At 37.4% G+C, this 144179-nt stretch overlaps 6 protein-coding genes across 8 annotated transcripts; 3 read left to right on the top strand and 3 right to left on the bottom strand.

Moving 5' to 3' along the window:
- Positions 1-30445: 30445 nt before the first annotated feature.
- On the bottom strand, positions 30446-68492 carry LOC140150052 (amine oxidase [flavin-containing] B-like). The gene is given in 19 exon segments (XM_072172089.1): positions 30446-33264; positions 34033-34095; positions 34383-34463; positions 34465-34495; positions 34950-35047; positions 35916-35973; positions 36617-36670; positions 41314-41401; positions 42004-42079; positions 42397-42569; positions 43226-43289; positions 44128-44165; positions 45576-45648; positions 45650-45772; positions 46223-46324; positions 48691-48825; positions 50848-50942; positions 51734-51836; positions 68253-68492. Coding segments are annotated over 18 exon segments (1584 nt in total). The 5' UTR covers positions 51783-51836; positions 68253-68492; the 3' UTR covers positions 30446-33081.
- On the top strand, positions 57637-60059 carry LOC140155373 (uncharacterized). Its single transcript, XM_072178196.1, has 4 exons — positions 57637-58012; positions 58528-58730; positions 59236-59365; positions 59691-60059. Exons 1-4 carry the CDS (start codon positions 57863-57865, stop codon positions 60057-60059), a joined length of 852 nt encoding a protein of 283 aa, XP_072034297.1. The 5' UTR covers positions 57637-57862.
- LOC140149960 (THAP domain-containing protein 5-like) lies at positions 64524-67098 on the bottom strand. Its single transcript, XM_072171992.1, has 2 exons — positions 66399-67098; positions 64524-65211 (listed from the first exon to the last, which is right to left on the bottom strand). The coding sequence occupies exons 1-2, from the start codon at positions 66637-66639 to the stop codon at positions 65093-65095; spliced, it is 360 nt and encodes a 119-aa protein (XP_072028093.1). The 5' UTR covers positions 66640-67098; the 3' UTR covers positions 64524-65092.
- Positions 68493-68766: 274 nt separating the features above from the next.
- On the top strand, positions 68767-80959 carry LOC140149771 (transmembrane protein 179B-like). Of its 2 annotated transcripts, XM_072171907.1 has the most exons (6): positions 68767-68981; positions 72364-72554; positions 73106-73249; positions 74905-75019; positions 76781-76952; positions 79407-79541. In XM_072171907.1, the coding sequence occupies exons 1-5, from the start codon at positions 68874-68876 to the stop codon at positions 76910-76912; spliced, it is 690 nt and encodes a 229-aa protein (XP_072028008.1). In that variant the 5' UTR covers positions 68767-68873; the 3' UTR covers positions 76913-76952; positions 79407-79541. The 2 variants fall into 2 exon arrangements, with proteins under 2 accessions (XP_072028008.1, XP_072027951.1); XM_072171850.1 differs by lacking the exon at positions 76781-76952 and having other exon boundaries at positions 79407-80959.
- A 12676-nt stretch (positions 80960-93635) lies between these two features.
- On the bottom strand, positions 93636-106241 carry LOC140149657 (cysteine-rich PDZ-binding protein-like). Its single transcript, XM_072171763.1, has 5 exons — positions 106116-106241; positions 98647-98712; positions 98221-98275; positions 95306-95406; positions 93636-94020 (listed from the first exon to the last, which is right to left on the bottom strand). Exons 1-5 carry the CDS (start codon positions 106129-106131, stop codon positions 93956-93958), a joined length of 303 nt encoding a protein of 100 aa, XP_072027864.1. The 5' UTR covers positions 106132-106241; the 3' UTR covers positions 93636-93955.
- Positions 106242-108246: 2005 nt separating this feature from the next.
- LOC140149480 (uncharacterized) lies at positions 108247-134762 on the top strand. Of its 2 annotated transcripts, XM_072171610.1 has the most exons (5): positions 108247-108376; positions 123814-124336; positions 128026-128082; positions 130893-131063; positions 131933-134762. In XM_072171610.1, the coding sequence occupies exons 1-5, from the start codon at positions 108352-108354 to the stop codon at positions 132075-132077; spliced, it is 921 nt and encodes a 306-aa protein (XP_072027711.1). In that variant the 5' UTR covers positions 108247-108351; the 3' UTR covers positions 132078-134762. The 2 variants fall into 2 exon arrangements, with proteins under 2 accessions (XP_072027711.1, XP_072027779.1); XM_072171678.1 differs by lacking the exon at positions 128026-128082.
- The last annotated feature ends 9417 nt before the right edge of the window (positions 134763-144179 follow it).

The raw sequence follows: 144179 nt of genomic DNA, 5'->3' as shown, positions 1-144179 counted from the left end.
CTTTCCATCGACCAAATTATAATATTATGCAGTTTGAGTAAATTAGGTTTTGGTTTAGGTTTTATCAAACAAATACATGGCAGCCAAAGGCTGAATTGTGTACCGTAATACAAAAATACATAACTAAATATAAATATACATAAATACAATATTATTCAAAAACAGACCACGATGAGAGATATCAAAATGTGATCAACCAAACAACAACTTTGGTAGGAGTCTGAGGAGAAAGAGGACTAAACCAGAGGCGAGATAACCTACTTATTGAGAAGCTGGATATAGTAGGGCACCGGGTTGTTGGCGAATCTTTCTGTGCGCATTGTCAGCCTGATAAATTCATCATTATTCCTAAGGCTCCTACCATGGAGCTCCTTCCTTCTACGAGGGAGAAGCCCGCTAGTGCGTTCACAAGAAGGAAGCGACTGAGCAAATGTAGGGCAATGGCTTTCCCTCCTAGTGGAAAGTGGTTCCAAGTTGCAAGTACTGAGAGCATGTTTGTAAGAAATGTACTTGTTATAACCTAATATAATCTTGCTTGCCCTTTTCTGGATACGTTCAATCATCAAGGATTGCTTGACAGTAAGAGAAGAATGCCAGATGACATCGGCATATTCCAGGAGAAGGCGAACATAACAGGAATAAATGGTGATCAATTCAGTGGTGTTGAAACCAAAACGTTTTAACTTACTAAGAATAAACAATATTTTATTGGCATTTTTGCAAATATGATTAACTTGAGTATCCCATTTGAGATCCGCCTGGATGTAAATACCAAGAACTTTGGCATGATGAACATACTTCAGAGAAGTGTTACCAATATTAAAGTCAGAACGTGGAGGTGGATTTCTCATGTAACAGATGTGGGAAACTTGACATTTATCAGGATTTAATTTAAGTTGGTTTTTCAGGGACCAATCCAGCCAGGAACTCATCAAGATCAGCCTGAAGACTGCTGCCCTCAGTACAGTTGCGGTTCTCCGCAAATGTAAGATCATCATCATAATTCCAGTAATGAGAGCAGCAGCCCTGAGCCGCATCATTGATGACTGCCTGGAAGCCACCAAGCCACCTGACACCCAAGGCCAATAACTTGTCGATCGCAATATTATGATTAACAAGGTCAGAGGCCTTGGAGAAGTCAGTGAGGACCACAATGCCTATATTTTGAGGCACAGAACCAAGGAACATAGTATGAATAAGATTAATCAGATAATGAGATATAGAGATGCCACTGATGTTACTAAACTGGTTAATATCAATATTGACAGAAATATCCTCAAGAATCCATTTTGAGATGAATTCCTCAGCAATTTGAGCAAATATATCAGTTAATGATATGGGCCTAAGTTTTTCAATACTGGGGGGGGATATTGTTTTGGAACCGGTATAACAATAGCAGACCTCCACTGATGGGGGACAATGCCTTCAGCAAAAGAAGAGTTCAGTATTTCAGTCATGGGACCGCTCAACTCATGCAAACTCGCTTATGATCTTAGGTGGCGTGCAGTCAGGGCCACAAGATCTGGACGCCTTAACTTTCTCCCGATTCTCATGATTGACCTCCCAGGGATGTAAGATGGGCACGTAGTCTTTAACAGGGAGGAAAGCAGGGAGAGTAGATGTGTCAAGCCCGGTGTCAAGCGGCTGAACACGACTGGAAACACCAACAAATTTTGTGTTGATTGCATTCGCCATAGCTTTGTGATCACTCTCATCAATGTCTTTTATATGCATATTGAGTTCACTATTGTTGGTATTAAGCATGGTCTTAAGCGATTGATACCATTTACGAGAGTCCTCAGTCTGAAGTTTACGGACCTTCTCATCGTAGTATGACACCTTGGCCTTGTCAATTGCTCTGATAACCCGATTCCTCAGCTTAAGCCTCATGGAAGAACAGAGGATACCTTAAAACATCCACTGAATGAGTAACCAAGACAAAAGAAGAAATAAAACAAAAAGCTTTCTTATGAGAGCTTTTATTCTTGGGGTGATCCAAGGCTTGTCATTTTGATGTATTCTAACAGTTTTGTTAGAATACAATTAATTACCGATACAAGCAGTTACAAACAAGTACTATTGTAAGACCAATATATTGTATTGGCATATTTACGGCTGTCTCGTTTTAGATGCCATCAAAAACACACTATATGCTTATAGACGAGGTTTTACGGTAGTTCTGTACATGCGCAATACACAAATAATTGGGAACTGATTTTCTCTATCATAACAAAACTGGATCTTTAAGAAATTAGGAAGTAAGCTCGGCAGTGGTAAACTGCCCAAGTAGGCTATGGATCACAATAGGCTCCCGAACTATAGGAACTGAGCCAAAACCGGCATGAATTCAGTAAAATGTTACTTGTTATCTTTTTTTGTCCTGACGGAGCTGCAAAAATGGGGCAGAAACTGTAGCAGGCTGAAATAGCAGGGATCAAAGGATCTAGAGTCTGATAAATGGGGTTGTCAAAACACTTGAGGCACATACCCAAATAGCCCAGGTATGTGACCGGCTCTGTCCCTCAGGCTACATAGGGCTGATTATGACAAAGTTTGATTGTGTACCAATGACATAATTACGCGATTTTTAAACCACTAATAAAAGGCTCCCGAGGAATACCACTGGCGCCGGCTCGTACTCCATGGTATTTTGACGTCGACCCAAATTTCATTTACCAAATTATGAGAAATTCAAAATTTGGGCATAAAAGGTTGTTTTTCCCTTCATTTATTTATTTCCTGAATCTGTGGTTGAATTAAACAGTGGCTGCCGAAGCACAAACATTTAGGGTGTGGTGAGACGATCATATTTTGTGCCGTTTTTAATGGGACATTTACGCGCAAAAATTGTTCAATTTTAGAATAATTTTGTACAAAATGAAAGCAAAACAGGCAAAATTGTGCAATTTTGCCCAATTTTAGTTGAAAACAAGATGTTTTTCGCCCTAAAATGGAATATGCACAAGGCAATTTTTCCCGGACAATTATTGCTATATTTTTCCCCATTAGGACTTTTAGGGGGAATGTCCCCCCGTCCCGGCCCCGTCCCGTGATTTTCAGGGGGCATGTCCCCCAGCCCGAGCCCCGACCCCTCTGCCGTCGCTTATGGAATTAAACATTACACCCCAGGAGTTCTACTCTAATGACGCATGTCACTGGCTTCGCAATATTGTCTGCGTTGATGGTGCAAGTATTCCCCAATATCTCTATGATCCGAGTGTCGATAGGCTGGTCAAAGTACACAAGAGCAGGCGTTTTACGGTCGGAATTGGCAGTAAATAACTGTTAACAGAAACATAATTGCATAAATTCGTAATTGCATAAATTTCACGCGAATCCAAATATATACTGATGAAATTAGTATCAGCTTCATTATCCATAACGTTCGATTTGCAGAGGGCACACTAATGAGACGTAAAAGCATCGCCCCACTGATGAGTAAAAAATGTTCCCATCCAACAAAAAGATATATATTAAAATTGGAAAACAAAAATTCGTCGCTAAAAACAACAACATCGTGACCATCAGGGAGCTTGGCCAAAACACCAAAGAATGCATGTCTAGTAGTGCGCTAGCAAGCTGATATCCCGGGAAAGGGAAAATACCGAACTGGTACGGCTAGTCCCCATACATGGTAGAATTCACAATCATCAACCCTGTCCTGATGAATCAGAGTCCCCCTTTATCACGCGTGTGTGCGACTTACACAAGTTACACCCACGATTTGGCATTGTCGGACTAGGCAGGAATTTACGGGAAGAGCTTCTACCATGTTTACTTACCCTGTAAAGGTATAGAAGAGTGAGGTCGCTTATCCCGGTACCAAATGTAAGCTAATTGAGATAAAGGTCTTTTTTATTGCGTCGCGGTTCTCGGATGGGAGCGTTTGTAATCACTGCGAGATGAGTTGATATTGAAGTATGAATTTCCAAAAGGGGTTATGAAGTACCGGTAGACTATGATGTATTTTCGACTCCGTACGTACCTTATTGCTTCCAGTGTCATCCAAAACATACTGCATATTGCCAACAGAATCCTCATACTTAATGTGGCACGTTTTAACCCAATAGTCGCCATATCCTTGAGTTAAAAATCCAGAAACTCGATAGGTATTGAGAAGATCAACTCGAACCGATCTTTGACTATCTCCTTCAGCTTGACGCCAGAATGAATGATGATTTAACCTTGCTTTTTCGGCTCCTAGTTGGTTATTCCTCTTCGATGACGCCGTTAATTGGTCATCTGTAATTAAGTCCCACTCAAGTCCAAGAGTGCTATTACAACCTAAAAAGCAATTATATAGAAGAACCAGCCATTCAGTAATATGGGAGCTTATGGCAAGTGGGATGGCAGGTGCCATATCTTTTTGTCCTGTCTCAGCTTAAAAAGACCGGCAGTGCACTTCTTATTATTAATACATTGATCTTTTATATAAAATGAGTCAAGGAAGCCAATAATTTGGATTTATATTTGTGGTTCTTGAGTTATTAAAAAGCCAATAAAATATCAAAACGAAAGTTTGAACGTTTTCCCCCTCCCAAGAAAAATCATAAACATCGGGCGAAAATGACACCCCTGATATCAAGCCTTGACATTTCTTTTATAAAACCCATAACCATTCCCCTTGTGTGTCAGCTTTATTTGTCTCAATATTTGAGTGCAAACATCGCTAGGTTATGCTCTCCTCCAACTCGCTTTAACGTAGATACGTTCAAGTGAAGCTATTTGAGGCAATTGCCTGGTCAAGTAATATTAAGGGGAAAAGAGGGAACCAAGAAATTCCCTATCGCCTCCTCGTTTTTCCAAGTCCATTTCCAGGAGTACCAATATTTGATGAGTACTATAGAATTTAATAACAATTGTTTTTGACTTAGATGATGAGTTTTGAGTAGACACCTTATACTGAATCTACCCATTTCAAAAGTCGAAGGAAAAGTTAGGTTGGTGGGATGCATAAGTCTTGGGATACTATTGGAAAAGACAGATTGTTGATTAGTGCGGAAGAGAGTGCACTTACCAAATACATCATCATCGTTGATTGTTATAATAGTAAAAGCCCCGGATTCATCAATCCCGTCGTGCTCTGCGATGTAGAGCATGAGGTTTTCTTGTAGTGCTTCAGGAATGTCGTCATCAAGAATCTCGATGTTCACAGTCTTTTCAGTTTCGTCTACGGCAAAGTTGACGACAAAAAGCGTTATTTTGGTAAAATCTGGCTTCGTTGTTGTTTTACAATCAGATGATAACGCTATCCAATCGTCTGCTGATATTGCTACGTGACAATGTGATTGATTAAGAAAAAAGAAATTAAAAGATTGATCCCACTTTTTATATGGCAAAATTGTGAATTCACCTTAAAGTTGGGAGTGGTCTATTACTTTTATACCAGACCTCGAAGCAGCGGCTTTCATAGCTTTTCACCAATCCTCATGGGTAGCAGATTTGTGAAACATCAAGATTTTTAATTTTATTTAAATATTAACAGTGCTAATGATGTACAATTTTGTTAACCAAAACACAAATTTGTGCCTTTTGTGATCAGGAGGCTCCCGTTGCCAATCATGAACCTCGCGGCAGACCATTGAAGTCTATGCATGCTTGAATCATTTTGGATACAGTATTTTCTTTATTAAATTATGGTTACCTCAGAAACACTTACAAACACTTCCGGTAAAATTGCATATTGTGCATGTTCTCGCGATGGTTACATTAATTGAACCATCTCCCTCTGATACATCATATGGGCCAGGAATACTGTAAGGGAAATCTGAAAATAATGAGGAAAATATGTACGTTACTTAGTTTAGTTATATTACAAATGAACATTTATTTATACCACCAGTACCACTCCATCCCTGGTAATGCGTTCTTCGGGAAGAGATAGAATAATAGAGATTTCTTACCACCATGATGAATGACGTTTGGTAGATATTGACCAGTATCAGGGCAGCCTAGCACACCGATTGTTAAACAACGTTCTAGTTTGGCAGCAACAAGAGAGAGGGGTTCAATCTGTATAAATTGTGATGAAACAATCTATTCGAAAAATACTTCAGCAAGCAGTGAAAGTCGCTTTCTCGTTCCATAAATCTGATGAGAACAAGAAAGAGCAACTTGTTAAAGGTACGCTGGATCTCATTTGCTGAATAGCCGAGATCAAAAGTAATCCAGATCCATGTCCAACAACTTTATATGACAAGGAATATCAAGCTTGCATCAACAGATGATATAATAGAACTCGCCTAGCGCGCAAAAATTTTGCATTATATATTAAACGAAAGATTGTGCGCATATTTTGATTGTCAAATTAAAAGAATGCGTGCAAAAATTTTGAGTCACCAGCCCTTAATAATTCTATTACCCCCCTATTTTGGGTGTTAAAAAATTCTAACCCCCCCCCCTATATTTGGTCTAAAAATTCAATGACCCGCCCCGTGTTGTCATGACCCCCACCCCCCCTTTCCGAAGAAAATGACAGCCCCCCTTACATACGCCTGTCATGAGATCATATCTCAAACACCAACATATATGCCACGACTAACATTGAGTCTCTAATCTAATAAATTATGTAAAGACTCACCAGCCAATAATGCTTTAAGGCACATTACGCGTTTGAGGAGCTCAGAGGAAAACAACTCATGGTAAAAGGAGAGCTGGACGTCTACCTACCTTCCCCGGGCACCCCCTATTCAACGGGGAAGGTTTGGATTGAGCAGAGCTGTTACATGCCTGCGTGATTCACGAAGCACTAAAACAATAGCTACCAATAGCAGTTTACCTTTGAGTGTGTTTCATTTTGATGCATTGATTTGGTCAAAGCGGCACGGACCACATGATTATTATGTACGCGCATATTTTTGCGTGCCTTTAAAAAAGCTGCAATGGCTGGTTCGATTTCATTGCTGATTTACAGCCTGTCTCAAAAAAAATTGTGCAAGTGAAAAGCGCCCTCTTTGGCAATTAGAAAATACCGTTGTGACATGGTGCTTACAGCAACGTCACGGGCGCAGTCTTAGCTCTCAAATGCCGTTTGTAATTCTGTTCAATTTGCTTGTTCCAATTTCGAGATATGTTTATTTAACAACAAAAGGGTAAAATCACAATTGTGCCACTTTTACTAGGGAAGAGAGCTGTACATGTAAATCAATGATAACTGGTGTTGATGCGTCTAACACTCCCCCTTTTAGACGCATCAACATCAGCGCGCGTGCATTATTTTGTCTAATATCTCTCCCAACAAGTAACACGCGTTCATTTACCTATATAACATGTATGTGTGTAATATTTTGTTTGTCTTTTAACATGTACTAAGAGAACAGTATTTACCATGATAAAATCATTGACATGCACAGGTATTTAATTTTTACAGCAGAATGTGAAATATTTATTTATCTTTTAATCTCTTTTAAGTGGAAAAAGAGTATCATCATTCCTGCATCATGATAAAACAGTAAAGACAGTCAAAAACTTTTTGTATTGTGTAATTGATGCATTCTTTTGATTTGACGAAAGAACTCTTGATAAACTTGATGCTATCACTGTTACATGTAAAGCCCTCTTCCCTAGTAAAAGTGGCACAATTGCGATTTTACCCTTTCGTCTTTAACTAAACATATCTCGAGATTAAAACAAGCAAATTGAACAGAACAAAAGACATTTGAGAGCTATGACTACACCCTTGACGTTGGTGTAAGCATCATGTCACAACGGTATTTTCTAATTGCCAGAGAGGGCGCTTTTCACTTGCACAATTTTTTTTTGAGACAGGCTGTAAGTTTCATTGAGTGAATTAAAATATGAAGTTATGACGTTAATGAATGGATGTGATTTCGTTGACGTTCAAATGACAAATATCAATAGACATTGTAATGTAAAAACTACAACCTGGTGTAACGTGGGCTATCGGACAAATAATCACGAGCCGCAATGCCTTCATACATACCTTAGGATTACCAGTGTGATCAAGGATGTAATCAAGTGCGTTTGAGTCATTCCCAACCTTAATCCATACAGAAGTAACATACTTAGAAGCTGTAGCTTCTACTTTGAATCCAGTCAATATTTGGGGAGATCCAAAATCAATCTGAATCCAAGGAAACCAGGAATCGATGCAAAGAGCAGCTTGGTTTATTTTTCCCATGGATCCAGTTATGAAACTCTCGGTGGTATTGAGCGGTATAGTTGTTCCTGCCAGAAGAGGAGTCTTGCACTCTGAATAAAATAAATAAATACTACAGATTACTTTTGAAAATTCGGTTGTTATTTGTCAAATCACTGCCTTTCAATCACTGCCTTCAAACCACTGCCATCAAACTGCAACGTCTTGCCTTTTTTTTTTATAACTTTGATTAATAGTTGTAACATTTGTCAAACGGTATACTAATCATCTTATTTATATATAACACTTGGTCTTCTCAACAATCTTATGGTAGGAGGAAAAGTTACATAAGAAGGATATTTTTGTCTCCTGTCATATTCCACCGTTTAGATAAATAAACACAACATGGCCAAAACCCTGTTACTCTCTAGTGTCATGTTAAAGGGGTTTTATACGATGTCTTAGTCGTCGGGTACACAATATGAAAGCGCAATAACATAATACCTCTATCGTTAATACAAAAATACACGACAATACGCTGGCGAAGTGACATAGTTAATCGGATTACCTACCATAGCAATAACTAGATGAATACAATTTTGACTATATCGCCCGGACTACTCCGTTCATGCGGTACCGATGAATTGAACCATAGATGCCAAAGAAATGCTAATCACCAGCAACTGTAAGATTAGTCTCTTTGAAAAGAGCGATATTGTATTCAATCTATTATATGATTGAAGACAGGTGATGAGTGCAACCTGCTGTAGTGCAGAGCGATCTATATATTCAAAAATTGTATTCATCTGTTGCTATGGTAGAGAGGTGAATTATAAATAAAATACTGGAATAACTTACGAATCTTGCGAATTTTCATCCAATCTCATTGGACTTCATCTGGCAACTGCAAAGATGCTCCGGTATTGATCGTAATCGGAGACTGGTCACGTGTCAATCGGCAAGGAATTTTGACAATCGATGAATCCCAGGCGTGCGACAGTTGGAATCTCAGGCCCCCTCATTTGTTGAGGGATGGCTTCTCCACTCGTTCCCAAATCGCTTCTCGTACTCCCCGCTCAAACCACCTCTCCTCACGATCTAGAATGATAACATCCTCCGTATCAATTTGGTGTCCAAATTAACAACAAACGGAATCTCACAACAGTAGTTTACCGTAAGCCGACCCACACAGATCATTACCTGCAGTTTGGGTCACACCACCCACTCGTCCACAAACTTGGGGTCATACGCACTCTCCACTATCGCGCAGAAACAATCATAAGCGAAGAAATCAACGTTCCGCATGAGAAAGATCACATTGCTGGAGCTTAATAGGTCTGTCACACTACGACGGACTGGATTAACGTACATCACCGAATACAAAAATATTTTATTCGGTGGAAAAATCACCAGTCCGGCAGAAGATTCGGTGGGATTTTGGGTCCGATTCCCGTTCGTCTCTCTATGCGTTGTGGCCGCTAATAACCCTGCAGGCGTCTTATATCCGATCGTTCAACGTCCGACAAATGACCGGATTTGGGGGTCCGATTCCCGTTCGTTTCTCTATGCGTTGTGGCCGCTAATAATCCTGCAGGCGTCTTATAATCGATCGTTCAACGTCCGACAAATGACCGGATTTGGGGGTCAACGTCCGACAAATGTACGGATTTTGGGATCCGATTCCCGTTCGTCTCTCTATGCGTTGTGGCCGCTAATAATCCTGCAGGCGTTTTATATTCAATCGTTCAACGTCCGACAAATAACCGGCGAATCCGTGGCATGTGGCACCAACAGGGACGTCCACACTATCAGAAAAGTGGGGAGGAGAGGGTGTTTGAGAGGGTTTTGACCCCTTAGAGGCAGTGACGTAGCAAGCACTTTTTCAGAGGGTGAACAAAGTGGGGAAAGACAACTTTAAGGGGGAAAACTTTGACGAAAATGGTCAAATATTGGCTAATAAGTACAAAAGGGCTACAAATCTGATATATCAGGGCAACCAGAGTCCGGGGGCAATAGAGGTGAGAAACCTTTGGACAATGAAGGCCCAATTGAAGCCATTTGTCATTTTTTAGATTAATTTTAGCACTATTATTGGGTACTATTTTAGTTTGAAACAGCCGCAAATTGGTGAAACGAAAGCCTAATTAAAGCCATTGAAAAGTTTTCACAATTATTGTATAATATAAACAATTGTTTTAAAAATAACACGTGGATGTACAAAACAAAAAAAAAAAGGAAGACTTGTCCATTTTTCAAAATGAAGGTCCAATTGCATGGGGACTGTAGGGCCTATTAGGCCTGGGCCTATTGTGTAAAAATTTAGTTTTAAAAATGGAAAATTTGGACACTTGTTTTTGGTGCATAATTTTTACACTATTATTGCCTTAAACAAAAAACAAAGAAGGCCCGAACTGAATTTGCAAAATTTAAAATGTTACACTAATCCACTGACACTTTAAGATATAAGACTTCAGTCAGTAATAGACCTAAGTCCGTCTTAAATACTGATTTTGGTGACAAAATGGGAGTACAAAATGTCACGGGCCCTACATATCGACGGGCCGGCAGTAATTTTCACAGGCTTTTGGGCCAAGGAACGACATTTAAAGCACTGCCTATAATAATCACAGGCCTATACTTAGGCTTACTATATACTATCCTGGGCCTACTCAATAACATACAATTTAACCTGTTCCATGTTTTCTCTTCTTTTTTCTTTCTTGTCAATCACTAAAACTGGTAGGAATTTGATATTGCGCCCTCTACCCTTCAGAAAGTGCCCCTCCCTCAACATGCTCAATACTACTTACATGCATAGGCCTACTAAATTACGTGCAATTTAACTTTTTCTCTTCTCTTCTCTCTTCAATTTTTCTCACTTTCTTTTCTTTTTCTTGCTATCCCCCGTTTTTCTACTTGTCAGTCTAAAGTCTGGGGAAATATGATACCCCCCCCCCCCCCCATGATTGATGCACATGTTCGCCATAGGCCTACATCCGGCACAAGCGCCTGCGAAACCTTGCAAACACCTGCGGTATATAAACGAAAGAATAACGAACAAACCCAGGGTATATATACAGAACTGTACGAACACACATCGGACAACTTCCGAACATGTGTATTCGGCACACTCCGTTTCAAGTTTTGTGCATGCACAAAACTTGAAACGTATTGTCGACGGACTAAACAATCATCACCTAACACGAAACGCATTTGGCGGATAATAGCAGGACATATGAAGAACATAAAACGAACATTGACGAACACTAACGGATTTGCTAAAATACCATCCGTTTCTTATACGGAAGACCGATCCGGTGTAGTGTGACACTAACACGGTCTGGGTCAACGTACATCACCGAATGCATAAATATGCTATCCGGTGGTGAAGGCCTCACAGGAACGTATTTGCAACGAACACGGGCCGAGTGCAACGAACAAAGAACGAACATGAACGAAAGGAGAGCGAACAAACTCCGGCAATATTCAGCACCATACGAACACACATCGGATAAATACCGAACATGTGTATTCGGTACACTCCGTTTCAAGTTTTGTGCATGCCGATGGACTTAACGAACATCACCTAACACGAAACGCATTTGGCGGATGATAGCAGGACATAAAAAGAACATAAAACGATCATTGACGAACAACAACGGATTTACTAAAATACCATCCGTTTCTTGTACGGAAGACCTATTCGGTGTAGTGTGACAGAAGCATTAAGGAAGTGCGGTTACCCGGACTGGGCCTTTGAGCAGGCCAAAAGAAAAATTGACGCCAAAAAAGCCCCAGTAACCCCCAATGAAGACTCTGAACAAGCCACTCGCAAAACACTGATAACTATCCCCTACTGTGCTGGTGTCTCTGAAAGAGTAAAGAACATCTCACAGCGATATTTCCCTACCCAAAAAATATTGCCATCTCTTGATATACGGATATGTTTGACGGCGATATTTTGAGGCGTTACCGAAACATCCCGAGTAACTGAACCCGGGAACTGAACTATGCAAAACTATCCGCACAACCACTTTCAAAACAAAACCATTCACGTAGAAGATCATTTTACAACTCTCATATTACCAAGAATACATACTGTATTGTAGAAAATAAATGGGTTGATATTTGAATAGATTCAAGCAATTTCCGAAGGGCTATTTTGATAAAATTTTCATCAAAGGCCAATATGATTATGACATTTTGTATTCCAATTTTACAATATTTTTCGAGTTTTGTTGAGACATGCTCTGGCCGTGCTTTGTACAACCTTGAAATAAAGTACAATGCCGGTCTTGGGTTGAGTCCAGTAGAGAAATAATTATTTGGTACGTGGTCAATAGATGAAATATCGCTGTGCATCTATAAACTCTTCGGCATCACAACCGCGTTTAAGCCGGTAAACAAATTGCGCGGAAAACTAGTGCATGTTAAAGATAAGCCCCCCAGAGACAAACAGTCCAATCTTGTCTACGGTTATAAGTGTGCGGATCCGGACTGCACAGAAGCGTATGTAGGAGAAACAAAGCAATCACTCAAAGCTCGTCTTGGACAACATAGACGTCCCGGTTCTACTGACTGGCAACCGGATTCTGCTATATACACTCATGCCAAAACTTCCGGACACCAAATTGATACGGAGGATGTTATCATTCTAGATCGTGAGGAGAGGTGGTTTGAGCGGGGAGTACGAGAAGCGATTTGGGAACGAGTGGAGAAGCCATCCCTCAACAAACGAGGGGGCCTGAGATTCCAACTGTCGCACGCCTGGGATTCATCGATTGTCAATATTCCTTGCCGATTGACACGTGACCAGTCTCCGATTACGATCAATACTGGAGCATCTTTGCAGTTGCCAGATGAAGTCCAATGAGATTGGATGAAAATTCGCAAGATTTGTAAGTTATTCCAGTATTTTATTTATAATTCACCTCTGTTTCTACGACTGGATGAATCATAATATACATCAACATTTATTGCTATGGTAATCCGATTATGACGTCACTTCGCCTGCGTATATTAATGTAAAAATTAAAAATAAAAGTAATATACCAGTTTGACACATTTGTCCAATGTAGCCAGTAGAACAGCTACACTCATAGAAACCAACGTTATTGACGCATTCTCCGGAATTCAAACATGGACTTGAATCACATTCGTCCACATCTCAACATATAAAAGAAAAAAAAACATGACGAAATTTGGGTTATTTTATATAGTGACTTTGAATACTTATCCATGGTATCTGTGAGTCTCTAAACACGCAAACCATAATGATGTTTTCTCGTTCTGTCCCATTTTATACACGAATCTTCCATGGTAATGTTTGGCTCTCAAGAAGATCTTGATATAATATACTGATTTCATTCACCACACCAAGGCGCCTTCATTCGGCTATCATCTACTACTCCTGTTTCCAACATCTTCCACAGGGGAAGTATGAACTTTAAATGGAATGAACACATTAGGCAGCTCCATTTGAATTTCATATACCCTTTGAGAAAGATTCACAGAGAGAGTGTGAGTTTCAAATACAGTTGGTTAATGTGCTAATTCAATTTAAAATTTATACTCCCCCTGTGGAAGATATTACCAACATCTTCCACAGGGGATGTGTATAATTGAAATGGAACAGCCCATTTCATTTTCCAGAAGCCATTTCTACATAATATCTATTTCATACATACCGTCAGTACTATTCAATATTCTGCATTATCTAAAATGTAGTGTGCTCTGTGCCGATTTCAAATATAATCCAGTGTTAGCGAGAACATCTAACAAGTTAGTTTTTGCTTGACTCTCTTCAATATTTGCCAATACCCATAACCCCTATATAAATAAATTTTAACCATTATTTTAATTTACCAATATCACAGTTGATGCCTTCAAAGCCGGGTATGCAGGTGCAATTATAAGAGTTGATGTTGTCCACACATTCTTGGTTAGTTAAACATGGATTAGAAGTACACTCATCGATATCTGAAATAAAGTCAAAATGAGAAATTACAACTTTAAATGCAAATACAGCCTGTCTCAAAAAAAAATTGTTCAAGTGAAAAGCGCCCTCTCTGGCATTTAGAAAATACTTTTGTCAAATAATGCTTACATCAACGTCAAGGGTGTAGTCTTAGCTCTCAAATGCCGTTTGTTCTGTTCAATTTTCTTGTTTTAATCTCGAGATATGTTTAGTTAAAGACGAAAGGGTAAAATCACAATTGTGCCACTTTTACTATGGAAGAGGGCTTTACATGTAACAGTGATAGCATCAAGTTTATCAAGAGTTCCTTCATGAAATCAAAAGAATATACAATACAAAAAGTTTTTGACTGTTTTTACTGTTTTATCATGATGCAGGAATGATGATTCTCTTTTTCCACTTAAAAGAATTTAAAAGATAAATAAATATTTCACATTCTGTTGTAAAAATGAATTTCACATTCTGCTGTTTTGCATGTGCATGTCAATGATTTTATCATCGTAAATACTGTTCTCTTAGTCACTTAAGGGCTGGGGTATGAACGTTTGGACAGTATTTATTTTGGGACATTAGAACACATCAGACATATCAAATTGCATTCTGAATACGAAGAATGTCATTCTGATATCAAATAATTTTGATTTTTTGAAATTCGCAATGTAATACACATTTTATGGCAAATCATTAAAAATTGATATTTTTTATATTTAACAGTACTCGAAGTAAACTTTATAAATCTGATGATTTATACTTAAAGTGTATGTAGGTGGGATGAAAAGCCGACGATCAATTGAAAATTTAGACCTTTCGTATTGAATATATGGATTTTTTTTTCCAAAAACACCCAAAAAAATTAGGTCTTTTTGGGAAAAAAAATCCATACCTTCAATATGAAAGGTCAAAATTTTCAATTGACCGTCGGCTTTTCCTCCCAGCTACATACACTTTAAGAATATATCATTAGATTTATATAATTTACTTCGAGGACTGTTATATATCAAAAATTTGAAAAATATCAAATTTTTATAATTTGTCATAAAATTTGTATTATATCGTGATTTTCAAAAATGAAAATTATTTGATATCAGAAAGACATGCTTCGTATTCAGAATGCAATTCGATAGGTCTGAGGTGCTCTCATGTCCCACAAATAATACTGTCGAAACGCAATAAACGCTCATTCTAGATCCCTTAAGACATGTTAAAAGACAAGCAAATATTGTGCACTTATACATGTTATAGGTTAATGAACGCATATTACTTGTTGGGAGAGATATTAGACAAAATAATGCACGCGTGCTGATGTTGATGCGTCTAATGCGTGCGCCCCGAAAGGGGGAGTGCATTAGACGCATCAACATCAGCTCTCATTGATTTACATGTACTCTTCCCTAGTAAAAGTGGCACAATTGTGATTTTACCCTTTCGTTGTTAAATAAACATATCTCGAAATTGGAACAAGCAAATTGAACAGAACAAACGGCATTTGAGAGCTAAGATTACGCCCGTGACATTGATGTAAGCATTATGTCACAACAGTTTTTCTAATTGCCAAAGAGGGCGCTTTTCACTTGCACAATTTTTTTTTTTTAGACAGGCTGTAAATTCAAAATATCATCGCTGAGCAGGGAAAACCTTACGTAAAGTTGACCTCAGAAGTCAAAATCTTCTATGTAGTAAACACATTACTAATGACAAAATTTTAACAATTTTGTCATTTTGTATGAGACAGAGAAGGTGTGTCGGAACATTTTCCTAAAGTAGAAAAGAGTATGACCAAAGTTTCGCATAATTATGAGGTATATGTTTTGAGACATTTTTATTTGTATTGCATTTGAACTGTGAAATTATATATGATGTTCTGTCAATTAATAATTTGATTATGCCAAAAGCAGGTCATATAGGAAACAGAGTATCCATGAAGGGTAAGAACAGTTCGAGCTAATATCTTAACATTCGGTTGAAACATTTGCAAACTCGACTACAGTGTGTCCCTGAAAGAACTGTATCGTCAGAAACTTAATTGTTTGGGTATTTTAACGCCACAATCACACACACACACATACTAAATAACTGGTGTGGTTGAGGAATAAATCAAATATCACGTACTTGTTTAATTTTGACAATTTACCACACCGTTCTTGTAATATAAGAATTTTATACACTAAACTCACTCATTTTCAAACCTTTCCACGGATTCAAATATCAGTCGATGATCTGTATTTGTATGGGGTTATATCAGATGAGAAATTGTTTTTAGGTACCGCACCGCTCCCCGCAGCCCCGCACCGCAGCCCCGCTATAATATATCAGATGAGAAATAGTTTTTACGTACCGCACCGCTCCCCGCAACCCCGCACCGCAGCCCCGCACCGCTAAAAGTTATATACACCCCAGTCAAGGTCATCGTAGAGCTATTTTTGACACTACATAATGTATTCATTATTCTGGGAGTGTGGAAGAGGGGGAGGTTGGAAAAAGGAGGTTTTTAAAAATCCCACAAAAACACCCCATGGTTAAACTATGGTTTTGAATAGCTAAATGGTTGAAATGGCAAGCCCTTTGTGTAGATTTTCATGTTGGACCCTCATCCTGCATACACTTCAAAGTTGAGGTACTACGTTTATCATTTATATTTAAAGCAATTTCATTTGAGACCAAGGAAATGGCATATAATAATCTATTCAAGTAAATGATTTAATTTTACTCATGATATGATGTGTTTTTCCCTGGAATGAAAAGCTGCTCTGTTAATTTATACAATCTTGAACTTCAGCAGCGATAGAAACACCAACTTGAAATTAGGAAAAGGTGTCGATATCGTAAAGCATTTTTAAACATTGTAGGCCTATGCATCGTTTTGTGATCAACACTGTTAAAACACAGTCTATTAAAAACATACACGTGATTTGATATGCTTCAACATTCACAAGGAAACTGGTCAAGTAAAGGTATCAAAGTAATAATTTGTTCAAGTTTCCTCTTTGCACGAATCCATCCATATCATGATAATTTGTATATAGAAGAGATCACTTTAATGGTAAAGGAATTTTTGGGACACCCTGTACTTATAAATATTCATAATAAACACTAACTTTAACCATAACCGTAACCCAATGGGCTTCTAAATTTTAAAAAATTCAAATTTCAAAATTAGCCAATGAACGACTATTATAGCCAAGCCTCTGCTGTGCGGGACTGCGGTGCGGGGCTGCGGGGACCGGTGCGGGGCTGCGGGGAGCGGTGCGGTACCTAAAAACAATTTCTCATCTGATATAACCCCATATATTTGGAGTGCTCACTGCGCATCATCAGCGCATGCCGCATGAGGCATCTATTATGTCATTTAGAGAATAAACGATAGGAATTTTTGTTTTTACTATCCTCTACTGTGTGATAAACGACAGGCAGGTCCAATATTTTGAGTAGTGGATGCCAACGATAAAAAATATTGGACCTGCCTGTCGTCTATCATAGGTAGAGGAATAAGAGGATAGTAAAAACGAAAATTCCTATCGTTTATTCTTATTAAGTCAGTTAAATATTATTTTAATAATTGTAAACTATTTTTTAAGCAAAAACTAAGTTACCGTCACACTACAAATATTACTGTATCCAAATGCTTGTTAAATTACTCGCGCATGCTCCAGCCGCTTGACCAATCACAGTAGACTCAGCGAGTTTCTGCCGATGTTTGCCGAATGACCAGCCGAACTTTTAATCTTCGTGTGTTCGGCACGGGATTTTAGAAAGGTCTTTGAGGGTTGAATAATGTTTTGAATCTGACAACTTTCTACTCCCATTTAGACAAAATGGCAATCTACACGAAGTTGTTTTAAACCTTGAAAATCGGTGAAGAGATAAGGAAAATAATGACATTTTTCAGGGCACATGTTTTTGATCAACGGAATTTTTAGGCAAGTTGACAATTTTGAAACATTTTGATGTATAAATTTCATCGCAAGATTCACAATTTCTTGGATTTTTTCGATGAATACTTTGATTTTTTGCATCATCGGAAAACTACACAGTATAACACTGTGCTAGTTTTAACGTGTTACATTTTCGATTTTTGTGTTACATTTAGGCCAAAGTTGGACCAAATTTGTGTAATATTTCGGATTTTCCTGTTTCTACTGCACGGAAGATCATAAGGCCGAATAAAAATAAAACATGTTTCTCGTCCCTTCCGCTTCCTTTTTGAGGCCGCTTCAAATTTATTTTCAGTTTTTTTAAATTCAGTCAAAACTTTTGAAGAAAGATGTCTTAGAAGTTGAGATGTTTTCTATAGCCTTGCTAATATGCAAGGAACAATTCTGGATGGTTCTGTGATCACTAGCGGGGGCGTACCTACCAGAACAATAAAATAAAAAAGGGCCTCAAGCCCCTCTTCCTCCTTTTTTAAACCCGGACGAGAAACATGTTTTTATTCTTACTCGGCCAAATCATCCTCCAGACACGCTCCAGATAATATGCAAATGCATGGAGTACAATACCAATCACCTGTTTAACTGGTATTGATCAAAGTAATTCTTTGTACTCCATGCATTAGCATATCTTATGGAGCGTGTCTGGAGGATGATTTGATTCACGGCTGGAAGTGCAGGGCAGCATGAGTGAACACGGGTCACTGAATTAGCATAAAGGTCACACAAAACAGCTTCCGCGCAAGCGTGGTAACCTCACAGTGAAAAGTTTGACCTTACAAAGCTGTCGAGTATTTAGATACAGCAGTATAGTGTGTAAGTTCGTAGTGCGTCATAAACATTCTCCTTATTATACGAAACTTATGTGATAACTGATATATTCCTCAACCATATCGATTATTTAGTTAGGTTTGGTTTATGTGTTAAAATACCCTAGTACCCGACGATACACTTCCTTCAGGCACACGCTAAATTTCAGGGTTCAAACAATAACAACATTATTATATACATTATTTCTTTATAAATTATAACGCTTCAATTAAGGGAAGGGGTATGAACGTTTGGACTGTATTTATTGTGAGACATTAGAGCACATCAGACATATCGTATTGCATTCTGAATACGAAGAATGGCCTTCTGATATCAAATATCAGATTGAAATTCGCAATGTAATACACATTTTATGGCAAATCATTAAAAATTGATATTTTTGATATTTAACAGTACCCGAAGTAAAGTTTATAAATCTGATGATTTCTTCCTAAAGTGTATGTAGGTGGGATGAAAAGCATACGATCAATTGAAAATTTTGACCTTTCGTATTGAAGATATGGATTTTTTTTCCCAAAACCAAAAAAAATTAGGTCTTTTTGGGAAAAAAAATCCATATCTTCAATTTGAAAGGTCAAAATTTTCAATCGATCGTCGGCTTTTCCTCCCAGCTACATACACTTTAAGACTATTATCATTATTATAAATAAAAATTTATAAAATTTACTTCGAGGACTTTTATATCTCCAAAATGTGAAGAGTATCAAATTTTAATAATTTGTCATAAAATTTGTATTATATATATTGTGAATTTCATAAAATGAAAATTATTTGATATCAGAGAGACATTCTTCGTATTCAGAATGCAATTCGATAGGTCTGATGTGCTCTCATGTCCCACAAAAAATGCTGTCAAAACGCTCAAAACGCTCATTCCAGTTCCCTTAAGGTTACGGAGGGTGAAAATTCCACTCAACTTGTCTTTTGTTTTTTAATTTTTATTTATGAAGTATATGTATATATTAAACATCTCAGAGATGTAGAAAAAAAAATTGTATCAACAAAGTATTTTTGAAATTATTTTTGTGTATCAATATTTGCTCTAGATATCCCACAGCACTAATTCTTTTTTAAAGACAGTTCTTGTTTTAAGGGGACACTACACTAAATCCTTCCGCATTTGGTGTAACTCATGGAAGAAAGAGAAGGTGTGAGGGGCTATCATTTTCTTTGGAAGGGGAATCCCAAATATACATGGGGGGCCCGTGGGTTAGATTTTAAAAGGTATGCCAACATTTCCTGTCATCCTCCCCTGGCCCTGCTCTCGGCCAGCCTAACTTTGCCAATGTGGAAACTTTAAATGGCCTAGATATTATGATGCAGATTTGAATGTTTCTGTAGTGTTTCCTAAGCCTTATAAAGATGCACTGTAAATGTTTGCCAAAAACTGCTCCCCCTCCCCCATTCTACCCTCCCCCAGGACTCATAATTATTATGCACCTAGTTGCTTTATTGTATTTTCACATGTATTTCAATGGGACATTTATTTAGTGATGTGCCCCCTTATAGTGATTATTATTCCAGCGCATGAACTGGCAACCCTATCATTTTCATTTGATTGCTAAAATCACTGAAGCATATGCACAGTGGAGCATGAGTATTCAACCAGCACTATACTAGACAAAATCAATAAAATAAGTACTATCACCTTGGCCCTGGCAACATTAACTAGCATTGTAAACAAGTTAGCACATGGTTTGAACATGATATTGATAGTGTGGAAGTTTTGGCAGAAATTTGTCAATTTCTGCAAGTTTTGTGAAAATCAATTGATACTTCCCATGCAGTAAGGATTATCAGTAGTAATACAGGAGCACTGCACCTGGAATATTATGGGATTGTGAATTGATACTGTGAAATAGCAGAAAATGTGAGTACTTGAAACTAAATGTGTGGATATCTCAGAACTCCATTTTGGACCATTTGGCCTGATATGCTGAGATGAAATAAATTATTTTTAATGTTTCCCGTAGCTGATTCATAAAATTTTGATATGCATGTGTTAGCTGATACTTCAAAGAAATAATGTAGACACTAATTGTGTCACTATATTGGCACACTAAATTAATATTGTTGTTGCAAAAAGACGACATTTACCACATCATTTTCATTGACATTCTGTGAACATGTAAGCTTACTGTTTTAAATCAGGAGGACCTATCGAAAGAATAAATAGGTACATTATTTCATTGGTTTGTTTGTAACACATATGCGAAATCGCAATGAAATCGGACCCTCTCCCCATATTTTCCTGGCCTCTTTCCCAAAAAACCTCATGCTCATGAAATTGAACACAAATTGAAACACTTACAAAGTACATTTGTGTATGAGCTATGACGTTAAAAGTATTACAATAATAATCATTAGAGTGTCAACTTTAAGATGAAGTATGATTTTTAGGCCTGCCATGTTTATTTTTTGAAAAACAAAATATTTTAGGTGGCTACGTGCAGCCAATTTGCCTCCACAAAATGTCAAAATCCTGTATAACCTTAAAGCATTCTGATATTGTCATTGATTGACTTATATTATTCTACATAGATGTCTCAATTAATGTTTTGTGTTTTATGTGGTTTACTAATTCTTATACCATTTTGACACAGATCACCATCGAACCCTGGAAGGCAAAGACAGACATAACCACCAAATCGGTCTTCACAGGTTCCTCCATTCAGACAAGGTACTGAAAGACATTCATTAAATCCTGTAAAACGAAAATAAACGAATTTAATAACGATGAAGATGATGTGAATATAAAACAGGCAAATTTGGGGCTAAAATGGCCAAGTATGAGGTTAATCTGGTCAAAAATCCACATACAGGCGTCAACATTGGGGGATGATTGTATCGACCATCCCCTAGCAAAATATTGGGGATTTATCCCCATCCCCCCACCCCTCGGGATCTACGACTTTGAAATTTACCAGGGACTTTCATATTCTCCGTTCCGAATTTAAATGAAATTATCTTCCACGGGTCACTGACTCTGCCTTCTTAACCTCTCCCAACTATGCCCATGTGCAGAAATTTACATGGACGTGCCATGTTACATAATACATCACATACCACAGAACGCCGCTCTGTCTAAAAGTATATCTAACCGTGCAGGCGTCCAATTCTCTCTAAGCGTCAAAGCGTCAATAGACTCTGCAAACCACCACTCAGGTTCTGGTTTGTCGCTGCAATACTTGCTGTCTTCCACATTTATGAAATTCTTGATTGGAGCAATAACTGAACTACAGTAGCATCGTTCGTTTGAAGCAAGAGCCCAATTTAAAAAGCCATCAGTGTCCAGTTTCTTTTGCAGTACGCACGTGCTCGCGTATGTTTGGATGATCCCTGCGATTTATGAAAAGGGAAAAGAATGGGAATATAGTAGAACGATATACGAGTGGCGAATAACCCACACCCGTGATTAAATTTGTTGACGTTAGAGAGGTTTCGACCGGGGGTTGCGATTTCCAAACGTACGTATCGTACGCGTTCGCATGTATACTGAAAATATAGGCTATATACAAAATCCCGTCAGAAGTGATTTGGAATAGACATGCGGGCGTAGGAAACGTACGTTTGGAAATTTCTCTATTCGCCGTAGAAGTGATGTAATAATCAGATTAACTGCAATAGCAATAGATTAATAATTTTTTTTGAATATATCGCCCTGCGCCACAACGTTTACACGGTACCTATGCATTGAGCCACAGATGTCAAAGAACACGGATAAAGACCTGGATCGTAATTCTATAGAACAATTAGTATCTTTGAAAAGAGGGGTATTGTATTCAATCAATGATTGCAGGCATACACCGGTGATGAGTGCAACCTGCTTGTAGTAGTGCAGGGCGATATATTCAAATAGTGTCTTCATCTGTTACTATGGTAATTAATCCTGTTACATATTCACTTCTACGGCTGATACATATATGAGATATAATTATTGAGTGTTAGCGATACCGTATACTTGATGAGACTCCATATGCAAAACTGCATAGAATAATTATGCTGTAACAAACCCCACCCATCCCCAAACATGATATACAATTGCATAACAATAGTAACCGAAATGGTAACCTGAGCTTTATTCCTTTTTACTTAAAAGCAATCCTCATGCAGTACGATTTACACCTCTCCCACAGCAAGATATGCTTTACATTTCCTAATCTTTCTTCGATATATGCTAATGTTGTTTTAAAGAAAAAAAATTCAGCACATCACATCAAAGCTCCAATTGGACGCCCCATTCCTTTTTTAAAGGAATTTTTATTCAATATATATGCGAATCACATCACGAGGAAAGCATTTGATGGTGTTATCAGCTTACGGACGAACTATACAACGTTGACTTTTCAGTCTAAACAAAATTTAATGTCGTAGTCTCCATTAGGTCCGTATGCACAAAAGAGTTAGACCGGTCTAAAGTTAAACCTGGTTTTTAGACCGGTCTAAAGTTAAACGTGGTCTAAGTGGGATTTAGTTCCGTCAGGAATGGTCCTTTAATCTTATTATTTCCTTGCTAGAGTAGCTAGCATTCTAAAGATTTAAATGCAAAGTTCAAAATAATACAACTTAAAGCAAATGTAAAGGAAAATGTCCTTTCTCCTGGTACTAAGTTCCGCTTAGACCAGGTCTAACTTTAGCTACTTCATAAGATATTCCTGTTTACGTTTCATCTTTACTTAAAATTTGAGGGGAAAAAGAACCAAAGAAAGAAATACTTACATGTTAGTAAAATGACAAATTTCATCGTTCTTTGTGCAGCTGATAAGTATGGATATAGGCCTAGTTCAAAAAACTGTAATGACCATCTGTAGCACGACACAAACGATTAATAGCTATTAATGATGGTGGATTTGGGAAAGCTAATCAAATTGAACATAAAATGAGCTCATTATGATTGTAACCTTCTCCGTACCGATGCTCAGTACAGAAATCCAAACCAATGAAAAATGTAATAATTTGTTTAAACCTGTCAACATCGGAATATTGTCAGCTATAATGTCACTACCATTATCTGCAGCAAATATGAAGACTGCGTTGCGGTATATTACCGGGTATATTAGCACAAACAATCCCAGTCTTACCTTAGTTTATGAACAATCTACAATGCAAGGAGCTTATAACCGGAAGAGAGTGCCTTCCACTTCGACTGCATAATTACATTTTGGGAAAACATGTGGATCACAGGTGTATCTTCATTGATTGATTAATTAAAATATTAATCAAAATATTATTCCTTACCTTTTGCTATATAAGGCAAACCCTGGCCAAAGGTGCATACGCGGGTCATTCAAAAAGTTCTTCCTCCACTTTATAACTTTGGGTCTGTAAATGGTAGCTCTTTCAAACTTAGTATAACTACACTTGGTTGCAAATGTATATTGATATATACTCGCAATTTTTGTAAGTGACCTCAGAACCAAAATAATATTTGATATACCGGAAACGGTAAGTGGTACAATACCTTAAAACCTCGTCTACAAGCATATAAAATGCTTTTGATGAAAGCTAAATTAATCCAAGTGCCATTAATTGACCAAATTAAAATATTATGGATTTTGTGCAAATAAATAACTGATACCAGCGTATACATTCAACTATTATTGCAAGACCGATCTTTTGTATTGTAATATTAACGACTGTTTCATATTAATATAGCTTTCATCAAAAACACCATGTAGACGAGGTTTTACGGTATATATGAAAATATGTTTGTATCTCCCTTGCTCGATATACAAGTGTTACGATCCCGGGGGCACTTCAATATGAAATGGATATAGGTGTAGGGCTGGCACTTTCGTAAGGGGCATTCGGTGAGAGCAAAATGTAAAAAATATGGGGTCATTGGGTGAGAGCATGATTTTTGGCATTCGGTGAGAGCAAAATGTGAAAAATACGGGGTCATTGGGTGAGAACATGACCCGAAATGGAATCTTTGGGTGAGAGCCGAAAAAGCGCCACAGAAACCTCGAAAATTGAGTATCTAGTTCTAAATGGCTTCAAATTTCCTTGTTTTTTCAAAATAAGTAACAAAATCCATGATAAATGAAAGTTGCTGTTCAAATTGGACTTGTAAGGGTCTTTGGGTGACAGATCAAATTGAAAAATAGGGGGTCTTCGGGTGACAGAGCATGGACAGAGCATGTGTTCGTAAAAAATATGGGGTCTTTGGGTGACAGCGATGCTGAAAAAGGGGTCTTAACAGCCCTACATACGCGTCACCTCCAAAGTTGAGTGCCCCCGGGGTTACGATTATGCTAGCAGATTATAACTGAAACAATATGTGTAACCAAACATCAAGATAACCAGTTATACAAATGCATGCATTTTTAAAACCTTATTCCAGCATTCAATTTATACTGTCAAAGTTAAAAATATAGACATCCAACAACGTTTCGTTACTTTTGTTTGGTTACCAATGTGACATTTCCATAGCAGGTTTAATGTGCTTTCAGTTAACCCTTTTCCAATACAGACAATGTCTGCATGCATTGAATGTCTTTTGGGCATTTTCAAGAAAAACATTAAATTTGATTACAATTCTCATCTGCTCTTCTTATCTTTCCTTAAAAAGCAACTTTTTTTTCTTTTGTCATTTTAAATAATTTTCAATATTTTTCCTTATGTCAGCTTCCATTTAAGCCATCTGATGGGACTAAATCATATTTTATGGAAACTTAAATTTGGTCTACGTATGTGTTCTTTGGATATATGTACAGATTTTCTCCGTTTCCGTGGTCCAGAAAAAGGATACTACAACAAATTTTCTCATCAGCTATGATAAACCATAGGTTATCATCATGGATAATACATTATGAATGGGCTACTGATAGGCCTACTACTTGCAGAAGCCGAGATATGAGGGACTGAGGGTGGATGTAAAACTTTTTGAATGACCCTCGTATATGACCTGTAATTAACAATAATTATTTCATGATTTTACATTTTTCGTCAACGTATTAGAAATGTGTCCATGATTTGCTTAGGCGACGAAAAACAAAATGTATTAAAAATTGTTCATAATTTACTTATGGTCGCCTTTCCATAACCAGACCCACCATTTATCAACATACGTATTAGAAATGTGTCCGTAATTTGCTTTAATATGGTGATTTGTCAAAAGATGTATTCGAAACCTGTCCATTATTTGCTTCAATATGGTCGTTTTTCCATTACCCGAATCACCGTTTATCAACTTATTAGAAATGTGTCCATGATTTGCTTAGGCGACGAAAAACAAATGTATTAGAAATTGTCCATAATTTGCTTATGGTCATCTTTCCATAACCAGAGTCACCATTTACAAACGTATTGGGAATTAATGTTTCTCTAATTCCATGATTCGAGGCATAGTAACTGACGTATAGAAATGTGTTCTTTGCTTAGGCGACGAAAAACAAAATGAATTAGAAATTGTCGAACTGATGCGGATCCCGCTGGTACATGGTGAAAGCATAAGAAAATTCCCATTTGTGGTCTTTGTGTATATTTATCTTAATCTACCGAAGCAATGGTTTTGATTAAATGGGCTTGGAATTGAAGCAACTGTCGATAAATGTTGACTCTGGTTATGGAAAGACGACAAGGGGGGGGCAGGGTAGTGTGAAAACACCACCTCCACTGGTGAACTAGCTACTAATAAAACAAAAACTATGCTTCTAGCATCTGCTACTAAATAAACAATCTGCTTCTCAGTTTTCATATAACAAAACCAAAATGTTTTGACACTGACCTGACATGCCTGACAGTTTCGACGACATACTTCTAGAGTGATTGTTATTTCATCATCCACTGTGCTGGTGGTAACACAGCTCCATCCGTCTTGAGGATCAGGGTCTGTTGAGGATAGGGTCATACACGTGACTTAAATGGTAGGCCCCTCGTCCCTGTTTGTTTGTTTGTTTACCCAGGTTGGTCCGTGAGGAACACATGCTAATCCATGGAAAACCATGGACCGTTCCAAGCTCATAATGCACAAGCCTGGATAGCCAGTGTGGGCTAATATATGCATGCTGGCCTAGATAGCTTTGATAAACAAAGCAAGAAATGGAAGAAAATAGCTAGGAAAAAGAGAAAAGAGAGAAGGCCACTCCCAAACACAATTGTACAATTGAATACATGAATACAAAAGCCACCTAAGTCCATGCGAAGTTATTTTGAGAGAAAAACCTGTGTATCATTTTAATTCCTTCAGTTAGATTTACCTGGTCAATATGGTAAGTTTTACGTGCAAATGAGTGGATTAACCTGTATTAGGTATGACGATTAGCATTTCAGGGACTTCGTGGGGTTCATTTTAAATTTTGGACTTAGGTGGTTTTTGAATCATATACAAAGACAACAATGTTAGAATGAGATTACCACTAGTAAGATAATACAAAATAAAGCACACAGGTATGTATAATGTTGATAAGCATTCTGCCATGTAATATAAACCACACACTTTCCTTTATTAAACCCATTTCTTGTTCAAAAGTCATTCTCTAGCAATGAATGTGTTACAAGTGGACTTTTATACATACTGGATTTCAATCAATGTGTTACAAGACTCAAATCATGGAATTGGGTGATTCTTTCATACATGCTATTTTTCACATGTCCAATAGACACAGAGAATGAATTTGAGTTGTTCTTTCATGCATATGACAGGCTTATGTATAGCAACAATTTCCCATGCTTAACTCAATTTGGCCAAAGTATGGACTTAGGTGGCTTTTGTATTCATATATATTCAATTTTACTCTTAGCCCTTACTTCGTGAGAAAGGAAACTGGAATTCCAATCTCAGGCCCCGATGCTGTTCATGACGGCAGGGCCTCTCTTACGTATCCAGTTTGATTCTCTGACGAAAAGACAAACGAGTACTCGCATCACACTCCTTCTATAAAACTTTGGTACCGTATCGTCCCAGTTTATAACATGGTTCTGTTGAATGGCATGATCCGCTATGGCTGACTTGCTTTGTTCTGTAACTGACTCTTTTCTGGGTTGGCGCGTAAAGTTCTTTTTGCCTCTTTCCACTTTTTCCGTTTCTTTTTGGTGTTCCTTAAGGGCTGGGGTATGAACGTTTGGACAGTATTTACTTTCGGACATTAGAGCACATCAGACATATCGAATTGCATTCTGAATACGAAGAATGTCCTTTTTTAAATATTTAACAGTACTCGAAGTAAACTTTATAAATCTGATGATTTATACTTAAAGTGTATGTAGGTGAGATAAAAAGCCGACGATCAATTGAAAATTTTGACCTTTCGTATTGAATATATGGATTTTTTTCCAAAAACACCAAAAAAAATTAGGCCTTTTTGGGAAAAAAATTCATATCTTCAATATGAAAGGTCAAAATTTTCAATTGACCGTCGGCTTTTCCTCCCAGCTACATACAGAATATATCATTAGATTTATATAATTTACTTCGAGGACTGTTATATATCAAAAATTTGAAAAATATCAATTTTTATAATTTGTCATAAAATTTGTATTATATTGTGATTTTTTAAAATGAAAATTATTTGATATCAGAAAGACATGCTTCGTATTCAGAATGCAATTCGATAGGTCTGAGGTGCTCTCATGTCCCACAAAAAATACTGTCGAAACGCAATAAACGCTCATTCTAGATCCCTTAAGCCAGGTGTTCAATTTTCGGCCGGTCTCACCAACGTATATGTGCAGTCACAGTTTTTGCAAGGAATCTCGTAGATACAGTAAGTTTTGTCTAAAGGGTCAATTTCGTCTTTCGGATGAAGCAAAAGCTTCCTCAATGAGGTGTTTGGCTTAATGGCAGTGGCAATGTTGTGCTTCTTATAAACACCCGATTGGCTCTCTCAGCCACACCTTCGACATATGGAATCACTACAAGTCCCTTGGTCTACTGAGAAGGATCTTTGGTTTTGTTTTTGGTAGATTTGGAAGGTTTGTCCATGATCTTCTTTTTGACAGTCTCAATTGTCCACTCTGGGTAGCCACACATCTTCAATGCTTTCTTGATGTTGTCTTCGTCTTTCTGTCTGTCATCTGTTTCTGTCACGATCTTGTCCATTCTATCTAGTAATGTGCATACGACACCCAGCTCGTCGACATACCTCTTCCAAAGCCTAGGCTTACAATTCAAGGGCGCTGTAGCGATGGCTTGCTCTTCTAAAAATTTCATGTACAGATTAGCTGTGATTGGAGACACTGGGCTGCCCATAGCGGCGCCAAACAATTGTCTATATATTTTGCCCCTGAACGAGAAGTATGTTGTGGTAAGCACAAAAGCCAGGAGTTCCATCACATCATCAACTTAAGAGCAGCATTCTGATTTTGAGAGACTTGACTTTAAGCAGGCGTTGTTTTATGATCTCAAGCGATTGAGAAGTATGTCGTCCAAGACATACGAAACTGTCAGGTCAGTGTCAACAAATTTTGGTTTTGTAATATGAAAACTCCAAATGATCTACAAACCTGATGAATCTCTTCACACAGTCACAGACCAGCTAACCAAAAGAATAGATCTAGCACTAATATTATGTCAGCTTGACAAAGTATAACCATATCCCTGGTATAACCAAGATCATTCTAAATGTTCCGGAAAATCTTTTTCTGTGCACGATTTCATTGCGAATATAGGTATATATTTGAAAATGTGAAAGAGCTATCCAGGGAATTCTGGAAAGCACGACACAATGGCTGACACTTCAGTCAATCAAATATATTGCTTTACATTTGATGATAAACATTGAAAAGACATAAATCAACACAAGAAACTATTTTGAGACTTTGAATGGTTTATTGTTACTTTGGACCCATATACATTATGAAGATACTTTATTATAATATGCACATTAACATATTATGCACTATTATCATTGCTAAGATAGAAATATTGGCTCCATATCATAATTATTTAGAATAATAAATTATTTAGAACTACATGTATATTGTTAACATGATTTATATCAGTGGCGTACCGTGGCCGCCCCAACCCCGGGGGGCTGAAGAAGAAACAATTTTGCCGCCCCTTCCTTAACAGCCCGAAAGGTTGACCCAAACTAGCGTCCCAAAAGCAACCTTTTTCAAATTTTTTTATGCTTTTTCAATTTTTGGCACCTTTTTTTTTGCTAATTTGTTTTGCCGCCCCCATTCGTTTTTGCCACCCCTGTTTTTGCCGCCCTTCTTCTTCCGCCGCCCCTTCGTTTTTGCCGCCCCTACTTTGACCCCAGGGGCTGGCGCCCCAAAGCCCCCCCAAAATACGCCATGTATATACACTAAGCCAAAAAAAACTTACAATTTTTCACAAGGTCATATCTTAAAATCCTCTCCATAAAAATGAACAAAAATTGCACACAGGATTACTTCAATACTCTACTCTAAACACTGGTCAGTAACCAAACAGTTATCCAACTGACACAACAGCAAAATGCATTGACATGCAACACCTTCCTGGACCACATCACAGCGCAACAGATTTCTTTGGCTGGGTTCCAATTATTCGCCTGTACATGAACAAAATTACACAGGATTATTTCAATACTCTATTTAAACACATGTCAGTAACCAAGCAGTTGTCCAACTGACACAACAGTAAAATGCACTGACACGAACCAGCTACCGGTTTCGCATTCACAGGCGAATAATTGGAACCAGCCAAAGAAATCTGTTGCTCTGTGAATGTGGTCCAGGGAGGTGTTGCATGTCAGTGCATTTTGCTGTTGTGTCAGTTGGACAACTGCATAGTTAGTGACATGTGTTCAGAGTAGAGTATTGAGGCAATCCTGTGTGTAATTTTGGTTAATTTTGATATACAGGATTTTAAGATATGACCTTGTGAAAAATTATAAGTTTCTTTTTTGGCTTAGTGTATATGTGATGCTACACAAATACCATTATTATTATTATGTATATGTATGTGTATTAAGTGGAAATATAGTACACTTGGAATATATGAAAGACAAACGTCTATAATTATATAAGATGGCATACCCTGTCTACAATTTAAGCCAAGGCCTAAAAAATTGTTTGATTGGCGTAATATAAAAAAAACATAGGGCAGGTAGGGATTTTTTTTTACTTTTAAAGTTGTAAATTGCATTTGATAATGGCCCTGGAACGTTCTTCTTATTTTTTTTGTTTAATTGAATTGAATTTTTAAATTTTTTTTTTGCTAAAAAAAGTTAGGGTCGGGCTTATTTTTAGGGTAGGTCGGGTTACAGCAATCAAACAATTTTTTTAGGCCTAACATAGAATATTAAGCATTCAGATCTTTCTATTAACACCAATTACTAGTAACCATCATACAATTCCATCCCTCCATAACATAATTTAGTGGAAAAGTCCAAATAACACCACATTTGTATACCTATTTCCCACGAATTAACATTGGTAAACCGACTTGTTCATTTTGCTTTTATAAATGAAAAGCCTGCTTAGCCTTTACTGTATAATATATACTATTGTTAAGTTGGCTACAAAATCCAACCACTTCCACTACAATCCCATAATTTTACTGCATATCATGGTTGTTAGAGGTGATCATTTAGTAAATTTTCTAACAAAACATTATACCAACAGCTATCACAGTAATATATTCATATATTTGTAGCAATTTTTAAGATTAAATTTAATTTAGTCAAACAATATACATTGTAAGTTATTCCTTACATTTCATGATAAAAAGTTTTTTGAAAATTTCCTTGCTATTTTACACTTTTTCTGATGTTTTAATGCCAATAATATTGTATACTAGTGTCTACCCCTAGTAATGATGAAAACACAATTTAAGGTAAATAGCGCCATCATTGTTCACCTTTTCTTAAAAATGATGTAGTTTAAAATGCAATTAAACAACCGCGGTATATCAACACAGGTCAGCTCCTGCAAGTAGTCTGCAAATGGCTTGTTACTAGTTGCAGTGGAATTCTCTCAAATCAAATCAATGTACTGGAGCTAACCACAAGATCAATTCATTCAACTTATTCACTGATGTCATATACAAATATTGAATGTTTATGAGTTCAATGGCAAGAATATTTCACCAAATGAAAATATTCTTTCCATTGAACAAAACATTCAATATTTGTTTTATATAACTTATAATAAATTCCTTTTCTTCCACTTAATTTAATCACCAAAAATAAAAAATAGAAAAATATATAAACTACATTTATTTTAGAAGCAACGCCCACACCCATATAATTAGCGAGTCGAGGTGGTCACCGCAAGCGCTATACGCACACATACGTCATCATTGCCATGGTGGCTGCGGGTGAATGCAATGGAAAATTGACTATTGCACTTGGGTGGAGTGCAATAGTCTTTTCCTAAAAATAGCAGAAATAATCAATAGTAATTGAACAATCAAATGACAAGAATCTTTGTATGAGTTGCAATGTAAAATATTTTTCATTGATAACTGCTGTACAGTGTAAAAAATTTCAATATGAACAAAATTCTAAATTGGTCTATTTTATGCTTGATATAACTGATATATCATATTGTAAATTTACAATGACCCATTAATCACTATACCTGAATATAATATAATTTCCTCAATACCATGTGTATCAATGGTTAAACCTTTCTTTTCTGAAAAGGATTTCATGATTTGTGGTAACTTATTGTCACCTAGATTTTATAATTGCATAGCTTGCGCTGCAGGGTATTACCAGTACCTAATAGACAAACATGATTGAAAGACTGATAAAAATAACAAGATTTATTCACCATTCTATGGATATGAATTTCCTAATAAAATCAAGCAATCAATCAATCAATATCAATCAGAATTCATTATTTAGAACTAATCTTGTAAGACTATTTCCAGAAGTCCTATTAATTTTCGCGAGGGTTTTATTTTCGCACATATCGCGAATATATGGAATAATGTATTACAAGTATAGGGAAGGACTGGGCTATCGCGAAAATAACATTCGCAAAAATGTGTCTCTCACTCCAAATCGCGAAAATAACTGTACGCAAAAATTACCACTTATATAGTATCACAGATTTAATGGAGCTGAAATTACACCTCTTTGACTTACATACCAATACATGCAGAGATAAGGAATTCAGAACAAAAACCTGCATAACATAGCAATGTTTCCCTAGATCATACAACTGGCTCATTGCGTCACATGACCCTTCAACATCCCAATAACATCAGTTGGCACCGAAGGTCGATGGATGTCGGCCGCAGGCCACCACAATTAAACAACTAAGTTGTGAGAAATTGGTTAAACTTTTCATTCATTCATAGTAATTATGCAGTTTTACTTTTTGAAAACATCTGCTATTTTTTCTGGAATAACTTGAGCCAATTCTTCCCTGTGCATATACACTAGTACACTGACTGCTGTAATCGTGGTTGTTGTACCAACAAATTTTAGGAAACTGGTGACAGACGGCATGTAGTACATTACAGCACCCATCTTCTGAGGAGTATCTGGAACATCCTGTCAATGGAAAACAAAACACTATATTAATTGAATGTTGCTTTAAATGATTTCTTCAATGCATACATATTTACCCTAAATCACAAATCAGAGTCAAATCCATTTTGTTGTTGTCATGAAACCCTCATTCTTAAACAGAAGTGAACATGAAGTGACTTTATACCTGAAAATAGACTTGCACGCACCCAAACAGACATACACTACAATCCGCTGACACACTCCCATTCACCTATTGCGGGGAGAGCCTCAAACTGGCAATAGACATGTTATGCATAAATTATGCAAATTAGGTACTTCATTACCGTATTTTGCGCTGAAAATCGAATCAGGTCGAGACCCTCTGGTCATGCTACCCCCTACCAAGTTTCATCATCATAACGCTTAGGGTTCTTACAGATCCCCAGATACTGTTCCACAAGGCGGATTTCTCCAGATTTCCAACCATATTTGTAGAAGCGTTCCGCATAAATTATGCATATTAACAACTAAATGCGCATACTTTTCGCCGAAAAACTAATCAGGTGATCAGCAGATGTGTATCGTTCCTGCCACCAGGTTTCGTTACCATGCGCCCGATGGATCTTGAGATAGTCTGTCCACAAATTCTACTATCAATTTACGCTGACTTTCGCATAAATTATGCAAATTAGCTATGTTAATATGCATAATTTTCACCGAAAACATACGGTTACGGAGCAAACTTGGATATCCTTCCTCCCACTTGTCAAGTAACAAAGTTTACCATCACATGTTTTCAAAGAAACTTACTGGAAATTCTGGTTCCTCCTGCCAGATCTGGTCTTTGGGTATGACTCCTTTAGCATGAAGTACCTTGAAAACAAAAAGTATATGATGTTGTCAAATAGGCGAAGGACTGGGCCATATGGAAGCTTCTCTATATTAAACCTCCTATAATATTCATGAGCAAATCACTCCCTATGGAAGACATGACCTTAATCTTCCACATGGAGTGTGAATTCAAATGTGGTTACATGAATGGTTACACTCCACTTGAAATCTACACTCCCTGCATGGGAGATTAAGGTCATGTCTTCCATAGGGGGTGTGTATGGATTTCAACTGAATATCCCAATGTGGCTGACAACTCATCAACTCACCTCTCTAGCAGCCCTTTCACCAGACTCTATTGCACCGTCCATATAACCACTCCATTCAACTGCTGTCTCTGTACCCAAGAAAGAAAACACGACCATGAGGTTCCCGTATAACTCTTTGAAAATAATATGAAGAATAAAAGTTAATAGTAATTAACATACTCTATTGCCAAAGAAACCCAGTTACTCATTAAATCAATCAATCAATCAATCAATGATATCAATCAATCAATATCTGTCTATCAGTCAATCAATCAAACAGCAGTCGATTACAGTGAAAACAGACAAGTTTTTATGCCCAGCGACGACTTTTACCAAAACTGTGTTTCTCCTAATTTGGTCATACAATCTACTGGCATAGAATAGGTTACATATTAAAACAATTACATGATAAGCATTATTATTATTCTGGTCAGTGGTCACAACAAAAAATTACATTAAATAATGAAGGAGGTGGCTATATGCTTCACCCTAGCAGGGCGTAAGACAATGTGAGACACAATTATGTAGACAAATGACATTGTTCCCATATATATCACACCCTGGATATTACCATATTTGGATACTTACTTTCCGAATTTGGTCAGAACACCCGGTGGCATAGTGCCCATATAACATCCTCCTGAATACTGCTCTGCCATCCAGTTCTGTTCAATGTAGTTAACAGGCTGCAAGCAGTAACAATTGAATATTTTATTTACTTTATGGACCAATGTTTTAATTTGAGTGGTCTTTTGTGACAGCCTAAATTCAAACCTCTCATCAATGACAACAATTCATATTCCATATATTTGATGTTGAATAATGGATATAAATAAGTATTCATTAAATAATGGATATAAATAAGTATTCATTATTCAATCTGTTTTAATTCATTTTTATTTTCTAGAACAAATGTTTCTTGACTAAAAATCAATTATATTTGACATCAAATATCTTGTGGAAATAAATTATCGATGTTACGGCATAAATTCGTTAGAAGTTAAATATGACTGGAAATAGAATGTAAATAGATTAAATAATCGAATACTTGTTACATCAAATATTCGATGTCAAATATAACGTAAAACCAGTCCTTAATCTCATCCTTAATCAGCTGCCATAAGCTTAATTACCCATGTCCCTAATATGACGCTCAAGATAACATCAAACATTTTGTCATACAGGCACGTAGCCAGCATTGTTAGTCCGGGGGTGGGGCAAACGTCAGTATCATTCCTATTTTCATGCATTTCCCCTTCTTTCTCTGTTCCCATTTTAGGTTCCCTGCCCCTTGCTGGCTAAGCTACTGTTGTGGTCATATATTTAGATGTGTACAATATAGAATGCAGAAATTGTCAAACATATAGGGCAGTTATTGCAGATGGGCATTCTGTATGTTGTACAGGGTGTCTGCTTTGAACAAAAATTTATACTAAAGTGTATTTATGGGGTAGTGCAACAATAATTATGTGCCCGGGGGGGGGGGGGGTGTAACATTTCCAAACGGTGTACCAACGGTGTATTATTATCGACCACATTAAATATTCTACTCACATGCAATGCCTCCTCTGTGCCATAGGCTTCTGCATAATGCTCACATATCTTCTGTTTTCTATGAAATAAATGTTAAATAACATAAGTTTTCTTTCAACAAAGGCAAACAACTTGAGTGCTGTTATTATAAACTTAAAGCCATAATGCATGATGATTTGATGATTGCATATATCTTGCATGGAACAACTGTTGCATCAGGCATCAAATGTACTACTGTTTTATCTACTTTTTTTTCCTTCAAATTAAATGCACATAGCACATGTTGCCAAACTCGATGTATTGTCTTGATGTGGTGATGTTTACTGTGGCCTGCTGGCACTGGGGAAGGAATTAACTTTCATTGTGATATGGGTGTGCAGTGAGGAGCGACAAATTTTGGGGGATAATTAACTGAATTTGGGCCAAAAATATATGTTGTGGCGTTATGAAAATTTGATATATCGATCACTCCTGCTTTGCTAAAAGCTGCAAATCGCTAGGAAAGGAATGTAAGGCAATTCAGGAGCATTGCCATGTATATGAGAACAGGATAAAATATTTGGCAAATGAGCAGAAAGATGACCACTTTAGCTTTCAGAGTCATATTGCTGCCACTGAGCAGCGTACTGCTTAGTGTGACTGAACTTGCAGAAAAATACAACGGTATGATGAAGCGTCACACTGCTCAGCGGCATGCAAACAGCATAAGAGAGTATGCTTACCTTGTTTCTTTTGGGAGAGTAACTAGTTCTCTAGCATGATCTGCATTAACAAACCTACAAAGTTAACACAAAAACCATTATGCACATTAGATATCTGTGACTGTGTATATTACGGATGCACAAATCCACCCTTTATGTGAATCAGCTGATCAGTTTACTTTATATCACTCATACATAAATTCTAGACAGTTCATTTGTTGATTACCATTTATCATTTTTACTATCACCCTCTCTGTGTAATAGTCTTTACCATCATGTGCTCTACCGTAGTGCGCCTGCGCCAAGCCGTGCGCTGACTCTTGGACTCGCCGATTTAGTTATGGGGTGGACCCCAAAATGTGAAGTATATCACGGCAAAACATGGTGTTATGTTAATGAAAAAATGAATTTCCTATCTTAAATAGTATTTTAGTAATTGAATTTATGCATGAGTGATATAAAACAAATATTAACTGTCTTAAATTTGTGTAATTAACATACTCGGTGAAAGATGGATTGTTCCATTCCACGAGCCGGATCCATCTTTCACCTCGTGATCATATTTCAATTGGATATCGATCCCTGATTAGTGCTATACAAAAAATAACATATCCTACACTCCATGATCAATTAATTAAGACAACCTCTATAATCGGTGATTACTGTTAAATAGTTGTGTACCTTAGCCACTTACTTGTTAGTAACACACACAAAGTCAGGAGTATTTATATTTATAACATTGACAGTCTTGTTTTATTACTTAAACTCCATGTTGTCCGTATCAAGTCCCGGGTTGCCAGTCTGAATACCCATACGGTCTTTACTAAAATCCCTAGACTCACGATAGTGGAATCCCATATCGTAACATCCTTCCTTGAATAGAAATAGAAATAAATGTTATTTATTTCTTGACCATACATTGTACAGAATGTACACCTCAAAAATAGTCTCTTTCGTAAGCAGGATTATGACACTGTCAAATTAGTTAACTCAAAACTTTTCAAAGTTTGTTTCAACAATAACACTTGAACTAAAACACTTTTTAGTTCGAAACATTTGACAGCTATAAATTTGTTGTCAATTAATTTTGGTAACTTCTTTCAACTCAAGTTTCAACCTTTTAAATAACAACGTTTTTTGACAAATACTTTTTTGTCATAACTTTTTGCTAACTTCTTTCCAAATTAAGTTTCAACCTTTTAAACAACAACATTTTTGACAAATACTTTTTGTCATAACTATTTTTTGTAACTTCTTTTAACTCAAGTTCCAAACATTTAAACAACAACATTTGACAAATACTTTTTTTGTCATAACTTTAACTTGTTAACACAATACACCTTTTTTGTGTCTCTGTTTCAATGTTTGTTTTCAATTGTTTATGTCTACACAAAGTCTTTCAAATATGTAGGTCTTTTTCTTTCTCTGTTGCTGTGTCTCAGTGGTTGCTTTGATTGCTCTACGTTTGCTTTCTCCTGTGTGTATGTTTTCTGAGGTAAGTTCAACTGAACATTTACAGTTGTTTCAGTAGGTGCAGTAACATGCTCTTTCTGCGCAGACTTGGCGGGGTATTATTTTGCAAATCATCTTCTGCGATAATTTGCTGGTCAAAATTCTCATTACCAAGTCTCAGATGTCTTCTATTCCTGATGTATTCGCGTCCATCTTCTGTCTGTATCTTGAATGAGCGTGTTTCTACTTGTTTCATTACGCGAGCTTTTTCCCACTCTTTGTTTCGCTGGTTTGCTCTCGGTTTGATTCTAACGACGTCTCCTTCCTTTAACACGGGTAACTCTTTTGCCCCTCTGTTGTAGTATCTCTCTTGTTTCTCTTGTTTCTTTAGCTTGCTCTGTTTCACATCTGTTTGAATTTTGGGTTTCAAGAGTGAGTGTTTCATGGGCAAGAGTGTTCTTGTTCTTCTTCCGAAGAAGCGCTGTGCTGGTGAGTTATTTAGTCCTTCTGTCGGCGTATTTCTCCATGCGAGAAGTGCGAGATTCAGATTACCATTGGTCTTCCGTGTCTTTTTGATGAGGTTTTTAGCGATCTTCACGGTACTTTCTACTTTCCCATTGCTCTGTGTGAATTCTGGTGAGCTTGTCTGTTGTTTGAAATCAAACTCTTTGGCAAAGTCTTTCATAGTTTGTGAGTTAAAGGGGGGTCCATTATCTGAAAAGATTATGTCAGGTATTCCATGCGTGGAGAAATGTCTCTGTAGGATCATAATGACTGCGGTTGCATCCTTCTTGTGCGAAAGTTTGTCAATCTCAAAATAATCTGAGTAATAGTCGACACAACATAGGTAATCTACACTGTCCAAAGTAAAAAGATCTATGCCGATCTTCTGCCATGGTCTATCAGGCAACTTGTGACTTATCAGTGGTTCTTTAGGCTGTTCAGGTTGAAATGTGTTACAGGCTTCACAATTTGCGATAAAGTCTTTAATGTCATTTGTTATCCCAGGCCAGTATACACATTCTTTGGCTCTATGGATTGTGCTTTGTACTCCTGTGTGTGCTCTGTGTAGTCGTTCTCTGATCAGTCAGCGTGTGGCTTTCGGTACTAACACTCTTGAACCTCGAAATATTACACCATCTTGATATGATAGTTCATCCCTTATGTTGAAGTAAGCGGTAGTTTCTGGTGCAGCTAGTTTTCGGTGGTCCGGCCACCCTTCCGGTATGTATTGTTTTACCTTTTGCAGGTTTTCGCCGACTGTTGTTGCTTCACGTATGTCTCGTAGCTTGTTGTTGAAATCGGGACCGATTCGCACATGTTTATGTTCTCGATTTCTTCATCTAACTGTGATCTATCGCTGTTGCTGAGATACGCTCGCGAGAGGGTGTCAGCCAGGTACATTTCCTTTCCCGGCTTGTACTTTATCTCAACATCGTAGTGCGAGAGATTTGAAGCAATAAACCTTGCAAGCGTCTAGGAGCTGCTGCAAGTGGTTTTGCGCGGTGATTGAGACCAGTGGCTTATGATCCGTCCACAAAATAACATTGCGTCCGTGGGGTGTACACATGGTTACGCTCTAACCCAAAAACTTGAGCGAGCAGTTCTTTCTCTATTTGAGAGTATCTGGTTTCTGCCGGGGTTAGTGCTCTACTTGAGTATGTTATTGGGTGTCCTTCTTGTAGGAGTGCGAATCCTAAACCATTAGCTGGAGCATCACCTTGACCTTCAAGCTCAATGGCTGGGTCAAAATACTTCAGTACTGGTGTTGACACTACCTTTTGCTTAATTGTCTCAAAAGCTTGTGTTTGTTCATCAGTCCAGTTCCAATCTACATCTTTGTGTGTTAGTCGACGTAGTGGTTCAGTGTCATTAGATAGATCTGGTAGGAATTTAGCGAGATATTTTGTCATTCCAATAAATCGCTGGATGCCATTAACATCTGTCGGTTGCGGCATCTTGCTAATCGCTTCTACCTTGTTCATGTCACCTTTGAGTCCATCACTTGTTAGTGTGTGTCCTATGAACTGGACTTGATCACATTTGTATTGGAATTTTTGCATGTTTAGCTTGATGTTGTTTTCTGCACAACGGTTCATGAAATTTTCCATGTTATTATCATGATCTTGCATTGCATCTGTGAGTGTCTGACCTTCGCCAGTAATCAGTATGTCATCGGCAATTTTATGTATACCTTTCAAATTCTCCAAACATTGGTCTAATTTCTGCTGGAAAATTTCAGGAGCCGGTGTTACTCCAAATGGGAGCCTTGTATATAGTGTATCTGCCCCATGGGCTCTGAAAAGTGGTCAAAAAAGATACCCATACGGGTCTTTACTAAAATCCCTAGACTCACGATAGTGGAATCCCATATCGTAACAATTACCAACTGTGACTATGGCAAATAGTTCAAACAAGGCTAGACCAGTTTAAACCATACAGTCAATGAAACAGTGCACCTACCTCTATTTAACACCTTGAAGTAATCAACTTTTCCAGTAAGAATATGACATGCTAAAATTGCGGTTGTGAAATTTGAAGCCTAAATACTGATATTGCATGAAAATAATTAATCAGTTCATTAGATCGGCAAATAAAGTGATTTTCGCTGATTCTGATTCAGAACCGATCTGACAGAAATCGACCGATTCATATCAGACCCAATCTGATTGATGCATCCCTAGTATAAATGTGTATCCCCAACTTGAGGACAAAAAGTACCACTTTTTGCATACACCACAGTATTTATAATATCAGGCATTCATGATCTAAATACATGACTTGTGTAGTGTTGTATATTTGAAGCTCCAACATGCATCATGTGTAAAGTCCATATGAACTTTTTAAAGTGCATTGACCACTAAACAAGAGTGATTACAACAGGTTAAACAGGCTTGTAGTGTTTGGTTTGAACTATAGCTTAAGTACCTTTATATTACATTGTTCGAATCTTTTGTGGATCTGGTAAATATGTTGCTGCATTATTTACCAAAAACTGATGTTGCATTCAATAAAGCACTTTTTACAAGACATCTTTAATGCTCAGGGACCGTGTTTCAGTGAAGAGCAATTGCTCCTCTTAAGTTGCATACGCATGAGCGATTTATAGCTCCTAAGATCCCTTGCTAGTTCTTTACACTTTTAATGGCTTATAATGACCAGACCAGCTCTTCTAAAGCTCTTCATGACCTAAAGCTCTATCTTCATGACAAGATCAGAAGAGCTCTCTACAGCTCTTCTTAATTCAAAGTAGAGTCACTGCTTACCCCATAATAGCTGGGTATGATCCATCTGGTTTAGTGTCATCATGGGCTTCACACACTGTACCAATACCTATGAGATCACCGCAATAATCTGAATTCACAAAAACAATAACTGTGTTGAAATTGAGCCCCTATCATGTTCATTTGTTCTGGGTCACAATTCGTAACTCTATTTGACCTTTAAACTAAGTAATTCTTAATCACCACATTTTCGTTAATTAATTAAATATATTCTAATTCAAATCCTAAAAAACCATGACAAACAATGGTCCTTGGCCTACATCTAAAGGGAAAGAATAAATTACAATCATACCATTAATACTAACTATACTCTTATTCATCACATTTTCTTTAATTAATTTGCCCCAGAATAATTTGAAATAAATTTTTTTAGCCTGGAAATTCTTGTGTGAAAATTACTAGATGGGTAATTGTTTTCTTCAAAATTGTCTGAAATTTTGGCGTGAAATTGGTCCAATTTCATGAATATTGAGGCAAAAAACATGCAAACATTTTGAGAAATAGTGTTAATTTGGGTCCAGAATCTGGGCCTTTAATACAGAAATGGGTTCCATTTTGGCAAAAATTGGTATAAATAGGGTCTCGCTTCCAGATTTTCTGAGACACATCCCTACCAAACTTAACTGAGTAACCATGCTTTGGAAAAAAAATACTGCTTGCAATATAACCCACCTTTGCCTTTCCAGAAAGCTGTTTTGTAATATGTTATGGTTTTGATGCATGACCCCATTGGCATACGCTGTAGGAGCTGTGAAGAAAATGATATCAAAGAACTGTAAATAATAAAGTATGACACAATTGGAACAACACAAATTATTCCAAGAAATAGCTAATTTCTTTCATTTGATCATGTTACCACACTACCTTTGGCTCAAAATAAAATGGTAACATATCTGACAATGAAATCTAATATCATTTATCATGAACAACATATTTAGATATGTCAGAAATCTTTCATTCTTGTTTCACATACACTAGTAAAAGCAAGCCTGCAAATTATTTAAAAAATATTAGCATGCACACATTGTAGAAGTGTTATTAGTTGATAACCTGTTAAAAATTTACCTGACTTTTAAGAGACACTAGGGGTGGATCAAATGACAGTTTGCTGACTAGTGTTGGAGCCATAGCACTTATAACATAATCTGCTTTGTACTGGCATCCATCTTGTGTCGTCACGGTAACAACATTGTCATCTTGACAAATGTGTCTGACTGGCTTCTCATAATATAAATGATCTGAAATGATGAAAATGAATGTGTGAATTGAATGCTCTTAATAAGAAATCCAACCAGTTTTGAAGCAGCAATTATTTAAAAAAAAGTATTACTATAGTGGGAATTCCAATTGAATGAACGCAGCTTTCAATAGCATGACGAATTTTTGCGTACACTGCGCGATGCACGCCAGCGTGTGCGACTGTGCGTGAGTAACGCGAAGTGAATCAACCATGCCAACGCACTTTTCGTGATTGGATAGCATATCCAAGGTCGTGCGTTCGCGTTGTAGTTTGAAGTGCAGCTGTTAAAAGCTGCGTTCATTCAATTGGAATTCTTACTATAGTTGTTATAATTCATGACTGAATAATTATACACAGAAATTAAGCTCTAAAATGGGGCGACATTTCACACATTTTGTGCTTTACCTATTTCTATTAATATTATTAATTGACTTTTAATCATTGATTTTTGAAAGCAGGTGGAAACTGGAGATCCCGGAGACAAATTGCGAGATCGAGCATGAATTGGGATAAACCAAATGCACATACAGTCCTTGGGTACAACAGGGGCTTGAACCCAGAACCTCAGTGGTGCAAGGCGAGGGAACAACCGCTGCGCCAACTCGCTCTCCAATTCTGACTAATTCCAGTATGATTACGTTTGAATGGACTCACCTTTTCCTAACCTATCTGCAATTCTTGAGCTGATTTGCATCGACCCACCAATAAATTTCCTCTCCTATAGAAAAGAATCAGAATCGTGAATATTAGACGTGAGCAACCTTAAGTTGGGTCATTGAGTGAATTTCATGTGGTAATGGACTAATGGTGGACTGCTAAAGAAATCCACAGTCCAGTTGAGCGAGTCTTTGGGTCTCCAAGGAAATAATACCAAAATCTCCATTTTGAAGATTAAAAATTAGGGGTGATGTAGGGATGAGGTTGTTGATCAGACTATATGGGCCTTTCAAAACAAATTGAGTCAAATCACTTGCGTAAAAATAATAAAGTTGAAATACTGTAAAATGTTAAAATATTATTCATTCATGTTTATAGCTAGCACCAGTTATTGAATACTATAGTGTATAAATGTGGGTATCCTGTTAAATATTTTCTTGTGGCTTCATTTTCCAACTTAAAATTTTGTTAAAAGCCTTGAGATTAAGGGGCTTACCCCTTGGGCTTACCCATGAGTAAAGTAAGAGTTATAATGGGTAACAGAGCTTATAATTACATCGCGTCGTAGCTGCTAATGAAACCAACCTCTGAAGCGATAATATTTGCACTACATGGCTGACACACAAAATATGACAGAGTGCAGACTCTCTAGTTCAACCTCTTTGGTGTGTCCAGCATATAACGCAATATCATAAATCTTATGGGATTCACATGCTATAGTTATAAGGGGTAATGTAACCAACCTCTGGAGTGACAATATTTGCCCTACATGGCTGACACACGAAACATGTCTGAGTACAGACTCTCTAGTTTTACCTCTATAATGCATCCAGCATAGAGTACAATTATGTTTAATATTAAATACCTGTTATACCTCCTACATGTATATTTGGTCTTACCTGCGCACCTCCTGTTGTAGCCATGGCTTTAAGAACACCTGTATAAAAACAAAAGGAATAACCAAGTATAACCTTTCATTCTCATGATTAAGAAAAAATCTATAGGCCCTGTTTTAAATGTTTGAATTTTCCACATGCCTACTTGTCCAACATGTCCATGTATTCCTCACACAGACCCTACACACCATCTTAGGTATTATGGAATTACCCTCTGCGCTGTCTGTAAAAGAGAGAACCACAAGATTGTGATGCCTTGTTGTAACTAACGAAACCAACAAACAGTGCAGAGGGTATTCCGTAATTATTCCCTATCTTGCTCATTATAACAATTATATATGCCATTGTGAATTCAATGGATTCACATCGCAATGCACCACCACCCGGATGCATTGGTCAGTCCAAATCTTGACTTCCGAAGCCTACATTGCCAATTATGTACACAGCATTATAACTAAAAATATAAAATGGGAAGTTTGAAACATCTAACCAATACAGAAAAGAATTGTGATGGCTGGAATTAAGGAAAAGTCTTATTGACAAGTATGTGTGCATAGTCTTCATGCTTCTGTAGCCAACTGTATCAGATACGTTATATGTCAGATACAAGAAAGGTGTCCATATAAATTATAGCCTTAGTGTGATGAATATATCCTTTTGCCAGTCTGAGAGTCATGTTTTAGAGGGCTGTCTAAAATGGGGGGAATGAATGAATATATTTGGGGTCATAAAATTTTGTTCCAAAAATAGGGGATCATAATTTTTTTACACCAAAAATGGGGGTGGGGTTATCAAATTATTAAGGGCTTGTGACTATTAAAGTACACTTTCAATAAAATTGTTTGCACAATCTTGATTACATTCAAAATTTGTGCATGTGCTCCATGCACTTACTTCTTTCCATCAAGTGCAGAACTTGACCTTTTCAGAACAATTCGTTTTGTGTATGTGTGCCGAGGGAGTGGGGAGGACATAAAAATTGTCAGCCTGAGATAGTGAGGGGTGTCATGAAATGATTTCAGCCCACAACAGGGGGTCGTAAAATAATTGACTCCTGTCACCGACACATTTATGATCTTCCTTGCGAAGAAAATAACACCCCCTCTTATTGCAAAGATCACAGAATTTAAGCCGGACAGCAGAATTGGGGTATTCGCCCTTTGCACAGATCTGCCATCTTGCTACCAAAAACGAGGTTCTCCTGTAAACGCATGTGCAAAACGTGCATTTTTATTTCTCTTGCTTTTGTAACAACGCACCAGAAGGCTTTTGCAAAGCGTACGCTGCAATAAAAGAATGCGTTTGACAGGCGTATGCACACACAGTACGCATTTTGCAGGTAAACACTCGTTTTGAGAAGACCATGCGATCGGCAAATTGTGAGAACATTGAACATTAATCCCAAACTATACAATACACAGTTATTTCTCAACCAAGATTAGCACACCTACCTCCCCCTGATCCAATATACCACAAGAAATACAGGAATGACAGATCATGAGGTTCTGTGGCAAAGGTCATTAAATGATCGTAGCATCGCAGAAGATTTAGCAAAATGAGTCCAACAAGTTTTATCAATGAATTCTTTGGCTGTGATGTTGTCCCATTCTTCGGCTCTTGGGCAAGTCCATGGTGTTACTAATGATACCTGACAAATGGTCATATAAATGATATAATTAAATATATAGCTATAGGCAGATTATAAACATTCAAATATTTTTCAATGTTTTACCATCCATTACTTTGCAGTATATACATGAGTTGACTTAAGACGTCATTGCCTGGCAGTATGCGCGCGCATCATCACAATTTCCATCGTTTTTTGCCTGGCAGTATGTGTGGGCATCATATTTTGTTTAGGGCCTGTGCTTTTAAAAATCCCGCCACACGACCATAAGGCTATTGAACAGTGCAGTAGTTATGCAGTTCGTTCAAGCATATGTGTAATATCAATGTTTACCCCCTCAACAGCAACAAAAAAGCCAATTATAGGAATGACCTATATTAATTTTATGGAGCTAGGACACATTTTGAAGGTAGATTATACACAAACTACATGGTTTCCAAGGAAATGGCACTTAACAATATCCTGACTTACCTCTTGCACACAGAATTCTACAGTCCTCCAAAGATGAATAAAATCCATTAGAACAATGGGATTGTAGATGCGTGGAAGATCCTGGAATGCATGCACTGATCCCTGAAAATTGAGTAAGAGAAGGTATAAATTCAAAAAGTATAAATATGTGACTCCTCGCCACAAGTGAGCCCGGATGTCGCCAGTGCCACTATTGAGATATGCTCCATCAACTTAACAATAAACAATAGGAAAGAAAGGATTTATTGACTGTTTTATTGATTTTTCACTACTTAAATGTCAAGTACTATAGACATGATATACATCATTTTAAAGCTAATTTCAAGCAGAATATTTTGGTTGAATATCTCAAAAATGATGATTGGCGACATCCGGGCTCAGTTGTGGCGAGGAGTCACATATGTGCAAATAAACCAGTACGGATATAGTAAGGCAAGAGATTTAAATAGTCAGTTTGAGATGTGCGTAGAGCAAAACATGTGTGACTGTTTCTTTGAATGCAAGTTACTGCATGTAGTGACTGCAGTTTCCAAAAGTGTTTTTTAGTTTGTTTGTTTGCATCATAAATTTAGTTGTCCCTTTTGACTCTTGCCCAAAGAATTACAGGTACAATGTATATGTATTCATATAGATTAATGCTCTGCATGCTAGCCATACATTTGTAGGCTTCAACATAACAAGACCGAAGTTTTAAAATATTTTCTCAAAATATCAGGAGCTATCTTTAAGAACCACTGAACCAATACTAGGCTTGTTTGTAATCATTTTAATGCATTTTCATACTGATTCCAAATATGGTCATGAAAATTTACAATTCTCAAATTTTCTCATTTTCAACCAAATTGAAACTTGTCTCCTGCAGTCAACACATGATCTGATCCAATTCAGAACACAAAGGTGGCTTTGTCAAATTGAAAGTAAACACATGGAGCAAAAAATAATGAAATACGGAAGTAAAATGGCATTGCAAAAACTTTGCAACCAAGCATACAGGGTGTCCCAGAAAAAATTACCGAGTGAATAAAATTGAACATAAGTCGAGAAATAGACATTAGAATCAAACAATTTAAAATGTAGCGCATAGCCTATTTTATTGTGCATCACATACAAAATTTTTATTTGATTCGGTTGACTGGTTACGATTACATAATACGCACATCAATGCAGTTCATTCCAAGTTTGATCACAGGCGCTTTTTTCATACTTGCTCACCGCTTCCTAAAGTTTGTGTATCTCATTAAATTTAGCCCACATTATCTATTTTATAATCCGACGGTGTTATGTTATTCATGCTTTCACTGAAGATGAATAAAAATTTGTCCGAAAAAAACTTTGATTTCTGCAATTGGAAGCTTTTCAACTTTAGTTTCTTTAGGTTGTGCAAATATGTTATATTTTAACTTTCCAAAGAACATTTGAGCCAAGAATGATAATGATCAAGTGCTTACAGCTTTTACCGTGTGATTTGTGATACCATGCAACATTAATGTTGAAGTTTTAAAAGATTTAAACTTTGCATTACAATTTCTTGGAAATATTCCAAAAACATTAATGTGTGTGAGAAAGAATTTAAGCCAGCTGGAATTCTGTATGTAATAATTCTTTATGCAACATTTATATCAACATTAACGTATAAAGATATTTACAAGTATACCTAACCCTTACATGCAAGCTTTCATTTTCAATATCGTGCAGATTCTCAAATTTGAACACAACCTAATTAAATGTTTTGCAAGAAAGATTTAAAAAGAACAAAAAGGATTTCTCCGAACAAAAAATGAAGCTGATTGACAATTAACCACTAGTGCGCATTGTGTTGAATGATCTTTCTTTCAAACTTGGAATGAAGTGAATTGACGCATGCGTTATGCAATCGCTCATTTCTTCGCAATCAATCAACCGATTCCAGTAAAATTAACGTATAAAATGCAGAATAAGATGGGCTACACGCTGATTTTTAGATTTTGGGATTCTGATGTATATTTCTTGACTTACGTCCAAATTCATTCGCCCGGTAATTTTTTCTGGGACACCCTGTATATGCTAGGGATATAAGGTTTTCCCTGGAGGGTTTTCAGCAATATTACACTTGGTTACTTAGTACTGTGCAATTTGATAATGATAACAACTCAATTTTCAAAATGTTGTCACCTTGGATCGGATCATATCACAAATATATGTACATCCATACCAAAGGGATGCACTCGTTGGCTGAGTGCTACATGGGTATCTTTTTACAAAATAGCTAGGAATAAATACCAGACTCATCTCAAATGGAGGTCAAAATCACATGGTTAGGAATTGTCTGTATCCTAAACCATGTAACTTAGGGATGGTTTGAAATGACCTCTACTTAAGATGAGTCTGATATTTATTCCTAGCTATTATGTAAAAAGAGACACATGTACATGTAGCAACCAACAAGATACACATAAAACCGAGGCGAAATCCATAATATAGGTACTCACTGTATACAGGATGGTCCGCTCATGAGCATTGACTTTGTAATTCTGTATTCCTAGCTCTGTTGATAGACGTAGCACCCTGTTTTGGCTAGGTCCGATATATGCTCCTCCTAAATCTACATATTTGCAGGATGGATCCTGTATGTGATGAAGATGAAATAAGAATGAGTTACATGTATAATGTCTGTGGCAAAATTAGCACAATAAGACTATGGGCCAGGCTTCCTCAAATAGATTTATTGAGCGCCACATGAAATAAAAGAAAACTGCAAAGCGCCACTCAATGGCTGCGAGGGGAGTCAGAGGGGTGCCCCACTGAAGCTATTGATTTGAGGTGCAAATGGCGCCATTTGGTGCAACATTTTGTACTATTTTAGCCGTCGGTAGAGGACATATTTTGAGGGCAGTCAGGATGGGCATATTATTATGCCGTTGGTTAATTTTACCTATATAAAATGTAAATAAAATGTGAATAAAAAACATCATCAATATCTCCAATTTGTGTGCATTGTAGTATTCCTTTGTTAAATCGTACGTAAATAAAAAAAAGTCACTTGAAGCAATCATTATCGCAGGCCAAAAAGTTTATACTTGTGGAGGCACCAGGCCGCCATATTGGAGAGGCACATAAGTCTCGTTAGATCTTGTTTCGTACAAGATTTCCTGGGTCACTTCTATTGCCCAATTAGGCATACCATACCAGTCCGGGGGATTCCCCATGTAAACAAACAAGATGGCAGACCGCAGCGGCGCAGTTTATCGTGCCGTATCATGCTTACCGTCGGTGCCGTAACTTCAGCTATTCTAACATTTACTACAATTCACAATTCAAAATGACTGAAATAGATTTTGAATAGAATATTGGAGATATTTTGATTTCATTTATTTAGGGCCTACTTTCTTTTTTACTATTATTATTTATGCATACAAACATTTCAAAATGGCCGCTATTTGCGGAGCCCTGCTATGGGCCATTTTGAAATGTTTGTATGCATAATAATCCTTTCAGTTTCTGATTTCATTTCTGCTATTAAAATATTGGAGAAATATTAGGCCCCCATGTCTAATTTGGTCATGTAGTGCCATCAGCGCCCAGTTAGATAGTCAATGACTTTTTTCTATCATACCCTGGTGATAATAAAGTGTATAGCATAATAATAAAAAAGGTATAGTGTTATAATAATTATTTTTTTATTTAAATTAAAAAAATTCCAAGGACATATGTGTACATCCATATCAAAACGATGCACTTGTCGGCTGCTATGTGCGTCTCTTTTTACATAATAGCTAGGAATAAATATCAGACTCATCTCAAGTGGCGGTCACTTCAAATCATCTCCAAGTCACAGGATAAAGGAGTACAGAGAACATTCTTTAACCATGTGACTTGTGGATGATTTCAAGTGACCTCCACTTGAGATGAGTCTGGTATTTGCTCCTGGCTATTATGTGAAATGAGACACATGTAGCAGCCAACAAGTGCATCCTTTTGATATGGATGTACACATATAACGAGACATCGGTACCTATCGGGGCACCAATAGCGCTGTGTATGAACCAAGTGGGGTGAAATCCTTTTTATTGAGCTATGTAGGTAAGAAAGAAAGATGCTGATGAAGCTTTTCATTTCTGTAAGTAAAAGGCAAACTCCTTTTCCTTGTAGCTCAGGTACTGTGTATACAAGCAGATTTACTTATTGTAAACTTGAAACCCAAAATGACTGTCAAAACAAGGAATTTTACTTTCAGATAAACCTTGTACTTTATAATAACAGAAATAATAATGTTTACATTTGTGAAGATTATCATCAATCTAGGTAGTAAACAATAATAATATTCTGAACTACAATCTAGGCAACTGGACTTGCGTTTTGAGTGGGAAACTTTCATGTTTGATCCTGAACACATCATCAGCCCTTCTGAAATAATATATGTTATATTCAACTCTTAATCACAGTTACTTACGGTCTCTAGTTGTATGTGACCATCCACCAATATCAGAAGAAATGTTGATAAAGTTTGTTTTGCCTGTCAAATATCTCAAAGTTAAATTGCTTTTGTGGAAACCCATTTGTGATGGACGGTCACATAAGACAAATGATTTATCCAATCAGCTCTAGGAAGCACATCTGACCAAGGCTATGAATATCAACCTATTTACCTGTATTGTGTAAGTACGCCCTCCAACACGATTCCTTGCCTCTAAGACCAACACATTGTAGCCCTTATCTTGCAGAAGTTTAGCAGCTGAGAGACCTGAATAGGTAAGAGAACATAATAAAAACTGACATCATCAGTTATATTCCATAAGTTTTCAATTGCTTGAGCATGTACAGTACCCATCTCATTTGGTGTACAAAATATAATATGCTTCATTACACTTGACAATCCTTTTCAATCTGAAGTAAGTTTGTGTGTTGCTTATGAGTTGCACTTTTTAAAGGGGCATTTAAGTGATCCATAGCTTCATCTCCCCAAAAGTCAAGATTTTTATACCACCGGAAATCTCTGCCTACATGTTTGTGTGCATTTGCAGGTTCATTCGCTTGACAAGCAAAAAAAAAGTTAAATTTATACTTACGATTTCTGATGTGAACAGAACAAAATTACAGCAGAGTGACATATGGAGTAATGTATTTTAATGTGACACAATCTGGTCCACGGGGGCCAAAGGTGGCATATTTGAAAATTTTGGGATTTGGGAATAAACTTTTATCGAAGATATCTACTCAATCATATCATAAAAAGAGGATGCTAACATCACAAAATATCCCATTAACATTGATTTGATGAATTATTATAAAGTCTACATCAAAACCATTGCTTTACAAATGACAGAAACTTCATACTTGGTAATTATAGGTTTGTAAAGCACCTTGAAACAAGCAAAAGGCAATCATAAATAATGACATTTGATCGCAAAGAACTATTTTTAGAGAAGTCTTTAAAGAAATCCTTTGAGAAGTTTTCAAGGAACCAAATTCCCTGGCATTTCATACCTACAATTCACACTACAATTTACACACATGGCACTGAGTAATACATACCACTCACACCACCACCAATGACAATGACGTCCCTCTTCTCTTCAGCCATATTGCCTAATACCGGTTGCTATCATGTGTATGTGGTCAGGATTCAATAACTTATCTGCAATCAATGCAAAAACACACATTGAGCTCAATATTATTATCAGTGTTAATGCAACCATTTTTATCAGTTATCAAATACAACTTGGTAAACTTTGGTTTGCTTGATATGAAATAACATAGAATACAGTGTCATTTGCTATTTACACTGTCAGCAGCAAGTATGCGTAAAAGCTGACAACCAAATTATTTGTTAATTCTGGTTGCCGACGAATTCAAATATTTTGTCTTCCAAGCTGTATTTGGTATTTGAACCCAGTGACCATAAAAACTACGCCCAAAATCATGCAGGGGTAAAAATTAAAGTGCTACAAATTCACTATAAGAACATATCTAAGATTTTATATTTTTCTGCTACAGTCATACAAACATTTACAAACTTTTCACTCACACATGGTTTTATTAAAAGCATGAAACAATAATGTACACAAAAAATCACATGGGGTTTATTGCTATACCTGGCATGGTATAGATAAGTTTATAACCAAGTCCCCAGAGAGTAAACAATAGATTTCAACAATCAACAAGTAAAATAATATGATCCATGATCCCTGGAATAAAGCAGGTATGCTGCACATGTTTGTTTCCAGCAGAACCTGGCCTGCTTTCATGTTGCAGTGGTGGTGGAATATGTCTGAAATGGGGGTGGGGCCATTTTCACACTCACACAACACAAGGGGTTGTCTTAGGCCAGGTGCCCATGAGAAGTTATGAAGCCCCAATTGAAGCCATTACATTGAAGCATTTAACATATAAAATGGAATTCAAGTCAACCTCTGTCTGCAGATATTATTAGTGCGGTGCCCTCTAGCAAGGACAGAACATCATTTTAATAACAACACACCATTTAAATAAGAATTGGACACATGCTAATTGAGCGATTCTTTCTATTATCCTTGGTGTGGTGTGACCTAAAGTCACTTGCTTGGTATTCCCCACTGTTGTATTGTGGTATCAATTTTTGTTGAAAGTTGAAGAATACAATTTCAGCTCTGATCTTGTTAAAAAACAAGTTGGTTAGCACAAAGAAAGGTTAGATTTGTTTCATGATATCATAATAACATAAAGGCTAAATGCCAAATTTACCAAGCTCTCAACTGTTGTATTGTGGTATCAATTTTTGTTGAAAGTTGAAGAATACAATTTCAGCTCTGATCTTGTTAAAAAACAAGTTGGTTAGCACAAAGAAAGGTTAGATTTGTTTCATGATATCATAATAACATAAAGGCTAAATGCCAAATTTACCAAGCTTTCCCCTCCCTCACACTCATCAAAGCCATTTTCTCACCATCTCTCCTCTCACATCCACTAGCTTCCATTGAATCCTCTCTCCCTCCCCATCTTCTTAGCACCCCACCCCTTTTTGATATGTTTGTACTTTGTTATGTTTTTTATAAATACAAGGAATGAAAATCCAGATTTGTAAACTGCAACTGGAATATTTTAAGGATTTTATTTCACTATTCCACTCGTGTTTGAAATTGAAAGGAAAGAAAATCTTTGTTGTACCAGCCAGGGTACACGCAGCGCAACAACGTCGCGTTGCGTGTCGCGTTATGTGTCGCGCAATTTGTTAACGCACAAATACGCTTCGCATGACACGCCGACGCTTATCTGCATGCGCTTGCATCTTATGGAAACACCACGGAAGCACTGATTTCACAAAACCTAGCGGTCAAATGGCTCCGTTTTAGCTGATAAAATGTGAATTTTTTCAAGTTCTTTCCCCCGATTAAAATATCAAGTTATGAATGGATTTTGCTCAAACTTCTCAAGGGGCCATGGATTTACCCGATGTTCATGTAATGTAAGGTAGAAAAACGAAAACTGCCGCATTCTCCTGTGAGCTTCGATGAAAGGGCAAAATGTGACCACTTTAAACTTCAACGGCCATTATGGCAATGTTCATTTTCTCGGTAAAATGACGATTTAGGTACACGATAACTCAATAAATACAGCATCTATAGGTAAGCAAATATGATCATCGTAAAAAGCATGATCGACTCAAGAAACGGTTTTCTCATTTTTTTATATTTTGGTCTATTTCCGATTTTAGGCATCATTTTGTGCAAATAGGCATTTGTGAATTTTGAAAAGTTCAATTTGATGCCTTATATGGTCAATATCTCAAAAAATAAGGCCAATATCAAAAAATTTAAAAAAACGTTTTTGGAATGGAGCCTCAAGATTGAGCTAAAAACGAAATAAAATATTTTGGAAAGAGTGTTTTTTTGTTATGATGTACATAACAAATATTGCCAAAAACTCACTTTTTTGTGATTTTCTTAATAATTGTTGTTTTTACCCCAAATCTGTATTTATATTAAGATTTATTGATGTCTTGCCTTCTTAAAAATGTATACTTTTATATGTCTTGCGCAAATAATTACAAAGTTATTGCACTTTTACTACATGCATGTCTGAGAGTACACAGCTGCCTTAACCAGCTCCCCTCTGTCTCACCCTGGGTCTAACCTATCTCCTCACCACTTCATCCCATGCCAGCTAATGAGCTTCTGAATCTCAACCCCCTCACTCTCACTTTACTGTCCCCCTACCCCACGGTCATATGATGTATATAGAATTGGCTTCATTATTAACTAAATGCAAACTATAGATGGTGCTATAATTTATCCTAAATCATATTTCTTTATTTGCAAGGGATAGGTGATTAATACTGCCATTAAAACAGCTGAAATAGGTGAAACAAGCAACGAGGAAATTTTATAAACATATTTTATCAAACAATAAAAAGAATTATTTGTATTTAAAGCTTGAAAGAGTAATTTCCAGTAACTAAATAGCACCACCAATTTTGTCATTAATAGATACATTTTATATCCGAAAAAGCTATAAAAATGCTATAAAAGTGAATAATTTTGTAAAAGGGAAATTAAAGTTGAGAATGACTCAAAAGTATCTGTATGTACATTAGCATGATAGCACATTTAGCTGTTTAAGCCTAAAATTTGGTTGCACATGTTTTGTTTGAAAAACTTATAAATGATCTATTCAAACAACCGTGTACCACTAGCTTTCACTTCACTGTTCCATTACCCACTAGCTCTCACTTTAGTGTCCCCTATCACCTTGCTCTCACTTTACTGTCCCCCTACCCCTTCGCTATCTCTTTACTGTCTCCCTACCCCCTCACTCTCACTTTACTGTCCCCCTACCCATAGCTTTTACTTCACTGTCCCATTACATACTCGCTCTCATTTTAGTGTCCCCTATCACCTTGCTCTCACTTTACTGTCCCCCTACCCCTTCGCTATCACTTTAGTGTCCCCTCCCCCTTCACTCACTTTACTGTCCGCTTACACCCTCACTCTCACTTTACTGTCCCCCTACATGTACCCCTTCGCTCTCACATTACTGTCCCCCTACCCCTTCGCTCTCACTTTACTATCCCCCTACCCCCTCGCTCTCACATTACTGGCCCCTACCCCTTCGCTCTCACATTACTGTCCCCCTACACCTTTGCTCTCACTTTACTGTCCCCTACCCCTTCACTCACTTTACTGTCCCCTACTATACCCCTTCACTCACTTTACTGTCTCCTATCCCTCACTCTCACTTTACTGTCCCCTTACCCCCTCACTCTCACTTTACTGTCCCCTACTCCTTCACTCACTTTACTGTCCGCTTACCCCCTCGCTCTCACTTTACTGTCCCCCTACCCCCTCGCTCTCACATTACTGTCCCCCTACCCCTTTGCTCTCACTTTACTATCCCCCTACCCCCTCGCTCTCTCATTACTGGCCCCCCTACCCCTTCGCTCTCACATTACTGTCCCCCTACACCTTTGCTCTCACTTTACTGTCCCCTACCTCTTCACTCACTTTACTGTCCCCTACTATACCCCTTCACTCACTTTACTGTCCCCTATCCCTCACTCTCACTTTACTGTCCCCTTACCCCCTCGCTCTCACTTTACTGCCCCATACCCCCTTGCTCTAACATTACTGTCCCCCTACCCCTTTGCTCTCACTTTACTGTCCCCTACCCCTTCACTCACTTAACTGTCCCCTATCCCTCACTCTCACTTAACTGTCCCCCTACCCCCTTGCTCTCACTTTACTGTCCCCCTGCCCCTCACTCTCACTTAACTGTCCCCTACCCCTCGCTCTCACATTACTGTCCCCCTACCCCTTTGCTCTCACTTTACTGTCCCCTACCCCTTCACTCACTTAACTGTCCCCTATCCCTCACTCTCACTTAACTGTCCCCCTACCCCCTTGCTCTCACTTTACTGTCCCCTGCCCCTCACTCTCACTTAACTGTCCCCTACCCCCTCGCTCTCACATTACTGCCCCCCTACCCCTTTGCTCTCACTTTACTGTCCCCTACCCCTTCACTCACTTTACTGTCCCCTATCCCTCACTCTCACTTAACCCCCCTTTGCTCTCACTTTACTGTCCCCCTGCCCCCTCGCTCTCACTTTACTGTTCCCTACCCCCAAGCTCTTCACTACATTACTGCATTAATATTCATGTACAGGCCTAGCGTAGTCCTAACATGCATGTGTATAATGTGCAACATTACTCGCGCATTGTATATATTTTGCAACTGATTCTACCTGCCATATTCGTCATCGCAGGTACACACAACTGCAGTGTGAAACTAGTGAGAAACATCCAAGTCGTTTTCATGTACATATGTATGGGTGTCTATATCTGGCTATGGTGCACTGGTGGGAATTTGTTGTGTACATTTCCCTGATAGCAAGTACCGCCACACAAATGGTGGTCCAGTCCCTAATAAGTTTATCTGCATGCTTGGAGATTGGGAGCCAACATGACATGGCAAACTGCGAGAAGGTTTTACCCGCAATCCCGCATCACACCACGATCTAATTCCGCTGCATGTTCTATTTTATTGTCCAACTTTAGTGGAGAGTTGTGTTCGGTTAAAAAAATGTCAGTATGATAACAGTCGATGTCTGTGCTGACGAAACTAAGTTGGACAATGGACATGGACAACTATTTAGACAATAATAACTGCGCACCATCTATTTTGAGGTCATTGTGTGAAATCGGAGGGTTTTGTTTTGGGCTGAGGTATTTTGGGGAAAATACCGAGGCCCAAAACAAAACCCGACAATTTCACACAATGACCTCAAAATAGATGGTGCAAAGTTATTATTGTCATTCATTACCGTCGTATTTAATATTTTGAACAAATCAAATTAGCATTTTATGTTATTTTATGCTATAAAACGCTGTTAAATAAAAGCACAATGTCTCAATACGCTCAAAACAACTGATTAACCTCTTGTCGATGAGCAAGTCGGAAGATAATATTTATTAATTTAACAATTCAGGTTCACTTTAAGGATAAAATCGTTACCCCCTGTTTGTTCTCGTGAAATACGGGAAAATATCTATGGACCGTAAATATTTTCCCGTATTTTGTGACCATAGGGGGTTCAACTAATTGTACTACATGTAAGTAGATAGTTCTAGACTGTGGAACTCAGTCCTCCTCAAAAGATGATAGTCAGTCATTTTCTCATTTATCTTTTGGTCGTTAGCTAGTCTATCATTTGAGAACTAAGTTCTTATAGATCCTTTGCACGGTCAGTATCGATTTTTTCCGTCCGCCATTTGTACGGGGCTCGCCGCAGAGCTCTGTCGACTGCTGTTTTACTACGTTTACAATTACACCGGTCGGTAAATGAACTTACATATCACGTGACCGCGATGCCGTACTTTTTTTACTTTTTTTCCCTTTATTTGCAAGTAAAAACACATGTTAGACATCAAAATCATTACAATAATATAAAAACAAATTTACATGTGTACAATAACGCAATTTATGTTGAATTATACAAGAAATAGAAAATATTGACAGCGCGAACTGAACGTTACTCCGGCATATTTCGCGTCCTTTTAAACTTCCGTGTTTACAATTAGAACTGCGTGTGTGAAAAAGCTACAGTAAAACTCCAATTTCTCGCCATGATTTACTCAGAATATTTTAAATCCAAGCTCAAAGGGACCGCCAAAACTCGTTACATTGAAAAAAATGAAAAAATGTGGACTGACAACGGACCCGTATTGCCTGAAAGACGATGCTTGGGATGCTAGACCGGCGACAATTCCCAATATCCGACCATGGGATATTTCAGTGTACATGATACATACGCCAAGTCCGTACACCAAAGAAGCAACAAAGGTAAAGAAACAAACATCTTACATTAATTAAATAATATTAATAACTAGCCTGAATTTGCACGAAATCTGAATAGAATTAGGGAAGGAGAAATAATGCTACGACACGCAAATTTTTAATTTTACATCATAAATCATGTCACTGTCATGATCATGAGTGTCAGCTCAGATGACATGGACATGATGGATGCACTTACTAAAGTTACAACCTGAACTGAAGTTGAACATATTACAATTTACATGTTGAAACTTACATGTAACATGATAAGCTTACATTAACTGTCAATGGTCACTACAAGCAGTCCAGTGCAGGGTGATATTAGATAATTAGGTCGGACAACAGCATTATTTCTACTGACCACCTTATATATGCAATGCAAGGATTATTCGTAAACATCGCAAACATTATACATTTTTAGATCTGAGAAGGAGTGGCTTCAAAATATCAACCCTGACAACTGATAACAACAATAGTGTCCTGAGCCTTTCACCATTCTTATTCATGTTTTATCTTCACAGGCGTTCAAGGGGTGTATTGGAGCTGACAATTTTGTCGAGGCAGGTTGGGTGAGGTCCCTTCGTCTTCATCAATATGGTGATCGGTTCCTTGTGTCAGCGAGAGTGCGCCATTCTATGGCAGTAAGAGCAACCCTTACCAGTGTGTGGTTTGTGGCAGAGGCAAGCGGTGAAATCATGGCGGCTCACTGTGATTGTATGGCTGGGTAAGCTACATTATTTTGATGCGTTGACCTACAGTGAAAAGTGTGTGTTCTGATGACCAGAGACTTGTGGCAAAAGTGCAGGTTACCTGCAATTGCGACATTTTTTTTATGAATCATACGCGCCTAATCGCATTTTGGACTTTCACCACGAGCCTCAGAAGAAATCAAGCAAGCAGTGTATTTAATATTCTTCCTAAATAATAATTTGTCCAAAAGCAAATTGAACCACAGACAATCAAATGAAATTAAATAATGATCGGGTCCGACACAGCAACTGAATGTTTCAATTATTGTTTTTTAAAAACTTGCCATTTTAGCAATTCCTGTATGATGGAAGCAGTTGGTTAAAAAAATAATAGTAATTTATATTGAACAAACTGACCAAATAATAGTTACTGCACAGTAGTCGGTACATTTAATTGTCACTTACGTCTACATGCTAGTTTTTTGTTTATTAGGCCGAAAAAGATATCATTTTAACATTAATGTTTGTTTTGAATTCCAGACTTGGTGAAACTTGTTCGCATGTTGCATGTGCAATGTCAGCTGTTGCCCGGGCTGTATTCATTCGGAAGCAAAGTGGATTAGATGCATGCACATCTCAGAAGTGTGAATGGCTTCCACCAACACAAGAGGTGAGTTTTTTATTTTTATTTTTTAATAGTAAACATACAAGCTTGTTCTCAATGTACATGTGTTTGCCCATAATCCTGGCATGCCTTTTAGAATTGAAAATGTATTATTTAAAAAAATAAAATTAAAAAAAAATGTATAAAAAATAAAATAAACAAATAAATTTAATTATCATTCCTTTAGACATTGTATTACCTTGTACTGCAAAAATGGCTTTGAACAGACCATTACTTTATTTTGCCTTCAAATGCCTTGCAATGTGTCTAATTAAAGGTGTGTGAATAACAAGATCATTTAATGGAGTTTATGTGTTTACTTTATTTTTAGGTATCTGCTGCAATGGTTAGAGATATCGCTTTTGTTCGGCCAAGCACAAAGAAGAAGAAGGCATTAGCATCATCTCCATCCACCCCAGCAAGCAAGCTCCCACGCACCGCCATGACCTCTCCAAATCAGCAGAGGAATAGCGACGCCTTTTCATCTCCATCCACCCCAACTAGGAAGCTCCCACATACCTCCATGACCTCTCCAAATCAGCAGAGGAATAGCGACGCCTTTTCATCTCCTCCAACTACCCCATCGCGCAAGGCTAAACTTAAATCCATTCCCCGCCAACTAAAGCTGAACTGGGCGAGTGTTATGCGTCACTGGACAGATCTTGCGAGCAGAAGCCTGCTATTCTACGGTCTTGGATGACTATGCAAAGAACTTTATTCCTGTAAGCCGTGACTCAAGGTTTCCCCGAGCCTTCGGATACCTGTACAACCCAGATACGCTGGAACTTGGCTACTTAGATCTACTGACAGAGTGTGAAAGGGTGTATTCGACTGTGCAGGTAAATAATTTTCTTTGTTGAAAAGTGTGTTTCTAATATTGCATCATGCTTAAGATAAGTATCTACTGTGATGGAGCATTTTGCATAATACCTGGCTTGGTAAAGCAAACAAAAAGGGAACACAGGCAAAATAGTTGTCTTGAAAGTTTTCGCCTGTCGTGATCAGAGTTGTAACTGGGGTTGTAACACACTTATTTATCTACTATATGTGCTAACCATTAACCCAAGAGCTGAATTAGTGTAAAACATTTGAATATATCATGCCTGGCAGAATAGTTTAACCATGGCAGGCAATAATGTTCTGCGCCGGTTCTGCGCCACGCCGCCATATTACTGCGTGGCACACTTGTCAATGGTAGAACACACAAAATTATTCTGCCTGGCAAATACAATGCTCTCATCACAATCACCTGTGATGGGAGACTATGAAATTACATGTTCATGTATTTGAATGTGCTGCTATCCTTATCTATTTACAGGTAACAGATGAACAGATCGAGTTGGTGGAGAAAAGCTCCAGGGACCAGGCAAATTGTCATCTATGGTTTCATCAGAGAACTGGACGTGTAACAGCTTCCATCTTTAAGGCAGCATGTTGTACCAACCCAGCCATGCCGGCGCAGAGCCTTGTAAAGCGCATTTGTTATCCAGAAGCACATCGCTTTTCTTCTGCAGCAACTAGGTTGGTATTATTTTAATGTAAATTTACAGTATATGTTGCTGTACTTGACAAAAATCTATTGCATTGTTCTTGGAAAATACTGTGTTTCCCTCAAGTGGTCATTTTGGGTAGGGCAATTATTTGACCACTTTCAAACACCACAACCCCCCCCCTCCCCCATGGCAGCAAAACCTTCATTCCTTGCTACTGTAAAACACTTTAATTTCAAGGAATTAAATTTCTCGAATTTGAAATTTGGTACACTGTAAACATTGCCAAATTTTAATTTTATGGATTTTTGCCTACAGCGAAATTCACGAAATTAAATTGCCCCCAAAATTAACTTGTTTTACAGTATTCGTGCAATACTTGGTATCTTTGAAGTGGCCCCTCAACGTGTATTATGTACTCGGATATGAATCGTGAATGGACTGGTCAAGCGTACTTTTTACCTAAGTATGGCTAGTCAAATGATTACAACAGAATGAGCTCGTATCCATTATAATGGTACCTCTATCAGTGGAATTAAGGCATGTTTATTAACATGTTTTTTTGTTCTTTTCTACTTATGTACGATTGTGAACATGAAGATAAAGCAAGAAAGGCTTTCATCGAGAAGCGACTCGCACAGCGGCACGAAAACTTCACCTGTAGAGAAGCAGGTTTACACCTCAGCGCAGAACATCCATTCATAGCAGCCAGCCCAGATGGCATTATAAGTTGTGATTGCTGTGGGAAGGACTTCTAGAGGTAAAATGCCCTTTACTTACTGCGACAAGGATCTCCCAAACAAGGAGAACTATGATCATGAGGCGATGAAGACTTTTTGCATGGCACCAGACACCGACTCAGATACTCTAGAATTGAAGCATAACCACCCATACTATTACCAAGTGCAAGCCCAGATGAACGTTTGCAAAAAGCCATATTGCGATTTTGTGATTTGGAATCACAAAGATCTTATCATTAGACGGATTTATCGGGACACTGATTTCTTCGCAGACCAAATCCCTCAGGTGGAACATTTTATCAAATACGGCGTTCTGCCAGAACTGGTTGGCAAATGGCTAACGAGGCAGGTAGTGGCAGGGCATGATGGGATTGTTCTGAAAGATGTAGTTAACCACGAGGAACCAGCTGATAATGACACAGAGGATACTATGGGTAAGCTGGTGTGCTACTGCAACATGCCAGCCCATGATGAGGAGTGCATGCTGAAGTGTGCAAACAAAGACTGTGCAATTAAGTACTTCCACATGGAATGTCTGAGAATACGATGTCCACCCAAGGGAAAGTGGTACTGCCCATATTGCAGAACTTTGCCAAAGTTTAAGAGGGGAAAACAAAACAAAAAGTGACTGTTACAACTCTCTTGAACATTAAAAGACTGGACTCAGGGCAGATGCATAGTTTGTTTTCTCTAATGCATGATATTGAATAGATTCGGTTGGCAGCTGGAACTTCCTTCCTAAACCATTTACTTTTCAGGACTAGAAATTCAACGAGAATCAAGGAATTGAATCTTGCGAGTCGCGACGATTCTCTCGACGATCAGATATGAGAATAAATTTCCCTCATTGCATTGTACAGTACATTGACCAATTTTTGTTAAATTTGAATCTCGCAAAGTGAGGCGAATTTCTAGCCCTGCTTTTTGTATGATTTCACAGAAATGTTAACATACACATAGTCCTACTGCCAACATGGTTGATGTTACTAGTATCTGTCATGTACAAATAATAAAATAACATCAGTCAAGTTAGCAGTAGACCTCTAGTGTATATCACAATTAATGAATTTCTGAAATGTTACTATAGGCCTACAATTTTGTTTGATGCAAATTCACACATGGAAACATTGGTGGTTTATTTTCTTCTGGTATTTTATTAATACAGGTCTCTCAAAACTCATTCAATTTATTTCTTCTCAGAAAATGTTTATCACAGTTTGTACAAGTATTTATAATGCAGAAAATATGAACAATTTGTTATGTGTAAAGTAAATTGCGAAAATAGAACAATTTCAAATATCACAAAGATTTAAGAATAATTGTGTACATTATTTGCTCATCAGGTTTCACAACTTTGTTAAATGTTTTTCAGTGCAGCAATCTGTACACAAGAATACCACAAATAATTTGATTACATTTTCAATTCATCCAATTTGTATTATTACAAATGGATACATGTTCATGTAGCTCTTATGTGTTTGTAAAATAAGAACAAGCTGAGCCTTCGTGTGAGGACTGCATTGAAATTACCATGGTCATAAGCCCATGTTTCTGCCATCCTTCCTCTATAGTTTGCTTTTGTTCATGCTCTTTTTTTCAATTTTGCTCAACTAAAATCCTTAAAACCTTATCACAATCAAATTACATGAACATGATGATGAAGGATAGTGGAACATTCAGCTATCACCATGGTAACTGTTTTTCTAACTCTTCCCAATTCTTCAGCATACAGCCTGCATGAAGGGTCAACTTGTCCTTAGTTATAATATAAGCAAGTTTAAATTTCAATAGCATGCAGATTTCTGTGTCCTTGAAAAAGACATTTCAATTTGAATGGCAGTCTGTGAATAAAGATATTAAAGATATTGCAAAACTGAAAATGTTGTTTTAATGCATGATCTTTTCATCATTCCCACCTTTATAATGGTAGTAACTAGTAAGTAAACTACAATAAAATGTCAAGTCACTAGTTCAGCAACATTGAACAAAAATGTTAGAGGAACAATGATATACTGTAAAACACTTTAATTTCGAAGGATGTTTCTTTCGTGAATTGAAAATCAGTGACAATTTTGCAGGAATATAATTTCGCGATTTTGAAATTTGGTACACTGTAAACATTGCAAAATGTTTATTTTATGGATTTTTGCCTACCATGAAATAAATTCAGCGAAATTAACTCAAGTGTTTTACAGTAACAATTTCAACAAGCTGCATGTACAAATGATAACCAGTGTTATCAGAATGAATGCAACTGATCATCTCCAATCCCAATTTATCAATTGATATTATTTCACCAATTTTTTTTTGCCTTATATAAAAGTTTTTCACTATAAGTTTTCATTTTACAAAGTTCTAATGTCTCTAGTCCATTGGCACTATTGGAGGGCAGAGGTTGGTGAGTGCACAGCATACTTTCACAAGTTTATCAATAGGGGCATCACCATTTCCTAACATATCAATACCACCAACCATTGAGAGTGGAAGAGTTCCTTGAAGAATTGAATATTTCTGTTTCACAAGCCCGATCACATCGTTCCACATGAATGCGAACAATTGAAAGTTCTCTCGACCAGTCAACCTCCTTCTTTGTTAATTGCGCTTTGGCCCTCGTAAATGGTGGAATTACAATTTACGCACATTGCAAGTCGACAGTAATCGCTCACAGTAAATCCACGGTCAGCTATGATGGCGCCTCCTGCTTCTAAATAGTTCAATAGTCCACTTGTCTCGGTGATTTCCTTGTCAGATACCCGCCCTCCCCAACATCTACTTATGAAAGAAACAGTTCCTTGTGGGGTGATGCCAATTAAAAACTTAATGGTGTTGTGGTGCTTATAATTTGACCACGTTTGGGCTCGGGCTAAAAAGTCGCTTGGGGTTTCAATAAACACTTCTGTGCAGTCAATAATAACACAAGCCTTTTTAAAATTTCAAAAATGCAGTAGGCATGCTTGTCCTCAGAGCAAGTCGAGACGGCCAATGTATTAAGTGTCCAAGTCTTACTGACATAGCATCAAGCACACGGTGATAGGTTCTGGAAACTGTAGAAGTACTAACATGAAAGCGATACGCTAAGTCTAGATGTCCAAAATTATGAGTGATTTTCATAAGGAACACTATCATCTGCTCAAATGGTGTCAACTTGCAGTTCGCATTTTTTTCTGGCAAGAATGGTGAGATTAGATTAAACACAGTCATTAAAGTTATCCATGATGGTAATCCAGTATAGTATACCAGCTTTTCCGAATCATCTCTTAATGCCTCTTCAGTCAGAGACATTGACTTGATCACTTTATCCTTCTGTTGCACTGTTCGGCGCAGCTCTTCACTATCCGCGACTAACTGTCTAAGTTCCTTATCCCACTCAAGGTCAGTCTGGGTTTCTTGCTCCTTTGTCGGCTCTTCCGGTACTTCTGGCGGCGCTTGAGGTGGTTCCTGCTGATGAAAATCGATGAGGGCACATGCAGCTTCATTAGTTTGGATCTGCTTTTTCCTTTTCTTTATTCGCTCATGTCTTTCCACTGCACGCTTTCCTCCTGACACGAAGCACTGTTGTGGCCCATGTTGACGGTTGGAATCCAGTCTGGGTGAGTCTTGGATAAGCGGTAGGATGGCTTTCCTGTAAAAACAAAAATTAAACAATAAATTTTAAGTAATTGCTGATTACAGAACTCATCAGTTACGGTATAGAATCTATAGAAATATGTAGCAAGTTGCACTTTCCGTTATTTATGATCAGTGTGTATCTTTTTACAAGACGCTTCTCTATACAAATGTTGGCAAATGGTCAGGTTACCCAGCCAGAATCACATGAAAGTATCATGGTTGAAGCTTTTTTTTTAGTCATACATGTTCATGTTGTCATATTCATGTTGTTCACAATTGACAACAAACTTTTTTGCATCGGATCATCATCGCCATCATGATGATCATCTAGTGCCGTACTATTACGCTGACTTTCGTATTCGGCGAGGAGGACGATTTCGACCTCCTGGTTTGTTTACAAACAGAGAGGTAGACAAAAAAACCGTTCAGCGTGTCCAAACACTCAAGTATCAGAAGGATGGTCCACAATATAGGTAACCTAGGCAAACCTTAGTTAACACATTTACTAGTCAGCGAATTACCGAGACCGGGCCCCAACACAATGCATATTTACATAGAAATTTGAATTTTTTTTTTTCGAGAATAGGTGGGTGAAGGAAACCTACATAAATATGTTTTCTATACTTCACTTGACCCAAATATATGATTTTTATGGTGATAATCAAGTCGCACATGGAATTTTAGAGGATTTTGATAGCAGTTCCATTAAAAAAGCTGCTATCGCCATGAGACTAAGATGATAATCTAGAAACACCCCCGAAATGCCGTTTTGGGGAATTTTGCTAGCTGAATCTTTTTGATGAAAGTCAATCTTTGACAAGATGTAACTTTGCTACGGAAAGTGCTATGAAATAAAGGTTTTCAGTTTTGGCTTAGTTTACTCAAGGGCTTTAATTTGATATATAAAATGATGTAATTTGATGGCAAATTTGAATTCACCTAGCATACCTACACAATAGCGTGATTCACGTAACCTGAATAGGGATTAAAAAGCTGTCACGTAGAACCATGTGCTTCTATTGTCCAATTTGCCATCAAGATTTCATATGGAAACAGTTCAGACCCAGTACAAGATCATGTCAGAAATTAATATTTTGTTCTGGGTCTGATTATTCGACTAATGATCATCATGATGATGATCATCATGATCATGGCTGGGTGACAGGCAAAGGGCTGAAACTAATTTGAACTACATTTTACCTGAATGAAAGTGTACTGAACACACTTTACTGTGTTTAGAAGGTTCCCATGGTTTGTTAGTAGAGGTATTCTTCTCTCGTTTGATGGCAGAAATCCAAGCGGTGCGCCTCTCCGTTGTTATTGCACGTTCATCATCTGCCTGTCTGATGGCTGGTATGGAATAGAAGCTTATCTTTTTCCCACTTTCGTCGACATCTCCGCCCTCATTTGAGCAGCCAATAACACAACAAAAATCAGGCATACTGTAAGTTTATGCTCAACTTAAAATAAGAAGCAAAACTTGTTTGAAAAAGCACCGTTTTATAATTAAAATGAGGAAGATTCTATCGTATTGCGTGTGTGTGTTGACGAAAATCAGCAGATCGAATGGACTTTAAACAACGTGCTGTTCGTGCACTTTGATTTATGTAGTCGCGGCGTGGAAAAATACTCATTTTTATTCAAAATGAAAATTAAATAATAAGTCAAGGCTCTTAATATAGTTTTTAATTATTATTATTACATCTGTGTTGATAACAATTTTATTTTGAACGTTTTATTGATAAAAACATTGTTATTTGATTTGCTCAAAGTAACAGACTTCTTCATCAACTATACGGAAAATACTGCTACATGTCTGTGTTTGGAAAACAATACAATATCGTGCATACACAGCGTCCCGTACAAATGGCGGACAGGTGCAAGATCGATACCGTGTGACGTCACGTGCAATCTTCCGAGGAGCAATTTCAGACAAGCTTGGGATTAGTGGGGCAGAGGTTATCTATCATGTCTATTGAATCCTTTCATGACCACTGAAGCATAGTCAAGTCTGCCCAAGGACACTCGGCACGAATTGAATGAAAGAGTCAAAGACTAGTCCATGTAACTCTCGACAAAAGAATGCATGCATGTCAAATGTCATACATGTACGACACCAATTTGGTGTTTGTTATGCTCCTCGGAATATGTACCTTAACTAAGGCCTATACCAGACAGGGTCTAATTCTGCATAAAACCGGGCAACGTTATTTCTATAGATCTGCTGCGCATTCAAATTGCATTGTATTGCATCGTAATTTCATTTGTGTCTATGCTAATTATGTTTACACAACATGAACTCATGTGTTTTCAAGCAAATTCGCCGATAATAGGTGATCAAAAGCGATCGGAATGTTACAAAAGTACAGATCGCATTCAGCTTACTTCATATGAGATGATCTTGGGTAAAATACGGCATAATTTGTCTTGGTGCTTGCGGAATGCCATGCAGTAAAATATTAAAACGTTGCGGCAATTCATGATTGACAACTAGCAATCGGTGTGTCCTTCAGTATCCTCCGCTGTCAATTTCTTATCCACTCACTAATCCTCACAAAAGCTTTGTGTTGATTACGTAATGTGTGGAGGCAAATTGCAATAAGTACAATGAAATAATGAGTAGGGCGGGCTCCGAGGCGGGTTTCTTCTTCATCTTACGTAACAGTATTGTTCTCCAAAAAACCCGGAAGCTTGTCGTTTGGAGCTCTAGCTGAAATACAGCAAGATAATGTAAGATAGTAAATGTAAACCTGTATTTTAGTTAGAGTATCTCGAGCTAGCCTATACCTGAGATAGTTCCTGGAATGTCAGATCATGAGTAGTTCACCACGTAAACTTGTATGGCTCAAAATTCGGACCGCTCGCCAATAATGGACAGATAGTATCAGTTTGTGAATGAGGACATCGTATAAGTTCCTTGTACTAGATCATGAGGCAGTCCAGTTTTGACTCAGTAATTTGAATGAAGAATCTGAAGCTTCTAAATTCCTGAAGCACCCATGCATGCACCTGTATGTAATTGAATTAGTGATCACAGCTTCCTTGGATACTTACTTTCTTGGATACTTGGTTGAAATAGTCCTGATCCCCTGCACCGATGGGGAAAACCATACATAAACCACCTGCTTCTTCTCCTAACTCAGGGTCGGAATCTGATCTGCAGCAGGCTCCAATCAATCAGCTGTTTGGTAAATTGCGACCTTGTTGTTTATATCAATAACATCATAACCAAATGTCTACGTGATTTCGTGCACAGTTCTCTTGTTAATACTTACGCCAATACTTAACGGTCCGTGCACTCTGAAGTTGATGCTAATTTCTTCGAGGCGGCGAAGTTTTCCACACATGCCGCAAGTTGTCATAAAATCAATTTTAGATAAAAACTGACATAGTGAACTTTCACTTTTGATCCTGCATTAAATAAAAATAATTTAAATATTCAGAAACGCTATATTACATCAGTAAGACAGAAAAACTTTTATGAATAAGATTTGTTTTGACCTGTTATACTTAACAATATCTGGCCATGCCCGTGACCCGCCTCCTCCTGCATCAGACTTCTTCCGGGCCAGAATCCTGAGTGACAGCGAGCGATCGATTCGTCGTTGCATCAAGGAAGTCTTTGGACTTTGGAGCACATTTCAAGATTGTTTTGATCACTCCTTAATCATAATCATGGGGGAGTTTGCGTGTGAAGGCATCTTGATCTTGGTAGAGACATTTCTGTTGTTTGCTACAGGTTTCGCAGGACTCGTTGCATCCATTGTTCTTGGTCTTGCAAAGGTATGAAATGTTCACTTCAAATTCAATTTCAATTTAAGCTTACTGACCTCATCATATTCATATTCATGTACTATTAATTATTATAAAACATAATAAATTGACATTGCTTCCTTTACAAATGCCATTGTTTGTTTAAAAAGGTGATTCATAACCTCATTAATATACGCAAAGCCTATATAATCCAATCAAAACAAATTGATTGCCTGACCGCGCACTAAATAAATAGTAATTGCGAGGTCATAAGTTCATAACTCACAATCAATGCAATGTCGACTCCGGATGCGCAACAATGACTTCTGCGCGCGCGTGCATGTATAAGCTACGCGTTATGGCAACGCACACGCCTACGCGATGCTGTCATGCTTCTGTGCTTGGTAGCTCTTTAGTCTTGTTGTCGGCGCGAATGTTATATTCGCCTGGTTGATTTTTTTGTAGGGTAGGTTACAATGTGATTACTGGTTAACAGCGTTTTATGGCATAAAATAACATAAAATGCCATTTTGATTTGTTCAAAATATTAGATACAATGGTAGTGAATGACAATAACTTTGCACCATCTATTTTGAGGTCATTGTGTAGGTAACCCAGGCAAACCTTAGTTAACACATTTGCTAGTCAGCCAAATTCGCCGACAATGTCAATGCATTTTTACATAGAAATTTAAAACAAGTGCCCGAAGAAAGAAACCTACATAAATATGTTTTCTATACTTCACTTGACCCAAATATGTGATTTTTTATGGTGATAAGTCACCCGCACATGGAATTTTAGAGGGATTTGGATAGCAGTTCCATTAAAAAAAAGCTGCTATCATAATGAGACTTAAGATCTAGAAACACCCCGAAATGCCGTTTTGGGAATTTTGCTAGCTGAAACTTTTTGATGAAAGTCAATCTTTGACAAGATGTAACTTTGCTACGGAAAGTGCTATGAAAAAATGTTTTTCAGTTTTGGCTTTGTTTACTCAAGGGCTTTAATTTGATATATGAAATGATGCAGTTTGATGGCAAATTTGAATTCACCTAGCATACCTACATTGTGTGAAATTGTCGGGTTTTGTTTTGGGCCTCGGTATTTTTCCCAAAATACCTCAGCCCAAAAACCCTCATATTTCACACAATGACCTCAAAATAGATGGTGCGCAGTTATTATTGTCTAATTATTTACCTTAAAAAATGAGGGCAAACCATGTCTGTAGCCTAGGTCTGCAAAAATGAGCAAAGACAGTTTATGATAAAATGGACAAATGTCTGTTTTCAAATTCAGCATTTTTCTGTGCCGCAGGCGCAGCCATCACATGATCATCAATCGTTGACATTCAATGCAGGAATGCCTTGCAATCAGTTACTCACTACTGTCATGATCTGATGATGACTATAAAAAAGCAAGTAATGCATCATTTCCTCCACGCAATCCGTTTTACACAAAAAAAGGATTTTATTTGATGAAATCTAAAGTCTACATGTATCACTGCATGATAAATCAAAGTAGGCCCTACGGTACCGTACCAGAACTTTTTGACTTCATCATGTTCATCAGTTTCTGGTGTCCAATTTCAAATTTGTGTAATTTCCCTAGATCAGGGATTACATGTACTATGTAGGCCTACTGCTAGACTAAATCCACCAGCCGTCTCTACACTGCACATGCATACATGTACGTACTGTGTTGTGCTTCGTGGTGATGACTCCATAACTTAAGTTACAGTTCATATCGTGTTTGAATTCTGAAAATATTCAATGTGACTTTGGTTACAAGTGTGCAATTACATGTATGCCTATAGCTCAACTGACTAGTGGCACCCGCATTAGTCCCGCGTACCATGTCGCTGTACAGCGCCGTTGTGTGACAAGATCATACTCGCTCTGAAGTTAAAAACAATCTTTGTCAAAACTAAAAGGTCAATTTGGACACAACTGTGCTTGAAAGGTCAATTTGGAAACTTAATTGTTACAACTGAATTAACCCAAGATGCTTTTAACGAAGGCTGTTGTAGGTGGCCTGTCGCCGTAATTACCGAAAGCATGACACTCCGAGTTTTACGGCCCGAAACGAGATCCGGTACTTATTCCACCGAATGTGAAATATTTGTGACCGTTCACGGCGAATGAGCCGTAAAATCCTCCCCGTCAATTTTGTTTTATTTCGTGTTTAAAAAATAAACATCATAAACTTAAAAATAGTATATCATTTAACTTCAAACGATATCCATAAGCGGGGGTATGGTTTGTTAAACTTTGCTCCTTCAACAAAATTATAGCTTTTACGTTTTTACATGTCTCTTTTTCCACATTGCTGGCAATAAATATCAAACAGTCATAATTGGCGGTCATTTCAAATCATCCCCAAGTCAACGAGGTTTAAGAAAGTTCTCATACATTAATTGTTGGTTATGCATACCTGTACAAAATACAATGCCTGGTAACCCACCACTTGAACAGGATTTAGCAAAAGCAAACAAATACTAGAGCTATTAAAAATTCTATAGCCATCTAAGGTAGAAGCTTATTATCCACTTCAACAATAGGATTATTGATCAGTTTTTGACTATCAAAATGAGACAGATGTCGGACCAGCTTACATGTAAGTTACCGATGAATACGACCTTCGTACACATTTTACACCGTAACTCAGAATACAATTTAGGGAATTCACGGCTCATTTGTGCTGCCGGGTCACATATTTTACCATTTAAATGAGAAAGTTAAGTTTTAAGCAAATTCACAATTAACACTATATACATGTAGGCAGCACAAGGGCAGCCATTTATGTTTACATAGTTGGCCTTTGCAGATACTATAACTCCCTTTTTATATTTTGTGAGTTAGTTCTCATCTTCATTAATAAACAAAATGCATAAGGCAGCACTCATATCTAATGTTTAAATCATGTGTAACAAAATAGCTGCCTACTGAATAGTATGGTCATTGACCAACAATTTCAACGTCATGGTGGCCCACCTAAACGACTTCGGACTACGAATTTTTAATTTGAAACTTGGTTAATATTTTGACCAATGACTAGGGACAAGAAATTTGCTTGACATGAGGAGCGTTCAATGATGTGCCCTACATTTTGTAAGTGCAAAATTGGCATTGCTATAGTTTGATCAGCTCGTTATAGGCGGGCCTTATAACAATTATTTCGAGAATTATCTTGTGACATCTCGCCAGAAGCATCATAATTACTAAAAGTCACTACAATGTACTCGGTCTCCTTTCTTAAAAACCACAATATAGACCAGACAGGTCAACTATAATAACATGGGTCTACTTTTCGGTGAAGGGGTGTTAAACGCCTCACAATGCCTGCCAATTACGAGCTAGGTGATCAAACTTACGATCCTAAAAATGAATTACCTTTTTAATTTTGTTTGTTGCAGGATAACTTTGCAGGTGATTGCCTACTGTATTCTGAAGTAAAGTGGTGCAATTCAACAGCATTCTACTTCACACAATTGGGAGCCAGTCCTTCATGTTCATTCTGTATTGGCCTGCAAGTGTGTGTGTCCTTTTATGCTTTGGCATATGGGTGTTATCACGTCTCTGTGCTCTGCCAATGGGTGGGTGAAAGGTGAGTATGATGAATCCAATACAAATGCACACACACCCCCCACACACCCCTGAGGCAAACAGGGGTAATGGTTTTTTTTCAGATTTTTTGTGCTTTACCGGGGTTTTGTACCCTTATACACCTTTAAACACACCCCTGGCCTACACACACACAGGGAGATAAATAACAGGTAAACTGGGTGGCTGCAAATGCCCACCCATTAAATTATTTTGCCCATCCAGTAATTCAACCTACCCATTGCCCAAAAATGCCAGCGTTGTACTTTGCGTGATGTATTTGTGAAAGTACATAACACTTTCTTGAGATTGTATCATAAAATGCGATGCGATTCTGGTGAAATTGCTCCCTGCCACCCAGTGAGTTATTGCCTACCAAATATTGGGCACACATGTAACTGTCATTATAAACTAGCACCAACTATGTACCACGATGTCCATTAAGATCAATGATGCTATTCGAAAGGGGTCTTTTCATCATAACATTTGCTATATTTATTTGATTGTGTAATATTCAATTAGTTTCAAGTACACATGTTTATTTCTTGTTTTCAGACGTGCATTGGTTCTGCCTACTATCATTATCGACGTGCTTGTATCCCTCTTTGTATTTATCCAAGCCTGTGTACTCAGTGTGGGTTTCAAGAGGTTTTGTGATGGCTTTGTGTCAGGATCTAGTATAGGCAGCAAAGCTAAGAGGTAAGACATGTATCACGGTTGTCTAATGGTATGTAAAACTACAGTAATTTTTAAAGTAAAGGTGAACCCTGATGGAGCTATTTATCTTTTATTTTGTCGTCATCTTTACAAGGGGTAGACACTGGTATAATGGCATTAAAACATGAGGAAAAGAGTAAACAAAGATAAGGACATTTTCAAAAAAGTGTTTATCATGAAACGTAAGGGATAACTTTAGTGAGTGTGCAGTCCACAAAAATTCAATGGACCCTGAACAAAACCCCTGGGTTCGCCATGTCAAGTTGGTTCCAGCCCATAGTCATAGCATGAAACTTACTGGGACCATCATGATCTTTCGCTATGTGTTTCAGGACTCACTTATTGTCCAACTTAGTGAAGAGTAGTTCCTTTAAAAAAAATTTCAGTATGATAATGCTCAGTCAGTGTCTTTGCTGACTAAACTTAAGTTGGACGTGGACAACCAAAATAACTTACTATATTATTTGGCTAAATTTAATTTAAAATTGTAAATAGCACCATCAATTTGCACACAATTATACAGTTTATAAAACAAAAAATTACAATAAACAAGCAGAGAATGATGAATAAGTGGATAAAGAAACAAAAATCTGTGTTACAAATAGCTAAAATATATATATGTATTAGTGTGATAGCTGTTGTTATAGAATGTTTATCCCCGTACGTAGTTTATTTATTTATTTATTTATTTCAACTTTCTTTATACAGGGTAGCTCCTTCAGTGTAAAAGCACTGCTATTCTTGGAGGCCCTGTGACATACATGTACAGGTGTAATTCACTTAAATACATTTATTACACAAATATTACAAGAAAAATATGCAATACCATATTATAAAGAAATTACAAGAATCATGAAAAATATGAAAATCAATGAACAGTGTGGATTGTGAGAGCTCTTGATTTAAATTCACTTAGGCTCAAGGAAATATAATTAGTGCGAGTGTCAACATCAACAGAACTATTCCACAGATTTGCTGCTCTCGCCTGAAACAATGCTGGTGAATAACTCATGGTTAAGTTACGGATATTTAAATGTATAAAAACATGGTTTGGGTCAAATATACAGTACTACATTTTGTATTTTGAAAGTCAGAACTTATTATTATTTTGGTTTCACTTTCAGGGCATTGGAATTTGTATTTTGCACTTTAAAAAAAAAAAAATTCATACAGGTATTCTTTGGGTATGAATTTACCTAGCTGATTATGATTTAATTTTTTTTTAAATGACTTGTTAGAAACAAAAGTGAAACCAAGGGCTGATGGCCTGTTTGTATGAAGCCTCTAAATTAAGCCTCAGGTCTATAAAAGTGAAACTAAGGATTTTTAGACTATAACATTTTCTCGGTCAGGGTTTTTCCATCTATTTCAGATAAAATCCTGCTATGGGGTATATTTCAGGTACAATCCTGTTTAGGGAGTAAAATTTGTTGCAAAACCACACTAAATTCCTGTTTAGGGGTGTATTTTGCTCAAAAGGGCAAATCCTGTTTAGGGTATGTTTTAAAAATTTCTGGTCATGCATGTGTACACTGTGAATCTTGAGTGGCCCCCTGGGGATGTACCCCTTTGGACTACCTGCCTGCAATTATCTTATTTATTAGTTACATCCATGTTTTGCTTTTTCCTCTTTTTAGTTGTAGTTACGGTGGCAAATTGGACTGGAATTTCAAAGGCCAGTGTGGAGGAGACAAAGATCCTCATAACCCATATGCGGGAGACAACTTCTTCCAATTTTACTCCACGGCACAGGTAAATAAAAGACAAGATCAGAGGGATCTTTGTATCGTCAAACAAAGCAATATTGTTCATGCTTTTTTTGTACTGATATTATATGCGGTGTAATAATTCAAGATTTCATGCCTTTTTCATACTGATATTATGCAGTATCATGTGAGAAAACTAACTCTTTTCATCTGTTTGCATTCTACGCTGTTTGAAGTTGCCCTTAGTCATGGTAGATTTTATTAGATTTTACACAACATATATGTGACATGATCGGATCCATGGAGGCCAAAGGCACCAAGTTTGAAATTGAGATACAGGCAAATATATGGAGTAAAGAAAACCCAATAAATTACATAAGTACAAAACTTCATAACTTTAGAACCAAGTATGCTAGACCTTTGGTGTTTACAGTATATGATAGCCTAATGTTTGTATAAGGTAATAATAGTAAAATGCGTCCTTTGGCCTCCATGGAGCAGATCATCACTGACCAATCACATTAAAATAGGTCAGTTTTCCACATTAAGCCGTCAGTCCCTTACATACATGTTCCGACTACTCACAACCCTTTCCTAGTTCAACTCTAATATTATGATTAAGTGACAAATATCAACAAATTCTTTGAAATTGCTGTTGTTTTGTAGATTGAATTTTGACGTGATCTTCAGAAAAGCCTAGCAATTTCTCATTCATTTGTGAGATCAAGCTAGTCTCAAATATATTCGGGTAGAGGTGATGATAAGCAACATTTGCCATTCCTGACAATTTGATAAAAAAATACTATCAAGTGTGACAAATTTGTGACCATTACGCAATCCCTCATACCAGTACCATTTCTCTTACATTATTTTGCATGCATATTTTGACATTGTAATATACTTTATTTAGTCCAGATGATAAACTTGCGCATGCAAATGTTTGAAGTGAAAAGTTTTGAAGTGAAAAGTTTTTGGATTATTATGGTTATTTGCCTGCAATACATATATGTACCGTATTCATTCCAATAGGCGCCCATGCCCCAATAAGCGCCCACCCAGGGTATTTTCAATTTGCTAAAGGCGGGTACGCCGGGTACCATCAATGTTGAAGTGATGGATAGACGTCGATACAGTGAAATAGCCGGAGGACTAGATTTCTACATCAGAAAATCTACTAGAACATTCTCAGGACCCATTTATAACATACATAAATTTGTCTCTAATAAACGCGCCTAACAAAAAAATTAGGTAAACCAGGTAAAAAAAATAAGCGCCCACCCAAAATGACTTTGTTAAGCGCCCTGGGCGCTTATTAGAATGAATACGGTATATGATGTAACTATAACGGCATATCATTATATTATCAAGCCAGCCAGCATAATTATATACTATTGCATGACATGAAAGATAACTTTTTTATAACAATTTAAGTGTCAGACTTTTGCATGATTTATGATGGGAAAAATAGATCCATGTTTTCTAAAAAAACACAATTTGTAAGCCTAAAAATGGGCAAAAAATGTGATATCCATCTCTCTTCTGGTTCATTTACGAAGTTTGACTTCCACTTTAATTTCATAGTACATTTTGATGCAAAAATATGATTTACTTTGTTCTTTTTTAAAGTAACAATTGTGCTACATTGTATAATATTTGATTTGAACCTAAAAGTGGGACATATTTTACACAATGTTTGCAATAGAAGTCAGTAATTTTGGCCGGGAATAACAGGATCATGCAAAAGTCTGACTCTATTGTTCCAAATTAGCCAAGTTCACTTTGTCTCGCATAACTTGTCATGTTTCAGAGTGCCTCATGGTTCACATTACTGTTCTGGCTAGTTCTTATCGGTATCACTATAGCTCGACGCTTGCGCAATGCCACCATGCTGCCAACTCATACTGAAGCTCAGGAAGAGAGGAAGTCCTTGATCACATAGAGGGCGCTTTTCCATGCGGGCTGCATTCCATTTGTCTGTGGTATTGGTATTCATAATTTGTCAATCCAAAACCAACACAAAAGGACAATGGTCCCACTTGATAGAGATCATACCTGTTTAAAAATGTGAGATTAAAAAGCATTTTCTTGATACTAAATGAAAACTGGATATGGCAAATGTTGTTTTCTTTCGTCTGACCTGAACTAACTTGAACATTATCTGTACCATTTTTCTGAAAGGACACAAGTGACCCTATACATGCTGAAAGGACACAAGTGACCCTATACGCTGGCAAAGTGATGTAATAATCGGATTAACTACCATATCAATAGGTGAAAATAATTTTCGAATACATCGCACTGCACTACAAGCAGGTTGCACTCATCACCTGTGTATGTCTGCAATCATAGATTGAATATGATATGGTCATACCGCTCATTTCAAAGATACTAATCTTACAGGTGTGAGTGATCAGCATGATATGGTTCAATGCATGGGTGCTGTGTGAATGTACCAGTGCAGCGCGGTATATTCAAAAATTGTTTCCTGCTATTGCTATGGTAGTTAATCCGATTATTACATCACTTTGCCATCGTATACATGTAGCTTTTCATGAATATCATGCTAATTATATTTTTTCCTAAATAACACAGCATTGTATCTTTCTTTATCTTGCAAAGTGGAACCTATATCCTTATGTGTTGAGTTTTGATGCTATGCATGCAGGGCCATTGTAGGATACTTAACCGTAGAATTATACTAATAATTAAAAATTTTACTAACAAACAAATAAAAATATATATGAATGGCCTAGATTTGAAGTGATTCTGAAAATGAAACCTTATTTCAAAAGTTTAGGAAGTTTTCATAAATGTTGCTATATCCAAGTATAGTTCCAACCCTTTCTTTGGTGAAAATTTTCCAAAATTGGGGGGTTATACTTGAATTTCAAATTAAGAAAAAAAAACAGTTCAAAATTGGCAAAGAACAAAAAATTATTCATAAATGAACAACTTTTATTGTATGCCAAGACAGGGTTACCAACTGGATGACATTTGAAGATTTTCAGTTGGACTTTTGGCCATTTCCTCCATAGATACCAATGGTTATAAGAACAAAATTTTGCAAATTTTGAATAGTGGCTCCTGCGCTTTCAGAAGTTCCCTGCCCCATAGAAACCAATGGTTAAAATGAGAATTGAGAGATTTTTCGACTGTTTTACACATGATGGTGGCTGAAAATATTTGGCAACCTTTTCCACCCAGCAGGATGTGAAGTTAGTCCATATTTACTTTGACAAGGAAGTTTGCATGGTATAATCATTAATAAATCATAATTTAATTCATCCATTGTGATGCTTTTACTGGTAGCATACATGGTTTGCTAACTTGTACCAATTTTCGACTGCACAGTGCCAGACGTGGGTAAGTGCAATAGCTGCCATATGCACCTGCCATGTGTAGATGAGTACAATATACTGTGTGTAAATTGCTAAATGTCCACAGGGCAGCTATTGCACTTACCTACTTCTGGTACTTAGCAGTCGAATTGTTGATGGCTTTCGCAAGATGTTACACATACATATTTAATCCATTCTATAAGTGATAACCACACTAATTTAGACTGCACAAAACCATTCTGTACATATAATAAACATGCAACCTAAATCCCCAAGCTTCCCAGTGCTTGCTTAAGTTTTTTGTACAATGTATGCTTTTGTTGCAGTTCACCTAAGGGCATTTCATTGACACATGCACATTTATATTTTACATGTATTATCAGCTGATGATTTGGTTCACTACTTTCCCGCACTAGCTCAATTTCTGCTTTTGTTGACAGAATATTTGGAATTATATTGAATTGAATATAATTGTATTATTTGTAGCCAGAGAAGATAGCTTACACATCCCATGATGCATTTCTCTTATTTCAAGTGTACTGATTTGCTCGATAGTGCAACATAGGTCGATAGTGACGAAATATACCTCATTGTACAGATCATATCCTGATCTTGCAAAATGTGTTTATTTCTTGACTAACGACCCATGTTTAGCCAGTCCATTCTCAAAACGAAAACAAATGGGTCTGTACAAAGTAATTTGCATGTTGTTTGATGAAATGAGGGGATTTATCATGTTGCAAAGGATTCTGGGAGGGTAAGACATCTTCTCTGATTTGTAGCTATTCATACTATGTAGATATGTTTAGTACACAAAAGGTTTCAATTTTATTATTTAGTGCATTTATGTATTTATGTACATGCAGGTCTGCAGGGAAAAGGTGGGGAATTTGGAAATGTCAGTTCCAGGAAATTTGGTATTTGGAAGAAAATTTAAGGTTTGACAAAAAAGAAATACATAACATATATTGAAGGGAAACCCTCTCTTCTTGGAGGGAAATTTTGAGTTTTTATTTTCGTTCCAAAATCTACATTTTGTTTCCAGTTCTTGTGTACATTATGTATAATTGGTTTTTCTTGTTTCTATTGTTACAGGGAGCCTGCTGGTTTGCTCTATTGTTCTGGGTGGTAATAACAGTATTGGTTATCATCAGAAGGGTGGCAGATAAGCCTGTGTTGGACCCCAACTCAGACAAGGCCAATATTATTAATAATGTTGCCATATAGCAGTACCATATTTTATGTGCCTTTGTATGTAAAAATTAATGTTGCCATTACATTGTGATATCATGGAATAAGCATTTGTGTGGCCTTGCCTTGCATGCTGGCCATTATAGGCTCAAATGTGAAAGTTTTGAGATATTTTCTTAACATATCAAGAGCTATCTTAAGAACCGTTGAACCAATACAGGGCTTGCTTGTACTCATTTAAATGCATTTTTCATGCTGATTCCACATACGGTCATTCAAATGTACAATTCTGAATTTTTAGAATTTTTAAAGAATGTTTGGAACTTGTCGTCTGCAGTCGACACCAGTGTAGAAAGGGTTAAAGCCTGTTACACCTAAATACTTGTGGCAGCTTGGCTGGGGAAACCTAGATGTTAAGATAAGCTAGGCATATGCCCAGCTTTTTCAGCTTTTCGATGTTTGCACTGCAAAATCACTGGTGTGTCATGAACTATTTCTTAATTTATCATGCATACTTTATGAAAAAATTGGAATATTATCTTCCATGTTTCATCATTCAAAAATACAAAAGTGCCCACTGAGGCTGTGGCTGGGGAAAGCTGAGTGAAGCTAAATGATTTCTAAGCTAAGCAGCCATGTATTTTGGTACGGGTCTGATATAGGAAAATGTATTTGTGGGAAGAAGGGTACTTGTAGATGAAGAGCAACAAAAACAAAATAAACAATGGAAAGAAAACATGAATGAACAAAAACAAATAAAGCATACATTTCTCTACAAGGTCCCTTTGCACTTACCAACACACATGCTTTGTGTGAAAAGACCTGGTTACGCCAGGATCATATTTTCGCAGTCAATACACTACATTGGCAAAAAAGTGCGAAGGAATTGTGATGAAAAGTGCGAGTTTGAGCTTTAAAGTTGTCATCAATGAAGTGCACACAGCTTATTCCATGATATCATTGTCAATTTGGCAAGTTATTCACTTGTGTTGTATTGTACTTTATCATCTCTGTCAGATGTCCGTTTCTGTCATTTCTATCGCACTCGTGACTCGTCCCCTTACACCCGTAAGACTTTCCTCCTTTCACTTTCTCAACTGTATGTATGTTTCAATGATGTGTGACCAAATTTACAGAAGGGAATTCATGTCAATTTTCAGTTGGCTCAAATACAATGTATGTACTATTTACAAGTTTGCAATTACCTTGTTAACATATCTCTCTTTATATATTCAGTACTAGGTTTTGTTTTGCTTTGCATTTAAAGTTATAAAAAAAAATGGCTACTAGTACTAGCGTGTGATTCATAAATGTGTATAATCCGGGAAAGAGAGTTCAGTGATCACATGCTGCCTTTTTGTATGATATAATAAAAAATTTGGAATATTCCTTGTTAATAAGTTGCCATGAGCAAATTAGAGGAAACTGCTATGTTGGAAATGTGTCTCTGGTTTCAATTATTTCAAAATTTTCAAGAGAAAAAAACCCCAGTGATTTATAGTGCATGCACAATGCCTAGACCTTGATCCAAAAGCCTCAGCACACTTTAGGTTGTGGCTGACCACCAAGGCCCCATATCAATCCATATTAAACAACAACACAGGTTCTTGCAGATAAGAAGCGCCCACCGTAGAATTCTACAATTAACCTTTGCAGCCAGGATCAGCTCTCGGAGTTTTAAACAGGTTACAACAAGACAGTAAATAGTAAGTTCCTTGTCCAGGGGAAGTTCACTGAAGCCAACTCAATTTTTACACAAGAACCCACAACTTCTTGCCCTACAGTTGAACGCTTATCTATTGAGCTAACATGTCAGCAAGAAAGGCTGTTCAATTTCATGTTGAAAGTGGGAAACATGATATACATCATGCATGGCTAAGGAGCCTAAATGGATTGCATTGAGCAGGGTTGTAGCCAGCTTTCTTGGTCGGTGGGGGGGGGGGGGGAAATATTTTGGGGGCATTGAGCCAGAAAAATTGGAAGTACTCCAAACTTTCTTGAATTTGATCTTTATTTCTAGCTTCTGTACTTATGATCCATCATTGAACCCACTTGTCAATGTCTGCTTTTTTGTGCTTACTAAATAAGTGTAATCATCATTTATGAATGAATATAAAATGTAATATTAAATATGTACTCATCACAAAAAATTGTAAATACATGTTATTATGACATAAATACATACAGCATTTTGTCATGTATGTTAATAAGACACTACATGAATTCTAAATTATATTATTTTTAGATATTGATTATAATGATTCATGAATTTCGAAAGTGCTGAAAGTGAATAAGAAGTTTGATTTAGTTTTTATGTAAACGCCCGGGTATAAACGCGACCAGGCTGAATCCGTCAGGGCATTATTGATATTGATAATGAGTGGTCTGTATCAGTTTGTATATATGAAAGATTATGAGCTTCTTATCTGATACAAAAGTGTTAAGTGGATCTGATCTGCAGTGGATCTGATCTGCAATGGATCTGATCTGATCTGAAGTGGATCTGATCTGCAGTGCCTATAGTTTGTTGTTTGTTTTGAGAAGATCTGTGGAAACTAGTGCTATCATTGACATCTTTTAAACTGTCGGAATAATTCAACCCCAATGCTGTCATGATCAGCATCAAAATGATAACAAAATGTTTATTAAATTTAAACCCTCGCACATAGTCTCATCTGTCACATATGACAGATGACGCTATGTGTGTGGTTCAATTTGATGTACACAATCATCTCTTCCTGTGGGCTAGCAATTTATTGAAATAGCATGGAAAGGTGGCTAACTAGAGAAGACATCCTATACTTCCCACAATGCATTTCTTCCATTTCAATTTTCTGAACCGATTTGCTACCTAGTGCAACATGGGTCAATAGTGACAAAAAGTACCTAAAATGAACAGAGCACATCCAGATCTTGCAAAAAATGTTTATTCCTTGACTATTGCCCCATGTTTAGCTAGTCTATCCCAGGGGGGGGGGGGGGGTACTCAGTACAAATGACCATACGGGGGCGTGCATAAGCATGGGTAGCATTTTCAGCCTTCTGGTATATCAATGACCCCTTTTTCAAAGCCTATTTTGGTATATGAATGGGTCCTTTTTCAAAATTTTCTCAATTTTTTCGAAAACAGCCCAATTTTTCCTTAATCTAGCCAAAATTTTCAAAATTTTACCAAAATTTTGGGAAAATTTGTAAAAACTAAGACAATTTTGGGTAAATTCGGCCGAAAATTTTGACTTTTGGTATATCAATGGGTCCAAATTTCTTGAAAAATTGGTATATTTATGGGTCTACTTCCAAAATCTCAGCGCACGTCCCTACCAAAACCAAACTTGAGTACCCCGGGTAGTCTTAAGTCTATTCTCACTATGAAAACAAAGTTAACCTGTACAAAAGTAATATGAGTGTCATGCTGTATGAGGCGATGCATTATGTTGCAAAGGATTCTGGGAAGGGTGTGATATCTTCTCTGGTGTCCTGGCTAACAATGGTTGTGTCTGATGAAGTACACAGTCTGGAAAAAACCCTTGGACACCGTATATGTGTGTCCAGCTGAATAGTTACCTCACCTAGTCTACATGTACATCCCCATGGTGCATATTGACATACATGTATCATCCATGTGGATGACAGCACTAATGAAAATCAAACTGTGTACAGGCTTTGTTACCACTCATACATGTGTAAAATTGTGGTTCTCATTATCTGTTACAATGTGTATACTGTGTATCAACACATTGCAGCACATATTGTTGACAATCATTATTACTGAACATTTGAACATGATTTTATTCTTTAATTTTATCCAAATACATAAAAAATGCAGAATATGTAAGAAAATATTAGAAATATTTAAGCGTACCTTTAAGCGGACATCTGTATAACAAGTAGGCCTATATATGAGTCCCACTTATTTCCTCAATGTGTAAAAATATAATTTTCACTTACGTTAAGTTTTTATTTTTTGTATCAGTTATGGCAGTTCTATAAGAAAAATATGTGATGCAATCAAGCAAAATCAGTCGGAACTCGGAAATATTGATTTTGAGATATAGCCAAACAAAGGCAATATTTCCTTTTGTTTCCTATTGTTTTGGAAGCGCTTTAATTGCTCATATCTTTGGAACTGGTTGTTCAATTTCAATGGGGGTTTCTGCAAAATCCAGCTTTGTAAATCTTTTTTACTATCCTATAAGAAACCGAAAATTTATTATTGCCGAGTTCCGACTGATTTTGCTTGATCGCATCACATATATGAGTAAATGATGCTGAATGTGGTTACTTATTTTGATTTATGAGCAGAAATGAGAAACATGGACAAAATGTTTTTAAATGCTTCACCAACACCAGAATGGCTTTATTCCGTAAGCCGCTTGATTTCCCATTGAAGTCTTTAGAATTTAATAATGTATTATGTGAAAAGGGCTATTCCATTTGAAATCCACACTATCCCTGTGGAAGATTTTAGTAATATGTTCCACAGAGGGAGTATGAATTTTAAATCGAATTAGCACATTAGGAAGCTACATTTGAATTCCATACACCCTCTGAGAAAGATTCAACCTGAATCTTCCACAGAGAGAGGTTGAGTTTCAAATGAAGCTGCCTATTGTGTTAATTCCATTGAAAATTCATACTCCCTCTGTGGAAGATGTTACTAAAATCTTCCACAGGGGTAGTGTGGATTTTAAATGGAATAGCCCAGTGTGCCTGTATAAATGCATTCAGCCTCATTTACTTTCGTAAGTTGAAAACATACATAACAATGTTATCTGGTTTTATAGCTGCAACACAATGTTTATATTTTTCGATTATAGCCTTTGCATATCACAGGGAACTAAATGGTGTAACTTTAAAAAAAATCAGACAAATAACAATGCGTGGCCCTGTGACACCAAGTGATATTATGTTGATATAACTGCATGATACTTTTGTTTGGTAAATTCTGTACCAAAATGTTAAAAGTATAATAAGGTGTATGTATGTGCAACCATTTGAAACATTTATAGGTTAACAATACAAGCTGTATCATTGGTACCCATCAGTTAATTCCTGTGATTATGGATAAGACTGCTTCATAAAAATGCAAAACCAATCCTACCTAAATTTGAAGATTGGTATATGATAAAAGGTCACAAAACTAAAAATTCGGGTCATTTCAAGAGGATCCAATGTTGCATTTGGAAGAAGCAGACTTGTCAATAAACATCCAAACTGATGGGTACCTAACATTTTGTTGCATCTTGTATAGGAAATGTTATCAATTTATAAACTGTATCATCTGTATTTATAATTGATTGGTTGGTAGAATACTTCTTTGAATTGTATTTTTCATACACAGTGTATATATGAAATTATATTGTTTGTTAATTGTATGTGTTCACTGTTGTTGGCAAAGATATTGTCAATCAACATATTAAGTGTACTTTCACATTTTGCCTTCCACACAATTATTGGGTGTTATCACCAGGGTTGCCAAACGCATAATTTGGTAGCCCAATTGGGCGACTTTTGAAGAGTTTTCCTGCAACTTTCAAAAATTTCCTATCCTTTATTTATTTATTTATTTTTTTTATGTCGGGCATATCTAGGCATTAACAGCTGAAATCTAGGAGATAACGCTGATGAAACTTCGGCCAGGCACAAGTGACCTGGTGAACGAAGAGGGTCGCCGTAGATAGCTGGTCGGGGTATTTTTACAGGACAGTCAAGTGTAGCCGACAATCGGCGTTACCCTGATCGGAACCGCCCTGAAACGAGGTCTTTATCATGGATCATCTGCCCCGCCATTACCAGATGAACCACGGGGAGAGCGGAGATTTCTTTTTTTGGTCCTGCGGGGAATTGAACCTGGGACCTCTCGCACCAAAGGCAAAGACCTTAACCAGTGTGCCACACTGCTCCCCATAGAAACCAAATGGTTAAGAAAAAAAATTGGTAGCCTTTTCAACATTTGCTCCTGTGACTTCCGGTAGTTTCCTGTCCCCATAGAAACCCATGGTTAAGAAAAAACATTGGGTGACTTTTCGAATATTTGACGATTCGAGCTGGAATTATTTGGCAACCCTGGTTATCACTACTATCACATCCCACCAAATATTTTTTTGTGTTCTGTAAAAATCAGTTAGGATATATATTTTATTGGGTCAAAGGTCAAAGCTAGAAATATTGCATAACAGGTATACATATCACTATTATATATCTCAAAAATATAGATGCCTGAAAAAAAGTGCTGCAGTTTGATCTAAATAAGTTGCACTGCACTGTTGTGATAGTCCCTTTTGACCCAGTGAAATTAATTTGCAAGTTGAAATTTGACAGAACATTTGAAAAAATATGTACACAAGTGTCTTCTGTATTTATCGCCTGCATATCTACACTTATCTATGCATCAGTACAAACTATATGAATCTATTTTCAAACACACACACATAATATATTCTTCTATGATATATAATATTGTATATATTGATTTGTAACTTCACTTTCTTATCTGATGAGTAAACCTTTTCTTAGCACACACAAAGTGCCCTTACCCATGGCTTATCTATATACAAAAAGCAAGAAGTGGATGAGGATGCAGATTGCACCATATACACAAAGTGTGGATGCATGTATTCAGCCCATGTGAGCAAGTGAGTTCAAAGTAGTGTTATTTTAATGCATTGGAATAGGAATTGAATTGAATTTGATTTTGGCCATTTTTCATTTTAATTCAGTGAATTGAATCGAAATGTTTGTTTCTCTTCATTTCAATTCAGTGAATTGAATCGAAATTTGTTTCTTTTCATTTCAATTCAATGCATTGAATCGAAATGTGTTTTTTGTTCATTTCAAATCAATTCATTGAATTGAAAATGCATACATGTATTTTGATTCTGCCATATTTCACCTGTATTGTCAGCTTATTAGTTACAATAAACCTTCCCCTGAACTGCTTTGAGCCAAATGCCCGCTAAAATGTATCAGTGTTGGTAATAAGAATTGAATTTGAATATGAATTGAATCGAAATGCTATGAATTGGAATTTGAATTGATTAGCAGTTAATTTCAATGCATTGAATTGGAATTGAATCAACATGATTTAAACCAGAGAAGAATTGAATTGTAATTGCATCAAAATGATTTTATAAAATAAGAATTGAATCTTAATTGAATTGAAATTCATTTTCTGAATCGAAATAACACTAGTTCATCCACTTAATCACAGCTGCCAGCTCATCGCCAGGGGGTACAGTTAGGCCTTATTGAAGGAGAAATTGTTTTTTGAACATTTTGTTTCAAGAGGTCCACTTTTTAAGCCCCAGCACCCCCTGGCAGTCTGCTGTCCTCATCCACTTTTGGACATTTTCACGGAGCATTATTAATTTTCACGCTTTTTGAAATCGACACAGCTACTGCGAAAAAAAATCAAAACTTGTGAATAGGCTTATTGACTGCTTAGTGTCAGAAGTGGGTAAGTACAATAGCTGCCCTGTGAACATTTGACAATTTACAAACAGTATATTGTACTCATCTTAGTCATCTACATATGGCAGCTATTGCACTTAGCCACTTATGGCACTGAGCAGTCGTTATGTTCTTTGATATGTATAATGTCGATGTGTAAAAACTGAAAATTGTGAATTTAAAAACAAGCAAATTGGTTAAAAATCAACAAAACATAAAAATAACCATCTTTATGTTACTCTATTATTTCTTGCTGTATGGCCAGAACATAATTTGATGTTTTTTCGTGCAATTTGCTGTTGCGACAAATCTCAGAAATTTTGAGGTGGTACCCAAATACGGCAGCAGAGAATTAAAAATTGGTGCACAATTTCTGTCGCTACGAAAATGCACGAAAAAACATTGCACTGTATTCTAGCCTGCTAATTTGTAAGGCTATGGTGTGAATTCAGTAAATATGTCAATAGGTTTGAAGATCTTCAAATTTTTTTCAAAGTTTCAACGTTGACATTTTTCTCATGCATTTGTACAACACCACTTTGTCTTTGCAGAAAATGTGTTATTTTGTGGCTAATGACAGGCTACTATTTCAATTTGCATTTTATTACCAAAATGTAGTTTGCCAAAGAGGAGGAGTTCCTTTCCTTTCTTTCCTCATTCCTTTGAGTAAAATTTGTACTAATCACACTTGTTGAGAAAAACGTAAGCGGAAAACATTTATTCAAGTTTTCCCATTTTTGGATGTAACTTAAATCAATTGTATGCAGTCTGACTGTTAACAGTTTTATCCCCTGTAGCCTTGAAGTCACCAAATAAACACAATTTAATGGCACATATTTATTTAAATATGATATAGAAAGTGTGTTTGTGTAAATGTATAACAATGTTAATGTTACTCAGAATGAATCAAATCAAACTGTGAAATAAACTCCTCAAAAAAAAGTTTGAAATTTTTTCAATTCAAATGTGGTGTCATTGTAAAAATCTCAGATATAGATGCTTGAAAAAAAATTCCAAACTTTTTTTGAGGAGTTTAAATGTATGTAGCTGCAATGAAGTTCACAAGCAGTTTAAAGGGGCGAGACTCGATCAACAGCCTCGTCCCCAATTTTTTTAAATAAATACTTTGGAATCGGAAGAAAGCTCATTATCCCACAACACCCCTTTAATAACCTTCAAATTAAGGTTATAAGCCTGCTTATGAGGGTATTAAACTGCAATTTAAAATTTGTTACAAAATTTAGCAACAAATATGCCTTCATAGCACCAAGCTTAATTCCAATTTCTGAAAAAAAACATTCTACATGTAATTTTGTGATGTAAATTTCCTTTGTAAAAACCCAGCTAATTATCACATAAGGCTGACAATTTTTCACTCTTTTGTAAGAAAATATTTTGTATTTGCATGCTGTACTTTGTTACCGATTTCATTTATATTTGGCAACTCAATGAAAGTGATTTCAGTAAACTTGAATGATGTGTTATAAACTTTGTGGTTATTACAGAGTTGACAGTTCATTTAGATCCAAAAATGTGTGATTATCAATATCTAATCAAAAATAAGACAATTACTGAACTAAGTATATTTTGCAAACCTACAGTTGGCATCTGTGTTCAACTATAGGACCATCTTCCAGGGAGAATCGGCAAATTCTCACTAAAGGTTCTTGTAAAATGACTTCCGATTGATTTTTCATATAACAGAAAGTGATGAACCTTTGTTAATCAATCCTGGCTAATTATTTTGACCCCTGTAAGTAAAGTATTTACCTATAAACAGTATTGGTGGTACTATGTTATCTCCAATGTTAACCATGGATTGTAAAACTCTGAAGTTGGAATGTTATTGTTTTCCAATTGTGTGCCAATAAACCGCTTGTAAATAAACCAATAAAATCTATACATGTTGGTTGTTTATATTCTTGTTGTTCAATTGCATGAATTGTGTGGTTCTATACTCTATTTTACTACCTCCAGTCAGCGGCACACACCGTCATCATCCCTATATCTTCGTGTCAAAAATTGCCGTGATAGTATGGCGAATCCTCTTGTTTTTCAATAGCTACGTATGGCGATTTTGTTCGAGATAGGCCGAGCGACTCAGGCTAAGCATTGTACGACTATCATATGAGATACCATCAAGTTCTATTCTACACATTATTACGATTTGCGCATGCTCTCGTATCCCATATGGTGATGCTATTATAAGGAAATTCGAATTGTTTTGAGGAAAACCAAGGTTTTGTTTTAAATACACTAACTTGAAATTAAATACACTAATGATCCAGGTGCGTGTATAATAGAAAATTCGATCACACGTGTATATCACAATGCATATGTAAACTTTCTTTATCTGTGTCAACAATAGAATATTGATCACCAACAGAGTATGAAGCTTTATGAAAAAAAAAAAATTATAATATAGCGTGTTGACACTGTGCGGCACTAGCTTTGGAGTTCAGAGTGTGCTGTGTTAACTTGGCGTTACTTATTGTGTTTACATATGCACCACTTCGATCGCGTATGTAAAAGTATGTACAATGTACATGCACCAAGTAATGCCAAGCTCATGCAGAGTATGCTAAACATCAAAGCTAGTGCTGCTGACTGGAGATAGTGAAATAAGAGTATAGCTTAGATCAGCAGTTTCCAAACTGGGGGCCATTAAAAGAGTCGCAAGCAAAACCTTACAGAAAATCACGAAGCTAGCATTATAAATTTAAACCTCAACAACTCCTAAGTATCACATTTTCTAAAGACGTCAAATTTTTTTTGCACTACACACAATTTAGCAGTCGGAACCTTCCAAACAGGCCTCGAAATTAACCAGAATTTCTGAGGGCCATTTGGGCTCTCGATCTTAAATGTTTGAGGGCCCTCGCAAATTTGTGTGGGCCCGAATTTGGGCCATTGGTTTTAACCTATGAACACCCACAAAAAAGTGAGAAAAATGGTAAATATTTTGCGGGCCATTTGGGCCCGCCGGATGTATCTTTTGCGGGCCCTCACTGATTTTCGGGGGCCGAGGGCCCTTGAGCCCTCCTTATTTCGAGGCCTGGATGGGATGATAACTTTTAAAACTGACATGCCGGCACTACCAGATTTTATTAACATCAGGCTATCAGAAACACTGCCATGTTGACCTGTCCCACAACTGCTATGCCACTGATATTATTGTAACCTCCAAATACAGTTGAAGATGTGAGAGAAATGTGACTCAACTCAAATGATATCAACAAAATATTTTCTTTTCAATTTCTAGATTTTATTTACAGATATACAAACATGTAAAACAAAATATTGATTCTTCTGTTACATGCTGATGATACCACATCACTGGAACTTATAGTTATATACAGACATTTTTAAAAGAGATGAAAACTTGCAAATAGCAACATGTAGGCCTACCTCTGTTGTATTGGCTTTACCGAAATCCAAACTACAGGGTGTATTAAAATAATTGGTACCGTCCACTTTGTTGTATAATGAAATCCCAGCTACTACACTCCATTGTTTAACAGACCCTTTATAACATAAATCTACAAATTATGTGGATGTTATACTGAATTTTGATGTGGCAGTCTTGGCCATGCTCACTGGATTTTGATGGGTACCAATCAAATGCATCGGATATAGGCCTATACACCTTATGTACCAGGATTAAATAAAATTGTAATAAAAAATACTATAATGAAAAGTATAATAGTATAATATACAAGCTTATGCCATTTGTTAAAAGTTTTGGTATATTTACTTCACATGCATTCCATATTTTTAGGGGATGTGCTATAATTATGACTTGCATTTCAAAAGCCAGGTGTTTTCAAGATGGCCAATGACTCCTTGCTTGCACTCCTCACATTCAACAGGATAATACTGGACCTCCCCTTACAGCTAAGGGGCTTAGCTTGTTTATAAAGCTGCCACAACATGGCTGGAAGTCTTTGTACACAGCTACACACATTATGTGCACTGATTTGACAGAGCGAGCCTGTAAAAATGTTCACGTCAGTCTAATACTTGGACCAAACCCTTGTCACTTGTCACCCCAAGCGCACTCACCCACACTAAAATGCTAATAGGGTTGTGGTTAGGATTTCAAAGTGATTTGAAGGTATTGGACATGATGATGCGAACATTTTCATCAACCTTTTGCGAATGCAGCCAACAGCGCTCACTCTGTCAATATCAGTGCACATGTACCTGTGTATATGGGCTGCCAGTCATGTTATGGCAGCTATCCATTCAAAACTTAACCTACACATCAAAAAGGCTACCATAAAACATGACAAAAACAACAAACTGTAACAAGATCTAATTACATCCTAATAGTACACAAACAATGTTTTGGTGGGCTATTCCATTTAAAATCTACACTACCTCTGTGGAAGATTTTGGAAATATCTTCCACAGAAGGAGTATGAATTTCAAATGGAATTAACACATTAGCAGCTCCATTTGAAACTCACTCTCCCTCAGGGGAAGATTCAGGTTGACTCTTTCTCTGAGGGTGTATGAAATTCAAATGTGCGAATTCCATCTGAAATTATACTCCCTCTGTGGAAGATATTTCCAAAATCTTCCACAGGGGTTGTCTTGATTTTAAATGGAATAGCCCATTTTATTTTGGCTCTAACAAAAGTAGTCTTTGTGGCCGACTTGCAATGTTTTTCACATGAGCTTTTTCATGAAAGTTGGAGAAAATTGCAAATAAAAAGTCACCTAGTTTGAAAATGTTTAGATTGGTTCACTTTTAATGACAGTTTATTTTTGATGAATAACTTGAGTTGATCAGACTACTATGTTTTAAACATTATATTATTATTCTGGCCTTCTAAAGCAACTTCCAAAATGCAATGTTAGCATTTCTAAGCTGCAAAAACAGTGCCCATTAAACACATTCTAGTTGATTTGCAAACAGTTTTAAAACTGAAATATAAAATGTCAAATTCCTGAACACAACTATTGATTTACATATGGACCAGCATTCAAATCTCTGAAAGATTGGCGTTTAAAAATGAAAATCATTTCCACATGATTAGAAATTCACTGCAAAAATGTGTTTAGAATGTGTTTAGAATGTCACTGTTTTTGCAGTATAGTGCTGTTGGTACATTTCTACTACACTGCGCTATTCCAGTTAAAATCCATACACCCCCTATGGAAGACATGGCTTAATAATCTCTCGCAGGCCTGCACATTTCAAATCATGGAGTCACCCATTCAGGTAACCCCATTTGAAAGTCACACTCCCTGTGTGAGAGATTAAGGTCATGTCTTCCACATAGATTTCAACTGGAATAGCCCATTTTTCATGAATATTCATAACATTATTGATTTTGGTATTTGCATGTTGGCATTTGGGCAAACTTCCTTCCATTTGATGTGCATGGCTATTATGTTACTGTCTGTTCAATTAGCTTAGATTCTTGTATTTTTAAGATATTTGAAAAAATAAAAAAATTTGGTCAAAGTCATCAAAGAAAAGTGTTAGCACAGCCTTAGACCCAATATAATTTTAACTTTTCAAATTCCAAAGTTCAATTTAAAAGCCCATTTCTTTTCAATTTTGCCTCATTTTAGGCAGTTACTTGGGTCCACCGAAAGGGTTCGCGACCTTTTTACAAATTGAGTGGGACGGTCCATTCTCAACTTAGGGCATAGACCCTATCCAATTTAGCAAAACAATCTGTCCACCAATCTGTCCTGCCATTCAATTGTAATACCGTTCTGGTTAGGATCAATAGGTGATGATGGTCCACCGGTTTTTGTTGCACGATTACGTTTTATGCATAACATTATGCTGAGCATTATTGTTTTCCTAAACAATGACATTAAAATTATGGATATCGTTCTTATTTCAACTGGTTTACAATGTAAATTGAGTTTTGTTTAACATGTTTAATACCATCATTCCTTTTCAAGAATATCAGCATTCGCTTGACATTTTCAGATACAGTGACTTTACAAGAATTGTTTTCTGTAACCTCGTTGTCTTAAATAATATTTTCTTGTACAAAAGTTCTTTTGTTTCCAAATGTCCTTCACATAGTTTGTATTCAACAAACAAAACAAAATAACAAATTAAAAATAAACGTGCCTTCACAGACCCATTCACACAATAAATAAATAAATAAATAAATAAATAAATAAATAAATAAATAAATAAATAAATAAATAAATAAATAAATAAATAAATAAATAAATAAATAAATAAATAAACACATATTAAAATACGCATAAGGAATGTATTTATATACTAGTAAGCTGGGCCTATTTTGGAAAACCTTAGTTCATCTTCACATTTTTATAATAACAGTGGGGTTTCAACTCAAATTAGGCCTGCATATATAGCTATTTAGCTGGACAATACTTCCTGATACGGATGGTCGAATAAATACTATTTCAGCGCATCTAATTATTATGACATTCGTCCCCATAGCACTAAATGGAATGATTCAAAAAAGTTTATGGTACCTGATGTTTTACGGCTTTTTATAAAAATATCGCGGGAAAAGACCAAAATTGAAAAGAAATGGGGTTTCAAATTGAACTTTGGAATTTGAAAAGTCACGTTGGGTCTAAGGTTGTGCTAACACTTTTCTTTGATGACTTTGACCACAATGTTTTATTTTTGCAAATATCTTAAGAATACAAGAATCTAAGCTAATTGAACAGACAGTACCTAAGTGTCTATTCCAACATATTGTACATGGAGAGTAGATCCCAATCCAAGGCTGGAAAAAGGGGGCAATCCAAAGCATCTCCTTCTTCTCTGTAAATAGCTGTGTGCATTATTTTGGACAGTTTTATTTGTTTCCCAAAATTATAAAGAAACAGATTTATAGGAAATGTTTCTATATTTGTGGGAAATTTGGTTAAATATTTTCCATGGAAATAAAAATGCTTTCCAGGCATGCTCAATCTTCCTTTACCAAAGCCTACTGATAAATGTACTGCCATGCTTCAGTTGCAACATAAGTAGAGTTCATCGTATTATATTGCTATACAGAGGTCTGTTTGTAGTTCTTAGTGTCCAGTATCTTCTTTCCACACATTGCACATATACCTGATGGGAACAAAAGGAAAGCAACACAAATTGTTATTAATTGATGGGAGTTGAAAATGAATGTGAAATGGCAGGAGCATTTTTCACATCATATCATAGGAAACATGAAGCAAAGTTTTAGCAATTTTTTTTTCCAACCAAACTGTTCCATAAATGCTGTCAAAATACCATACAGTACCTGACGACATTTTCGAGCATTGGTCGTCGATTTCATGATATCCATTTTTGCAAGACACTACCCTGTAGCTTACAGATGTGCATAAAACATACAAACCGTATTCTCTTTTTCTTCAAGTTCAAGACAAGGTAATTTTTACACTAATAATTCCCATTAAAGACATCGCTAGCCCAAAGGGGGGGGGGGGTCACTCCCATTGTGGCCTGTACCCATCCGCGATAATCAACTTTTGAAAAGCACCCTAAACAAGGATTTAACCCTTGGCTAAAACGATACCCTAAACACAGATTTTCTTCCTTGCATCAAATTTCATACCCTAAATTTCATTTCAGCGTATTAGCAGTTGCAATTTTGCTACCCTTTTTCCCACTATTTCATGTTTTTGACACCCTAAACACGTTACGCTCGTATCGTGCTTACCCACGAAAAACTACCCTTTTTACGCGTTTTCATTATCGCGGATGGTGTACAGGCCACAATGGGAGTGACCCCCCAGATCGCTATTACCATCTGGCAGTGCTCCGGTGCACCACAAACGATACAGAATTTCTACAAATTGTGTAAACACTGTCGATAACAATGGCTGCTGCCACATGGATATCATGAAATTGGTGATCAATGTTCAAAAATACAAGTACTGCATGTTATTTTGACAGCATTTATGGAACTGTTTTGTTTAATTAGAGAAAATATGGCCAAATAGTATACAAACACAACATGGTTATAGGGGAAATAGGGCAAACTATTATTCCTCAAGTACTGGCTACGGTCCTACAATATATCTACCCGAACCTGGAGGGAGACGGATGATATAGGCCCATATAGCAAGAGGGATTTGGCACATTTCCCTGATATTGTTTATAACACTAATGATTTTGACTAAATTGACTATGGGGAATGAGGTTGTTATGTAGAAATAGGCTTTGTCATTTGTGACTGAACAATTATAAGTGGCTTGATTTGCCTATGAATATTTATGAAACTAATGAATTGCCATTATCATCAATGAACTGAAGAAAACCATATGTGTGACATTGTGTTACTGGTGGGCTTAAATGATTAATTTGATTCAAATTTGTAGGTAGCATAATGACGTAAAGAACTTACCAAGTTTATAAGCACATCCCTGACAATAATGTGATCCTACTTGGTGTACTGACTGCTTACATACTCTGCATTTCTTGAACTGCTGTGTATATGGGTTGTACCTGCAAAATCAAGGTTTAGATCAAAATAAACATGTTTGGGTAAAATATGAAATGGGTGCATACTGGATACTAAACATTTTTATCTTACATACATACGTACATTGAAGACATGTATGTGGTCTAGTGATACAGTATAAGACTCATAATAACTGGGTTTGAGCCTAGCAACCCACCCAATTGCTGCTGAAAAAGGAATCAGGGATGAAAACATCAGTTGCAACACATAGTGGTGTATGTGAAGGACAACAAATGTTTCTGAACAAACGTTTATCAAGAATATGCTACTACAGTGGAAACTCGTTAATACGAGATCACCGGGGCCGTCATGTTTAGCTCGTATTAAGCGGAGTTCGTTTTAAAAGTCAGGTGCCAAAAATGTGTCGGAAGATTGCATAGATTGCATGTGTTTAAGCCTGCAGAAGTCGGCACAGTGAGACTGTACGAGCGAACTTCATTATTTTATATACTAATTTGCAGCTGCCGAGCAATGTCACAGTTCCAAATTCCCTCGATCGTTATGATAGGCTAATATTCCCTTTTGATTTTCGGTAAGAGGCATTTTTCTAACAGCGTTTTCTGATGAAATTTATCGTCAACAAATAAACAATTATACGACATTATCGGGATTTCCCCCACTTTTACCATCTGTAAACAACATGAAGGGTTTCCCACTTTGCGATCCAGGGGCGGACTTCAAGTTTGTGATTGGGTAGTCGATATGTCGTCATCAATAATTGACCTTATATTACGCTACTTGCGGTTCCGCCATTATGCACTATATGCGGGAGAGCCTCGAACTGGCAGCATACATGAATGGGAATTGAACTAGTCATAACGTCCTGTGTAAGGCTACATAATTCTTCCTTTCATGTATGCTGCCAGTTCGAGGCTCTCCCCGCACATAGTGCATAATGGCGAACCGTGCAAGTAGCTAATAGCAAATTTCGTCATGACACAATTTTATAAAAGCTAAAAATAGGAAAAGGAATAGAACTATAGCCCAGCCCCGCCCGCTAAAGTGCTGTATGGGATTTTGGGGGAAAGTTTATCTTCATTATTTTACGAATAAAATGTAATGCTGATTAAAACTGATTAATGATATTAAATTTAGTATTCAGCTAATTTGCTTCTTTTGAAATCTGTAAATATTTGTTTATCTAATCTCGGAAAGACTGCGGCCCGAGTGTACTCGGAGGTCCTTTTGCCCTGGCCTGGTTCTCTTTGCACTGATTTGTTGTATTCGAAGTCATGCTTTGAGTTTTCCGTCACTTTTCGGCGAATATTTTGTCAACTCCTGACATGATTTACATCATAAATCCACCTTGAGAAATTAGCTTGTTTTATCCGTTGTAAAAACAATAGAAAACAAAAGCTTTGACTGACAGTAAGTGCTCGTATTATGCGGATTTCGTATTATTTACCTCGTATTAAACAGTTTCTTTTGTGCAGTAAATAATAGGGGAAATCGGGACCATGTGTGTCTGTTCGTAGTAAGCGGTTTCTCGCATTAAGCGATCTCGTATTAACGAGTTTCCACTGTAGTAACAGAGTCGATACTTCTCCATTTTTTATCTCTCAGTGGCCCGATTTCATTTGAAATTATTAAACTGTATCTTTAATAGTTTTACAAGGAATGACTATTACTGGATATACATGTAGCTAGCTCTAAACCACTATTATGTGAAATGGAAGATTTGAAAAAAATCACTCTATGCCAGTATGTGTTATGACCAACAAATTGAAAAGTGTAGCCATCATCAATTTACCTGCTTGTTTAAAAAAGTTGGTTCATATCAAGTTGAATAAGGCCACAAAAAAAAACCATGTTTGTTTCCTGTAGCAGGTGAAAAAAGTCAAATGCAAAATGAATTTTATTTTTAAAATCCATGTCTTCAAATGACAAAAATATCTTTTTTGCTGCAAATTTTGAATGGGAATTTACAGTGGGTCTCTCCAACACACACAAAAAAGTCATATTCAAGAATATTTATGATCCCCTTTCAACCTGCAGATTAAAAAAGGTCTTTAAAAATATGTGTGATGTTTTCTCCAGTAGTTTTTCACTACACTCGTTTGTTGTGTAATGTGTAATGAATTTACAGTGGGTCTCTCCGACACACACGAAAGTCATATTCAAGAATATTTATGATCCCCTTTCAACCTGCAGATTAAAAAAGGTATTTAAAAATATGTGTGATGTTTTCTCCAGTAGTTTTTCACTACGCTCGTTTGTTGTGTAATGTGTACTCCAGTAGTGTTTTATATTATTTATTTTTCTTTGAAAAGTGCAAAGAAAACAATAACACCTGAAAAGAATATGCCTCTCCTTCTCTGTATCAATTAGCAAGAATACCACACTTCTTTTTGATTTCACATGTGCTGCCTTGCTCAAGAAGTCTACCCACAAATTTGCTCCGCTTCACATTCAAGGCTAGATACCTTTACATTCAAAATCTAGTCTGATTTGATGAAGCATGACACCGTGTAAAGCAATGGAAGCTCAGAAGCAAACACAGCCAATCACGATGGGCGATCGCATCAAAAAAGTTGCTAAAATTGCACTTCAACAAAATTTTAGACTGTTCAAAATAGGCAAGTTTTACTCAAAAGATACAGCTGACTCATCGAAATAACTTTCATCCAAAATTAACAGAAAAATAACATTTGTTGCAAAAAATGTCCACGCTGTTCGTCCGAAAAACGATACCAACGTACTCTAGCATTGAATGCGTAATTATCGTGAGCAAATTTGAAGCTAGAGTTCTAAGTGCTGCCATAACGCATGGTGTATCAATAGAATTCATCACAACTCACCGTGCTTTTTTTCCTGTCAGTAGTTTATTTTCACCAACCTTTCGTCCTCCACCCTCTACAAATAACAAATTGAAGAAAATATATTACTGATTCAGGGTGTTTCAAATAAATGTTATATGACTTGGTATTTTTAAGATTAAGATGTGTCTGTGATGCAATACCAATTTTGTTTAAAAGTTTTTACCCCCCCCCCCTTTTTTTAGATATTCTGAGCATCCTGGCAACAAAAATTGAAAATCTGCATACGCCACTGAAAAATAATTGGTTTTGCAACCACTAGAGTCAAGTGTAGCCCCCTACCCAACTAGTTGCTTTACAACTTGCAAAACATGATTACCGCCCATCCAATACTGTGCTATTTTTTATTTTTTTAAAGTTTTCATAAAATGTATAAATGCAATCAATTTATAATTTCATATACCGTACCTGTTGTGTTCCTTGCTCCTGATTTCCATGGGTCTGGTGTGATGACTTTCCCCAACTTCTTTTGACCTACATGTAATGAAAAATGTGTAAACTAAAATTTTAAACTGAAATACCTCGGTATTGCAAAATCTCATGAATCCCTCTTTCATTCTATTTTTGAGCAAAATTAAAAACTAACCAGGCCTACGTGTATATCGTCGACTAGTTTTATTATGAACTAGCGGGAGACCCGCGCGAACTAGTTGAGTAAACGGGAGCGGTTAGTAAACCGAAGAGGTTAGTAAACATGGTAAACGGTGATGATAATCATGGTGTCTTGGTGTAGATCATCTTATTCATCCAGTATAGTATTGATCATGTTAGCTTGATAATCATAAATATCCAGACCTGTGATATTGTTGTTGCTCACTCAATCCCTTAGATAACTTTTGAAACAGCTCGTGACAAAATGATTTATTTTAATTTTATCCTAACAAACATAAAACATTAAGGTTAGAAGAGGTTGCTAGAAAACGTTTCAATTTCGTGTTAGGCCTATAGTATAAAACATGTAAGCAACACGTTGCTGCAAAACATTTTAAGCGATTCCGTGTTGTTAATAGCTAGGCCTATATTATTGCCAGGATTTAATTGCGGGGCGGGCCGCAGAATTTCCTAAATGTGGACTTTCACCCACCCCCTAACATTTAACCTTTTCGGGGTATATTAGCTTATATTGAACAGTTGAACGACTGTTCTGTCCCTGCTGGCTACATTTTAACATTCCCTCTGAAAAGTGAACTTTTTTGCAAATCTGTCACCCAATGAACCCCTGTTTCATCAGCTTACACGCAATGATATCCACGAAATGGCTTCAAGGCCTTTACTTATTTGACCAAGTTTCCAATTCTGAGGGGACACAACTCCCAGCATGGCGCGTGACACAAAATGTGGCGACAAAAACTTCGAGTGTGCCCCCCCTTTCCCAAATTCCTGGATCCGCCACTGTCTCAGCTCAGAGAAGAAGTCAGTCACGTACACATCTAGGCCTACGTAGGCCTACGCACGGTAAGCCAACATTAAGTGCGTCCATACCATGCGCGGCAATGCGCGTGAAACCATGGTGCCGTGTACAGTACACGCAGGTGCGTGACTCGTCACTTACCGCGCGTGTTGGACACCGCTTGCATTTGACGCGTTTGCTGTCATGACCTGACCCATAAGGTTATTGACCTCAACGGCCTAGCAACCGACCATTTATTTTGTTATTTCCATAGTGATTGAATAGTTTTGCAAAAATGAACGTCAGATGGTTTAATGGCAATATGTACCCGATCAATGTACGAATAAATCAGAGCTGAAAGTCAAAGCATCTCGGAGCCTATTCGCGAACAAGATTTAGCGACTTCCTTTTATTTATATAGATGTCAGTTAGTCATTGCCACTCAATAATCATAAATAAAAAAGGTTGAGAACTTCTCTGTTGATATTAGATAAGCAATAATACTATCTAAAAAAGAATTTAAAGCAATAATACTATCTAAAAAAGAATTTAAAAAAACAGCAAGGTTTTATTAAGGTGGTACTACTACCATGACTACACCCCCTGATAAATTTTGTGACTAATTTTGCATTTTTCTCAAAAAACAACTACACACTGGTAACAAAAGCTACATGTAGGCCTATATTATAGGGGCAAGGAATCCAATTACTTCACTGAAATTTTAGTGATTCAAGACAAGTGGTTCATTATATATGTTTAGACTCGCTTGCCAGTCCTATATACGCCGTACCTATGTATATTTAGGACTGGCTTACGCCATTTTAGTAGTGAATAGTAATTTAAGACTCGGTAGAAACAAAATTAAGGATCGAATGCATTTTAGTGTCCAAAAAGGCAAAATTATCGTCAAAGTTCTGCAGAATTTTGCACCCTTGCGAAGGGTTCAGAATTCAAATCGGGAATGAAAAGATCCGATCTTTGCGATCAAAAACACAACATTACAACTTTAAACATACTATTGGCAAAAGACATTATTGCCAAACAATATAGAATAGAAAATTCAACGTCAACTTCTCAAAATATTGGAGAAATATGCTCACCAAACATTGGGAAAGTACGCAATCCAATTCCCATTCATACACGTGGGAAACTGAAAGTGCATAATCCCCACTAATATATATATGTTAAGAAATGAGGTACATTCTAATTCTAGCGGTAGGCTACCTCTTTTCTTTATATCATATTATCAAAATCTAGTGCCGTACTATTACGCTGTCTTTCCTATTCGGCGAGGATGACAATTTTGACCTCCTTGACCTTGTTCTTGTTTGTTTACAAACAGAGAGGTAGACAAAAGACCGCTTGTCCAAACACTCAAGTATCAGAAGGATGGTCCACAACAAGCCCAATGGCCTTTGTAAACTTCCGGTTTTTGAGTGCACTTTTGGGACACTTTGACCTCTGAGTGACATATCGGGGAAATTGCTCTAATTATTATTTATTTATTTATTATTGTAATAATGTTATCATTATGATATTAAAATATTTAGATAATTAATTTATATAATAAATATATTTTTTGGATTTGTTTTTATTCTAGTAAACTTTTTTTAATTATATTTTGTGATAGGTCAAAGGACAAAGTGTCCTAAAAATGCAAAAACTGTACCACAATGCATTCTCTTGGTCGGGCTGACGTCACAAAGGGGAAATGACCTTGAAAAACCAGTGTGCGCATGTGCAGTTCCCCTTTCTCGAGCTGGTTGCTATGCGCGCGCTTGTGCAAAGGGGACAATGTTCCCGGATGTCCGACCAAGTGAATTGCAAACTTTTAATGCCGATTTGGGCTTATAGCGTGATTCACGTAGTAACAATGAATACTAGGGATTAAAAAGCTGTCAAGTAGAACCATGTGCTTCTTTTGTCCAATTTGCCATCAAGATTTCATATGGAAACAGTTCAGACCCAGAACACGATCATGTCAGAAATTAATATTTTTCTGGGAATGATTTATATTCGGACTAATCAAACTCAAATGTGTCAAGAAAGACCAAAGAGTAGGCCTAACTAAATTTTGTGACTAATTTTCCATTTTTCTCAAAAAACAACTACACACTGGTAACAAAAGCTACATGTAGGCCTATATTATAGGGGCAAGGAATCCAATTACTTCACTGAAATTTTAGTGATTCAAGACAAGTGGTTCATTATATATGTTTAGACTCGCTTGCCAGTCCTATATACGCCGTACCTATGTATATTTAGGACTGGCTTACGCCATTTTAGTAGGTAGTGAATAGTAATTTGCAAAGGGGACAATGTTCCCGGATGTCTGACCAAGTGAATTGCAAACTTTTAATGCCGATTTGGGCTTATAGCGTGATTCACGTAGTAACAATGAATACCAGGGATGCAAATTGTGCGGGAGCGGGGAGCACCGCTCCTAGGAAATGAGAGTCAAAATTGAGGAAATAATGCCATGGGAAGAAAAAAGAAAGAGAGGAAAAAGGAGGAAGAGAGAAGAAAATAAAAGAGGAGAGGAAGGGGGAAAATAGGAAAGAAAAAGAAGAGAAGTGATGTAAAAGATATAGCTAGGGGAGGGCAGTGAGGCAGTGAAGCTACTGAATGGATGACAGGAAATCTTTAACTTACACTGGTTGTGCAAAATTTGGAGGGATTCACATTATTGATCATGAAATAAGAGCAAAAGGTGTTAGAATATGGAAATGGGATATGAGGAAAATTACAATTCATCACCATAGGAGGTATTCAATGTAATTCAACAGGGAAAAAAGAAGTTGGGTGAAGGCAGATGGAAACGGGGTACATATCTGAGGAAATTTACAGAGATGCGGCAATCATATGAGAGAATTTATAAAGAGGCAGCAATGAGGATTTTATGGGAATTCAGTGTATCAATACTATAATGCCACTGTATGAGAAGAGGACAAACTGGAAAATATTGAGGATATTTAAAAAGAAGAACCATAAAGCACTGTGCATGTTGTGCAACCTCTGACAAAAAATGAAAGAGGAAAGGGGGGGGGGTAAAGGAAAATAAAAGGGAAAGAAGCCTCTGTCCTACCACAATTTACCCCAAACTAGTGTAAAATACCAAATTTTTGCGCGCTACACGCGCACATTAACCACCTTTTTTTAGAAGCTCTCTTCTTTAACATTCTCATCTTTTGAAGTGCGGAATAAAACTATTTTATGCATGGTATCAATGAGGAAATCTTGAGCCCAAAAACCTTGCTTCTGAGGAAGAAATCACAATTTGCACCCCTGATGAATACTAGGGATTAAAAAGCTGTCAAGTAGAACCATGTGCTTCTTTTGTCCAATTTGCCATCAAGTAACTCAGTAAGTAAATTAGTAGTTCACCACGTAAACTTGTATGGCTCAAAATTCGGACCGCTCGCCATTAAGTTTAAGTACGGTACTGCTTTCTGTGTTTTGAAATTTGTTGATGTTTTAATGATCCCCGATTTCCGGTCGATTATTTTAGCTGTGTCATGTCACGTCCATGACACTAGTGGGTACCAGCCAAACTTAAGAAAAAAAATCACGATCGCCGATAATAACGATGTGATATGGGACTTACATAGAATTACACAGAGATATTTCTTGCCAAAATTTGACCATTTCTAGGTAGCTTGGCCCTACTTTGTCTGCGTTATATGAAAAAGGACAGTCTTAACCCTAACGCTCCTGAATACTACAAAATACTACTTGATATATGCGCTGTTCGTGCATGCATCCCACGTGGTGTGATGACGCAATCGCCCTAAGTGATATATAGGCACGGTTTAAGCTGGCCAGTGAAGCCCAAGACCCGTGGCAAAGTGTCGCCGACCGAGTGCTTGGCATGCGAGGGGTCTCGGGTTCGAATCCCACCCAGAGCAAACAACTTCTTTCCTTCTTTTCTCTCTTTATTCTTTCCTTCTTTCCCTTCCCGTCGCCAAAAAGCCCCTAGGCGGTTAGGGTTAGGTTACCACTATCGAAACTCAGTATAGGCTTCCTTAACCCTAACGCTCCTGAATACTACAAAATACTACTTGATATATGCGCTGTTAGTGCATGCATCCCACGTGGTGTGATGACGCAATCGCCCTAAGTGATATATAGGCACGGTTTAAGCTGGCCAGCGAAGCCCAAGAGACCGTGGCAAAGTGTCGCCGACCGAGTGCTTGGCATGCGAGGGGTCTCGGGTTCGAATCCCACCCAGAGCAAACAACTTCTTTCCTCTCTTTATTCTTTCCCTTCCCGTCGCCAAAAAGCCCCTAGGCGGTTAGGGTTAGGTAAGTAAATGTGCAACGCTTTTGATGTTTTGGGAGACTGGGAGGGATCAGAACAAAAAAATGATGGAGCCTATTCTTGACTGTGTAATATTCCTTCACCACACTGCCGTACGGCAATAACCAGGGGTAGCGCTAAGTCGCTTTTTGGGGTCCCGGACCCACCAAAATGGGAGTTCGGACCCCCTGTTTTTAAATTTTCTGCAAGTTCAGGGGTCCCTGCAGACCCCCAGTTTTTCAATCTATAGCGCTATTACAGACATACTATTTATGCTGCATTTGTGCAACTCGGACTCGCCAAACTCTACTCTCCGGACCCCCTACTTTTTAATTTTCTGCAAGTTCGGGGGTCCCTGTGGGCTGTGGACACTGGATTGTTTAGTTCTAGCGCTACCCCTGGCAATAACCTTATACGATGGACAGATAGTATCAGTTTGTGAATGAGGGCTTCGTATATGCTTCCGTCAATCATGTCAATTGCAAGCCCGGCTACCAGGGACCCGGGCACAGCGGGGACGTAGCGGGGGAGATTACCAAAGGCAATTGTAATAATCCCCGCTATGCCCCGGGAATTTTCCCGGAGTACCGGGGAACAAATTGTGGGTGAAACCCCCGGTACTGTCCCCGCCCATGCCAGCCGGGTTTCAAAGTGCTGTATTAATTTTCAATGTTTTTAATCAGCAAATCCAATTTAATTTAAGTATTTTCATGGCCCCGCTACACCGGGACGACTGATTGTACATCCCGGGTACAGTCCCGGGTACCGGGGACATACTTTCTGGTAATTTCAGGGTGACAGTCCCGGGTATTGTGTCTACAGTGCTTGCAATTGACGGAAGCATACATGCATTTTATATCCTTGTTGTAGTTGTACCGGGGGTACTAGTAGTAATTAGTAGGTAACCCAGGCAAACCTTAGTTAACACATTTGCTAGTCAGTCAAATTCGCCGACGTCAATGTCAATGCTAGTCAGGCTCACATCACACAATATAGGTGGCGCTATTCGTCCATAGGGAAGTGGAATGTGCCTGTACAGTCAAAAAATGGCTTTACTGTAGGGCGCAATGGAAAAAATTACTAAAAATTAATTTTGACCACCAAAACCTAAGTGATGTTGACTTATGTTGGTACTGGCATAATAATGGATTCATAAGCTATCACATAGTGCAATCTATGTTCCACCAAGTGGACGCTCGTTAAAGCGCAAAAGCAATTTGTGTGTAAATCAAGACCATCCAAAACAGCTTTCTTACAGTAAAGAATAGGAGGTCATCTGGGGTCACATACAGTAGTGTACATTGTACATGTGCCCAAGGCTTATATTAAGCAGGCACCCAGGCTCTTTTTACCCCATGGTTGCCAAGTTTTGGCTCCTGGTGTGTCCAATACTTTACACTACAAACTATAGGACCAGGAGCCATCTTTTGGACCAGGAGCTCATTTTAGCTCCTGGTCCAAGCATACTTAATATAAGGCCTGCATGATGTGCCTGCTGTCACAATTTCACACACAAAATTTTGGACAATTTGGTGACACTATTTTTGTCTGTAACTTCAAAAGTATATGCGCTAGAAACATGATTGACCCCTTATTGTTTAGGTAATTTGATTCTCTTTCAAATGAAAGAACTTTCAGCTAAAAATATTGAACTTCAAAATTTTATGAACATACCTATCAATGCATTTTTACATAGAAATTTAAAACAAGTGCCCGAAGAAAGAAACCTACATAAATATGTTTTCTATACTTCACTTGACCCAAATATATGATTTTTTATGGTGATAAGTCACCCTTACATGGAATTTTATAGGGATTTGTATATCATTTCAAATAAAAAAGCTGCTATCATAATGAGACTAAGATCTAGAAACACCCCCGAAATGCCGTTTTGGGGAATTTTGCTAGCTGAATCTTTTTGATGAAAGTCAATGTTTGACAAGATGTAACTTTGCTACGGAAAGTGCTATGAAAAAATGGTTTTCAGTTTTGGCTTTGTTTACTCAAGGGCTTTAATTTGATATATAAAATGATGCAGTTTGATGGCAAATTTAAATTCACCTAGCATACCTATAATTAGTAAGCTTAGAGAGTTAATTAGCCACAATTTCTCATTTTATATTTAATAAAATACGCCAAATATTAAAAACTCCTAAAACCAAGGGTTAACCGAAGACTGCCAATCACTTACACTTATCACAAACCATACTGAACCGTATTGAAACAGCTGCTTTCTCTACAAAAGTACAGATTGTCTTGTGCGAAAATCATGCATCAACAACCAACTTGTTTTTCTGGATCTTTTCTTGACCCGGAAGTTGATTAGGACATTTTATCGATCGATTGATTGATTGATGTTGCCACATATTGTCTTATCCGCCCAATTGGGCTATATTCAACGGGTCCGGTGGGTTTGCTCTAAATAAATAGATAAATAGATAAATAGATACATAGATAAATAGATAAATAGATAAATAGATAAATAGATAAATAAATAAATAAATAAATAAATAAATAAATAAATAAATAAATAAATAAATAAATAAATAAATAAATAAATAAATAAATAAATAAATAAATAAATAAATAAATAAATAAATAAATAAATTAATTAATTAATTAATTAATTAATTAATTAATTAATTAATTAATTAATTAATTAATTAATTAATTAATTAATTAATTAATTAATTAATTAATTAATTAATTAATAATTAATTAATTAATAAATAAATAAATAAAAGTTGTTTTTCAACCTCTTGGAAAGGGGGAGGTCAAACAAATTTTAGATGTCTAAAGAGGGGGGTCAAAAAAGTTTCAGGTTCTCTGGAGGGGGGGGTCAAACAGGTTTTGACTCCAAAAATTCCAAATGCCCATCCGCCCACCAAATGAACATTCCCCTCTTAGAGCACGTTTGAGGCCCATTCAGTGATTTGCTCATCCGGACGATCGTAAAAATCAAAATTCAGATTTTGGTACCTTTGTATGTCACAAATAGGTCACCAAAAAATGGAGGAGCCGTAACATAAAAATGCTTTCTTCACATTTCAAGTTTGTTTTATTCTAAAAGTATAATACCTATTGTAGAAAGTTTTGTTTCATTTTGTAGATAATTATGTCAATCAGACAATTACTTTGAGATTTATACGTCAAAATGTAAGATGTGTCAATGGAGGAGCCGGGTCGGGGGAGCCCCATAGGATTCACAAAATTGCTTTCAGAAAAGGAAAATATGAGGTTCACTATGACAACAAAGATTCTAGTTTTGTTTATGTTCCACCCTGTATATTTCTTACCCACCCTGTATTATGCTGTTATACTTTGTTGATTTGGCATCCTTGTAATATAAGCTTTCCAGAAATATATAATGGTCTAAAATGTATTAATTAAAAGTTGTGTTGAAGTAAATCAAAATTGGTGATATTTTTATCATTTTACAACACAAAAGATGACCAATTCATGACATGCGACCAGATGTGCTAACATAGCCTGTGAGTGGTTCAGCCGGCAGCCGTACACATGTACTAACTGTCAGCCAATTTTTGCTTTTTTTGCGTTTTTCTCAAAATTATAGCGCATTGGTGACAAGTAAGATATGTATATTATAGGGCAAGGACTACAACTACTGCACTGAAAATTCAGCAACTCAAGGCATGAGTAGTTATTGATTTATTGATCAAATATTGGTTTTCCCTCATTTTTGACTGTAACTCCACAACTGTTGTCTGTGCTGAAATAAAATTTCCAGTGTAGCAGTTGTAGTCCCTGCCCCTATAATATACATATCTTACTTGTCACCAATGCTCTATAATTTTTGAGAAAAATGCAAAAATAGGCACAAAATTGAATCTGTAATTTATATACTGACAGTAAATGTATCTCACAGTAAATTAGCTACATGTACATGTATTTGAATGGGGCTTCAACTTCGTCAGTACTGCTGTTTTCTTTGTGTTTTGCCAAATTTGTCATTTCAAAAATACCGAATGACAATTTGAATGACTTATCGTTCACTTTTAAGCAATTTATGAACACATTTTTTTACACTTGCGCTGGGATCACTGAATGGGTCTTTAAAAGGCGCCCCATGTGTGCATGCTTAAAATCGCTGCCCCCCGCCCACTCGGCATGGAAAAATCCCCCCCCCTCTATTTTTGGCTGGGCAAAATTTTTGCCCCTTCAATTTTACCCACTCCCAGGGCTTTTACAGCCCTTTTTTGACGAATGGGAAAATCATTTGGGCTACTTGTTCAACAGCGCGCTGCCGCGCCTTCCGCCGCGATTATGCGTTCATCTAAAATGTGCTGGCAACACCTGATTATAATAATCAATATCTTTTCTGCATTGGCCAGCTAAAGACGCGAGTGCACGACATCTTTGTCCGATTTCTAGTTGTGTTTTGACTCAAAATTACACATTATTGAAAGATGCCTTCGGCAAGCGCAAATCCAGGTAATGTACACTATAATCTAAGGATAATTTTGATCAGTAAATGTTCGAGTAAATGTTAATAAGTAATGTAGAAAAGTGGTTTTTAAAATTGCGCAAATCTTCGATCTGACTTGAGACGTGATTGCATTGTTTAATAGCGGAGCTGACATGCTTTAGGCTGAGCACGTTGTTACAAGAGTGGAATGTACTGCCTGAACATATAGTTAACATACCAATCACCTCAACATTCAAGACCGAAGTTACAGATCACCTAAGAAGAAAGCAACTACAACAAGCATAAGCAACCCACGCGCCCTCACATCCCTTCGCGCTTGACTTCATGTATGGAAGCGTTGCGAAGTATTCTTCAAAGTCAAAAAAGTCAAAGTCTTTAAATCAGCTCAGTAGCTTGAAGTATAGTGAAGTTATGCTCAATTAAAGTTGTGGGTCATTATTTCTCAATTCACCCAATGGGAAACACCTCACCCCCTTCAAATTTGTTCAAAATTGGTATACAGGGTGATTTTGGCTGGCAAAGCTCAAATTTCAAATTTTAGCTTAATCGGACGTACGGTTTTCGCGCTATGCCCCGCCCATTTTTGGCGATTTCGGCGAAAAATGGCGCGCCCATCAATATTGTCGCGACCATATCTCCGTAACCGTAGGTCCTACTGAGCTGAAATTGGTGTCATTATTTATAATTTAGCTAATCTCTCAAAGAATCTAAATCTACTATCATTTAGTGTGTAGGAGGAAGAGAAAAAATATGACCTTTTTTTCTGTACTTTGACCTTGTTGCCCACGTGACCGCGAGGCGAATTTGCGTTGGAATTACACCTCCATATGTTGTCTACATAATATCAAAAAATTGGAGGGGTAATATTTTTTGTTTTTTTGCTAGACTTTCACAAAGCAAGCATGCAGGTGAAAACATATGTATTTAATGCATGTACATATAGGCCTATACAATTGGCCTATATTATAATAGTATCATGTGTACAATATACTGAGCCTACATACAAAATTACAGTTTTTCAACCACATGCTTGCTTTATGAAAGCCTAGCAAGAAAACAAAAAATATTACCCCTCCAATTTTTTGATATTATGTACAGTACAGATCGCAAGAAACTAACCGCCCTACACGCGATGATATCGCGACGGGTTCCCGTGGCAAAAACGTGGGTTTTTCGTTGACCACGCAAAAAAACCACGTGGCAAATGGCATACACAACGCGTTGTCAGCGCGTGGAAAACCCGTTGACAATTAGTAGCAGATTCTCGAGTACAAAAGTCGGATGACACCTCAACGAAAAACCACGCATTTTGCAATCTGGATTGGTTATGAGCCAGCAAGATTGACATTCTTGAGTCGATCAATAACCTCAAAAGTTAAGACGATAATCAGGTTAGTATTTGTTAGATTCATATTTTACATTCACTTCGGTTTTTGCATGACAGTAAGGCCTAAGCTTAATAATATTGTGAAAACGGCGATTTGTAATGTTTTTTTTTTTCTCTCGTATTAATCATACGGTTTTGTATCTAATCAGATTCTTCATCGTAGCAAATCGCTTTATCTATCAGAGAACTTGACAAGAAACATCTTCTCTGACCTCTGAATTACGATCTATAATTATACTAATTATAATTACGTTATCCCGGTTCGTTATGCATCCCGATATTCATCATTTAATGTTATTTCTCTTCCAGGTGAGCAATGCAATCATGTTCCTGACAAGAAATCGAAAAATTCAGACCACCATGCACCACGGAACGTTCGAGAGAACTCCACCAGCGATATTGGCAAGAACCCGACGTTTGGCGTGTTTTAGCAAGCGCAAACTCATCCCGCTGGTGACATCAAATTTCCTCACACATCCTTGTATCATTTTGTATGGGAAACAACACATAGGCCTACATGTGCGAGTCCGACGAGTCGCAAATATTCTGCACCCAAAACATAATATTAATACTAATATTAATATCTTGCCATTAACAATTTTGTAGGCCTATATCATTCAACATTTTCGTGTAGGCCTACCTATTAAATCGCCGACATACCCAGGTTTTCATGCTGTTCTTGTTTGTTCTTACCTTACACATATTTATGATCTTAGTACTTCTGATATCATTTATCAGTATTATTGTTCTATTTCCTTTTCGTTGCAGAACTAAAAGAGCACGTAGATTTATATCCAATCATCTATTTGCCAAGTGCACCAAAGCCCCGAGACCCAGAACTGAAAGAAGCCGATACCCTGCGGTCTTCAATGACCCATCTCAGCCCCGGGATCTCAGCCCTGCATCTCAGCCCTGCATGCGGCAGCCGGACCAAACAACTCATAAATCATGCCATGAGATTTATTTAATTCGAAGGCTTGCAAGATCGCACCGAAAAGATCATCCTGACACGACTTTAAACTCGTAATGTCAATACAAGACACCAGTTCTTGCTGCTCAGCCTCCGACTGTACTGAATATTAAATGTCATTGTCATAATTTGATTTATACCGAATGACCAATTCCAATATCTGAATTATTCAAATTGGCCAAGTAAGTACAACTGCAGTCCCACGATCTCTGGAATGTGAACATCACTGATGATGCACATCGCATGCACATGGTATCACCCGGGCCCCGTGGTATCACGCATGATGTAAACAATAAATTAAAGAATAGAAAGTCACTCCCCAAATTTTTGATGTCATGTCATTCACCAGAGAAGATTCTCTGCATTCACTTTTATGACAATTTCAACTGTATTCAAATTAATGCTGCAATCCGAGATGAATATAACTTCGTCTCATCTGCAATCTACAAAAGTTTTTTTTTTGACAAACTTTTTAAAACTAGGTGATTCTGTTGTTTTCATAACAATAATAACTATTTTCCATTAAAAGAATCAACGAAACCCGATTATTTTGAACAGATCGGCAGGAAGCCAAGAAGAAAACAAAGAATGTTAATGTACTGCCAAATCTCCGAGTCTTTTATTTTTACACATGCGATCTCGAGTCATTTAATTTTGTTTACTAAGAATAAGAATTATTTTGAATGAGGAAGGGGTGGCAGAAAGTTCCGTCTAGAAATCAACGTGATATATAAAATTATTGTTGCGACACGCAGGGAAATCCCCAGCTCTAACATGCATGATCATGACTGTCGTAATAGAGTTAGGGACCTGGGAAAGTGAATAAATAAATAACACAATTTGACCACTGAGTGAACCCTTGGTTTCATTAATGTTCCTGGGTGAGGGGCGTGGCTTAGTATTACTGTTTGGGTGTGTACGTGAGATTGTTTTTAAATACCAAGATTTGCGTTTTGTTTGTTTAAAAAACGGGCCTGAAATTTTAGGATTGGCGACATTCATACTGACAGATTTTATAAATAACTTTTATTAAGGGACGCACCATTAGATATTATGGAGAGTCTAGGGAGTTGGGTCAGGCAGAATAAAATTGTTGGCGAAATTTTTTAATTTTATTAATGTACGTATTCCATTTTTTTACGCATCAGTGAGGCAATTTTTTTTACTCATCAGTAGGCCCTAAGGTGATTTTTTTTACTCGTCAGTGAGGCAATTTTTTTTTCAAAAACTCCCTAGCCCCCATTCCCCATAATAATGGTGCGTCCCTGAAATACTGCCCATGCGCAATAGGCTTGCATGTACGAATTGCTGTCAATCAGTGCCGGGCTTCAACGCATGCAACGGTTGAGTGACAGCTATGCGGGTTACATAAATCCACACAACGTGCGTGAGTACGCAGCGGGAGTACTACGCTGTGAGTCGCTGACATGAAAGGCGATATCAGACGGTTGGCGCCTCAGTGGCCATTGAGCTAGCGTATATTTTGCGTTTGCGGTATCTACAAACAGTGAGGGGCTTACGCTGTTTAGTGTCACTTACACAAGTTACGTCCTATAGCCAATTGAAAACAGTTTTATTTGGAAATATTTGGAAATTCATTAACCAATCAGCGGATCGTCATTTCGGGGTTGTCGCCAGACGGTTTGTTTAGTGACGGAGGAACACAAACCGGCTGGGACCGAGACAAGATCGAAATTCCCTTGTTTACGTTTGACCCTGGGGATTTACCGGCTGTACACAACGGCTCCTAAAAACGTGTGGGTGCAATCAGAATTATGTGAAAGCGATGGGGGTAGGGGACAGTAAAATGAGAGCGAGGTTAGGGGCCAGGGGACAGTAAAGCGAGGGGTAGGGGAGAGTTAAGTGAGAGCGAGGGGGTAGTGGGACCGTAAAGTGAGAGAGGGGTAGGGGTCGGTTAACGTTAACTGAGAGGCAAAGTCAACCAATTTTGCCAAAAATTGACGCACAAATTGTAAAAAAAATTTTTGTAAATTTGGATTTTTACTAGAGACTAGAGAGGGGCCAAGAGTCCTGTCCTGACTGGGAGCATTCTGGAGGGAGGAGAGGGCAGAAAGGTCCCGACCCGGAAAGAGGTTTTAGGTAAGTTTTCTACAAATGTATTCATTTTCCTAAGGGATGCTACAATTTTTAAGTTGAGCAATCAGTATATTATAATATATAATAATATATTGGAAAATACATTTCAATAATTGGAATTTTTTTTTTTTTGGGGGGCAAAGTGAATTTAGGCAAATCGATAAATGTTGTGCAAAATTGCTGCAAAAAAAAGCGGAAATTTACGTAATTTGGGGGTTTGCCTCAAAAACTGAGGGGGGGGCAAGAAATTATTTTTGGGGAGGCAAATGCTCCCCGTGCCCCCCCCCCTCCCGTAGCGCCGCCACTGATTATAATACCAGGGGTGTGAGTAACCACAGATAAAAAAGTCTGAATTTTGGAAAGCTCCTATACTTTTGTACAGAGGAAGAGCAGAAAACGAGATAAAAATTGAGATCAAAAAATCTGAACTCTCACACCCCTGTAATACGCTATTCTCTAGTTTTGTCTGTCTCTGTCTGTCAGTGACTGCTAATGTGAGGCTGTCGTAGGTTGTACAGGGGTGGTTAGGTGAAGTTCTGCCCTGGCATGAAGAAGTTTATGTTCGTTAAGTCATCTGATCCCGGAGCCCCATCCCAGGGGTCATCCAAGGTCAAATGACTAAAACTGTCGTGTGAAGCCGTTCTAGGTTGTAATGGGGCCCAAACTCGTGGGTAGGTGAAGTTCTGTCCTGGCAATTAAGAAGACGTTTATGTTCGTTAAGTCATCTGACCCGGGGCAAATTGAGGTCAAATTACTAACAACTGTCGTATGGGCATGAAACTTGGTATGTACAGTCAACATTTAGAGCCAACATTTTGGAAGGTCATTTTGGGGTCATCCGAGGTCAAATTACTACAAACTGTCGTGAGGGCATGAAAGTTGGTGGGTACAGACAACATTTAGAGCCAAAATTTTGGAAGGTCATTTTGGGGCCATCCAAGGTCACCCAGGGGTTATCTGCGGTCAAATTAGTACAAACTGTCGTATGGGCATGAAAGTTGGTGGGTACAGACAACATTTAGAGCCAAAATTTTGGAAGGTCATTCCAAGGTCACCCAGGGGTTATCTGAGGTCAAATTAGTAAAAACTGTCGTATGGGCATGAAACTTGGTGGGTACAGACATCATTTAGAGCCAAAATCATATAACAAGTAAATTAATTATCAATAATAATAATATAGATGGGGAATGCCGTATATATTTCAATATTTTTTCATTTCTGAAATTGTATGCGTGTCCATAGGGTCATTTGGTGTATTGTGAAGCCAATTGCACACCAGGCAGGGTGCATACAAAATGTATCATACTGGTGCTCCTCAAAAGAACGGAAATTCCTAGGATATGTATACTAGCGAATTCCAATATGTAAGGATGACAGCTCTTCTAAAGTTTTATTCAGATTTCCTTTGACAGCTTAACCATCGCTAGTACCTATATGTGTGCGACGTCAAGCATGTGCAAGTGCAAATAATACGTGCTGGACGGCTAGCAGCACGCTCAATTTGTAAGGAAATCTGAATAAAACTTTATCACGCTATTGTATTTCTGTTTAGTTGAACAACTTTTATCAATATTTACTTCAAAGCAGAATTTACAAAGAAAAATAATCTCAGGGGCTATTTGCTTGAACTGAAAATGACACTGAGAAAATCGTGAAAAGGATGAAAGTGTAGAATTAAAATTCCCTTCTAAAAACTTGACTCAAGTTCAGACAACACAGAGGACATAATTATATTTTTTTTTTTTCTATGCTCAAACCATTTTAATGATGAGTTGATCTATCATTTAACAAGTAAATTATCAATAATATAATAATACATTGTAGATGTGGAATGCTGCATATATTTCAATATTTTTCATATTTGAAATTTTATGCTACAAGTACGTGTCCATAGGGTCATTTGGTGTATTGTGAAGCCAATTGCACACCAGGCAGGGCGCATACAAAATGTATCATACTGGTGCTCCCTCAAAAGAATGGAAATTCCTAGGATATGTATACTAGCGAATTCCAATATGTAAGGAATGACAGCTCTACTATCACGTTATTGTATTTCTGTTTGGTTGAACAACTTTTATCAATATTTACTTCAAAGCAGAATTTACAAAGAAAAATAATCTCAGGGGCTATTTGCTTGAACTGAAAATGACACTGAAAAAAAAGGATGAAAGTATAGAATTAAAATTCCCTTCTAAAAACTTGACTCAAGTTCAGACAACACAGAGGACATACTTTTTTTTACTTATGCTCAAACCATTTTAATGATGAGTTGATCAATCATTTAACAAGTAAATTATCAATAATAATAATAATAGATGGGGAATGCTGCCTATATTTCAATATTTTTTCATGAAATTTTATAGTACATGTAAGTGCGTGTCCATAGGGTCATTTGGTGTATTGTGAAGCCAACTTTGCACATCAGGCAGGGCGCATACAAAATGTATCATACTGGTGCTACCTCAAAAGAACGGAAATTCCTAGCATATGTATACTAGCGAATTCCAATTTTTTATGCTGGGTGATTGCGTAATTATGTAAGGAATGACAGCTCTACTATCACGTTATCATATTTCTGGTCGGTTGAACAACTTTTATCAATATTCACTTCAAAGAATTTACAAAGGAAAATAATCTAAGGGCTATTTGCTTGAACTGAAAATGATAGAAAAATCGTGAAGAGGATGAAAGTGTAGAATTAAAATTCCTTCTAAAAACTTGACTAGAGCTCAGACAACACAGAGGACATAATTATATTTTTTTTATTTACAAATGCACAAAACATTTTAATGAGTTGATCAATCATAACAAGTAAATTATCAAGGATAATGATAATAGATGGGGAATGCTGCATATATTTCAATATTTTTCATTTTTGAAATTTTATGCTACAAGTAATGCGGTCCATAGGGTCATTTGGTGTATTGTGAAGCCAATTGCACATCAGGCAGGGCGCATACAAAATGTATCATACTGGTGCTCCCTCAAAAGAACGGAAATTCCTAGGATATGTATACTAGCGAATTCCAAATTTTTATGCTGGGTGATTGCGTACTTATGTAAGGGATGACAGCTCTACTATCACGTTATTGTATTTCTGGTTGGTTGAACAACTTTGATCAATATTTACTTCAAAGCAGAATTTACAAAGAAAAATAATATCAGGGGCTATTTGCTTGAACTGAAAAATGACAGAAAAATCGTGAAAAGGATGAAAGTATAGAATTAAAATTCCCTTCTAAAAACTTGAAACAACACAGGACATAATTATATTAAACATTTCAGCATTGCAAGGGGGGGTCGGGACGACAATTTTTAGTAGGCCAAGGGGAGGGAATTTTTTATCTTTTGAAGTTTGCCCATCCCGGGGGGACAGATAACTTTTGCACAGCCCCTTGGGTATAAAGTACCATTGAAGTACGAGTTCCATGGGTACTTAAGTCTCAGTCCATGTCATCACTCCGGGAACATGTATGTATACCCATACAACAGGTTTTTTTAACTTATTTGACATCAGATGATCCCTGGTGACCCCGAAATGACCTTCCCAAAATCTGGTTCTAAATGGTGACTGTAACCACCAAGTTACATGCCCATACAACAGGTTTACTAATTTGACCTCAGATGACCCCGAAATGACCTTCCAAAAATTCGGCTCTAAATGTTGACTGTACCTACCAAGTTTCATGCCCATCCGACAGTTTTTACAGATTTGTCCTCGGATGACCCCTGGTGACCCCAAAATGACCTTTCAAATAGTTGGCTCTAAATGTTGACTGTACCTACCAAGTTTCATGCCCATACGACAGTTTTTAGTAATTTGACCTCAAATGACCCCTGGGTGACCTCGGATGACCCCGAAATGACATTCCAAAAATGTAGCCCTAAATGTTGACTATACCCACAAAGTTTCATGCCCATACGACAGTTTTTAATAATTTGACCTCAGATGACCCCTGGGTGACCTCGGATGACCCCGAAATGACCATCCCAAAATTTACCCCTTAATGTTGACTATACCCACCAAGTTTCATGCCCATACGACAGTTTTAGTAATTTGACCTCAAATGACCCCTGGGTGACCTCGGATGACCCCGAAATGACATTCCAAAAATTTGGCTCTAAATGTTGTCTGTACCCACCAACGTTCATGCCCATACGACAGTTTTAATAATTTGACCTCAGATGACCCCTGGGTGACCTCGGATGACCCCGAAATGACCATCCAAAAATTTACCCCTTCATGTTGACTATACCAACCAAGTTCCATGCCCATACGACAGTTTTAGTAATTTGACCTCAAATGACCCCTGGGTGACCTCGGATGACCCCGAAATGACATTCCAAAAATGTGACTCTTAATTTTTATTGTACCCAGCAAGTTTCATGCCCACACGGCAGTTTTTAATAATTTGACCTCAGATGACCACTGGGTGACCCCGGATGACCCGAAAATGACCTTCCCGAAAATTTAGCCCTAAATGTTGACTGTACCTACCAAGTTTCTTGCCCATACGATAGTTTTTGCTAATTTGACCTCCAGAGTCCAGATGACCCCGGGTGACCTTGACCCACTAAACAAAACAAACTTGTTCTGTCTGGGGTCAAGATGCACCCACCCACCAAGTTTGAAGAACGTATGACCCCTAGTCTCCGAGAAAAGAGGCGGACATCCAAACAAACAGACGGATAAACTCAGTCACAGATTGTGGTGAATTATGTTATGAGTCTCTCGCGACCCACAGGGCCGCAAAGAAATATCCCGGGAAATTACCAGGGCCTGAGAAATACTAGGGTATCCAATGAGATCATGCAATGGGATTGTTTCACTTGTTTCCTAGGTTTGTTAAAATACCCGCCCATTCAAATATGAAGTGAGGGGCGCACCATTAGATTTCCAGAAGGGGGGGGGGGGCATGGGAGTTTTTTGAAGAAAAAAAACTTCGCCCACTAGTGAGACGAAGAAAAAAACTTCGCCCACTAGTGAGAAGAAAAAAAAAGTTTTGTCTCACTGATGAGTAAACCCCCCCACCTAACTTTGTATTTGGTATACATTAAAATTGAAAAATAAATACTTAGCCGAAAAAAAAAAAATCTGCCTTCGTGGCGAAAAAAAAAAAAAAATCCGCTGCCTTCAAGCGGCAAAAAAATTCTACCTAACCCAAACTCCCCGAGAATCTATTGGTGCGTCCCTAATGATATCAGGAATCTTGGCATCGGCGCATGGCATGAAATAGCTTGTTTACTGTTTTATTCGGATTTCATGTCAACTCGCGCGTGGGAAGAATATTGAAAGATTCGTGGATATGATCAATTGGCATTTTCTGCGGAATGGGGTCCGAAATTTACCAAAAAGTCGGCGTCAATAAAATTGCGGCCCCTCTCCTATTTTGACAACAAAAATTTTATGACCCACCTCCCAATACACCTTACCCCTTAAACAGGTTTAAATTGTATTGAAATCAGTTTTTTTGAAGAAAATAAACACACTAGGGAGCGATCGTTATTTATGGCAGGGGGGGAATGGGTAAATTTAGGGGAACACGAAATTTTTTGTGGTCTTGAGGGGGGAACCTGAAATTTTAGTTGAACCAAGAGGGGGATTGTTAAATTTTAAATGGAGAACATTGGGAAAACAAGGGGGAATGCTAAAATTTTGAGCGGACGCGAGGGGGGAACGCGAAATTTGTTGTCGATATTTTTGCCAAAACACCCATTCCCCCCCCTGCCGTAAATAACGATCGGTCCCCATATCTGTAGTCATCTTGTTATTCTTGTATCACGCAATCTCTTCCGGTATGATGACAAGCAATCATGTACGTGTTGTGGTATACCATCCCATCCGGACTGAGTTACCATGGTGACGATGAATGGCCCTGGTACAATGTATTGCATGATTGTAAATGGAATGCGGTACAGCATACACTAGTAGCGGTGACCCTGGATGTTCTACAAATCCCTTGAGTTGCACCTGGGTTTCCCTGCATAACCGTGGGAATGTTTTATGCGACATTCAAGTGCGTATGCGTTTCAAATGAGGACGACTACTGGTGAAAATTTGAATGATCTTGTTAATATAGGAACTTTTAGGAATATAGGAATCATGGATCTTCTCTTCCACCAACACCTTTCCTTGTGTCTTTCTTGATCACACACACGCATGCATGATACACGCATTACCTGGAATGACTAAATAAGGAAGTATCAAAATAGGAATGAACAGCTATTCAGGAAAATATAAAATCGTTAATCGTGTTTGAATTACTACGGTATCGTAAAAGGACAAGACGGCAAGGCCTTCGATATCAGGCCATTTCTATAAATGGAACAGCTATCGATGTTACTTTCTGGAATATATAATGGCAGCTTTTATATTTTTGATGAAGGATTTAATATAGGCCTAAAGGTAAGATTTTTAAGCCAACTACATGCCCATCACGATACTACTTGGTGGTCGACTCGGCGAGAAACCTCAACGGTGATGATGATTCTGTGGTGGGTTTTGTCATAGATTATCAAAAACATGTTTTGATAATCTATGGTTTTAATGGAGAAGAACGTAGAACGTGAAGAAAAAGCTTCATAATTATGCTAATTGATATTAGCTCATGACCTTCTCTTTCCTATCCCCCGAAGTTCGTACCCGTGAAGACTGATGAGTGTTTCGGGCTATCGCCGTGACCGGCGATGGACGGAGCTCGGGAAGTCATTTGGTTTGGTTTCATGCTGTAAAGTTTGTTTCTCTCTTCAACTCTGGTAGCAGAATAATCTGGGTTAGACCAGAGAAGAAAGAGAATCACACTGCAGTGTAGGCCTACTAGAAAATAATTAAATTACTTACAACCACTTGGCTTCAAGTTGACTACATTTAACATCCTTTGTCATCTTGTTGACATGCACTTGACATAACAATACATCGATATTGATCAAGAGTCGGGATATTTTAGGCTTTCTCGAAAAATATAGAACCCACGATTCCACGCAAAGTCAACGCAAAGTCAACGCCAAGGTGTGGGTACGATGTGTGTGAAATTCGTTGATCATGTTGATTGCCGTCCGTGGTCCGCGCGTTGTCACACGCGTTGATTCTGTAAAACACGGGTTGATAATGCGTTGTATTTTCGTGTGATTTTCGTGGTGATTTTCGTGTGATTATCGTGGCCACGGGTGTGTTTCGTTTAGTTTCTTGCGACCTGTACTGTAGACAACATATGGAGGTGTAATCCTTGATTGGTTTACACAGGTAATAGCGCATGAGCGCGTAAAAGGAAGACTGATCTATCTGGTGCTGATCGGAGAAAAGGAATAGCAGCAAATGGCGAAAAATTGCGTACGTTTACAAGGCAAAAAACAGCTTTTCTAGGCATTGTTGACATACCTTCGCGAAAGAAAGTTTCCTACATGTGCTATAAAGACTTGCCCAATATAGAAATGGCCACATTTGCTTCAGCCTTCAGTCCTGTTAAGGGGTACTACACCCCTGGCCAATTTGTGCCTATTTTGCACTTTTCTCAAAATTATAGCGCATTGGTGACAAGTAAGATATGTATATTATAGGGGCAAGGACTACACCTACTGTACTGAAAATTAAGCAAGTCAAAGCAAGTAGTTATTGATAAATGATCAAATATTGGTTTTCCCTCATTTTTGACTGTAACTCCACAACTGTTGTCTGTGCTGGAATAAAATTTTCATTGCAGTAGTTGTAGTCCTTGCCCCTATAATATACATATCTTACTTGTCCCCAATTCGCTATAATTTTGAGAAAAATGCAAAAATAGGCACAAATTGGCCAGGGTGTAGTACCCCTTAATGTTATTTATTAAATAGTGTTAATGATTTCTTCCGTACTCCAAAGTCCAATGGTTCCAACGTGGATGACACAATGTATTTTATGATAGTCTCACTACACTCACTGCCAGATTGTGTTGGTCTAACGGCACTCGTCGATCCTACCAAACATGTGATATTAGGCCAATGGAACTCGATTATTAGTTTCCGATTGGATGTTTGAAAAAAAAGGACGAGGTCGCTATTTCATTATTCATTATTCGGTCTCTTTTCATTATCCATTATGTCAACAAAATCAATGATTTTATGAACAGCTTTCTCCAAATTTAGGTTCCCCACCAGTACCAAAGTATATTGTTGATGAAAGACCATCTCAAAACCGGTAGTAATGCTTAGATCATCTTTACAGACATTTTGCAACAGATTGAGAAAAGATTTGAATTTGTTTTCATTAAAATGAAAAGAAATTTGCAATTTTTATAATCACTAGAAACATGATGAGGTAATCCTTAAATTTCCATTATTTACTACATGTATCCTCTACCCCTACAACTAAGGCCGCAAAAAAAAGAGATCTCGCTTTTCACGCCGCGATTCTCGCTATTAACCAATTATCTCGCTTTTGAAGAAAGTTCCCAAGCAGTATACTTACAATAAAAATGTTGCTTTATGCCATAAAAGTTCACCGAATTCCACGAAATGAACTTCTCCATCGGAAAAGTGTGCAGAATTCAACAGCATTGGCATTGCAACCAAAAGTGCAAAAGCCATGGCTTTACTTGATAAAAAATGACATTTCATTGCAAATGAGTTCAAGTTTAGGCCAAATATCATTATATTTATTGAATTACTGGCATATTTTGACTATAAAACATAATTCAAGGTCAAATTTTTGTCACTTTTTCTTCAACTCACACCGGCATCGGCAGTTCTGTTTACATCACTGACCTAATCTGAACAATAGAGGGCAGGCAACATTTATTTATTTATTTATTTATTTTTTTGATTTTCGTATTTTCGGGCGTTTTTAAAGCTTCTTATGCCATTTTTCGGGGGAAAATCTCGCTTTTTAAAATTTTGGATCTCGTTTTTTACTTCAAAAAATTGCGTTTTTTTGCCGGGGCCTACCTACAACTAAGAAAAACTGCTGATTATGATCAGCAGGGGATGTCAGAGATTTTGAGAGTTTCAATTTTGATTATTCCCATTTCAATTATTCAGATCATTGACTTTTTTATGAAAATAATGAAAGTTTTGGTCAAATTGAAAAAGTGATGCGGGCGGTCAATAGGAAACTAACAATCGAGTTCCATTAGCCTTAGAGTCATTCCATATCAAATCAACCAATGGGTTGGCAGGTCACCCCCTCAGATTTTGCTGAAAATCATTTCTAGCATACCTCTATGGCAATAATGAACACATGGAAAAAATTAGCGCTCAACTCCAAGCGGTTTCGGAGATAAGGCTTGTCAAAATTTCACCCAGACCCCCCCTTTTTGTTCTTGCGAGTCCCATCGTTGAATTTGTCGCGTTTTGGAACACTAATATTTTGCCTTTAGGAAAAAGATATTAAGCTGAAAATTGCTACCCAGAGTGACTTTCACCCAAATAAGCAGATTATGGCCAGTCAATGGCTTAACTGTGTATTAGGGAAATACAAAAATTTGAAATTTGGACACCAGAAACTTGACGACGTAGTCTAAAAAGTGCTGGTACTTTATCCTTGATACAGAAGTCAGCATGCAGTGAAAGTTAGATTTCATAAAATAAAATCGCCTTTGTTTAAAAAATGGATCATCGCGGTAAAAAATGATGCATTTACATGTTTTTTTTGTACAGTAAGTCATTGTAAGGCATTGTCAATGATGGCCGCAGAAAAGTGCAGTTTTTAAAAAACAGACATTTGCCCATAACTTCGCTAGTTTTTGACCTACAGACATGGTTGACCCCTCAATTTTTTAAGTTAAATAATCACCTTTTTAAACAAAATAATTTCCATGTGAAATATCCCACTTGAAAATTTTGTGAACATGCCTAACTCTGGTCTGAGACTTAATTTTATGCACATGTGCATGCGCGATGGAGTTCTATGCCCCTGTCATACTTGCTTGCCGCAGGCGCAGCGGCAAGCCGTATGACGTATCAGCCAATCGTAAGCCTTTGTTTGGGAAAAAATAAAAAAATGTAACACCGCCACCTTTTCCTATACCCCAATTCATGGCACATGACCATATGTAATCATATGACTCAAATGCAGCCCTCGAATTAACCCACGGCACCCATGGCATTTTGCCGTGGGTGCCCATCCCCACTGCCGTAATGCCCTCAAAATATGTCCTTTACCCAAGGCAGTCACTTGCCGTGCCCTCTAATGAAGTTGCCGTCGGTGCCCCAGCCCGGCCCCTTCATTATAAAATCATCTAGATGTTTGTGTGTGTTTTCTTCACTTTTGAGAAATTGCCTTGGTGCCCTTCTCAAATTTTCAACAGTTCCCATGATGCCCTATTGAAATATTACAAACTGCCGTGCAAGGCATTAGCCAGAGGGGTGTCTTTCGGGTGTCCAAAATGGTCAAAAATACCTTATTCTACAATATCAGGGTGTCCACTTCCTATTCACTCCATTATAAAAATCAGAATTTTAGGGTGTCCAAATGACACCTGGACACCCCTCTGGCTAATCAACTTGTCCTAAAAAAGTTGCCGTGCCCCTTCAGATCCTTAATTCGAGGGCTGCTCAAATGTCACGGATACATTGTCTATAGGTACAAATCTGAGCCCACAAGCAAGTTTGAGCTGAAACCATTAATGGATGAATGGGCACCATCCGAAGTTGGGAAAATACCATTATATATGATTAGAAAATGTATAGCTGCCATATGGCTATTGCGCAATGTTCCTATGGGTTATTCATTCAAACTTTAGGGCCACGGAGGACCCATAAGACGAACTCGGAATGAATTTAAATTTTGGGAATCTTATTATTTCATCATTTGGCCCATTTTAAGACTATAGCTACATTAAATTTGGTTGACAAAAGGGGGCATGATGCACCCTATTGCACGCCTTAGAACTCAAAGCCTGTAACCTGCCTATTTTTGGATTGTGGCTAACCTTGTAACAGCCTATTTGAATTGGATAGCCAAATAATTTGTAACACTTGTATTGACAATGTCCTTCTCTTTTCTTTTATAACAGGTAAACAGCTTGTGGAAGGGAGATTGTATATTGGCAATCTCAACCATCGTGTCACCAAGCAGGAAGTGGAACACACCTTCTCCAAATTCGGCGCCTTACGCGATGTATGGATCGCTCGCGACCCACCAGGCTTCGCCTTCATAGAATATGAAGTCACACGAGATGCCGAAGAAGCCATCCGCATGCTTGATGGACGTGAAGTCCTTGGCTCTACGATAAAAGTTGAACAATCGCGAGCACAGGGTGGTGGTAGAGGTGGGGGCCGTGGTGGTGGTGGCGGTAGGGGTGGTGGTAGAGGGGGTGGTCGTGGAGGACGAGGTGGACGTGGAGGACGCGATGATAGGGGCGGATCAAGAGGAGGACGTCCACCTTACGGTCGTGACTACGGCGGCCCATCATCGGATTATGGTGGACGTGGTGGATACAGAGACGACTCACGCGGAGATCCACGCGGTCGCTACGGTGATCCCTACGGAGACCCATACAGCGGAGGATATCGCAGCCGCTCACCAGTCAGACGCAGGTATATTATAGCGAGATGAGCTCGTGATTTTACTTCCGTGTGAAAGCGTTTACTAATCGTAAGCCATTATATCGTGACAAAAGCGATGCCGAGGTAACAGAGCGTAATAGAGTTTTGAGTCGCAATCACGCTTAATAACCCACTCTCCTTTTCCCCTCATTGGTAGAAAAGTTTCTTGTGACAGGGCTATTGTTTCATTTCAGTATCATCATCCAGAGCGGTGGACAAGCGTAACGCAATATTATTATGGTTTCAAATAGAATATGGTAAACCAAAGATAAGTGTTGTTATGGCACAGTTTTAACTTTGTGCCTACAGTAGTTATATGATTTTGTGATCCCACCTTTCAAACCCAGTAATTCAGATACCACTTGTTCGATTCTGCAGCAATTTATAAGTTTTGAGTTGATAACCAAGTAACCAAAACTTTATTATCGACCTTTTCGGTAAATCCTATAAGCCTTGAAAGCATAGTAAACACACTATAGTATTATGTATAATTGCAATTTAATATAAGCATGTGATCTGAATCTGATGAGGTTAAATTTTTCTTGTTCATAAAAAGCTTCATATTGAAAGTGCAGTCGGCAGATTGATGATAGACGTCTGAAACGGTAGACAGGGATCTACATGGAAGCGCCAAAGGTTTACCATTTGCGCTCTAAAAGTACAAGATAATAAGTTCACATTGTCAATCGTACGAACTTGCCTCGAATCAGCGTAGCGGTTACATGAAGCAAATATTTCTTCCATAAGATAGCCATATACCTGTATCACCAAAGCCGTCAAGAGCTCAACACTCTATGTATCCGAAATGTAGCCATTGTCTGGAAACTGTAGTGGTACCAAATGAAACCCAAACCTTCACTTTGATTGCTTTTACAATAACCAGAACCATTGGTACATACAACTCTCTGCATTTGATGGTTCAATACTCAATAGCATAAATGCATCGCTAGTGGTTATAAAATGAAAGTGTTGCACCTAATACCAACAGAAGCCTTCCAAGAACGAGAGATTCTAACACAAGCGTCACATGTGGCATCATGAATCAAGCACTCGGTTATACATGTACTAGTAATTCCCTCTACACTACAGTCTGTAAAGATGGGTCTCGCCAATCAGCTGATATTGAAAGCTCTACGAGGTATGCCTTAACCAATTGTCATCAATTATAACGAGGAGCACTTCAGAGCACATTATGTTTGTTGCAAAGCAAAAGGAATACTGGAATAGTTTTACAAACGTAGTCAATGTGGACTAAGTACATAGGCCGTGGGCATAGCCAAGAAATTTCTACTTTTGATATTTTGAGAATGATTCAAGCAACAACCAGATGATTGCACGTACACAAGCGCAAGTTCTTCCAAGTCTGTCTGACCAACCTTAACCATTCGGAATTGAAGTTTGAAACTTTATCGTGCCATAGTACAACTAAGTTAGCAAATCTATAACTGCAAGCTGGAAGAAAATCCTGGATAGTTACAGCTAATCACTCAGTATTAACACAACCAGTTTGAAAGTTTTTCGCAGCACCTAAATGTGATTGAATAACTGTTTGTCCGTACTGCTGCTTTAGTAAGGAACTGACAAAGTATATATATTGTAGCCAGACAGTTCTCCCCAGTTGCATGTATACATCCTCACATTGTGGTATTATAATGACTAGCGATCCCAGTGCCATAACTGTAACTGCATTGTACAGTACTGTATGTTAGAACTGAAAAACGTGGTAAGAGTGGAGTAAGCATAAGCACGCCGACTGAAAAGTTCCATCTTTTCAAGTATTCGTATTTGTCAGATTATAGCAAGGCCATTTAGCCTATACATGTATGTATGTTATCGCAGATATTTTTCCGCAAGTTTGAAATATCGTCCGTATACAGTGAACGCCAGGCTAGTCTTGACGAATTGAGTGATTTCCCGTGTATTATCCATTGTATGACATTTAAGGAATAGGGCACCGATTGTCTAGCTACAACTATCTCATTTAGAATGAACTCGCTATATAATAAATATCGCAATACAAAAGACTGCATCCTCGTAGTACAATTCTTCAATGTTCCCTATAAAAAACAATGACCTCAATAAGCCACAGCTTTTAATGTTTCAATATTAGCGCATTGGCTACGCTTGAATGATGCTCTGACTACAATGTACATTTATCAAGCGCAGAGTAGACCGATTGGAACCCGAATGAACCAAGAACGTAACGCTCGCATGTTAAGCACGTACTGTTGCCAGAGCTTCATACTGGGCACTACTCGCTATTTCAGTCCGTTGTAACGTCTCGTCAAATCACATTTTGAATAAACATTTTAGGCAATTTCTGCTTATCCAAAATCTCATCGCGAACTGCCCGAAACAATTACAAACAGCTAATAGTTTCAACTGAACAGACTCGCATAAACCAAAATGAGAAAACTGCTTTAAAGTTTTTGCCATGTTCGGACGTCCAATTGACAGATTTGGAAAGCGCTTCAAATTCAGTCGCCCGCCAACAAATGATTATTAAGCACTTTGTGACACAGCATCCTGACTACCTTATCTTCTAGATATTTCAAGAGCGCACATTAAACCATTGCCATGCCACCTGGAAATCATGTTCAATTCATGAAGTGCTGAGGGGAAGATAGTCGTGAGTTAAAGCACTTGTTCAAAATTGCTCAAGTTTGTCAAAATCCTTCAGAAACATGAACTTAGCAGACTCCACATGTACCGAATGCTGCTCTCACACGGTGCAATTAAAATTCACCAAATTCAGCGAATCCAGACGCTTGCTTGATTCATTCACCAAAAAATATCATGGATACAATAAGAAATAGAATGTAACTTAAAGAACTGTTGGCTTGGGGTCAGTGTTGTGGAACTGTGAACCCTGTGGATGAGATGAGGTCTTGGACAGTTGTTGGGAATATGTGGTGAGTTCAAGTGATATATGAAAAAAATAGTTAAATATGGTGAACGGGTTTAAAAATTTGTAGTTTATAAATTTGCTCAGCTAATAACATTAACTGGGTACACTCTGTAGCAGCTTGCATGTGTTGTCAAATAAGAGGATAATGTACAGCCAGCTGGTACAGCTTGTGCCTTGTACAATGTTTTAGCAAGGCAATTGCAACTAATTAAAAGCAGTTTTCACCACATTTATTTAATGTAACATTCATTCTATTCACAGGACGGGAATCTATTCCAGTATGTGTGTGTGATTTATGCATGTGCCACAGTGCCTGTGTGTGCAGTGATTGAGATTTTATCTTCTTTATACAAAGGGCCCATGACTGGTTTTCATCCATACATGTACATTTGTTTGCTGGCATTTTAATTTGTGTACCTTCTTACACCTCATCTTCCATATATTCAGTATTTTGTAGCTGGAAATTTTAATGTCAAGGCTACAAGTAATAAGCTGTAGATTTGAAGTCCGAATTGACCAGAAACATTTCATGGTTTTTGGGTGAAGTATGAAAGTTGTTCATACGGTATGCACAAATAATGGATGTACCGGTACACAAAATGCCGTAAGCCCATAGTGTAGGTAGGGTCTGCAGTAGAAATATGTTCTGAAATGATTGAAGTATTACATTTTTCCCAACATTCATGCAATTCTGCTTTGAAATTGATTTATTACCTACAGATTGCATATTGTACAATTGTTTTAGCTTTGATGAACTTTCCCTTGTTTTCAGAATGCCTGGGGCATCGCCAACAGCACCAAGGGGCAAGCCACCAATGAGCATGACAAGGTGCACAGAGTTCTTGTTACGGTCTGGCGAGGTGGCTATGGTCCCTAAAGCGTTAGCCTCCCGAAATTGCCCCCCTGGTTTTTAATGGGTATTTTGAACCTGTCTTTGTTACTTGTATTTATAGAACAACATTTATTGAAGTGTGTGATCTGATTGGCAACTCAATTCCCACACTTTACACGGTCAATCACAGATTTTTGTGTCGGTGAAAGTATATTTTTCTGATAACCCCTGTGCAATTTTAGGCCTGTTATAATTTGAGGGCTTCGGCAGTATGAACAAAAACATGTTGGTTTGGTGGCTTCATACTATTCTATGGGCCACTAACTATGATACACATTATTTGCTAGACCCTCCCCCCCCCCTCCCCCAACCAACTTGGAATAATAATGTTTGGGTGATGGGGCCCAAATAGATAAGTTTCTTTTGCAGATAACATTAGGCTTTAGCCAACTTTTTATGGACCATTGCAGCACTCAAAGGACCTGCCTGTTGCACGTTGTATATCCCAGATCCTATACATAGTTTACTAGTTACACTACCAGTTTTAAATACCTGTTGTCCAACTAACATCGTTTTTGATAGATTTTTAGCCTGTTCATTTCAGTTTAATATAATCCTATCTTCATTTCGCTTTTGTATTTATCATGTTAATCCGCTTTCAGTTTTTCATGAAAATGAAATTCTTTAATTAACATCATTTCTATCAAAATTGTGTAGTAGAAACTTGAAAGCACTCACAAGTGCTACTAAAGCACTTCAAATCAGATTGAGGTCAAAGAAAGAATAATTATGAATTAGGTAGCTACATGTACAACAGTTTTTAGAAATGTACCATTCTTCATGTTTTCCCTACAAAAGTGGCAATAGTCATAATATAAATTGTTAAATGCTTATGTGTTGTTTTATGTTCATTGTTAATTTGTTCATTTGCTTTAAATTGAAAATGTTCATTTTGATTTTATTGATAAATGTTTTTCATTTTTATACTTAACCTGGTATCAGTGTCTTAGCCAACAGAACTTGACATTTGCCTGTCATTTAAATAAAACTGAATCCTATGAAATTTTAAAACATTGGGGTCAGTGTACTTACAGAGTTCAAGTGAGTTATGAACTTGAAATTGGGAGTTAAATTCAAGTTGCAAGTTGAAAATATGCACTTCAAGACCAGCATTATTACAAACGCAAACATTTAAAGTTTAAATGTTATGTTTAAATCATTTAAACATTCAAGTACGGTACATTAATATTTCAAGTACCGCTATGTGTTGAACTTACTATACTTACAGCTCAACTTACCGTACTTTTCCTAACCAGACAGTCCATGCCAAAATTGTTACTACACCTTTACATTTCATCGAATCTCTTTTTGATGTCTGTCATTTTGAACATCACACTTGAAAGATGTATGCTATGTAGAACCTTTATTTTGCAATTTCATCATTTGCATATTATTAGCATATTTGCAAGAAAAAACATGAAAATCAATAAATACCTATATTTTTCACAATTTCAATATTTTATTAGAAATTAAGCATGTAGGCCGTTTGTTATGACTTGATGAATGAAACTGTTAAAACAGATTTTGATATTTTTGCTTATTTTTCCTTTTTTGCCCCAAAATGTGTAAAAATCAACATTTTTTTGGATGACCTATATTTTCTTTGAATATTTATCAAATTTCTTTATTTAGGTATTACAGTGCAGAAAAAGATGTCAAAAAAATCTGTTACACAGATTTCCAATAAATTGTTCCATTTTCCATTTTGGGTTAAATACTCAATTTTCATGCGCGGGATATTTGAAACATAAAATGAAAACATGTCCATTGCACTTTTTCCTCGAGATGTAGGCCTACTATAATATCAAGGTTACGGATATATTATAATCCCTTATCTTCACTGATCCATCAGATACCTATTGTTATGAATGATAAAAGGTTCAGAACTGGGCTACTAATGGTCTGTCAAGTATATAGTTATTTTCATGACTGTCAACTCAAAAATCATGCAAGGTCGAATGTAGGAAAAGTATGATCAGTTGAGCTGTACAATTTAAAAAAAAATGTACTATGAGTCTATGAGGTCCTAAAACAGACAAAATTAAAATTCATTATTTACAGAGTGAACTTAAAGTATATAGGCAAATGACAGGTGCGGTGGCTACATGGCTAGCGAAGATAACGCTGCCTTGTGTGCATCCCAATCATTGGAAGACATAAGTTTGATACCTGTCAATGACACTTGATTGCAAGGTCTTTGGTGCTTTGTTATTATCTATTCCATATCCAGTGACACCTCTTTAATTTAGCTGAACCTTTGGATGTAATTTAGGTATTACCACATTGCTTTAAAAAAAATCAATATAACAGGGCTGTGTGGTGCTGAGTTCGTGCCCCTCCAGTGAACGTATACCTAATCCTACCCAGGAAAATATGCATGCGGTGTCACTGGAGTTGGAACAGATAATAATATTATACACTTACACTTGCACTCGACTAATAAATTAACATCTTTTGCACATTTAGGCTAATCATATTGTTGTGGTCACCATATTGCAGAATAATATCCAACTATAAACCTATTTTGTTAAAAGAAGGTGACGTTACTTATTTTAAGCAGTGAAAATCCATTTTGCATTGATTGCTACTCGCGCTTGGCAAATCGCCTAGATATATGGACAGTTTCTATAGTAAACTGTTATTCGGCATTTAAAGATCACAATAAACATTGCAGGATAATGTTGTCATGAGAGTTGCTTTTACCTACTTAATGCATTCCATTCACTTCATCTCATTTGACCAAGCAGGACACCCCCGTCAGCAGCTCCCCCCAGAGGTCGTGACTACGGTAGCCGGGATTATGGTGCCAGAGACTCTTACGGAGCTAGAGATACATATGGTGCACGCGACTATGGAAGAGAATCATATGGTAGCAGGGACTACGCAAGAGACTATCCACCCCCACCTCCAGCATCATCGTAAGTAATAAAGTCTACTTGCAGGCATGAGAATTTTCCTGCTTTTTTGTGGTCCAAATTCCTACATTTTCTTTTAATTTAAGTCCGTTTTGGCCCTATTTGCCTGATTTCACACACTTTTTCAGGCTTTACTTTTCAGGTTTTTTCATGGATGATCATTCTTATGCAGTTATGACTGTACTTGGGAAACACGTTTTAACACTAACAGCCCTCAGGTTTTAAAGAATTTGATATTGACATGGTTTACATTTTAACATATGGTCATTGGGTAATTTGAATTTACGTATTTAGTTTGAAACAAAAATCAATCAACTTGAGAAGAGGATGGCTATACTGCTTTTTTGCATCCTAGAAAAGTCACTGTAAAATGCACCATCTGCATACTATGGCGTGCGCACACTTAAAGACGCCTCTTAGATCGGGGGTAGCGCTAGGTTTTCAAACAAGGGGTCAAAAATTTCAAATTTTGTGAAATTATGGATCCAATACAATAGAAATAAAGGGTTCAAATGACCCTTTAGCAACCTCTACAGTGTAATTTTGTGCGCCAAAAGCCAAAAGCTACCCCTGGCTTAGATGCGCATGAAACATGTTGACGTCACTCCCGCATCTCGGTGAAAAATATTATAGGCATTTTGGTACCACGTCCTAGGTCCGCGACTACCTCAATGAGGTGGTCTCGATGCTACATCCTGAATGTAGGATCGAGACCACTTGCATTGCGTTTTCCCTAGGCTTGAAAGTGGACTCATTGTAGGATCAAGTCCACTTCCTGGTACCAAATGGCAAACAAGCATAATGAGAACGCACCCAATTAGACCAGTGCATGAAATAACAGCTTTCCTTTCAAAACTTGATATTTTCTGTAGATACGGACGTGCTGCTGCTGGTGGATATGATCGCGGCGCTGCCGGTGGATACGACAGAGGGTATGAAAGGAGCTACGACAGAGGATACGAAAGACCAGCATACGACAGACCTCAAAGGAGATCACCACCCCCAGGCCGCCGCTAAATACTGCCCTCAGTGGCATCATTCAGTGTTGTGTTCATGTGTTTTTTAATAGCTCTGTGTAGGTAACTTCATGTATAAATGTAGAACATGATGGATGTATAAAGTGTAGGCTCATATATTAGAGGCTTTCTCTACACTCTTTTTAGATACTTCAAGGACATATAGTTCTAAATTCCGTCGAAAGCGGACTGTAATTGCACCTGCTGTGAAATCAATACTATTATCGTCATTGGGCAGGAAAAACCTCCTATGTGTCTTTGGCCCCTGAACATGTTTAAAGCAAAACCCCCTATATGCAACTGGTTGGCAGTTTAGTTTTAAACATGTTCAGGGGCCACAAACACCTAGGTTTTTCCTGCTCAACACGTTATGCCATTCTTCACCTTGGCGAGGCAGTGATAGTGTGTATATCATTGTGCAGAACTTCATATCGCAAGTGTTCGCTCAAGTCGCTGGCATACATTTGCATACATACGCACATGCTTTTAAAGACCCCGCATAGATGTGTGCGTGAAACGGCTGCCTCGCCAAGGTGAAAAATGGTTGAGTGGTATAATGCAGACAGTGTCAATTCATATACCCAGATATAAATTTTGATATTGTGATAGTAGTTTTGTTTACAACCACTGTTACTCTGTTTAAAAAAGTGAAGGCAGTTCCATAAGAACTTGGGTGTTTTTAGGTTCAAAGGTCACTAAATTTGTATCTTGTATACTGTACATATAATATTATCGCATTGCGAGGATCATACATTGCATTACGAGGAGACATTATGTTCTAGAAAATGTTTAAAAATAATGGTTACTGACAGAGGATATGTACTGGATATGCTGGAAGTAAAGAAAGCGATACAAGTAATGTGTAAACAAAACTGTGTGTAGTTAACTGTACTTTCTTTTGCTTGATCTACAAAGACCACCTAAATATTGTATCCATAAAGTTGTATACATTTTAGTTACAAGGATTTTCTTATGGGATCTTAAGCATGTGTCAATTTGAAGCTTGAACCTAACCACCTCAACATTATTGACATCGATTCGATGCCAATGATAGAGATCATACTTTTGTTTGGTCAATCATAGGCGTCGAATTGGATGTCGATAATATGTCAAGGCCTTGAGGTGGGTAGGTTCAAGCTTCAAATTGATGCTTGCATTAAGTTAGCCAAGTTGACACCCGAGTTGCTAGTTCCTGTGCAACTAACTGGTAGCAATGTTCTATATCTTGCATTGTTACAATGTTGTACCTCAAGGTTGTTCAAGTAAAGTGGTGTGGTAACATAACGTAAAGATGCACCTAATGGTGCTATGGGCTCCCTTGACATACATGTAACTGGAATTTTATGCACAAATTAAGTGTCCTCCCATAAAAATCCCCCCAGCAAATAGGGTTCGTACCCTTAATTCTTGTTGGGATTTTCAGAGGAGGGAGCTCTCTATTTGTACATGAAATTACCCCAAGGCAAAGGAGCTCGAGTGCACCATTAGGCGAACCTTTACGGTATACATAGAGTACAAGGCAGATACTTTGCTGTAATTAAAACCGTATAACTAGATCCAAGCAACTTTTTGGTTATAATACATGGATTAAATAGCCAAAATTTACTTCAGTGTTTGGATATTTGGTTACCTATTTCCATTCTATATATTTAATGATTTAGCAAATTGGTAGTATGAACTTTTTGGATTGGAGGTCTGAAAATCACCAAAAATCCCTTTGTTTAATCATAGAAATAACTTTATATATAAACTCAATTTTTCCCAGCAAAGTTGAGTTTATGTGACCATGCTTTTTTGTGATTTCTGGTATTATGGCGACGATATTTGAAATTTTTTTGAATTGTTTATAAATTTGTATCGGTTGAATCAGGTATTTAATTTAAAGTCATTTATCTTGAACCTGTACTCTACAACATTCCTGTGTCATAATAGCCTTCTATTGACCCCTTTGCGCAGATCCGACATGCCAATGGGCTTTTGCAAAGCGTATGCATTAATCAAAGCATGCGTTATATCACACAACACACATATTTGAGATGACTGTGCAATGAGTCGATAGAGAGCATTTTGTATCATGTTTAGATTGTCTGTCCAACAATCTTGGCTTAGAATCTCAAATGAGTATTAAATTAACCTGGATCAATGAAAAGTGTAAAATTGAGAGAAAAATTACTGTCAATCCTCCCCCCATGTAAATATTTAAGTCTTTTATTGTAATATCTTGTTAAAAATGAACCAGTAAGTTGTGAATGGTGTGCAACCTAAAGTGAGGCCTGTGACTTGGAGACATACACCAAGAATTTGCCCTAAGTGTACAGTGTATAATGAATCTGGACATTGGCCATTTGAAATTATGCAGCTGGACAAATTCAGTAAAATATTTAAGAATATATCTTTTGGTTTTGTTTCACGTCTGGGATACAGGGTGTTTTACACGTACTTTCATTGTTAGGAATTGGCCCATTTTGCAGGAAATTAACTGAGGATTTGCTGAAATAATTTTGTGGGTGTTTAGTAATGTTGCCTCCTTAAGTTTGCAAGTGTGCAAGTTTAACTATTGACACTGGACAAAGTTATTTGGTTCAGTGTACATAGGGAAAAAGGAACATGTTTGACTTCAGTCCAAATGAAATGTGAGGTGTTATTCACCTGCTTGTTAAAGTTGACTTGAATCAAATTAATTTTACTGTAAACTGGTGGTTCACACTGCATTGAGTAGGATGAAATCAAAACTTCGACCAGCGGTTCTCCGCCGGTTCCGTCCGGTTGCTATTGTTCTAAACAAAGGCAACCGGGCGGAACCCTGGTCGAGTTTTGATTTTGTCCCTAAGAAAATACATGCCCTAAATTTTGACTTGCCATGTGTGAACAGAAATGCCTATTATTTTGGTCTGCCAATTAATTTCAGAGCAGTAGTTATGCCAGTTTTCTAGCAGCAGTCCTCATTTTTAGCCACGTGTATGTATTCATTTGTAACTGATGTAAGTTTTATTATTAAGTGTCCATGTGAAATTTTTGCATCATTTTCATTTGTATGTCAAAGAACTAGAGAGAATAAAAAGAAAGCCGTTTTTCAGTATATGGATTTTATAATGAGTGATTTTTTTTTGTTTGTTCCAGGTTTTACATTAATAGGTTTTTGGAAACCATTATGGCACAAGGCTAAAAAAAACCAAGTTTGTTTCCTGTAGGCACACACATTTAGTTTTTTTGAACAGTTGTACACATTTGGTCAGCGTTTAATTGGAAGAAGATACATGTGCATATATAAAAAAGATACAAAATCAACCCTTTTGTGCTGGACAATTTTTTTCCCAATATGAAATCACTAATATCCTATGAAAATTTTCCCCAAAACTAAATTTTCATCCGCTCTAATAATAAATTCATTTAAAGAAATTTGAGGCATATGTTGCCGTATCTCCCGACTTAAAAGAAAATCGCACTTCAGGCCACCTATTAAAGGAAGCAAACTTTTTTTTGGCATTGTCGTAATTTTGTGTCGGACTATAAAAGATACAGGCTGTATCAAAATCATTGTCCATCGGTTGTGAGTGATAAGAGTGTGAGTGATTATGGACTCATTACAAATGCAACATAAAGATCCGCCAAGCTTGAAGATCAATGTTACAATATTTGTCTAAAAGCTCGACATTCTGGCCGTTACTTGTGGATTAACAGTTACAATTGGAAGTAACTCGAATCAGCTTCCACCATATGAGGTCATCCTTATGCATAAGGCTGTGTTCACATAGAAGTATACAGTATTCGCTAAACAATATAAGCTTGTTCGATCAGGCCGAGTTCACATTGGACTAACTATGTGAACTTGGCCTGAGTGAATACCGTATAGGCCTACAGTATACTTCTATGTGATCGTAGCCTAAGTACACAAATCTCATTTGGAACCCGAGATGAATGCCCAAGATGGATGTCCTATACATGGTACTAGTTATTGTTCCATAATATAGCTGACCCCTCCCTCCCCATCTATAACAAAATCCAGAAGTGGATCAAAAGACATGGTTTTAAGATGTCTTCTACATTTTAGGTTGGGTCTATCTCAGATATGCATTAACTAAAGTGCTGTAACTTATTAATTATTCATTGTAAGATATATCATTATCAAGACATTTTTTGTAAAGGAAATTAGTCGAGGACTCTATTAAAATATAAACAGATTTGGTGCAAAACACAACACTTTGGAGAAAATCACAAAAAAACACAAACTGATAGAAAAATCCAAAATTTGGCCTTTATGATCTTTTTGTATTCTTGACACTACATTGCAGAAATTGGTTTTTAATTTTTTTGATATCGGCCAAAAATATTGATGTTTTACCATTTCGGCTAAAATAAGTAATTTTTAGTCCAAAATTGGTCTATTTGGTCAGTTAATTCCAAAAATAAGACCATCCAAACAAACAACATTCTTGAAATGGATCGTCCAAATTACTGACAAAACGCACAAAAGCCAAATTTTGGATTTGTCTTTTTTTATTGTAGTATATACATTAAGTAATTTGAGGCAAAAAATGTGCCTATATTGTGATTTTCTCAAAATTGGTGTTTCTACCCCAAATGCATGTTTATATTTAGATTCTTGACTAATTCTCATTCCTAAAATCAATACTTTTATATATCTTGCAGAAGTTACACCACTCGTTAATGCATTCCTCACCCTGAGAGTGCACAGTCCCCTAAAAATGGTATGTTTGAATTTTACTTTCCCAAATCGATTGACAGTTGGTGTGTCAGATTGTTGGAATTGTCGAAATTCTAGAATTCTGACGGGTGTCGGAATTCCGACAGCTGTCAAAAAGTTGGAATAATTTTGTCAGGTTCATGTCATTTTTGCCACAAGAATAATTTGCTAAATTTACACAAACAGCACAGAGGTCATTTCATTCCTGTTTTGTTACCAATGACACGAATAGGCACCATTCCAAGATTTTGACAGCGCCCTCTGTCGAAATTCCAGAATTTGGACAATTCCAGGTTTCTGACGCGCAGCCTGTTCGAAATTCCAGAATTACGACAGAGGGCGCTGTCGTAATTCTAGAATTCTGACAATTCCAAGTTTTTGACAGGCTGCATCAGAATCTTGGAATTGTCAAAATTCCAGAATTTCGACAGTTCCAAGATTCTGATGCAACACAGTTCACCCAGTTTCCATCACAACAAATATTTCCAGATTTAATGACAGATATCCCTGATGACCCCATTCAATGTTTAATGCAAGATTTTTTTTGTATTTTCTTAAAAAATATTGACTCTCCAAAATGCCGAAAAAAAGTAACTTGGGGTGGTGCAATAATTATGCGTACTCCGGTGGTATGGTCTGCCAAAATCGCTCCCCCCCTTTGGCCTTGCCAAAAATCTTTGCCCCTTTTGATGTGCCAAAAATCTTTTGCCCCCCTTTGGTGTGCCAAAAATCTTTGCCCCCCTTACACATACAAGATTTTGGGGAACCCTGAATTTAAAACCTTAAATTGTCTTATCATATTATAATGCAAGCGCAGCGAGCAGGAAATTTTGCATATTTGAACGTTTTCCTAGAATCCTAATGTGTTCCTACACCTTTTTAGGACGTAATATAGAAACGGTACCCAAAATATGTGCCAAAAATCGCTTGCCCCCCCCCCCCTTTCGACCTGCCAAAAATCGCTTGACCCTCCCCCCTGTCTACCTGCCAAAAAATGCTTGCCCCTCCCTTTTGGCCTACCAAAAAACCTTTGCCCTACACATAATTATTGCACCACCCCTTACTCTAGCTTGGGTGTTCATCATATATACTGCGCCAATAAAGTATCCTTACACTTGGAAAAATAATCACAATTTCAAAACTGAACAATATTGGGGTACATTTGTTTTTTAATAAAATCTAATCCTGCACATTTTGACACCACATTGAATCCAATGTGACCTCAAGAAGTAAAGTTACAAGCAATTGAATAGACGAAGGTCCAGTTTTAAAAGTGACAAACTGGCCTAGACAAGGCGCGAAAAGATTCCAACAAGCGCAACAAAGAGACAACACAGTTTCTTCAATGAAGCGTTATTTAAAGCAGTTTTATTTCAGTTTTAACTTCTCTGTACTTTTCATAACTTTCATTTTATTTGTCAGTTCTTTTGTTTCAGTTTTCTTTTGTTCCTTTTGTTTTAAATTAAAGCCAAACGCATAAATTAGCCATTCACCACTCTCAAACCAGATGTCTAGTCTGTGGAGTTTTGAATAGGCCAGTCTGTCACTTTTAAAAATGGACCTTCGTCTAATCAAATGCTTGTAACTTAGCTTCTTGTAGTCATTGGATTCAATGTGGTATCATAATGTGCAGGATTAGATAGTGCATATATTTAAAAAAAAAAAATTTACCCCAGTATTGTTCAGTTTGGAAATTGTGATTATTTTTCCAAGTGTAAGGATACTTTATTGGCGCAGTATACATATAAGACCTTTGAAAATAAACACATCACAAGAAAGAAGTCCCCCTCTCAACAATTTGTCGCAACATCGTAAGGTGAAATTTTGTACCAATAAAACTAACTTAGAAATAACTTTGTGACTGTTTACTAAGTGTTGTGTGAAAATGAAAGACGTCCATGACTTAATGGCTGAATGAGCACAAATGGAAGACAAAAACTGCCCTATTCAAAAGTCATAAAAAATGATTACTAATTAGATGGCTTAATTATTGTTACAAATGCAAAAACACTTAAGTGGTTGAGTGCCATGCAGTTTGTGTATTCAATTCATTAATTATCATTTAGCCATGCAAATCCCCTCAGTGCATTGAGTTGTAAGGTGGTCATCACAGTCACATATACCTTGTCCCAATACACCTTGCATATACCCAGCATAGGCCTACTGATTACATTTTGTGACTTTTGAAAAGACCATTTTTTTGTCTTTTTTGTGCTTGAAGCCATGAAGTCATGCCAGTGAAGATGAGAATTCTTGTGAGGCGAATTCTAATATCTGTTTATTTTTAAGTTAGCTTTATTGAGTACAAAATCAGGCCTTGCTGTCTAGATTACGAGTGGTTAGCATGATAGGCGAGTGATCGAATTTTCACAATTATCATTTAGGTATATCAAGTAAAGATTGGGTCTTAAAATGGTATTTATGTTGAAATGTGCACGAAGTGCGTTAACATTTTTGACTTTCTAGACTTAGAAGGGGCACAGAATCGATTTGGCCGATTCGACAGATTTTGGGAGATTCACAGCGAGTGTCTATGGCGAGTGGAAAATCTCTCACTAGATATCGAGTTCTAGCGAGCAGTGGCCAGCGAGAGCGATCGCTTGCCTCAAACGGCAAGGCCTGCAAAATACTAACTTACGATGTTATGACACCATGTTACATGTTGAGAGGGGGGGACTTATTTCTTGTGATGTGTTTACATGTATATCAAAAAGTTTTTTTATATAAGGTATTGGTAATTTGGTAGCCTATTTTGTTTTACACACCTGGTGCATTATGCTATTCAGTAGTGGCACAGGGTGGGGGGAAATGTCCCTCTGTAAAGACCCAAAATTTTCCACTTTTTGCGGCAATTTTGTGCCAAGTTTGTTGGTTTTGCCCCCACCCCCAATAAGAAATTCCTGGTGCTGCAACTGGACAAAAGTACAACTTTCAACATCTCTTCTTACATAATGAGTCACTGTGACCGAATGCAACAATGTGTGGCAGTTTTCTTGTGACATTGTAAACTGGCCCATGTGTGTAAAACAAAATAAACTACAAATATTAAACTTGTATAATTTGTCTATTTTGTCAACAAGTTTTCGATTTATTTAAAAGTGTCTAAAGGGGAGGAAACTTGTGAAATCAAATAACATGCTGTAAAAACAGTTCCAGTATTACAGTCGTAACTTTAACATGGACTGATTACAGTAGGAGGAAAAAACAAAACTAGAGACATGTGATGGATTTTGCAACAATTTTAATCATGCAAATCGGTTTACATATTTGGTAGAAAAGTTGGTACTTTACACATTAATAAGCTGCATGAGACATTCTGTTTGCTGACTTGAAATGCTGTTGAGAATATAAATTGGAAGTTTGAAGAATTTTAATAATGAGGATTTTAAACTCTTTTTTTTTTTTTTTTTGGTAGAAAACTAAGTTTGAATATATACATGGGATTAATAGCTGCCTGGGCAGATCCATGATTTAAAATATGCTATACCTACTAGCCTACTAGGAGCTGTGCAATTGGCTGATTATATCTAGAATTAGGTTGATTTTCCAGATTGATAGGTGGTAGTACTCCCCCCATGGGTTAATCGAATATACAGCATGATTATTTAAATTATAAAAAGGGTGTAAAAGGGTAGAATTTTGAGCATACATCTATGTTTTGGCTACACAGACGTTTAGGGTCCATTTTTGGATATATCGACACTTAGGGTCTCCTTTGTGAATCTCATGCATTGCCATTTGGAATACAGTTTGTGGTTAATACCCGGGTCAATATCCATATTTTGTGTCCTTCCCATATCTCTAAATGCTAAGAAGGCATTAGCGAGACCAATAAATATTGGACGTAAAGCATCCAGTTTTATCATTATTATGTTTTAGATCCAATATTTTCACAAACTTGGATCCATCAAAACATAACAATGGTAGCCTTACATAATTGTTGACAGACACACTGACACACGGATCGTGACGCCATAAGGTCTTTTCCTTTGGATGACCTAAAAAGAGTGTTGGGTGGCAGCAATGCTATAAAACTAGGGTGGGTGTCATAATACAAAATTTATGCATCTTCACAGCTCAACATAAAACATGCATCACCTCTGAAGTGAAAGTCCCCCCACCTCGTATACACAACAACAAAGTGACCCACGACACTTTAACATAACAAGTTGTACTGTGAAAATGTGGTTCTTCCATTCTAGGGTAGAGTAGAGCCGATAGTATTACTCGTACCTAGCTCCAGTACATGTAGCTTGGTTATTTTCAGCCTTTACCATAATAATGCTGATATAAAGTTCAGAACTTACAAGTTGAAGATGAATGTTAAACATAGTTCTGCCTGCTACCACTATCTCTAGCTTTTACTATATACGAAATCATAATTAGGTTATACTATGAAGCATTTCTTTGAATTTTACTCTTACGTATATACCATGATAAAACTACATACATTAATGTTTGTATACAATATGCAGGCTGCATCAAAAGGATTGTTCTCCATTAATTTGCCAGTGATTGTGGATCAGACTGCCACACCCAAATTCAATGTTTAAGATCCACTATATCATTGATATTATACAGGGTCGTAAAACTGAAAATTATGGTAATTTCACAATGATCCCATTTTTGCATTTGCAAGAAGCATGCTTCTCAACAAACATTTAAATTGATGGAGAACAACCATTTTGATACAGCCTGTATTATAATTACTCAGTACTCATCAGTAGATTCTAGCAATATGATTGGTGCAATTGTACTACATGACTCTTTATCATATACTAAGGGATTCAATCATGTTTCACCGTTATTCACCGATTAACAACGATGCGTCCGCGTCGTCTGAGTGGTTAGGGCAGCTTTAGCTGCCCGAGCGAAGTAAACCATGCAGACGCGCCAGACGCGAGTTGTTAATCGGTGATGAACAACAGTGAAGCATGATTGAATCCCTTTCAACAATGAAGCAAGCTAAAGATGTCTAATTCACATAATTCTTTCATTCGGAATGTCAATTTGTCATTACCACTCAACCTTACAAGAAAATCGCGGTATTTGTCTGTTGAAATCGGCAATAAAACTAAAGAATAAAGCGGTAATATTTAGCTGCTACCGCCAACATAAGAGTGTTCATGTTTACGCATACGTTCCAGGCATGACAAATTTTACGTGCTCATGTGTAACGCGTATACGTGTAACCTTGCGTTCGCGTATACGCTACTGGACTGTGGATTCATCACGGATTAACAATGGTTGGCTCCTGTACAAAGGTATAGGAAGAGTTGTTGAAACCATGATGGTCACCATCTTATCTTGTCACTGTCAACCGTTAGAGCCTGTGTACATACAGGGGTATTCGCTGTCGAAGTGACATCATAATCAGATTAACTACCATAGCAATCGGATTAACTACCATAGCAATGGATGAATACAATTTTTGACTATATCGCCTTGCACTACAACGTTCACGCGGTACCTATGCATTGAACCATACCATTCTGATCACTCGCACCTGTTAAATAAGTATCTTTGAAAAGAGCGGTATTGTATTCAATCTATGATTACAGACATACAAAGGTGATGAGTGCAGGGCGATATAGTCAAAATTGTATTCATTCATTGTTAAGGTAGTTAATTCGATTTATTACGTCACTTCGACAGCAAATAACCCAAGATTGAATTAAAAAGACTAGTTTGCGTCTGACTGTCATCTGTCGAATCAAACTCGGAAACGATTTGCTTATAATTTTTCAAGTTGATTGAAATTTCTGAATGCGGTGGTAAAACAGTGTCTTTTATGGTTAATTGAGCACCTTCAAACATACAAGCCATCTCACAAGTTAGGTATTAGTAATAGGAAACTTTCTTTCTGCAGGCACCATGTCAACAATGCCTAGAAAAGCTGCTTTCTGCCTTGTATAAGTACTGCCATTTTTTGCCATTTTCTGTGATTCCTTTTCCCTGATGAAGGCACCAGATGAATCAACCTTAATTTTATGCACTACTAACCAATCACAGGCTGTTGGGAGTTGATAGTCAGACACAAACTTATATTTTTATCTCTGGCTCTGATTATAGCTTGCATTTTTATTTGATTTTATGATACACAGGCGTCTACTGAAGCAAGCAGTGGAAAAAGTACTTAAAGTGCCACTAAAAAACTAGGTCTAACATTAAAAAAAAGTTCCAGTTTTCAAATACTTCAGCAGCTTGCATACATTCAAGAAATCAACTAACTTAAACATCAAGTAAAATTATTATAAAGAACAAAATAAAATACACAACTTTTCAACAAAATGGAAATGGGACACTTTAAATTAACCCAACATTTTTCTAAGAACTAAACTTGAGTACTCCTACCATTACACTCTTAACAACTTCAACTCCATACCAAGCCCTCATTTTATACAGATCTCTCTACCGTCTGGCTGTGTGAATTTCATAGGAAAACATAGATGGCCGAGCGGTTAAGGCATTGCACTGTCGACAGGGAGATTACGATCAGCGAGGGTTCGAACCTTGGGCTTGCCTTAGGTGAGAATTCTCTTCCTCTCCCAAAATGTTCCTACAAGGTCGGAAATCCTACAATTGTGTTCAGTTACTTTACAGAATAAAATTGTAGAATTTCTTCTCACCCCCATACACTGCTTAGCACGTGCAGATATAGGTAGTATATGTGCGACGTCTTGTGGTTCGGGAGTCACATAAAGTCATTGGTCCCGTGAACAAGAAGAGTCAAACCCTGTGCACGTTAAGTGTAAGAGCTATTCAATAAGAGAAGGGGACCATCCCCGGTTCCGATATCTGCAATCAATCATAGGTTCCAGATTGCATAGGTGAACTGTGCACGTTAAGCCTGTGTGACAATACTCAATATTGAAGTATGCACGTATATATAAGAAGAAGAAGAAGATGTTTTTAATGCTTTGACTCCTTTAAAATTTAATGCTCTGAAGCATTTACATGATATCTACATGTATGTTACTTGTATATAATGAAAGACAGAGGTAAAAAGATTAGTTCACGTTTGAAATTCTGAAAACTACAGAGAAAATGCCGTACTGTGCAGGTCGGCTACCAATCACGACATGCCTTTGCCCTGACGTCAGACGCGATTTAGTCTTTTTATCTTTTTGTCTTTCATTATAGCACATAAAATATACCATATTTCAGATAACCCCTATATTTAGTAATCTTTGTCCCAATTTCGCACTTTGGACATTCACACTTGCTTGGATTTTTCATTTATCCATTGTATCTGGCCCACGTTTGGTCCCATCATTGCCATTGTATTGCGGTTGGACTGTACATTTACATCAAATGTTGACTGCTTAGTGCCGGAAGTGGGTAAGTGCAATAGCTGCCCTGTGAACATTTGGCAATTTACGCACAGTATATTGTACA

Source organism: Amphiura filiformis, chromosome 1, assembly GCF_039555335.1.
Source record: "Amphiura filiformis chromosome 1, Afil_fr2py, whole genome shotgun sequence".
NCBI classification, from domain to species: domain Eukaryota; kingdom Metazoa; phylum Echinodermata; class Ophiuroidea; order Amphilepidida; family Amphiuridae; genus Amphiura; species Amphiura filiformis.
The sequence above is the reverse complement of the archived record's forward strand: the minus strand, read 5'-3'. Positions and strand labels throughout refer to the sequence as shown.

Bases quoted from the DNA above. Each gene is read 5' to 3' on its own strand.
- LOC140155373 (XM_072178196.1), top strand. From the start codon at position 57,863: ATGAAAAAATGTGGACTGACAACGGACCCGTATTGCCTGAAAGACGAT. The intron at 58,013-58,527 runs GTAAAGAAACAA...TTATCTTCACAG, and splicing joins ACACCAAAGAAGCAACAAAG to GCGTTCAAGGGGTGTATTGG. The intron at 58,731-59,235 runs GTAAGCTACATT...TTTGAATTCCAG, and splicing joins CACTGTGATTGTATGGCTGG to ACTTGGTGAAACTTGTTCGC.
- LOC140149960 (XM_072171992.1), bottom strand. From the start codon at position 66,639: ATGCCTGATTTTTGTTGTGTTATTGGCTGCTCAAATGAGGGCGGAGAT. The intron at 65,212-66,398 runs GTAAAATGTAGT...TTGTTTTTACAG, and splicing joins TTCAGTACACTTTCATTCAG to GAAAGCCATCCTACCGCTTA.
- LOC140149771 (XM_072171850.1), top strand. From the start codon at position 68,874: ATGGGGGAGTTTGCGTGTGAAGGCATCTTGATCTTGGTAGAGACATTT. The intron at 72,555-73,105 runs GTGAGTATGATG...TCTTGTTTTCAG, and splicing joins TGCCAATGGGTGGGTGAAAG to ACGTGCATTGGTTCTGCCTA. The intron at 73,250-74,904 runs GTAAGACATGTA...TCCTCTTTTTAG, and splicing joins ATAGGCAGCAAAGCTAAGAG to TTGTAGTTACGGTGGCAAAT.
- LOC140149657 (XM_072171763.1), bottom strand. The intron at 98,276-98,646 runs GTACGGTATATG...TGTTATTTGTAG, and splicing joins AGGAGCAAGGAACACAACAG to AGGGTGGAGGACGAAAGGTT. The intron at 95,407-98,220 runs GTGAGTTGTGAT...TTGATTTTGCAG, and splicing joins CTGACAGGAAAAAAAGCACG to GTACAACCCATATACACAGC.
- LOC140149480 (XM_072171610.1), top strand. From the start codon at position 108,352: ATGCCTTCGGCAAGCGCAAATCCAG. The intron at 108,377-123,813 runs GTAATGTACACT...CTTTTATAACAG, and splicing joins TTCGGCAAGCGCAAATCCAG to GTAAACAGCTTGTGGAAGGG. The intron at 124,337-128,025 runs GTATATTATAGC...CCTTGTTTTCAG, and splicing joins CGCTCACCAGTCAGACGCAG to AATGCCTGGGGCATCGCCAA.